The sequence below is a fragment of the Miniopterus schreibersii genome, assembly GCF_964146895.1.
Source record: "Miniopterus schreibersii genome assembly, chromosome: 2".
Lineage (NCBI taxonomy): Eukaryota > Metazoa > Chordata > Mammalia > Chiroptera > Miniopteridae > Miniopterus > Miniopterus schreibersii.
The window spans coordinates 77,212,342-77,348,779 of record NC_138102.1 but is presented as its reverse complement, the minus strand read 5'-3'; the positions used below and the strand labels follow the sequence as shown (position 1 = coordinate 77,348,779).

The window sequence follows — 136,438 nt, the reverse complement described above, 5'->3', positions numbered from 1 at the left end:
ATGTTTTATGTATTTAGGTGCTCCTATATTGGGTGCATAAATGTTTATAAGGCTCATTTCCTCCTGTTGAATTGGCCCCTTTAGTATTATGTAGTGACCATCTTTGTCTCTTGTTATGGTCTTTATTTTGAAGTATATTTTGTCAGAAATAAGAATTTCTACTCCAGCTTTCTTTTCCTTTCCATTTACATGGAATATTTTACTCCAACCCTTCACTTTTAGCCTGTGTGAGTCTTTTGCTCTCAGGGGGGTCTTCTGTAGACAGCATATATTTGGGTCCTGTTTTCTTATCCATTCAGCTACCCTATGTATTTTGATTGGACCATTTATTCTGTTTACATTTAAGGTTATTATTAATATCAACTTATTTAATGCCATTTTTCCCCTTTATACTGATGTACCTTTCTCTCACTATTCTTTCTTTTTCTTAAAGCAGTTCTTTTAGCATTTCTTGCAATGCTGGTTTGGTGGTACTGAACTCTTTAGCCTTTTTTTTTTTTTTTTGGGTCTGGGAAGCTCTTTATCTCACCTTCAATTTTAAATGATAGCTTTGCTGGATGAAGCAATCTTGGTTGCACGTTCTTGCTTTTCATTACTTTGAGAACTTCATGCCACTTCCTTCTGGCCTGAAGAGTTTCTGTTGAGAGACCTGATGTCAGCCTTACGGGGGTTCCCTTGTAGGTCACTGCTTGACTCCCTGGAGTGGGTCTCTTTGGGTCCCTCTTGTTTGGAACCCTCTGTGCTTCCTGAACTTTTGTGGCTTTCTCCCTCACCAGCCTAGGGAAGTTTTCTATCATTATTTCCTCCACCAAGTTCTCTATCTCTTGCTCTCTTCCCTCCCCCTTTGGTTCTCCTATAATGCGAATGTTGTTTCGCTTCATATTGTCCCAAAGCTTCCTTAGACTGTTCTCATACTTTTTAAGTGTTTTTTCTTTTTGCTGCTCTGATTGATTTTTTTCTACCTTGTCTTCTAAGTTACTTATTCTATCCTCTGCATCAATGAGCCTGCTTTTAATCCCTTCCAGTGTATTCTTGATATCAGATACAGCATTCTTTATTTCTGTCTGATTTTATTTTATGTTATGTATCTCTTTTTTCATGTTTTCCCTAAAATCCTCAATTTTATCCTTTATTGCCTTGTTTTTCTCTTTAAGTTCCTTGAACATCTTCATCATCAATATTCTGAACTTTGTTTCTGATAGCTTGCTTAACTCCATCTCATCAAAGACTTTTTCTGGCAATGATTCCTTTTCTTTAATTTGGGGGTTGTCTCCCCATTTTGGTAGGTCTTAGTGTTTGCATCTATATATTAGATATATTTGCTGTCTGCCAGTCTTGTGGGATGGGATTTTGTCTTGTGGGTCCAGTGGAGCCCAGAGGTGTGTTTTCCTTATACTTCTGAGCTCTTTGCTCTAGGTGTGTCCCTCTTGTGGTTTCTTTATGTTCTCCTATTGTGGTTGGGTCTAGATTGTCATTGATCAGTCCTTGGGAGGACTCTCATCTCAGGTTGGCTAACTGTGTCTCAGCCCCAACCTTGTCGTGTAAGCTGTTGTACGAATGCTGGCAAGGCAGGACAATACATAACTAAAGGTACAGGAAACAAGGGGTATCTTACAAAATATCTTGACATTCACAATGAAACCAACACACGTGAAAATAGAACTGGGAGAGTGAAAGGAGAACACACACACACACAAAAAAAAATTAAAAAAAAAGAGAGAAAGAAAAGTACTGCTTAGAGAGAGAGAGGTATATTGTTAATAGTGGTGAAAATTTAGAAAATAATAAACCAAAATTTAAAAAATAGAGAAGGTACTGGGAGATAACAGAGGGAGAGAATAGATTCTGAAAGAAGGGCCAGCGAAAAATTAAGGGAGAGAATAGGAATAGGATAATAGTTGAAAACGAGGAAATAAAAATACAATAAAGAGAATAAGAGAAACTAACAATCAAACAAAAAGACAGGAAGACAGAAAGGAGGATAACAAAAGAATGACAGAAAAAAAGAAAAAAAGTTATGCCAATGGATAGAGAGGAGAGAGACAGATATAGCCCAGGCAGGGAGGGAGTCTGGTAAGAGATTTGGTGGAAACTATAGAGGAAAGCAGTAAACTTGGTTATAATGATAAAGTCCAAGTTGTTAAGCAGGGATATCAAGAAAGTCTTGATAGTAGAAGCAAGGATAAAACAAAACAAAGCAAATAAACAAAACTAAAAACAAGCTAAGCAAGACAAAATTCTTTTATAAAAAAAGGAAAAAAATAGTTAAAAATGTTTTTAAAAAAATTAAAAAAAAATTATTATAAAATTTATGAAGAAAAAACAAATGAATTTTGCCCCCTTTCTCTTCTTCCTAAGGATAAAAGAGAACAAACAAACAAACACCGAAACAACAACAAAAAACCCAAAACCAAAACCAAAACCAAACAAAACACACACACACACACACACACAAAACACAGAAGAAAAAAAGACAGTCAATCAGGTGAGTTTCTTCTGGGCAGCTTATGTTGTCTGAGGGTCACTCTTTTGTAAGGTGATTTCAGTTCTCCTGGGAGGTACTTGTGTAACAGCCAATGTGAGGAGCCATCTAGGTTTGGCTCTGGTGTCCTTAGGTAGATGATTGATCTGAGGCTCTCCATGGATCACCTCCTCTTATCAGCTATTTTGCAACCTTATAGTTCCCTGGTCTTGCTCCAAAGTCTTCTGTAGATTCTTGAGGGTGCAAGGTGGCTAGTGTAGCCCAGGGTATCACTCCCCTTAGAGGTGTCGCTGTCAGGCGCTCACTCTGCGAGAGTTAGTCTCTGCTCCACCGCCAGCTCCTTAGTTCCTACCTTGTCCTCTGATTCTAGTTCCCCATGCTCTCGCCTGCTGCAGCTTCAGATTGACTTCAGCCTGTTGCCTTTTCTGTATGGGCTGTTTCAGCAGCCTGGGCTCAGTGGGTTCGATTAAAAAAACATTCTGGTGAGCCCTTTGTCTGCCCCCAGCAGGGGTTTTCAGCTTTTCCTCCAGTTCCCAAACAACAATCCCTGAGAGTCTTATTCTTGTAAAGTCCTCCTGTGAGCTGCTCTCCCTTCCCCCTCAGGACTGTGCCCTGAGGGTGTGTCTGGGGCCTCTGTGAGCTGGACCCACCCCTTTCCTATTGGGTGTGGTGCTCCTGGCTACAGGAGAGGCAGGCAGGCTCCGCCCCTCCCTTCTTAGCTCTGGTTGGCTGGTCTCACCAGGCCTGCCCCTCAAACAGTTCACTGTGTGGACTCCAACCCCAGCCTCCGTTCGTCTGTCCCTGCAGTGCACGCTGGGAAGGTGGGGGCCAGTTCCGTGATCAAACCCAAAAAACACACAAAGCAACACACAGGCAGTGAGTCCGCTCAGCAAGGTCCCGCTGCCAACTCACCAAGGCACCGAGTGGCAGAGGACCCGAAGTCAGCTCCATCGAGCTCCTCGCACCGCTGCTCTCAACAAAGGTGGGGCAGCTTCATGTGCCACCACAGTGCCCCTCAGGGCTGGTTACAGATCCCAGACTCTCCGCACAGGGAGCTTAGGGCGGGTGCACTACGCAGATTCAGTGCTTTCTGGGGCTCAACACAGTGCTGTTCAGGGAGGCAGAGGGTCCGTGTGTGCAGCTACTCAGCACAGTCCTCTGGTCCCTTACCACTTGGGTGCCACACACTTTGGGACAGCCCTTTGGGAGCATCAGACACCGGTCACGGCCACCACTAGCAGCTTTGTTTCTCCAGGAAGGCGCCGTCCACCATTAGAGGCTTTGTTTCCCAGGAAGGCGCCGTTCCCTCCGGGACTCATCACTCCCCTGGGTCCCTCTGCCCTGTGCGTGGGGTGCTCCTTCCCCTCTCGTCGCTCCAGGTGTGAGATCCCCACTTTTGGAGGCTGGTCCACACTCCCGAGGGGAGGGAGCTTTGCAGCCTCCAAGCCTCTGGGCTCGGAGCCCAGCACAGACTTCAGGGGGACTCGCCCTTCCTACGTCCCCCCTCCCCTGCTTACCAGACTCTGTGATGTTTCTTTAGTGCTCCCCACTCACACTCCATCCACTCAGGCATGTTCCTCTGATTTTTCCAAGCTGGCTGCATAGGATTTTAAGAGTAGATCGAGTCTGTGGCTGGGAGTGGGGGCGCTCTGCTGCTTCTCACAGTACTGCCATCTTCCCTCCCTCTTAACATTTAATATTTGATCCACTTGAAATTTGTCCTGATGCATGCATCTAACCTTATTTTTTCTAAATTGCTATTTAATTGTCTTTAAATCATTTATTAAATTAATCTACATTTTTGATACTGATTTCGAATGCTACTTTTATCACATCCTAAATTTTAGTATGCACATGGCTCTATCGGTAGTATTTCTACTGATTACCTGTCACTTCAATATCGCACTCCCAATTTTTGTACATTAAAAATATATTTTAACATGTGAGATGGCTAGTGTGTGCCTTGTTATTCTTGTTTTAAAGAAGTCTTCTAAATATTCTTCCTAATTTTCTCATATGAACTTTAGAATCAACTTGTTGAGTTATAAGAATATACTGGTAGTGCATTAACACACGAGAAGATTTAACATCTTTATGATATTCACTCCTTTTATTAAAAAATATGGTATGCTTTTGCATTTGTTTAAGACTTTTTTTTTTTTTCTGTAATTCTCACCCAAGGACATGTTTTTAATTGATTTTAGAGTAAGAGGAAGAGAGAGAAAAACATCGATGTGAGTGAATGTGAGAGAAACATCGATTGGTTGCCTCCAACACATGCCCTTACCAGGGATGAAACCCACAACCTGGGTATGTGCCCTGACCAGAAATCAAACCCATGACCCTTCAGTGCACAGGACGATGCTCCAACTTAGCCACACTGGCCAGGCCTGTTTAAGATTGCTTTTTGTCTTTCAGGACCAATTTAAAGCATTTCTCATATAGATCTGGAATATTTATTAGGCTTATTCTTGGTTATTCTAACTTTTTTGTTATTATACCTTTTAAGTACTTGTTTAAATGTATGAAAGCTTTTGAAAATTATATATTGATTGTATATTAAGCCACCTTACTGAATTCTTATTTTTATAATCTTTTTCAGATGATCCTCGGGTTATTCAAGAATAGAAATATATAATTTGCAAAAAATGATAATTTTGCTTCTTTTTGAGTTTTTTTATGTCCAATTTCTCTCTTTTCTGTTTATATATTTATATTTTATCCCTTAGTAGGAATGTTGTTGGTATTTCTCCTTTATTTTTTAAATTCTTTATTGTTGAAAGCATTACATATCTCCTCCCTCATTGCCCCCTTCAACCTTGATCCCACACCACCCCAGGCCTTCACCATCCAATTTATTGTCTGTGTCCATGGGTAATGCATGCATGCATATAAGTTCTTTGGTAAATCTCTTCCCAACCTCCTCCCCTCTTCCCTCTGAGATTCGTCAGTCTATTTCATGTTTCCATGCCTCTGGTTCTATTTTACTCATCAGTTTATTTTGTTCATTAGATTCCTTGTTCATCTATTTTTATTTTTAGATTCAATTAATATATATTTATTGCTATTTTATTGTTCATATATATATATTTTTAAATATATCTTTATTTATTTCAGAGAGAGGAAAGGAGAGGGAGCGACAGAGATAGAAACATCAATGATGAGAGAGTCATTGATCGAGCCCACAACCGGGGCATGTGCCCTGACCGGGAATCGAACCCCGATCACCTGGATCCTAGGTCAATGCTCAACCGCTGAGCCACACTCGGCTGGGCTTGTTCATATTTTTTATCTTTTCTCCCCCTTCTTCTTCTTAAAGAAAATCCTTTAACAATTCATGTAATACTGGTTTGGTGGTGATGAACTCCTTTAGCTCTTTCTTATCTGGGAAGCTCTTTATCTGACCTTCAATTCTAAATGATAGCTTTGCTGGGTAGAGTAATCTTGGTTGTAGGTTCTTGCTTTTCATCACTTTGAATATTTCTTTTCACTCTCTTCTGGCCTGCATTTTCTGTTCAGGAATTATCTGAGTTGTATGGGCACTCCCTTGTAGGTAACTAACTGCTTTTCTCTTGTTGCTTTTAAGATTCTCTCTTTGTCTTTAACCTCTGGCATTTTAATTATGATGTGCCTTGGTATGAGCTTATTTGGGTTCATCTTGTTTGGGATTCTCTGTGCTTCCTGGACTTGTATGTCTATTTCTTTCACCAGGTAAGGAAGTTTTCTGTTATTATTTTTTCAAGTAGGTTTTCAATTTCTTGTTCCCTCTATTCTCCTTCTTGTACCGCATGATGTGAATGTTGGTATGCTTGAAGTTGTGCTTACAGAGGCTTCTTACACTATCTTCTTATTTTTGGATTCTTATTTCTTTTTGCTCTTCTGATTGGGTGTTTTTTGCTTCCTCATTTTCCAAATAGCTGATTTGATTCTCAGAGTCCTCTACTGTTGATCCCCTGTAAACTTTTATTCATTTCAGTTAGTGTATCCTTCATTTCTAACTGGTCTTTTTTTATGTTGTTGATGTTCTAAGTTTCTTGAAATTCTCGTTAAGTTTCTTGAGCATACTTATAACCATTGTTTTGAACTCTGGTAGTTTGCTTTCTTCCATTTCATTTAGTTCTTTTTCTGGAGATTTCTTCTGTTCTTCCATTTGTGACATGTTTCTTTGTCTCTGCATTTTGGCTGCTTCACTGTGTATGTTTCTATGTATTAGGTAGAGCTGTTGTGTCTCCTGGAATTGGTAAGGTCGCCTTGTATAGTAGGTGTCTTATAGGGTCCAGTGGCTCAGCCTCCCCAGTCACCTTAGCTGGGCACCCTAGGTGCTCCCATGTGTGGGCTGTGTGCACTGTTCTGTTGTAGTTGAGCCTTGATTGCTGTTGGCACCACTGGTAAGGATTGACACCCAGGTCAATTGGCTGTGTGAACCAGCTGTGACTACAGCAGAAGAGCTGCTGTGCAGGAGCCACCCTTATGGAACAGGACTTGCTTCAGTGGGGCTTTGATGCTCACTGAGTTTGCCCCTTGAGTGTGCCACTCATGGGTGTGGTAGATTTGTAATCTGGCATGGTTTGAAGATGACCACCAGGTGGACTGGCTCTGGAGTCTCCTGGGAGGCAAAGTCAGCTTCTGCCTGTGCCCTGCCTGGGGCCACCCAGCACGAGCTACAGAGCAATCTGCAGATTGCTGCTACTTGTGTTGGGCTTGGAGATGCCCATGAGAGACCTAGCTGTGAACCAAGGCAGGCTACTGCTAATGCCAGGCCACCTGGGGCCACTTAGCAAGAAGTATGAGGCTTGCTGAGGCCACATGCTGCTTGTGTGAGAGATTTTAGGAAAGTCTGAAGCCTGAGCCCAGGACAGGCCATTCAAATGGAAAAGCCACTGAAAACATCTTGGGTAGGGCTGCAAATTGGGTGGGGTGGGGTCTCAGGACTGCAAATAATGTGAGCCAGGTTAATGGAGACTCAGATATGGTGACTGCCTATTGGAACTGTGGTGGGGAGGTCTTAGCAAAGGAACAAAGACCTCTGCCAGCACTTTTGTCTGGGAGAAAGCTGCCCCCTATTCCTGCTCTGATGCCAGACAGTTTAGTTCCTCCCAGTATTCCCTGGATCCTTTCAAGCTGCTGCCCCAATGCTGGAGCTCAGAGGGAGAGCGTCTGAGTAGGTGTGCCAGCCCTTTAAGAGGAACTGCCTGGGGCTCCAGAAGTCTGTGTCACTCAGCCACAATCCCAGTAGGTTTTTACAGCCGGAAGTTACAGGACTTTTCTTCCCTGCACTGCAACCCTGGGCTGAGGGGTCTGGTGTTGGGTTGGGACCCTTTGCTCTTCACAGGAGATCTGCAGCCAAGATAGCTCTCCTGATTTAAAAAAGTGCCACACTGGGTGTCGGACCAGCCCGTTCTGCACCTCTGCCCCTCCTACAGTCTCAGTGTAGCTTCTTTAATTCTCTAGTTGTAGGGCTTCCATTCAGCCAGATTTTTGGCAGTTCTGACTGATGGTTGTTCTGTGGTTTACTTGTAACTTTAATGTGGTTGTGGTAGGTGAGTACCCTCCTCCCTGTATTGCTCCTTTAAACTTAGTATTGACATTCAATTAGGTTTATGTTAGGAAAGTAGACATCTATTCCTATTTCATTGAACTTTTTAATTTATTTATTGATTTTTAAATATATCTTTATTGATTTCAGAGAGAGGAAGGGAGAGGGAGAGAGAGAGATAGAAATATCAATGATGAGAGTCATTGATCGGCTGCCTCCTGCACGCCCCTGACTGGGGATCAAGCCCGCAATCCGGGCATGTGCCCTGACCGGGAATCGAACCCCAATTGCCTCAACAACTGAGCCGCGCCCGGCTAGGCTCATTGAAATTTTTTTAGATCAATAATGAAAGTTGCATTTTATTAAGCATTTTTACCCATCTGAAAAGATATTTTTTTCTTAGTTATGAATATGGTTAACTCATATAAATAGACATCCTAACATTGAACCACCTTTACATTGAATAAATCTCATGTTGTCACGTTGAATTATTGTTGAATTATTGTTTTAATGAATTACTTGTATATTTTATATTTTGTTTTGTATTTTTGCATCAGTATTTTTAAACTAACTGATTTTTTAATAGCACAGTTATTACCAGGTTTTTCTATAAATATTATTCTCACTTTTTGAGTCCTATTTAGTAAATCTTTCTTATACTCATATCCATTTCATTTTGTTTGGTTTCCGCATTTTGATCCTCTAAGCTCCTTCCTATACTTTTATTATGGTCTATTTTCCCTTCCAATCCATCCTTGTTTCTTTGATATTTTATATTTTCTCCCATTCTGCTCTGAATCTCACCAGCTCACATGTTGTCTCCTGTCTCACTGTCACTGCCAATGGACTCCTGCCTCTTTGCTTTGTGCCCAGGCTTCATAGAGGTAACTAGTTCATTAAATATTTTACATCTGTAGTAAAATATTTTTTGCTATTTTCATCTGCTCTTTGGCAACAGTTTATCTGCTACTCACATTTCCTGATCTTTTTCTTTACTTCTTGAATCTTTCAAATAAGTTGGATTGGTTCTTTTTTATGTCTCACCTTTGAGGCAGGTGAGTTTGTCTTGGACCAAATATTTACAGGGCCACATCCCAACCTAGTAGGAATCTTCTTTATGAGGCAGGATTTTGTGCATAGCTTTAGATCTATTTTCCCCACCCAATAAAGATAGGCAGCTATGGGTTTTTTCAAAACCCATTTTTCTTCCTTCTTGCTGCTTGTAGATGGGGCATTCCCTGCAAGTATGTGATTTTTCTTTTAACCCCATAACCTCTACTCTTCACAACTAAACTAGGTTCAGGAGATTCTTGCTCCCTATTTGTATGTTGTTCCTTCTGTAGGAACATGAGACTTAGATTCTGTTCCTCACCTCATCTATACCCTTTAAAAAGTTTCTGCAGTTGTGTGCTCCTCTCTCCTCTTACCCCTCCTGTATCTCCATTGCTTTTTGAAGCCCTTCCATCTATTTTGTTCTTTGTGGTTTTAACTCCCTCCTAGCTTTGTTGAAAATGGAAATTTTATTTTCATTTCTTATTTTCCGTTTGCTTTCCACAACATCAAAGAAGAGAAGGGGAAAGACAGATTTCTCACCTTCCTTTTCAAATGAAAAGAAGTACATAGACACAAATATTTCACATTTTAATATGAATAGTCTAAAGGTTTGAAGTAGCTAATGTCAGAAATCTTTAAAGAAGACCAGAATGGGGTTCACTCTCCAGAGCATGTATTTTGAAGCTTCAAAGTAAATTTAAAGTATTCATGGTATTTTCTTAGCATGTCATTTGGGCAAGTTATCTTACCTCTCTCGACCTCGTTTATCCAATGAGGGGAAAGGATCTCTAAGGTCTTAAGGCAAAGGGGATAACCTGAAGTTTAACTCTAAGAAACAAATCACTGGTGGTGGAAGTTAGCTCGAAGATACTTGGATGGGAGAGAAGTATGGCGCCCTGAAGTGGAGAGGAGACCTAACTTGCAGAGAGAAATTACTTTGTATCTGGTCCTGTGCTAGGAACTTTACATATGTTAATATACCTGAGAGACTGGTATTATCATGAGCTCCATTTCGTAGTCATGGAAAATGAGATCCTAAGAGGTTATATAACTTAATCAAGATTGCAGAGTCAGGACTGAAGTCCTGGCCTTCCTGGCTTTGGAGCCCAGTGTTCTTTCCCAGAGCAACTCTCCTCAGTGCCTGAATATATGCACTGTGGTAACACTTCAAGTTCCCTGCCTTCCTTCTCATCTCCTTGGCAATTAATTAAAAAACGGGCTTTAAATTTTTTTTTTAATTTTCAATTACAGTTTACATTCAATATTATTTTGTATTAATTTCTGGTGTACAGCACAGTAGACGATCATATACTTTACAAAGTCACCCCCCTGAAATTTCAGGTACCCACCTGGCACCATATGTAGTTATTACAATATTGACTATTACTGACTTAGTCTCCAATCATGAAGGCAACAAAAATGATTGTATCCACTCTGCTGTAAGTTTCCTGATGACCAAATCGAGGCCTTGTTAAGGTAATCATTTTCTGCCTGTCCAGTCTAGTGTTTTGGAAACTACACTCTAAACAACAGGATATTGATTTACTAAAACTTAAATACAATAATTTTAGGCAAATCACACATTTAAAAAATAGACCAGCCCGACCAGGCGTAGCTCAGTGGTTAAGCGTCGACCTAGGATCCAGGCGATCAGGGTTCAATTCCCGGTCAGGGCACATGGCCCGGTTGCGGGCTAGGCAGCCGATCAATGACTCTCTCATCATTGATGTTTCTATCTCTCTTTCTTCCTCTCCTTTCCTCTCTCTGAAATCAATAAAGATATATTTAAAAAAACAAAAACAAAAATAGACCAAATAGATATCTTTGAAGACCCAGTGTCTTTTACCCAGATCATTTCTTAAAAACAAGAGAAAACAAAAGAAAAAAAGCCCTGGCTGGTGTGGCTTGGTTGGCTGGGCGTCATCCCATGCATCTAGAGGTTGCCGGTTCGATTCCCAGTCAGGTGAGGGCACATGCCCGGGTTTCGGGCTCCATCCCTGGTGGGGGGCATGCAGGAGGCAGCCAATCAGTGTTTCACTCTCACATCAATGTTTCTCTCTTTCTCCTTCCCTCTCTAAAAATCAATTTTAAAAATCTTAAAAAAAATACTGTCTTTTAACCATTTTCCATTGTTCACCAATGAAATCAATGCAAATAAACCTTCATATTTGTTAAAAGAAAAAAAAGGTAAACAATTCATTTCCTAAAAATATATTTGCTTAGAAATTATTTTACCTTCTGAATTTCCTTGGCCTTATGAACCTGTCAGCAGAGCAAACTAGGAGCTCGTTTCCTGCAGCCATAAACCCCATCACCCTTTTTATAACTCTCTAGTCTCTGGAAGTGTAAATACTTATGTTGAAACGCATTCACTGGGAAGTAAATGAGCAGCAAAATGATTAGTGTCCACTTAGTGATTAGTTTCCGCTGGTTGGCTTGTTAACAATGAAAAACTGAGATGATGGGCTTTGAAAGCTGACACCTTTCCTCACACTTGGGTAAAGGAGGTCTCCTGACTTCCCTCCTCCTTGCCTGGGCTTGCCAACTGCAGGGCCCCTGGACAGGCCAAGTCCCTGAAGACCAGTCAGGCTTTGTAGTCAGTCTCCTTGGAGCTGAGGTTCTAATCACAATTTATCTTGGAATTTCTACTGCCCCCTTTAGGCCACAGCACCAGGCAGAGAAAAAGTAAAATTATATTCCAGAGATTCTCCAGCCCTGTTAGAGCTGAGATTCCCTCCTCCTGAGTTCTCATTCCTTCTGTCTGAGGGAGGCAGGTGGGGCACACAGTAGGTACATGCTGTTAATTCCCTTCACCCCCTTGGGCCACACCTGCCTAAATCCCAATCATTCTAGCTCAGGTCAACCTTCTCCATGGAGCCCACCTTTATGTACCTGGCAACCCTTACTCTATTTTTTGAGGCTCTTCTATTGTTTGAGGACCGAACATTTTCATCCACTTCAAAGCCTAAAGCCTCTGCCTGGCTTTCAAGATCCAGATAACCTTACCTCACCCAATTTATTAGCCACTGCTCTTGGATTCCCTGAGCAGCCATGCCAGGTGCTACAAAGGAAAGATAGATCACAGCTCTGCCAATTAATAGCTGATGCATCTCAGAGTCCTCTCATCCCTAGAGAAGGGTTAAAAGTAGAAATGGATGCATTTATATTTACTGGATGGGGAAGTGTCCCCAAGACAGTAGGTAACGTGCATCCTCATCACTGGTAATGAGCTCTTACCAAATATTCAAAATAAAATTAATGAACTTCATCTTATAAATAAAGTGAAGTGTATACTGGAGTGGGGGAGGGGTGGTGCTGAGTGGTGGTGTAGACTGCTGGTTATTGTTAAAAACAACACTCTCACGACTGACTTTGTTCTGCACTACAGGGATGTTCTTACCAGTGACCCACTCTGAAATTTGACCTGATTTTTATTGTTTCGAGTTCTTCCACTTGCTCGTCCTAGCTGCTCCCTTCTTCCTGTGCTGTTCAGATAAACAGTGTTATTTCTTCCTCTTCTTAGTGTGCTTGCTGATTAGCTGAGTCAGGAAACCAGAGTGGAAGCCTGTGAAATGTGATGGTCAAAGGTGGGGATTGGAAGGTGACAGAGGAAGGGATGGTGGGTAGGGGTGTCAGCAGGGGCTGCACAATGCTATCCTTGTGCCCAGACTATATCAGAATCTCTAGGGCTGAGGTGCAGGCATCACTATAGTGTGGTGAAGGCCTGGTGTGGGGGAGTGGGGTGGAGGGGGTCAATAGGGGACAAAAGGGGACATCTGTAATACTTTCAACAATAAATTTAAAAAAAAAAAGCTCCCAGATGATTTCCAATGTGCCACCAAAGTAGAGATGCATTCATTGCTCTAGGCACTGGGTGTCACTCTACGTGATGGAACCGGCTGACACTGCAATGTGGTGGGGGAGGGACAGAAAAGCCCGGGCAACCTCAGCTTCCTGTGGGGCAGAGCGAAGGTCCTGCCCATCGCTCCCCACCTCTCCCCCAGCTCAGACACACAAGATTCATCTTTGTGAAAAATAATTCTGATGGGCTTTGACCTACTATATTTCCTGACTCATTTTTTTTATTCTGCCTTTTCCAGAAATATACATTCTTATTTGGGTCATTAGGGTGTAGTTAATAAATGATAGTATTTCTTAGATCTTTTGAGAATTTCCACAGGATATATTAAGCCTTAGTCCTCTGAGGTCATTTTCATTTTTATTTCAAACGATAGGTAATAAACCACTTATTAAATGTCAAATACTGTTCAAGGTTCTGGGGATACAATGGTGCGTTGAAGGGTCCCCAAGACCACTCCCATGATTGAATGTCTGCTATAAGGAGATGTGGGAGTCAACAGACAGTTGTATTTACAGCTAAGATTTACTAGAGGAGGAGTCAGGATAGTTGAATCGTGAGAGAAAAAGACACCAGTGGAGTCAGGAGAAATCATGTGCAGGTTTCCTTATGCTCTCTCCCTCCAGTGAGGGGTCGCAGAGTGTACCCCAGCAGCAAAATGCAGCAACTCGCATGCAGTGTTTCTGCCCAGGGCTCATTAGAGAGACTGGCCTAAAGGTTTTACTGGGGCCTGGTCACACAAGCATCCTCTTCCTAGCACGTTCCAAATGTCCAGGTCCCCAGAAGGAAAGCAGTTGTTCAGCATAAACCACATTGTTGGTACAGTTTAGACACAGTGGGCCACTCTGAGCATATCAGTGTTAGGGAGCTGTTTACCAGCCAAGTTCCCAGACATCGACCAAGGGCCAACCTTGCACACAGGCAGACAGCAGTCTCAGCCCTGCTATGTTACCTCTTCTGCACAAATGGTAAGCTGAAACGGTCTACCTTTTTGAAGCTCTGCTCTGTGTATCTGGGGAGAGAAATATGCACCTAATCTTTATACCCACAAACGTAAGCACGTCTCTGTAACAGTTTCAGGAGAGGCGCAGGGTACCAGGGCAGCTCACACAGGAAGGTCTGCCCTGGCCACGAAGGTCAGGGGAGTCTCCCTAAGGCTTCCAGATGGTGAACTAGAGAAGAGCAGGGCGTAGGGGAATCAGAGAGGGGCTTGGAGGAAACAGCACGTCTAAAAGCTCTGTAGCCAGAGTAGGAAGCGTGCCACCGAGGGTCTAAAAAGTAGTGTGGCTTTAACAGGTGGGAGGGCTGAGCTACACATGGCACGCAGCCTTGAGACCATGGGGACAATGGGGGCTTCAAGCTGAGAGCTATGAGAAACCACTGAAAGGTTTTACGGAAAGCTGAGCTGGGGTGTGTGGCAGGGGGTGGGAGGTCGGGGTCAGCTATTGCTGTAAAGTTAAACAATTTGGCTAGAAAAAAACCTCAGCAAAGGCTACATGTTAACAAATGTGAAACCTTATTTTCTGCTCTCTCCCTTCAGTCCTGGTTTTTGTCTCTCCTTAGTTTTATAGACAGGAACAGTACTTCTCATGTATGGCACTGAAATATCCCAGAGCACCTGCAATGATCTCTAAGGCTCAGTAAGTCTTCAAAGTAAAATTAATTAACTTCACCATCTATACTCATGTCAAACACACACAATTGAAAGCAAAGCATGTATTTTTGACTGGGGAAGGGAAGTCAAGGAATCGATAGCAGGGGCTGGACCCTTTAAAGGTCTGAGGCTAGAAGAACAATTACTTGATTACTGGTAGTACTTGGTCAGCATCCACTTGAATACTAAGCACAGAATAGTAAAACAGATTCTTCCTCCAACAAACTTACTAAATGAGATGTAAGATTTTTTAAAAAAAATGTCTAATTTTGAGAAAAAATGTTAAGAAACTAATGGCATAAATTAACTATTTTTAGGTTGTTGTTTTTTTGTATTAATAGTAGTATGTGTTTATCATGGAAGAATCCTAACATCAGAGAGGCTGGCAGAAGGCCAAGGACATAGTTGATAAAAGGAGTCTGTAGAAGATGCAGAACTGTTCCAACAAGCCTTTCTCAAACTGGGGGAACCTCAAACATGTGGGAGCAGGGTACCCACACTGAGGTTTCCCATAGATAAGTCCTTCTGGAGGAGGGAGATAAGGGACAACTATCACGTTAGCCGGTTCTCTTGCCTGAGATGTGGTCCTGAGAGGCTGACCAATTTGCTTAACGACACACAACATAGTAGGAAAACTCCAGTGTTGGCACTTCCTTGGGCCAAACACACAGTGACCTACAAGGCAGTGTTTGGGATTGTGCAGTGTGAAGAGAGAAGCCAAATTTTAACTCTACATCTGTATATAGAACCATGTGTCAGGGTCTTAATTCTTACCCAAATGGCCTGGATTTGAAATAAGTAATTTTTGGGGAACACTCCAAATTCCACAACTGACTTGCTAGAATTGGGTTCTTAGAGAGGAGAATTCACTTATCAACTACAGAAGCACAGAATGTTAAAAGTCCCTCCAGATTAACAAAATTTCTATGTGTGAAAGGAGGTATGTAAAAAAATTATAGAGTACTTTCTAGAACCAGTTCCTACTTACTTGATAGAGCTAGAGAATCAGAAACAAAATTATTTCCTGAAGAAAAGGTTTGGGATCCCGTCTCAATGCAGGACAATCACCTGAGTAGCTTCTACCCTACTCCTCTTACATGCCAAGTGGACGAGCCAGCTCATTTTTGTCCAGGACGAGCCTGCACATTTTTGCACAACCCCTACTCCTCCTAACACATGTTCACTGTGTCAGAACTCCCCACACTAAATTGCTTTTTGGCATCTACTTCCAACTTTCCCCCATATCTTACGCTCACTCTAAAAAATAATAATACAAATACTGGACAAATCTTTTAAAAATGAAGCAATCTTTATAACTCCAGCAGATTATAAAATGCACATGTTCAGGTACTGTTATGAATTAGAAGCAGTCATTTAAAAAAAAAATAAGGGTAGAAAATCAGTTCATCAAAGCTTTTAGTGTAGAATCTAATACTTACGACCACCATATACACATGGTCACACATGGTTGCCACATACCCACCACATGCTCTCCTTAACCCAGGAAAGCGAGACAGGCCAACGTAGTCAGGCTTAAGAAATGACCTGAGTTTCACAATGAGCCTTCTCCTCCCAATGTTTTGAAATCTGAAGCACTCTACTATAAAAACCCATTCCTTTATGGGATAGGTCTGGGGCAGAGGGGTGATGTGGCTTGAATTCCTCAGATTATAGACAGGTTCACACTCTGGGGGGTGCCACTGCCCACCACACCAGTGCAATTGATCAAAGAAATAGAGCATTTGTGGTTAGTTCTTTAACATTCATCTTTTAGCACTTGGTGCTTTTCTAGAAAGTACAGAAGTAAAAGCTGTAGCCCTTTGAGAGAGTCTTAAATTACAGGAGAAGCAGCCGAGCCTTGTGTGGACTTGCTGTCACTTGTCCCTTTTCTGTCTTTGTGCTGCCACCTAAAGAGAAAAGGAAAACATGTTGTATCCTGCAGAAGGAGTCCCCTGAAGTCCCAAGTACCATCTGCACCTTCTAGAGCAGAAAATCAATGCTGCTGGGTTAGTCCTTTGAGAATCAGCAGTGCATTTTTGCTCCTGAGAGAAGACCTCAGGTGAAGGAAGGGGTTTGGTGGTGGCCAGCCTTGGTGACCTCGTTCTAGGGCTCCTGCAGAGTGGATGGACTCGCAAGAAGCATAGTTTTTTTCCCAGCGTTCAAAGGGAGTGAAATACAAAATAATGTTAAGGTTGCCCAAACTTATGGAGCAAACACAATCATTTTTGAAAAAAATATATATATATACACAAAAACAAGGTTCTAACAATTCTTAAACCATGTTTCTCTTTTCCTTTTGTTTCCTTTTTAAAAGGCAGATTTTTAAAAAAAATAGTAGGAAGCCTTACTTACACTTCCAATGTATACAAAATATAAATATAGACTTGCTGTAGTAGTCCCTAATATCCTCTGCAGAATGCCACTGAACAAGGTTAATCACACTATAAGCTGGTTTCTTACTGAGGACAAAGTCAAGCATACTTTATCCTGAAGCTATAAGTTACCAGAAAAAAAAAAGTTGATGGAAATCAGATTTCTATGCCATAATGTGGATAAGAAGTGACAGAGGTTAGACCTCTGACCACCCATCTCCTCAGGGTTCTGTCCATCTTCCCCGCCAAGCCTTTCCCATAAGCCCCCAGTACTATCTGACATGACCATCTAATCTGCTCCCTAAAACAGAAACTTCTTGAAGGCAAGTATTTTGTCTGCCAAGTTGACACTGCATTTCTAGTGCCTAGAACAACATTTGGCACATAGTAGGTGTTCTTAAAGGAATAAATGAATCTAAGTTTATTCCTTGACTTCTTTTTTCTTTTGAAAGATCTAATAACACGACTAACTTTAATTTTACATATATTCTTATTAAAACACGTGTAAGGTAACAATTATTTTAATGTTTGTAAAGAAGCTGACTCCTCTGTAAATCACATTTGATGTTTTACGTTCTCAACCAGGCTGGATTAGTGTGAAGCCATTCAAATACATTTACTAAGGAAAGTACAGTAAATGCTAAGAAGCTGACAGCTGAATTAAAGACTTGACATGTGACTGTACCAGCTAAGTAGAAGCTTTACTGAAATCCTGGCTCACTACTGCTGAGGACAAACTGACCTGCAGAATTCCTTGTGAACTGAGCAAGATGAGGCAGAATAAAATAAAATAAAATTCACAATTAAACCAGACTACTGAAGGGTAAAAGGCCATAAAGCCACACAATCAATGATATGGATAAGAATCTTGAGGAGGCAAAAAGAGGCCTCCTGGGCCTGAGGGGGATGGGCAGTATGGCACTGCTGTGGTCAGTGTGTGCGACCTCACTGTGACCATCTCCAAAACAGAAATCCCCTTTGTGGTCTGCCTTAATAGGGTTGTTGTGAAGATTAATCTAACTCCTGATATGGGACAGCTGTCAACACTGTAAAGTACTATTAAACATAAGGTAGGAAACCTTGTTGTCAGTCTAATGGTCCTGAGGACTATAAATCTCTGTATAAAAATGTGTATAAATCTAATCATTTCTTCCCATTATTCATACAAGGTCAAAGACTGTGGACATCTGCCAAGGACACTAAGGAGATATGTCTGCACTCTCCACCTTCCTAGACAGGTATCTTTCTGTCTTCCATGGAGAGGTTTGATGCAGCTCCGTCAGGACATCTCCACATTTTGTATTAATCCTGGAGAAAAGGCTGTTTGGGAGAAAATATGTGATACATGGCGGCTAGTCAAGAGAGATCAACTTTAAGAAAAGAGAAAGTCAACCCTCAAGTATGTGAAGAGGATATCAAATCTGGTGAGGGGTGGCTTTCAAGGATGGAACGAATGTCAAAGTTAGAGCCTCTGAGAAGAGGGAATTGGGTGCAGAGAGTCTGGGAGTCTGAGGGCCTGAGCTTAAGTTCTGGCTCAGTTATTTAGTAGTTGTGTGACCTCAGGTAAATAAGCAGGCTTTACATTTTCAACTGCAAAATGGGGGAAATAATCCAACTGTAAAATGAACAAGCATGTCATATGGTTTCTAAAAGTGTTAAACACATAAAGTTATGTGAAAAAGGCTTAAAAATTGCAAAGTGCTTTGTCAGTCTTTATTACTTTCCAATAATTGTGTTCTTTGCATTTCTTTCCACTGCAAAGTAATATACTCTGTGGGCAATGAAGGGGGAAAAATGTCCTGAAAACCACAAGAACCCGTATGGGCATGTTGGTGTATTCCCTTCCAGAGGAACTGATGAGATAATCCATCTAGAGTTAGAGGACCTGGTGCACAGTGAGCACCGATGGATGCCAGCTCCAAGCATGTCCCTCAGAGGTACGAAGGAGATGATGCTCCCGCACAAGCAGCAGCTACTGAAGGACACAGAACAGCTCACGGTCGGGTCTCACCTCACACAGGAGACAGGACTGGGGGCCAGCAGTGCTGGTGTCTTGTCCATGGATCACAGAATTAAGGCAGGACTGGGACTCCCCCCAGGTATAATCCAGTTCCTTTAAATTGGCCTTTTAGACCAATTACTTCTACTTATTTGTTTGTTTGTTTGTTAATCCTCACCAGAGGATATGGTGCGTTCCCCCCCCCCGCCCACTGATTTTAGAGAGAGAGGAAGGGAGAGAAACAGCAATTGGCTGCCTCCCCAGATGCACCCCAACTAGGGATTAAACCTGCAACCCAGGTAAGTGCCCTGACCTGGAATCAAACCCGCAACCTTCTGGTGTACGGAACAATGTTCCAACTGAGCCACCTGGCTGGGGCTACTTTCACTTTTTAAAAGTAAATTGTTTAGTTTAGTTTGAAGCATGGTTGGTCATTTTCCACTTCATTTACATTTTTAAAGATTAAGATATCTATTTACTGTTACTGTCATGTTTGTATACAATACAGGCAAACTGTTCATTTAGTATGTAAACAGGTATATTTTAGCTTTTCACTTTCAAATTGCCTTTGTGCTTTGCTAAGGCCCCAAGTAAGAGAAATATGATCTCGGGACTGGACTGCAGAACCAGAGAAATAGAGCTTGACCTATAAACACAATTCCACTTGACATTCACATTAAGCCTGATGGAGGAGCATGTTCTTGGGAGTACAGAAGTATAAATCTTTAAAGACACAAGAGCCTGAGCCAAAGTACAAGGAAAATTTAAATTGAAGATAACCCACATTTAGAAAAGGAAAGAATGTTGGTAATCTGAGATCAGTTTCAGAAATATATACGGTCTGATGAAAAAGATGCGGGCCTCTTGTGTGTGTACAGTGGTTTTATAGTTTGCAATTAGTCTTTGAAGCTTTCCCCAAACTCAGCCATTAATAATAATTTAAAAATGATGTAAGTAAGGAAGCAAAGGGCCAAAGAATTTGAGTAAGCTCAACTATTCTAATGTTTGGTATAATCAAGTCTAAAAAGGCTCTAGTTTGAAATTCCTTAAAGAATTTGAACACTCGGATATATATGTGCCTGTGTATATGTGCATTTATATGTATATGTTTGTGCATATACATGTTGGGTGTCACTATCCTGGCTTTATGGCACACTGCCCTACAACTACAGCTGTTTTGGGAATTAAATGAGTTATTACATGTAAAGTGCTCGTAATAGCGCCAAGCACATAAATGCTATACAGTGTTTGTTGTTAGTATCATTAGTTATCAATGACCATCACATGAAAAATAAGAAATTAGCAAAGTTTCAAAGTATCTCAAAAACGGAGGGGCATTTTACAAAATAACTGACCTACACTCTCAAAATGTCAAGGTCATTGAAAGGCAAAAAAAGATTAAGACTCTTACGCGTTAGAAAAAACAGAGGAGATACAACAAATAAATGTAATATAGGGTAATGGATTCGATTATGCAAAAGAAAAATAGCAGTAGTGTAAAAACAAGTGAAACTAAAATAAGGTGGTAAATTAATTAATAGTATTGTATTATTGTAAATTTCCTGGTTTTGATCATTGAACTATGCTTATGTAAGGTGTTTATGTTAGAAGAAGATGGATGAAGGTTATATGTAAACTCTATACTGTTTATACAACTTTTCGGCAAGTCTAAAAATATTTCAAAATGTAAAAGTAAAAAAAAAAAAAAAAAAAAGCCCAGAAGAGAGAGATGATGAAACTAGCAGGCAAGGACATTTAAGCAGCTATTGTAGCCATAATGAAGTATTTAAAAGAAAACATGAGTATAATGAGGAAAGAAACTGGAAGACATAAAAAAAGAACCAGTAGAACATCTAGAACTAAAAAATACAATTTTTGAAATAAAATACACTGAGGTTAACAGAAAATCAAACACTACAAAATAAAGTAACCAGTTTATGCCAGATGAATGTACAACAGAATACTACTCAGCCATAAAAAATAATTAAATATTGTCATTTTTGACGACATGGATGGATCTGGAGAGTATTATGCTAAGTGAAGTCAGTCAGATGGAAAAGGACAGGAAAGGTATGATTTCCCTTTTATGTGGAACATCAAACAAAAAAGTAACAAACATATAAACAAAACAAACAAAAACAAACTCATAGATACTAACAACTGAATGGTGATTACCAGAGGGGAAAGGAGCTGGGGGGAGGAGCATGTTGAGTAAAGGAGGTCAAATATATGATGGCGAAAGAAGACTAGACTTTTGGTGGTAAGCACTCAATAGACTATACAAATATTGAAATATAATGTACATCTGAAATTTATGTTATTAACCACTGTTACCTCAATAAATTTAATACAAAAGCAAAGCAGAAATAAGACACTGATGAAAACAAACTTTAAAATATAGTAAGAGGAACTACCTAAAATAGATTAAAAAAAATGACAGAAAGTCAGTGAAAGGACCTGTGGGACAAATATCAAGTGGTCCAGTGTGCATGTAATTGAAGTCCCAGAAGCTGAGGTGAGGGAAGAAGGCAGGGAAGGAAGAACAGGAAAATATTTGAAGAAATGTTGGCCAGAAATTTTCTAAATTTGATGAAAATTATAAATTCAAAGATTCAAGAAGCTCAACAGATCCATAAACTGGATAAACACAAAGAAAACCACATCAACAAACCATAATCAACTTGCTGGAAATTAATAATAAAGAAAGAAAAACTTGAAAGCCAAGGAGGGAAGGGGACACATATAAAGTGGAAGAAATACAAGAATTATCACAGATGTCTCATTAAATATTATACAAGCCAGAAGACAGTGATTCTTTAAAAGGGTCAAAGAAATTAATAAATCTTTAGCTGGATTAATCAAGAAAACAAAAAAGAAGACATCAATGACCAATATCAGACATAAAAGAAGGAATATCACTATGGAGCCACAGATATTAAAGGGATAATAAAAATATGAAGAACAACTTATGTCAATAACTTTGACAACCTACATAAAACACGCATATTTCTTGAAAGATGTAAATTACTAAAACTGGAACAAGAAAAAGGAGAAAATTGGAATAGCTCTGTATTTATATAAAATTGAGTTTTTAATTTAGAACTTTCCCAGCAAGAAAATTCCAGGCTCAAATAGCTTCCCTGGTGAATTCTATCCAACAGAAAAGGAATAAACAACACTGACCTCACACAAACTCTACCAGAGAATAGGTGATGGGGGAATATTTCCCAAGTCATTTTACAAGGTCAATTTACTCTGATACCAAAACTAGACAAATCATTAAAAGTAAGGAAAACTGCAGACCAATATCCCCCATTAACAGAGATACGAAAATCCTTAGCAAAATATTATAAAATACAATACAATACTACATATGAAAATAATAATACACTGTGACCAAGTAGGATCTCAGGGGTATAAAGTTAGTTTAACATTCAAAAACCAATCATTATACTGCACATATTAAAAGTATTCCTTCATTAAAAGAGGACTACATGATCATCTCAATGGATGCAGAAAAACTGACAAAATTCAATATTAATTCATGATATTCTCAGTGAATCGGGAATAAAACTTCAACACTATGAAGAAAATCTACAAAAAACCCACACACATAGATCTATAGCAATGAGTACACCTAGACCGTGGTTTCTAAATACCATTCTCTACTGAAAGGAAGCCTGGAAGAGCCTGTTGTGGAACCAGGAAGAGAGTTTTAAAAAATGATAAAAATATACCAAAAAGATACAGGAACCAACTTGAAGGGGCTCCCACTGGCCCTTTTGGGACAATGTAAGCATCAAAATAAATAACAAAAGAATGTAATATAACCCACTAGATAAAATCTTCAAGTCCATACTGATGGAAGTTCATATATGAATAAATAAGTAGATAAGTGAAAGCTCTTCCTTACAGAAAAAGATGGCAAATGGTCAGTAAACATGAATATATAAGATACAAGAAATAAAAACAGAAGAAATGAAGGAGTTAGAAAAATCATCAGTACATTCTAAAACTTGTAGGTGAATGTCTGATGAAGAACATTTCTTCCAGGTTAAAGACTGTAACATCTTCATCATCAAAAAAGAGAAGGCTCAGTGCGAGACAATTTTACCACTTAAATTCTTTAAAATTTTCCAGAAATAGATTGTTCCTATGCAATGTTATTCCTTCCAGAACATTGGAAAAGAGGGAAAGCTAGAATAGTTCTTATACTAAAACCTAACAGCAATATTTCTTTTGACTATAGATGAAAAGTCCTAAATAAAAGCTTTGAAAATTAGATTTGACAGCGGCTAAACCAGATAGGGAAATCTATGCTGTCCTTGATCTATTGTCAGGTAGGAACTCAAGGACAGTATAATAGTGATAAATACTCCATAGTCCTAGGTGCCAAAGACATAGCTGATATAACGCATACCAATTACTAATTTCAACTTTAGAGAAACGATAAGTATTGAAAGTAAATATAAAAAATTGATATTTTACTCATCTTAACAGCTAGTGTCAGAATTAGTGGTAAAGTATAGTAATAAAATCACAAATTAGACGAAGATGACTACTATTACTACTCTACAACACATGTTATCCTAGCTATTCTCATCATGGTAATATAATAGAAAACATATAAAAGAGGTATAACTATTAGAAGGAATTGCACACAATTTTTTCAAAGTAAGATTATATACCTTATTATGTATTGTAAACCCAATATGAATATGAAAAAAATTTAAAGTAATAGTTTAGTGAACTGGTTATTTAAAATATAAATATATATAAAATGTAACATTTACCACAAAATAACCAGTTAGTAGATCTAACTTAAAAAAAAAAAAAAAAAAGATTTCCATCATAGCAACAGAAATACCTAGAAAAAAGAAGTATGTAGAACTTATATGAAGAACCAAATGTTAGTGAAAGGTATGATTTGGATTTTAGTTAATACAGAAAAATACTATATTTTTAAATAAAAACATTAAATTTAGTAAAGATGTCTATTTTCCCCAAAAATCTTATGGATCTAATAAAACTATGAATAAAATTCCCATTGGAACTTACTTTTAGAACCTAACAATAATCCTACAAAACTAATGGAAAAATAAACAGGTGAGAAAATAACAAAAATAGAGCTTTTCTCACAGCATATTTAAATATAAATTATCTAGATTATTTAAGTAACTAAATATAAAACAAAAATATCTGTTAAAAAAAGTAGGAGAAAATAAGTGACTAATAAACTTCCCTGTAAAGAGAAACATCTTTCTAAGTATAACATTATACAATACTTTTATAGTTAATCAGAAAAATAATGACACTCCAACAATTTAACACAGGGCATAAACAGATAATTCTCTTTATAAGATGACAACAATCAGTAAGTGTGAAAAAAAAATAAATTCAATATCATTACTAATGGGAGAAATGTGAATTAAAACTACAATAAAATGACTTTTCCCCCACTTATTTGCAAAGATAACATCTAAAGCTAACAAGGTGGAACTGAATAAGAACTCACATCACCATTTGTTAGAGTGCAAAGTACTATGAAGTTTTTGTGAAATATATTCCCACAAATACATATTTGCGGAACTAAGTTACAAACCAGTAAGCCCACATCCAAAAGTCCATCCTAAGGAAACAATAAAAGACGTGGACAAATATTTACATATAGTCTGAGTATTCAAATAGTGAACAGTTGAAAATAATCTAAACATCCAAAATAGGGTCATGGTTATTAAATAATCAAGTATCCAAATAACTAAAAATTACTGCCATTAAAAGAGAATATTAAGAGCCTAGACAAATGATCACAAAATGTCAAGAAAAAAGGTTATAAAATTATAATTCCTTTAAAAAATTATTATAAAATGCACCGTATTATCTCTGGGTAATGAAAACTTGGGAGACTACAATTTTTGTTTTGTACTTTTATTTTTTATAAAGAACATGTATTCATAAAACAGAAAATGCCATTAGACAAAAGCTAAAAACTAAAGGCTTTTAAAAAGTAGTAATCAGATAGCTTTGCTATCTGATTTCTCTCAGTATATTGAAAACCATATTGCTATAGCTACCATTTGGCAAAGTTGCATAAAATAACAGGCACATATTCAAATATTGTCACATGTCAGTTTATTGAGGAAATTGAGATGCTAGAGGTTAATTCTAGTCACTTGATTACTTCTCAGTATGTCAAAGAAGACTCCCAAGTCCACAAGTCATTTAGTTACATAATTACTTTCCCATATTTTGTTCAGGAACATAAAATTCTAATACAAAGAAATGTTCAAGTGAATATAAAAACTGCTCTTTTTATTTTTAATTTCAAAGGGTGGTGATTAAGGGTGAGGAAGTACAGTGACATGGAGGAAGGACAAATATGGAACATGTAAAAGACAAACATTTTTGCTAGGTTTTATTTTTTATTTTCAAATTTTCAAATCTTTCCAACTTTTTTTTAATTTTTGCACCAAAAAAGGAATCAATACTTTTCATTCCAGTCTTGTCAACTTTAGCCAACGCCTTTTGAGCTGCAGTCATTTTGCTATTTTTCTGTTAATGAAAATAAGAGAGAAAAATTGTTTCGAATGCAGTATTTATAAATCACACATGCAAATCAAATCAGACCTTCATGTCTCAAGGTTCATTAAGGGAGGTAAGCATTAGATAACATGCTTCATTAAGGGAGTGATTATTTTAAAAAGTTCTGATTTCTATTCAGAATTCAAACCTGAGAGACAAAATATGTTAAGAGGAGGAGACTGCTACCTTCTCAGAAGTGGAATGTTACAACCTACAGTTTACTGTGCTGGGAATAATTCTGGAGGGTGCATTAAGTTTAATAACACAAATAATGGAACTAACATAGGCAGCAATTGTCAGAGAGAGGAATTACAGCCTTGTATTACTACATGATGAATAATTCACAACAATTTACCATCTGATTTTATTCAGAGGCTCTACGGCAGGGGTGGGGAGCCTTTTTTCTGCCAAGGGCCATTTGGTATTTATAACATTATTTCCAGGCCATACAAAATTATCAATTTAAAAATTAGCTATGAGAAAGCTCCTAGATTTATTGAATTTCAAGTCCGGCCTGTGGTTACCTTGGCAGGGCCAGACCAAATGATTTCACAGGCCCAATAAGGCCCACAGGCCTGACGTTCCCCACCCCTGCCTAAGGGAAACCAAGGACATAAATGGTAACAAAAGGAGACTTGACTTGGGGTGGTAAACACACAATACAATATACAGAACTATATACCTGAAACCTATATAATTTTATTAACTAATGTCACCCTAATAAATTCAATAAAAAAATAAATGTTAAAAAATATATTCAAAAGATAACCAGGTAGTTGGCCCATTTTCCTTCCAACAACAAAATACTTTCCAAAAAGCTGACTCCAAATATCTCTGCCTTATAAACTGCTCTCTCTTCCTGGTCACTGTTTTTTTGTTTAGTTTTGTTTTTTGTTTCCTTTTTTTGCCACATACTAGCAGAAGGTAAATAGCAGCTGATTTTATTTTGATAGATTACAACTTGTTCAGCAGAAGCATAAATAATGGGAATCAGCAAAGAAAAAAATCAACTACCTCCCTGGGAACTGTGAGACAAAGTTATTGCCAAAGTATCTTTTAGGGCACAATACATGATCCCTGAAAGTTTGCTTCTCACATTCTGTCACTTATAATTTAGTAGAGTTAGTGAAAAGTGACAGTCTCTGCAATAAGTCATCCTCTGAATTAAATGACACCCTGGACCAGTCCCTTATCTCACTGGTGCTTCGCCCAAGGCCATACAATGGGTAGTTAGAAGGGTGGGGCAGAAATACTTTCCACAGAGAAACTAAAAAATGCCCTTGCTTACAGAAACCATGGAATAACCAGCTATTTAGTCATCTCAAAATGAATTATCCTCTGATATCAAATGCCCAGATAAATTATACATAGATTAAATAATAACATTTATTAAAAACTTTAAACTATAAGGGAAGTATGTAGTGAAAATCTAAGTAGAAGTTAACTCATCTTGGGATGGGCAAGGTCTTTTAGAAAGACCTTTTTTTTTGCTTAGAGCAAAAAAAGAAGAGCAATTTTTATATATAATCCTCAGAAAAACTTAGAACTATTTAAAAATAAAATGAAAATGCTATACAAATTGGAAAATTCTTTATACCTTCCTTATATGCCATGAAAAAGTGTCAATAGCCTTAATTTAGAATGAGCTCTTACAAATCAACACGGGAAACATTTCTATACCAATATAAAAACAGGCAAGAGACATGAACTGACAATTTGCATAAATGCAAATGGACAATAAGCATTTGAAAACACAACTAACTTTCTACTTAAAGAAATGTAGCCTAATTGCACAGGCAAACATTTTCAAGAATAAAAATAATACTCAGTGTTGTCAAGAATGCAAGATGAATACTGATCAGGAATAATGGTTAGGAGTATAAATTTCTACTATGTTTCTGGAAAGTATTTTATATGTATATCTCCAATAATTATGGAAGGAGCTCATGTTTTTTAAGCTCTTACTCTTAGTTCTAAATTGTGTCTAATGAAATAATCAGAGATGTAGACTATAAAGAAAAATGTATATCACTTCATAAAACCAAAAAATAAAAAAAGAAGTTAAGCTCCTATATGTTAAAAAATAGAAGCATGATTAAATAAACTATATTTCATATGGTAAAATAACACACAATTGAATATGATGAAAAATAAATTTTAAAAGCATGCTTAATGACGGGAACATTTTCACAATATAGTGATAAATGAAGGGGGCAGAACTCAAAACTATATATACACACACATATATATGCATACACACACTCACATATACATATATACACACACATATATAAATGCCAATGTAAAAAGAAATATAAATTTATAATGCATGTATAACATAATTAGTAAGAAATGTTACAAAAAAAATTTGCCCAGGTGATTGCTAAATGGTACAGTTATTAACAATTTTTGTCATTGTCGTAATTTCTGGGAAGCTTCTGGGTAGTAGAGCTGAATGAACCATTATCGGTGGCAGCTCCCTCCCTCTGCCCCACCCTATCCCTCTGAATACCTGCAAAGTTTAGGCACACTGTTGCTAACTATATTGCCTTTCTTTGATTCCTAAAAGCTTCCTTGCTTGACATTTTCATTGTCATTCACAATTTTAAATTGATGATTAAGTCACAGAAATAAACTTAAGTCACAAGTTAATAATTCTTCATGGTTAAAACTGTAAAATCAAAATCAAGCATGCAATCATTCCCAGATGTCCCCACGCAGCATCGCCCACTCAGTCTAAGCGTATGTCACTACATCTGGACACACATACCTTTTCAGTCTTCATATCTTTGGTATTAAACTTAGTGTAATCTTCTTTTGCTTCTACAGGCTCATCTGATAACTTTACCTTCTGCAAATGTTAGAGCAGTGAAGTGGTGTAAAACGTCACCTTGACACATTAATCCATTTAAAAAGAACCAACGTGCAATTTGGACCCACAGTGAAGCCAAAAGAAGTAGCTGACCCTGCAAATGGCTTATTTTTTAAAAGCTCCTTTACATTTTGCTGATTATTTAGGGAACTAAGTGACACAGCCCTTCTGAGGAGCAGTTTTGGTGATGGGGGATATAATTAGGCAAGTCCCAGCCCCAGCCTCTAGTCAATCTAGCAGTGTTGTTCACATACTTTGCCTGTACCAGGGACAGTGACTGCTGACTTCTAGGACAGTTTAAGGGGGTGAATGCAGGCACAATAGCAAAGACGAGAATTTCCTTTAAGGGGGCCAGCTGTCCAGCCAGATCCTCTACTTCATTCACCTCCTGGGCTGGTGTGATGTCCATATAGAAATAGCGCTTATCATCATCTTTGTATAGCTTCAAGTTGTTACCTCCTTTCAATTCAATAACCTCATTTTATCCACATAAGAACAACTTTACAAAGCAAGCAGCCAGCAGGAGAAGGAAGCACAGAGACGTTAAACAAATAACTTCCGGCGACCTAGCAGAGGAGTTGGGGTCAGATCTCAATTTTTGTACAAGTGCTCTTTCCATTAGGCCCAATGCACTAAGTCAACCTTCACTTCATGTTTTCACCTTTCACATGAGTATTTTACACCAATGAACGTGAGAATCTTGTCAAGAGCTAGACTTAGCCTTAGTGTTCACATTACAGAAGGAATCATGCCACATTTATTATGTAAAAGGCACACAGCAGGGCAGATAACTCTTTAGAATGGAGCATTGGCTACACAGAGATCCCAACTCAGAATTCTGCATACCTTCAGGTATAGGGGGGATAAATGGTGAAGAAAAATTAAAATAAAGAAAAGAAGAAAAAAAAAGAATTTTGAGATCTTCAAGCTCTTTGTGGACACCAGGTTGATAAGACCCAACATGGATCCACCCTAGGAAATAAAGATTTGTTCCCAGCTTCACTCTTCACACCCCAGCTTTTGCTAAACACAGAACTGGTAGAGCTGGTGCTACAAGATGCCACAGCGCATGCATAACAGGGGATAAAACAACATGCCTTGAAATTCTTCACTGGAACAAATAGAGGGGCATCTAGGAATATGTCACATAATGGAGAAAACTTTCTCTTGGCCACACAGCAACCTCTAGCAGATGAATCTTCAAAAGAAAAAGACTAGTTTATCATGTATGAACTACATACTAGCGAAGTGAATGTAGGTGAACAGGCAGCTTTCCTAAGAATACATGTTTCTATTAAAATTAAGATAGTGATGCACATTTTTACTAGGAAACTATTTTCAACTGGGAGAGAAAAGCATAGGTGATGATAAAGGCTGTAGGTTTCACAACCAAAAAAGCTTAAAGTTATGAGGATGTTTGCTTTTCTCCAATGGCAAAATGTTCTAATACACATGTTGTCATAAATATATGGGCATATTCACTTTTCACTGATAAGTCAAATAAAAATGGCAAGAGCTTAAGATGAAAGATGTTTCCTTACAAATATTAAACATATAACAAGATGACTGACTTGTTCAGGTGCTTTAAGGGTTCACTATTAAACAAGACATCAGTTATCAGTACTTACAAAAAAAAAATGGTGGTGGTAGTCTCTGCACATAACTAGGTTTTATGTTATTCCCAGCACACTGTTGAGTATGTTGGGGAAAGAACCCCATAATGGTTATATTTACTTATTTTTTTTGTTACTTAAAAGACTGAATTACTATGGATTTGGGGGAATAAGAGTATGACTAAATGGGTTCACTTCTGGAAAGAGAAGAGCAAACAGCAGAGTACCTCAGGAATTAATGCTAGGGTGGATTGGTCTTATCATTCTTACAAATGATTTGCAAGAAGAAACTGAGGAACATCTCCAAATCCACTGACTGCATTCAGCTCTGCTAGCTGACAGTGCTAATTCAAAAGATGGAAGAGGGTGAGGGTTGGAAGCTGAGTTTCAACATATGCAAACATATGATAGTAATAAAGTAATGCAAAACATATTAAGGCTGACAGGCTCCATGCTATCAATTACAACACAGATACAAAGACACCTAAGAGCCACTGCAAAGTATTTCCTGAAGACAATCAACTAGATTAGTGTAAAAATCAATCAAATCCTGGACACAGACAGGAAAGCTAGCAGAAGACAGTGTCCTACGCTTGTTTAAACTGTGGTACTTCATCCAGTGCAGTTTGCATTGTGTACACTGGAGCCCCAGGAAGACATGATAGAGTAGGAGATCTTGAAAAGCAACTAAAATAATACAGGAGGCAAGGCTAAGATTGGGAGGAGCAGGATGCTGAGATCTAAATCAGAGCTTGGCAAACTACTGTCCATGGGCCAAATCCAGCTGGCTGCCTGCTTTCATAAATGAAGTTTTTCTGGAACACAGTGCACTAGTTCGTTTATGAATTGTTTGTGGCTGTCTTTGCACTATAACAGCAAAGCTGAATAGTTACAACAGAGATCATCTGCTTCATGAAGCCTAAAATACTTATTAACTGCCCTTTACATAGTAAATTTGCTGACCCCTCATCTAAATCATAAATGAAGAAATCACAAACAACTTACATTTTGGAATTAAAATAAGAAAACAGAAAACTGGGTCCAAGAAGAATAAACTTATGAAACACATCACCCCAGATGGAATCCAAGGCTAAAAGCTTCAAGAATAGGTTTAGATCCATTCATGAATGATCTCCAGGAAGACATATATTTGGGAGAAGGAAATATGCTTAGTTTTTGGAGAAAGAGAAAAAAGTAAGACACCAATACTCCTGTTCTCTTAGAGAATTATGTCTCTGTCCCCTAGGGCCACTGTCAGAGACAATGGATTACTGGGCTAGAAGAAGTGTGGTCTGACTTCTGCCCAGTGCTGTTCCTCCAGAGAGTGAAAGGTAAACCTCCTTTGATAATCAGCTAAGAACGGCCCACAATTCCCACTGACGCACTGCAAATTTTCCAACCTTTCTAAAAGTCAAAGTAATAAATGTTTTCGGAACTACCACCAATTCCAAACAGGACATGATACAAAAAGTCCTAAGAATGTTGGCCACCTTGAAGGCAGGTAAAAAGGAAAGTTGTTTAACATCCACAACATGTCCACGTCACATTCTAAGGCATTTGCTATTTTCACTGACAGGCTGGCATGTGTCTATTTCCCTGTGCTGGAGGTCAGGATGGACTGGACGCCACCATGTGCCATCAGGTGTAGCACCTGACTGACTCCTCTACTCTCCCAATCTGGAGACAAACACGAGCTGTAGCCCACAGCACAGAGGAGCTGTGGGTAGCAGTGTGAGAAACATCTGAAAAAGGAAAAGGCTTTCCACTAACAGATAAATTATATACAAATTGTGTTGCTCAGTTCAAGTACAGAAAAAAAGTACGGTCATCCTTGCTTAAAGGATTCTTTGCGTTACAGAAGTCATGCTCTATGCACCTTTGTGCCAGTGAAAACTAGATTTAGCAAAATTTTAGTATTCCTAGTGATTAATAAAGCTAATTACAGGATCTAGGTAATAATAATATTTAATTATAATTATATATCTACTATATTTTTATATAGGTATCTGGATAACCAACTTTTATTGAGTTTTGATAGTCCTTTATTATTCAGGTAAAATCTACAAAAATGAAAAATATTGATGGAGAGCCCAGTACAATCTTTATCACACATAATATCACTCCATGCAAGGTGGATTTAGTATGCTTTAAAATATACTAAAACAAACTAAACTTATATGGTAAAAGAATAACATTTTTCCAGGTTCCCCAAAATATCTTAGTCACAACTTCCTACCTTTGATGGAGGGTTCAGCAATGAAGGTGAAGGTTCTGGAAGCCTAAGGAGTAAAAAACAAGATTTCTAGTTTTGGTTTTTCATAGATAAGCAAACAGAAAGCTGGACCAACTTAAGAAAGTAAGTCCTACTTTCTTCTGACAGCTTCGAGTCCATATACCTTATTGTACAATCATCTCACTGTAAAGAATAAAATTTATCTAAAAGAATAAATCTTCATTTCACTAATCAATTCCTTGTATTAGAATTGTCTGAACTAAAAAATAAAATTAGAACTCATTTGTTGAAATCAAATTGCTTTTCTTTAGCCACTATAAATTTGCGTTTTTGGCATTGTAGTATTTCTTCTTCATAAATAACGAATCTAGCATATATTTAAAAGTTAAAGTTATATTAACCGTTGACAAAAAGCCACACAAAATTCACCTTTCTCCCACTAGAGAGAAGTTTAATTGGCATATCTTTCTCCCCAAATCTGGTTATCAATTTTAAAGCAGGCTTTCCACACTTGAACACCACAGAAACCAGCTTCTGCTAGTTGTTTTTTTAAAGTACTATGTAATTTGCTAAAAACAGCAACTATATCTATTAAAAAGTCATTTTATCTCCATATATCAAAGGAAAGAGTAATTATAAGGATGAGGAAACACTATTAAATCATCACACACATAAAATCTGAACAACAGTTACTTAAATCTAGAAAAACACATTTTTTTCAGCCTAAGGTAAAGTCTTTATATTATTTCAAAGATCTTTATGAAGGAAGGAACACAAATGAAGTCATTCTTAAACCGTTCTGCCCTCACAAACACACTCGATTTTTTCCTTTTTTCAATTCCAAGTGCTGGGTATAACAAAGTTGTACTTAGTAAACATCCAATGATGGTAAAAATGGTAAAAAATCTTTAAATGTAACTTTCAAAAATATTCTACACACCATCTACTCTTTCTTTCCCACCTTTATTTCTATTAAAATGATCAAAAGAACCAAATTTGTTAAGTCTAACTAGTGATAAAACTTTTAACAGTCTACTGTCTAAAATCACACCAACTCATAATTCCATTCCTAACATGAGTTCCTGAAATCAGTAGCCACTAAATCAATTCATTTTAATCAATGAATATCCATTAAAATCACCTCCAAACCACAGTTTATGACATAATTCAAGAATAATCTCTTATCAGAAACAGTGATATGATACGCCGTAAAGAAACTCTATTGCTAGAACACCAAGAAGTAAAAAGCACTTCTTAATTAAGACTAAAGATGAACAATACTCACTTTAAATATTTAGATAAGTCATCACTTAATTCTTTAGGGATGTAATCAGATATCAGGCCATGGGCATAACGAATATAGTCCTCTGAAAGAAACAAAGAGTGAAAGAAAAGAATTGGTAATAAGTATGAAAGATTTAAAGTCAAATTGACCAGAGTTCAAATTCTGGCTCTATCTGGCCTTAGAAACTCAAGCTACTCACCGGTTTCCTCATGTGTAAAATGGGGATGCTTATAAATCTATCTGTCAGAGTAGTGAGGTGATATGATGGATGAGATGTAAGGTATTAAAGATATGATCATGTAAAACAAGTACAACATAGTAGACGCCCACTAAATGATAGTTAAACCCAAATTCAGGGTTGTTTTCTTAGTTGAGGCCTGTGAATACAAATAAAGTTCAAAAATCAGCTATAACAGTATGAACTATTCATGTCCTTTGAAAAAGACTAATTGTTTCTAGGTCTGTTTTGATATAAAATAAATCTAATTATTGAACAGTAATGAGTACGCTCGTTTAATTATTAAGCTCTTGCTTTATAAGAGTCCTGAACATCATATATACTTCCAAACTAATAAAATGCTTTAAAAAATGTAAAAAACTAAACTCAGCAGAGGGTATGCTCATTAATTCTAAAGCATTTGGATCCTTACTACTGAGTATTAATTAAATGCAGTTACATAAGACAATAAAATCTGTTTTAAAGCCTTTTTCCTTAATTCAGTATTTTATGCAGAATACCAGGGGCTAATCAAATTTAATCGTAAGATGGGATAATCATATGGGGATATAAACTATGAATAACAATATCCCAGGTTTGTTGGGGTATTTATTAGCTTCTTTTTTTCTTTCTCTTCTGCCTTCAAGTTAAGACAAAAATTTGCCTTAGTATTAGAAAGTATCTGCTTCTTGGACCACCTGATCTCAAAAAGTCTTCAGTAAGAGATTTTTCACTGCCAACGTAAAAATGGAACTCTTCTCAAAATGGGTACATGGTTCTGAACTAGTAGTTACCAGTGAGTCATCAGTAGACAAAACCATTTTAAGAATGCCAATATATTGTTTGTTTGCTTCTTTTGGTAGCATATCAAGCTAAAGATCTAAAAAAGGAACTAGCATAAAGAGTGGCTGCGACACTGAACAGCAATATAGCCAAACCCAGTTCCTTATATTTAGAGATTGGTAAAAACACTGCACTAGGAGCAGACGATCTGGCCTATTAGCCAGGATGGGTGACCTTGGATAAGTCATCTACTTCTCTGAGACCACAATTTTTCATTTTTTAAAATGACATCTGTCTAAATAACCTCTAACATCCCTTCTCCTACTTTAAAAAAAATTACAGTTTTATCCATCCATCCATCCATCCATCCATCCATCCATCCATCCATCCATCCATCCATCCATCCATCTGACTCAATCCCCTCTCTTTTGTAAAAACCGACCAGAGACCCTGATGGCCGGTAAACTCAGTATGGCAAGGGTGCGTCCACCACTCCAAGAATGGCTAGAGCCAGCTATCGTCTGTGCTAGGTGATCAAGGTAAATTTCTGCAAATCAAAGAGTACCTCATTTACCATCAATCACAAACAGGACACTGTTCTTAACTTTATTTTATTTTAATATTAATATTTTTTAATCCTCACCCGAGGCTATTTTTTCCATTGTTTTTCACAGAGGGTGGAAAGGAGAGAAACAGAGAGGGAGAAACATCAATGTGAGAGAGACACATGGACTGGTTGCCTCCCGCACGAGTCCCAACCAGGGCCGGGGATCAAACCTGCAAGCGAGGTACGTGCCCTTGGCTGGAATCAAACCCAGGACCCTTCAGTTCGCAGGCTGATGCTCTAACCACTGAACCAAACCAGCTAGGGCTCTAATTTTATTTTTTTAATGACTAAATTCAGTTGTTTCAGAATTATATACCCAGAACAGAGGAACACTGAACTGAAGCTTAAAGTCAGAATAATTTCTGCCCCACCATTTGAGAATGTTACTTGCGTTATATAGCTGTTTTTATTCAACATTTATAGAAAAATAAGAGTATATTACACTAGAAAAAGCAAAATAAATACCTTAATAACCTAAAAGAATTAAAAATTGCCAAGTGAACCTATGTTTATCTATAATTGAAATACTGAAACCTATAATAGGACATATGCTTCTTGAAAGAAAGATGCAAATAGATGCAGCTTGCTGGAAGCCCTGTGACACACGAATTGTACAATAAGAGGCTTGGGTGTGGCCTTAGGAGTCAAACCAGCTCCTGAGTAGCTTAGCTTTACGATTTACTAGCGTTGTGACTTTGGACACAGCCTCAAGAATCTCATTATAAAATGAGACTTACTGGGGTCAGGTGAGAGAATGTGTGTACATTGGCAACTTAGTAAAAGGCTTGGCACAGGATACACCCTCAATAAATGAAAACCAGAGTTATTAGGATTGTTATTATTAGTGCAAAATAAGTATTTGCTGAATGAATGATTTAAGTATCAATTAGTGACAGACACGACCTAGGGTAGAAATATTACTTGGCTCTGAAATAAAACGCACAGCTGCCACAAGATGAGAGGGGTAAGAATGTGAAGCTTTTGAGACATTAAGATTTTAAAATTGTAAGATAGGCATTTATACATAAGCAACGTATTCCAGACAAGAATCACTTCTGATGAAACTATTTACTTACCTTCCTTGTCACTGGAAGTCTGGTGACTGGGGAAAAATGCAGTTGACTGTACCCGGGCACTGACATTTATGTTATTGGTTTTTAATGCAGCCATAGTCTGATTAACCTATGAAATAACCAAAAGGAGAATATTAGGATATTCTGAACTAACTCTAGAAATCCACAGCTAAGTCCTTAATCCATTTAAGATCCAGGAAGAAGTATTTCTTCAGCAGACATCAGAAGATGAGAGATGGCTGCACATTTAGAGAAAGGCTGAGCAGCAGCCACAGCATTTCGGGATGATCTCAATACACTTCCTAAGGTCTACACAATAGAGAGCACTGACTCCGGAACCAGGCTGCTTGGGTTTGCTCTGTGACCAGGGGCTAATTATTTAACCTCTCAGTGAAATGGGGATAAAAACAGTACCTAGCTCACAGGATTGTTATAAAGATTAAATGAGTTAATATATAGGGTGGGGCAAAAGTAGGTTTACAGTTGTTTGTACAGAAAATAATACAGTAATTAATAAACCTACTTTTGCACCACCTTGTATGTAAGACCCTTAGAATAGAACCTGGCATAAAGTTTATATGTAATAATTCTCTAAATAAAATAAGTAATGTAAATTTCCTAAATCCTAGGAATTTAAGAAAGGAAACCCAATAAACTTCACTTTGCTATTCATGTCATTATCATTTGTTAAGAGCAAAAACTAAATGTCAAGATTCTATTCAGTACTTACACTCATTCTTCATCTACCAAAGACTAATACTAAGGCGAATTAAAAGTGAAACATAGGGGCACTTTTAAAATATTTTCACTACTCTGTACATTAGGAGACTGATTAATTTTACCAGGCTCATTTCCATTCTCCCAGGTTCCTAATATGCCCAGTAACATATGACACACAAGCAGGTTTTACACAAAATGGAAGACAGAAGATAGAAGAGAATCCTAGGCATCAGTACTGTAACTACTGGTGTCACTGGCTTGCAAAAACTACATCAGCAATAGCTGATGAGATTCTTAATCAATGCCCAAGTACACTACATCCTTAGCCCGGTGGCTTTCAAAGTATTTTTTGTGTTGTCTTTTTAGCCACAACCCACAGTAAGAAATACACAGCAACCCAATACTCAAACACGTATATAAATATGTTTCATAGAGTCATACTTAATACTTGCCCTAACTTTGTTAAATTTTAATACATCCTATCCTATCCTATCCTATCCTATCCTATCCTATCCTATCCTATCCTATCCTATCCTATCCTATCCTATCCTATCCTATCCCATTCCAAGAGAAATACTGGTTGTGACTTACTAAATCAATTTGAAAACACAGGCTGACCTTACATCCAGTCTACTGCTTAGGATCACTAAGTGACACAGTGTGCCTGGAACACGAGCCCTCTTCAGCATCCAGAGCAGGACACACTTCTTCTAAGCCTGAATCCAGTCTGCCTCAGGCCCCTGGCTGGCTGTGAGCAACACCCACCTTTGAGACACCTGCAGGACCGACCTCAGCAAATGCACATCAGGCCTGGTGCTGTCTAGCTTGGAAGATTCAAATCTACACCAACAAAGAGCAGGAACACCTTTCATTCAATGGTGAAGATCATGGGGAAATGGGGATGCAGGTCAAAACAAAGCAAAAAAACCATCTAGCTAACTCCAGAGACACACGAATTAGGGGAGATGAAAAGTAAAAGATTTCTTCTCATATTGGATATCTTTACACAGTTTTTCTGTCTTAGTTGGAAATACAAGATAGTCTTTGGATTACCACTTACCACATTCTCTAGTTTTAATAAGGTGTACTGAATTTTTTCTGCCATAGGTACTATACCTTTTTTTCCAGCCACTTTAATGTCTTCTCTTTGCTGTACTTGTAATATTTCTTTTTGCCTATTTCTGGATTAAATTGAAAAAAAAATAAAAAAAAAAGACTGAGCATAGATTAAACAAAAATAAAACTCATAAGGTTATATCATATACAAGATAATTTTTAAATATTTTATATTAGTGCATATTCTTGAAAAACTCAATTTGTAAACCTGAGAGTATACTTGAGATATCAAAAAAATTCCAAAACAGCCCTGGCTGGGTGGCTCAGTTGAGTGGAACATCATCCCTTACACCAAAAGGTTGCAGGTTAGATTCCTGGTCAGGGCACAAACCTAGATTGCAGGTACAGCCCCAGTCAGGGTGCATATGGGAGGCAACCTATTGATGATTCTCTCTCTCTCTCTTCCCCTCTTTGTCACTCTCTCCCCCTTCTTCTCTCTCTAAATATCAGTAAAAGCATATCCTTGGGTGAGGATAAAAAAAAAAAATGCCAAAACAGAATTTGGGTACCTCCAACCATTAAATGAGTGGGAATTTAAACAAATCATCAAATTATACAGATTGTAGAAAAGGTAATTTTTAAAACAGAAATTTAGCAAGAAAAGAAAATTTCATTTTTCTGTATAATTTTAAGCTTACCTTTCACTGTTTTCAATGAAAGGCTACCTTTCTAAAATAAAAACAGAAATCCTAAAAGAGAAAATTGAAACTAAGTGCAGATGCCTATGAACATTCCATACCAAATATATACTGTTAACTACTCAGTACTGTCATGGTGGGATTAGTGGAGAAAAAAGAAAAGATAGATCACTTTTTCACTGTATCCCAGTACCAGCATTGCTAGTTCAGGGAAATTCAGATTTATGATACACTCAACCTGGCCCTTTTATAGGGATAAAAGTTTCATGTTTTATAAATTATACTTCCTGTCCTCACAATCCACCTAGCGCCACCTACCACATCAGTGAACCACTACTTCCTTGGCAACACTTCCTTCATGGGGTGTCTTGGTTTCTGTGCAATCAGTGGAGGGGCACAGCGGAGGGGCACTCCACTCCCTCTTCCTGCCTCCACACAGGAATTATCCTGTGACCACTGGATAAGGGCAGATGCAAACACCCATGTATGTTTCTGAGGGACCTGTCCTAGATTACATAGAATGACATTTTCTCTTTCTCTGCTCTGTAATCATAGTGAGAAATGGAAACTTTTCTGCAGTCTGCTAAACTGCTTGAGTTCAACTAAATGGCTTGCATGGAGGAGGAGCTGGCAGGTCTCTGGCCCTAGGCCCTGTACATTTCCTCTCCATTTCAGCCTGTGGTTGTCAACACTGTGGGCAAGAGGAGGCAGGTTGGAGTGGGGAGCCTGACATATGCTCCCCTCTCCTCAGGACCTGTCACTGAATAACAAAAAGGAGGCACTGTTGCAAATGGCAACCTGTCAGAAATTTGGGAATTCCAAGGTGCAAGGTCTGCTATCCCCAGAGCTAGGACTGCCTGGGCAAACAGCCTGCTGGAGAACCAAGGTAGAGGAGACTGGACTTCTCTTCCCTGGAGATGATGTCCCACCCCATGCATATTAGGGGAATTCTAAGAACATCATAGCGATCACTCAAAAAATGTACACCGTTCAATGGATTTTAGAAGTGCCGTTCATTGCCTGAGACAAATAATCAAAGAAGCTCAGCGCTCAGGTCTCTCCTAAGAAATTTTACCTTGACTACTCACTTCCCTCTTGCCTCTATCTCCAAATTCTCTGAAAAAACGTTCCCTGAAACTACACTCTGCCAGTTTCCTTCCTCTCTCCCACTCCCTGCGCCCCTTGCAGGCTACTTCTTTCCCTCTTGAAAACGCTCTTTCAGAAGAGAAGTCAGACGCTGAACTGTACTTCTTGGGTTCCTATACACGCAGTGCACGCTGTCACCTTGGGAAGTCACCTACTAAATGGGATGATCCATACAAATCCGATAGCACACCTGGCACATAACAAATACTTAATATTAGGTAAGAACAAAGTGAACTGACAACCTGTTCACTATAATAGCATCGGAAATTAATGTACATTCAGGCCTGTGCTATGTTCTTTCTTTTAAAAAAAATTTTTTTTTATTGCTTTTTCAGAGAGAGAGGAAGGGAAGGAGAGAGAGAAACATCCATTTGAGAGATTGAAACATCGATTGGCTGCCTCCTGCATGTGCCCTGACTGGGAATCGAATCCAAGACCCTCCCATGAGGAGGCCAATGCTCTAACCACTGAGCAATGCGGGCCAGGGCTGTGCTATGTTCTTTATACACACTTTCTCATTGAACGCCCAGAATGAATGGCTGGTGAAAAGCATTATTTGTCCTTGTCTTAAAGAACTGGGTGTGAGTGAAGTTCAATAAACTGTTGAAAGTCACTGAGCTAGTAAGCAGGAACATCAGGATTCCTTCTCAAGCTGGCCACAAAGCTGTGGATCTGATGCTCATTTTACCAAAATCAATTAGCTATTCACCGGCTTTGTACTTCTGACCCTGTTATTTGTGGGTAAAACCTCTCCTCCCTGGTTCTATAAAACCTTTCTCTCAGTTTTTGTTCATCTCTGATGACTTTTCCTCTGATTCTTTTCTAAGCTCGACTTCATCCTCCTCTGAGGCCAATTATACCTTTCTCCTGGGGTGACTTCATCCTGTTTCAACAACACTAAACAAACCCAACAGGACTCCTACAGCCCTCAGCTGAGGCTGTGCATGCCTAAAGCCAGACTGCTTACCTTCCTCCCAAACCACCCTCCTGCACACCCAGGCTTGAATCTCAGAGCCATTACTCACTCCTGCCTTGCTCCTTACATTCCATCACTAGTCTCCATGGGAGATGGGAAAGAGCCAACATTATCTTGTAGGGGACAAGGGGGAAGGAAAAAGCAAACAAGGAAAAAACTGTGTCAGAAATCAGGAGGCTTAACTTTTTGTGCTGGATCAGCAACCACTTCATTTAAAAAATAAATAAATCAGTTTTATTTAGTAATAATGTTCATATGATAAATACACCCATCTTAAGTGTACAATTTGAGAGTCTGGACAAATGTACTCATGCAGTCATGAAACCATCACCCCAAAAGTTCCCTTGAGCCCTTCTGCCTTTAGTTCCCCAGACCTCAGGTGACCACTGATCTACTGTCATTATAGTTTTTGCTTTATCCTAGAACTTCAAAGAAATGGAATCACACAGTGAGAACTTCTTTGTGACCATCCTCTTTTGCTCAACATCATTTCTTTGAGATTCTTCTATTTTGTTGCAGGTAGCATTAGTTCCTTCCTTTGTATTATGGAGCATATCCTGTGTATGGATTCCCACATTTTGCTTGCCCACTAACCTACTAAAGAACATTTAGGTTGTTTCCAGTTTGGGGCTATTTTGAAAAAGTTGCTCTGAAATCAAAAGTCTGCTCTGAACATTCTTGCACAAGTCTTTGCACAGATCTATGTTGCCATAAGATTTGAGTAAATATCAAGGATGAGAATTACTGAGTCATAAATTTCCAAGTGGTTATACACCATTTTATGCTTCCACTAGCCAGCTAGGAGAGTGCCAATTGTTCCTCAACTTATCATCTGTCTTATTTGTTTTAGCCACTCTTGTGGGCACTAATGATATTTCCTTGTGGTTTTAATTTACATTTTTCGGTGACTGATGATATTGAACATCTTTTCATGTGCCCATGGGCTATTCATAAATCTTCTTTTCTGAAGTGTCTGTTCAAACTGCTTGCTGATTTTCTACTGGGTTGTATATCCTCTTATTATTGTGTTAAGAGTTCTTTATGTATTTTAGATACATATCTTTTATCAGATACATGCCAGGTAAACATTTTCTTCCAACTATGGCTTTATCTTCTTTTTTCCTCAATGGTGTCTTTCAAAAAACAGAAGTTATTAATTTTTATGAATTTATAATTTTTTTCATTCTGTATTGGTTTCAGGTGTATGCTCAGTGGTTAGACAATCATATACTTTACATAGTGTTCCCTTGATACCCCAACTGGCACCATAAACAGTTATTGCAATATTATTGACTATGTAATTTTTTTATGGTTAGTGGTTTTTGTGTCCTAAGAAATCTTTGCCTATCCACACAAAGGTTTTCTATTAGAAGTTTAAGTTTTCATTTCTTTTAAGTAAGTGATTCATTTTGAGTTAATTCTTCTGTAAGACGGTGATGTTAATTTTTTTTCATATGGAGATCCAATTTTTTCCAGGTCATTTGTTGAAAAGACTATCCTTTTGTCTACTGAATTATCTACTTCTGGATTCTCTACTCTGTTCCATTTATCTATATATTTATCCTTACGCCAATAACACACTTTCTTGATTATTTTAGCTTTATAATAAGTCTTAAAATCAGGTTGTGTAAGTTCTCCAACGTTTTTCCTCAAAATTGTTTTGGCTATCATAGGTCCTCTGCGTATATCAATTCTAGAATCATCTCAATTTCTGCTAAAAGAAATAGACATCTTAATATTGAGTCTTCTAGTTCATAAAATGGTTTACCTCTCAATTTATTTAATTCTTCTTTAATTTCTCTCAGCAATGTTTTGTAACATTCAGTGTACTGGTCTTACACAGATTGTGTTAGAACTATATTCTTAAAGCTTTATGATTTTTTGATGATATTACAAATGGTATGTTTTTATTCCATTGTCCAGTTATTCACTGCTAATACATGGAATACAATTGACATCTGTATATTGACCTTGTATCCTGGGTCCTTTTTGATTAGTTCTAATGATTTTTTGTACATTCTTTTGAGCTTTTAACATACATGACCATATTGTTTATAAGTAAATTGTTTCACTATTTACTTCCCAATCTATACACCTTTTATATTTTTCTTGTCTTATTGAAACGTTAGGACTTCTACTTCAGTGATGAACAGAAGTGGTGAGAGTAGACATCCTTATCTTGTACCTAATCTTAGGGGAAAAGAATTGTCTTTTACAATAAAGTATGATGTAAGTTTAGGTTACAGATGCCCTGAGGAAACTCCCTTCTATTTCTAAGTTGCTGAGAATTGATATTATAAATGAATTTTGTCAAATGCTTTTTTTTGCATCTATTGAGATGATCATACAGTTTTTCTTTTATAATGCATAAATACAGTGAATTATATTGATTGGTTTTTCTAATGTTTAACCAACTTTGCAATATTGTGATAAACCCCACTTTTTTCCTTTATCTTTTAAAATAAAATTACATAATATATATATATCTATATATATAGATATATATAATTATATAAAATAGACACAATGCAAGTGGACACTGCTATGTAATTACTCCCACGTCCCTGGTAACATGCAGAACTCCAAACCTTTCCTCATTTGCTTCCCACAAAGGCACGACTCTGCATGCCTTGGGGTAGAGAATCTAATTTGGCAGGTAAGGAACACCTTGTCTCAGAGGCCAGTGCCTGCTACCACATGCTCCATCACCTCCCACAAGAGCATAAAGCAGAGGTTAAGGCTTCATGACAGTGAGTGTCCCAGCTACTATTTTGTTAAATTTTTTCTATCTATTATCATAAGAGATATTGGTCTAGTTTTCTTTTTGTAATAATTTTGATTTTGGTAGCGGGTAATTCTGGCTTTATAAAATTAGTTGGGAAATATTCCTGCTTCATCTAATTTCTGGAAGAGGTTAAATATCTTTTATTTATTTATTTTTTTGAGCATGATTTCTTCCTCAAAGTATGGTAGCATTCACAAACAAAACCAGCTGTGCCTAGAGGTTTTTCCTAGAAAGTTTTTAAATTAAAATTTATTTTAAATGAAACATTCCCTGGACAAGATGACATTAAGAAATATCAAGCTTGAAGACCGCATAATGCTACACAAGGACCAAGTGTATAAACAACTGTTTATATTTATTTATTTATTTACTTGTTTGTTTATTTATTTATTTATTATATAGCCATGCTTTTATTTATCTATCTACAATATATTTTTTTTTTACTTTATTTTTCAATGTTTTATTAAATCTTTTGGGAAGACATTGGTTAACAGGACCATATAGGTTTCAGGTGTGGATTTCTATGTTGTAAGATCTGTATATTGTACTGTGTACCCACCACCCAAAATCAAATAATCTTCTGTCACCATGCTTATCTTTATAATTCACAAATTTTTATAAGCAAGGAGGTTTAAAATACTCAAGAAAGCCACAGATTACCCATAATTATGAAAAGTAACACATGTTAGTTCATGTCCTGAATTTCATACTTGTGAGCGTTAGCGAGTTAGATAATATGCACATATGCTGTAAAGGTTTCTTTCTCTAATGTGTCTGGTGTCTATGAAACTGGTTTCAAAACATCTGGAAAGATTGGGTTTACAAAATAAAGATGGAATGAAAGTGAGTGCACAATTAAATAACATGTTCAGCAGTTGGGTAATATGTTCACAAACTTGAATTTCCCTGATGGATTGTAGAACAAACTGCCTGGAGCACATTTTCACATTTACTTTACCAATGTTTCCTACAACTGAGAAACTCATATGGGCTCTTTTTTCCCCTGCCTCCTGGGGATAGAAATTTGGCAACTGTACTCAGGGCATTTTAATAGGTAAGTTCTCAGGGCTCTTCCTGTTAATCACACTAGACAGCGCAGTGCAGCCTTTGCTTGCAACATGAAACGGAGTGTTATACTCAAGATGAAGTTCATACCCTTTATTAGTCCTGTTCCCTGTCATCTCTCCACTGACTGTGAGCTTCTTTGGCAAGAAATGTGCTGAGCCCCAAGGCTAGCAAACAGACACACATTATTTCCTTCACTAATAAAGCCGGCAGTGCTAACTAAGGTCACCGCCATCATCATCATTCAGGATACAAATAACCGTGGCTGGGTCTGTTTGGCAGGAAGAAGGCAAGGGGGGAAGGTTTTCATAAACCTAGAAAGCTTAACCAGATCTTTAATGCCATAGACTTTTAAGACAGCAGCTGGAGTCCAATATCAAATTGTTGGTTGGGGAATTTGAGTATTTGAGGTTTTACTCTATCTGCACAGTGCCTGGGAGAGGATGGAAGATAAAAAAACAGCAGCTTTCTTCTTTATCTATGCCGCCTGTTGTGGATAATATCTGATGACTCTTTAGCAGTCTTCGTTGTTTCTTATTTTAAAATCCTAGCAATAAAATACAAAGAATGGAGCCAAACAACTTATAAATGGACAATAACCCCAAATCAAATAAGCGGCTGGCACCCAAGGCAATCACTAAACAGGACAGTACAGTGCCTGGAAAACTGAAAGCTCACTGCCATGATTAGAAAAATGGCCTTTTTCTTAAGCGATTGAAGTTCTCTCTGTCTCCTTTCCTGTCCCTCTTTTTTTGCTTTGCAAAGGGAAATTATTAAGAGATGATACAAGATTTTTAAAAAGTTTCTATTTTTACATATGATAACACCTAATGGAAGTGTTATAGTTGTAAAAAAAAGGAAAAGAGTTGTCAGACAGACATGAATTCAAATCTTGATTCTACCACTTCAAGTTCTATGATGATAGTCAACTTACTTAAACTCTTTGAGCCTCAGTTTCCTCATTTTGTAAAAATGTAGGTTATAAAAACAATGAAAGGGAATTACTGCAAGGATTCAATAATGTATGTAAAACAATAAGTATAGAGATGGTATAGAGTAATATCTCAATATATGGAAGATATACATATATATATATATATATATATATATATATATATATAATTATTTTTTTTAATCCTCACAAGAAGGTATTTTTCCCATTGCTTTTCAGAGCATGGAAGGGAGAGAGAGGGAGAGAGAGAGAAGAAACATCACTGTGAGAGAGTCACATTGACTGGTTGCCTCCCACATGTGCCCTGACTGGGGCCAGGAATCGAGCCCACAACCAAGGTACGTGCCCTTGACTGGAATTGAACCGGAGACCCTTTAGTCCGAGGGCCGATGCTCTAACCACTGAGTCAAACTGGCTAAAGTGGAAAATATTTTTATTATCTGATTACCCCCATTCTCCTATTTAAACCATTTGAATATATATTAACAAATGGATCATCAAACAAATGGTCACCCACTATGCTAGTACTTAAACATCAGCAAAGAATTAAAAATTTCTAATTTAGAAGCCTTAATAGTATTAACATTTGTTGGGCATTTACTATATACTCAGCATACTCTGGGTGTCCATTTATTTTTATTATTTTATTTAATTCCTGAAGCATCTCTTTGTGGTAGATACTAGATACTATAAACTGCAATACTTAAATAATGTTCAGATGTTGGTCATTCAGAAATCTTAACACTATGAAGTTAAGAGAATGAAAGTTTTATTTTGATTTAGAACAACTTTGCAGAATACTAATTATAATGCGTGACAATATAGCAATATAGGGTATACTCTCAACCCTTCAAACTCTTCATCCGACAGATAAAGGATGCTCAAAAGTTTGAATAATTTGTTCAAAACCATATGGAAAATATATTTTTAATTTCCCTTGCAGGCCATCAGATCCTGAGATCAGATAACCTGAGTGTTCTTAAAGAAATTCTTTCCCCAAAAGAGATATGAAGCAAATATAACAAAATATTAACATTTTTAATTACTGAGGTTGGCACAAATAATATTTGTAGCTTTTTCCTCTGAGTTTTTCTGTATCTTTAAAATTTTTAATTAAAAAAATTGCTTACCTGCTTATGTACTTTCATTTTCAAAGCAGATATATTATCAACCTTTATATACACCAGCTTTCTAAAAACTATAGGCCTCAAATTTTTCTTTCTTTCTTTTTTAATGACAGGATGGCAAAGCACAAAGTCGTTCAGATTAAATTGCACACAGTGAACGATATATGCAATTCTCTAGAAGTCTTGGCAGTTTTCTTCATAATCAAAATCTTCCCTAATGAACTACAGTCTGTAAATCTTAAAATAACAGGTTTAAAAACAAAATCAAAACAAGAAAAAAAGAAATGTCTTTCATGCCTCATCCTCAAAAAGGCATCTTCATCACAGTACACATAAGCAATTCCACATTACTTGCTTCACCCCTTGACTCCAAACACACATCTGTACAGTATTTTTCTTTATGCGAGTTCTATGTACAAGGACAGCATGAAGCACCAAAGGAAAATGCACAGTATTTTGAAGTGTACAACTGGTTATTTAGAGCCAGTCAAACAAGGTAAGCATAGTGTATGCACTTTTAGTACAGCAGAACTTCCAAGTGCGAGGCAATGTTGAGAAGTGAAAGAGATGAGGATAGGAGTTCAGGTGACACAATAAGAGGTCAAGGACTTGGTATGCAAGAAGGAAGGAATGAGAGAGGGGAAGCTTTTGCTTTGAAACAGAGGCTGTAAGCTAACAAATGCCAGTGCATTAACACTGTTTCTGACTCTGGGTTTCTGAGTTTGGGTTTAATTCTTTGTATACAGCTAACATAAGACTTTTGGATAATGAGAGTTAATTGTATTTTCAACTGTGTTAACTTGACAAAATTAAAATGAACTGTAACTATTCCTCGTTACTTTAGCTTTCAGAATTGGCTATAAGCTACACATTTGTCACCAGAAAAAGACTGCTTTCTCCTGCCAAGCTCAGCACCAGGGAATGTCTTTAATGGACTGCTTTGATAAAACCTTGGCACCACACACCCCTCAGATACAAAATGGAGGGTTAAGTCTGGCCAAGTGTGAATTCAGGAGATCCCTCTAATGTAATATGTAATCAATGAGATTCTCCCCTTTCTCACTGTAAGCTTACACTTCTGGGAATCACCACTTTCATGGTCCCAGAACTCTCATCATTGGCCAAACTGTCTGTGACCCCAAACCACCACAATTTATCAGCCTATTGTTTTGGTTCCAGTACTGTTCCCATATTAACCCTGAAACTACTTGGAGAATTTCTTGAGACACTGATGTTACACTTGTATAGGGCTTCTAAATGGTCAAAACACATTCACACACACTGCCTCACTTCCTCCTCTCAAAATTCAAATGAGTATCTAAAATTCATCTGTTACTCCCAGCCTGCTCCTCCCACCCATGTTTCCTGTCTCTAGGATGCCACCACTACCCATCCTGTTGGTAAAGAGACAAACCCAGAAGTCACCCTTGCCTCCTCCTCCTTGATTGCCACCCATTCACCAAATGGGGTTGGTTCTACCTCCAAATTGCTACTTCCTTCTAGTTCTATCTGCTAAGGTCAGGCTACCATCATCTTCTGCTTAGACCACTACAGTGGCCTCTGTGACTCTGGCCTCAGCTTCTCCAATATACTCCATACTATCGTACTTTCTGCTTAAATCTTTGCTGACACTCCAGTAGCATTAGGTAAAGTACAGACAAATACAACTTTTGAAACCTTGCTCAACATTCCCGCCCCATTTCTTCCTTACTAAGTCCATCCCTGACATCCTATATTCTGGCCACATGGAACTCAGATTTTCTTGAATGTGACAAACTTTTCGATACATCCATTCCTCCGTTTTGCTGCTTCATGACTCCACTTAGAAGTCATTCCCTCTAAGGAGAGAATCACAATACCCACTGACCTGCACTCCCACACAACCCAGGCCAGGTTATAAACCTGCCCTGTGCATCCCCAGAAAACCCAGAGTTCACTTCCATTAGCCCTTACTGTTTGCCTTACTTGTCATTTGCTCCTATCAGACTTGACGCTAAGTCAGAAGAGAAAGAATGTCTTATTTATAAATATTGCCAGAGCCTAGCACCAGTGCTTAATGTATACTTCTTAGTAAATGTTCAATAAATGCTTCTTGAACCAATAGTTGTATAGGTTTTATGTAATTTTACAAATGAGAAATCTGAGGCAGAAAGCAGTTAAAGTCATGGACTAATTCAAAGAACTGAGACTAAAGCCCATGGCTTACGAACCCTGGTCCTAGAGGAGAAAGGCCACCACATTTCACTGGTCAGAATATCAAAGACTGAACAAAGCTCCTAGATTTATTGAATCTATAAAGCAATAGCAGACTAGAATTGACAACTGGAAGCAAAATCTGAATCAGAGTTTCCCCTATGACCCATGTAGAATAAGCATTACACTCAGCGGGCCTTCAAGATGCTCTATTTTCAGACAGATCCCCACCTTTCCAGTAGTCATCAGCCTGATTTCAAAGGCTATATACTACCTTTTTCCTCTGTCACGTGTCGAAGTAACTTCTCAAGTTCAGGAAGTTTCAGCAACAAGATGCAATTTGGAAACACGTCATCCACCACAACTTGATCTAGAGGCTGAAACTTTCCCTGAAAAAAGACTTTAGTCAGTCAGAATGCAAAGCACACCAGTCAACTCATACATAAAAAATAAAAAAATAAAAATTAAAAAAAAAAGACACATTACCTCATAGCTGGACTTTTAAACTAAGTTCAAAGGCACTTGTTCACCTAAGGCAGGGGTGGGGAATGTCTGGCCCTGCCAAGGTAACTACAAGCGGGACTCAAAATTCAAAAAATCTAGGAGCTTTTTTCATAGCTAATATTTAAGTTGATAGTTTTATATGGCCCGCAAATGATGTTATAAATATCCAAATGGCCCTTGGCAGAAAAAAGGTTCCCCACCCCTGACCTAAGGAATCCCTAACTGGGAAAGGCTCCAGAACTGACTCTTAGCTCCCTTTAGGAAGCTCTTGAAAGAGTACCAACCTCAGGAGCACAGTCACTGGATAAAATAGGGCAGCAAAATTCTGGAAAAGCACTGGACATTATGGAAACTTGCCAAGATGGTAGACTGCCTAGGGCTGGTCCAACCCATTTAATTTGAAAAAGAACCAGCTGAGGTCACAGAGCAGGAGTCCTGACCATCACCCGGAAAGAAGCCTAGATCAAGCCCAGAGCATACATCTCCCTGCCCCTTCTCACTTCTCCAGCACTTTAAATAGCACTTTTTCCTTCAGAAGAAAAGGAAAAATACCAAAAATGAATCTACTCCTGTCAGAGCTGCCTGACAATGCTTCCAAATTTAGGCCATAATGAAAGAAAAGAGAGTAAGAGAATGGATACAATGAAGCTGCAGACTCATTAAATCAGGCTCAGCCAGATAAGTGCATATGGCCTGGTGGCCAGTGGCCAAAGGGCAGAACACAGAAATTCAGAATATCTTTCTTCTCAATTAGGTTTAGTTTTTCTTAACTGTACTAGTGGTATGGAGAGGAATTAGTCTGTCTAAGTTATTGTCCCCTGACTTGGGGACACCAGACTTTGTAACGCTATGTTGGTTTTGCCCTCATCCCCCTTCTAGCTCACTCTACTTTTCTGTGTGACTTCCATTTGAAGACAGAAAAACTGTGTTTGATCAGTTTTCTCTCTGCAAATACAGCTTTCTTTGTTTTAATGGTGAAATCTTCTAATTCATTCAGTAGCATGTGTAATAGCTTATCATGCTGTCAGGTTATCAAGTGGCAAGAAATGCCTCAATTCAAATGTTCTCTTTTTCCTTTCAATAGTAAAAATAATTCACAGATTTCCCAAATCTTACTGTCTTTAGGTTTCTACCTTAACATATATTCTTCCGTGATCAACATTTTAAATACTTAACTACCTTAAAACAATATTCTACATATATATAATGGACTACCACACAGTCATAATATAATACATGATATAATTTCCTAATTAATGTTTCATTCTTGTTTTCTTTACCATATATACACAAAAAGGAAATGTAATAAGCAACTTGCTTTGAATGTAGTTGGTAACAGTTGAGATAGCTAGAATAAAAAATTATTTCTTCTGATGCTAAAATAAATCTTATGATTAAAAAAGAGTAAGCCCACATTTTAAAACTGTGTACCAATATATTTCTTTAACTAAATAGGAAAAGATCATGTCTAAAATGTTGGGAAGGAAACACCTAATCACCTCATTGGTTATAGAAATTAAGAACAGAAAGACGGTTTACAATGAAAACCATAAGCATTTAAACTATATGTGAACATTAGAGCGTAAAAAAAGAGATTCTTCTAAGCAGTTTAAATAACACTTATTTCTTAAAGTTATTCAAAGGTTTTCAAACTATGGTTGGTAGATCCTTGGGAGTCCCTAACATCTTTTCAGGGGGCCCACAAGCTCAAAACTATTTTCATAATATTGCTAAGATGTTATTTGTGTTTCCACTGTGTTGACATTTGCACTGAAGGTTCAAATACAAAGGTGGGTAAAACCACTGGCTCCTCACAATCCATTGGTCAGGGCAGTGACAACAAACTGTCCTGGTAGCCCCTGAATTCTTCACTGCCATGCACAAACAGTTAAAAACTGGTCAGTTTCACTTAAGTATATACTTGATCAAAGGCAGGAGCAATTACTTTTATTTAAATCTTGACTCTTGAGTGCAAGTCTTTTAAATACTCTGATGAAAGTAAAGTTTCGCTAGTGTTTCTGCTGCCAGTGAAGGTGTACGACTGTCTCAAGGAAAATACTTGTGTTGAGTTGCAAGCTGAACTAGCTGCTTTCTTCGTGAATATCATTTTTACCAGAAAAAAACCTCAAAACTCACTATGAAATATGGTGATTTAGATTTGGACATTTGGCAGAACATAAAAGAAGTGAATCTGTCACTTCAAGGGAAAGACTGACAGCTAATGATAAAATGTTAACTTTCATGCAAAAATTAGAATTGTAGATTTATATCTGCCATTATGACAGCTTCCCAATATTTAAACGGTTTTCTGATAAGTGGTGGTATCAACAAAGGGGTGCATGTGAGCGCATGCATGCGTGCTTGTGTGTGTGTGTAATGAGATGTCAACATTTGGAACATCAGCATAATTCAGTGAAATAATACTTTCCAAAGTTACACATGGGTAAAAGATCATTCTCAGTGCAGGACAGACCAACAGATTTTAATGTAACAGAGCATGGAAAGTGCAGATTCCACACTGCAACTGATTTTTAAGAAACTATGCCTTGTTGATTTCTGGAGTAGTGCCAAAGAAGAACATCCACAATTATCTGAAAGGCTATTCTACTAATCCTTCTTTTTCTGACTACACATCTGTGTAAGGCTGCATATTCCTCATATACTTCCACCAAAAGAATATAAAAAACTGAATGCAGGAGTAGATATAGAATCCAGTTGTCTTCTATTAAGCCACACATCAAAGAGACTTGCAAAAATGTAAAATAATGCCTCATCGGTCATTGACTTTTATTGAAATTGTGTTTGTTTCATTGAAAATGTGTTATGTTAACATGTACTGATAAATTAATAAAATTATTTTTAAAATTTCTCAGTTTTAATTTCTAATGTAGTAAATATTGATAGATAAAACCCACAGGAGCAAAAAGCTCTTTGGAATCCTTAATAATTTTCAGGAGTGCAAAGGTATTCTGAGATCAAAATGTTTCAGAACCTCTGGCTGAAGTTATTACTATTAATAAACTCTGTCTTAAGGTCAATTTGATCCATCTGGAATTCCTTAAATCTCAAGTAGAGCTTCACCATTAATTAGTTTTTTACTAGACATGCCACAGTTCACCTATTTCACGGTCTCTCACAAATAAGAAAATGAAAAAAGATATTATCTTTTTTCTTCTCTAAAAATCTGAGATCAATTTCTTAACATTTGTATTATAGTTAAAAACTAATGAGTACTTGATAAAATCTTTCATTGCTAGGTTATGCCAAACAAGTAAGGCACATAGACAGCATAGAGGGTCCGGCAATTCTCAGAATTCCCACTTAAACTAGTCCAAGATTAAGGTGGTGGTTCTCAGGTCCACTAACCCATACAGCACATGTGATACAGGTGTTCTATACCAATCAATCTAAATCTGAATTTGTGGGGAACCTACATATGGATTAAAAGGAGAGAGAAGAGATCAAGAGAAAAACAATCTATGCTGGTTTCTCACCGTTATTATCCCAAACTGGGAAACTCACCTCTTTATTAGCCTTTATAAGGTAGTAGAGGAGCAGAAACAGAGGGTCCATGGGTGTGGCAAAGTGGAGAAGACCTCCTATAGATTAAAAAGAGAACAAAAGAGAATTAATGTCTGAAGGACAATTTAGTCATTTCGTCTTAATCCCAATATGGAAACAATTCATTGAAAACTACATGTGAAATTTCACATGTGAAGCTCTTCTTACACAGGCCCAAGATTCTATGAGTCTCTCAAAAGGCAGAATGTGGTCCATAAGATTTTACTCCAAAGAGCTTCAAATCCCTTTGTGTAGATGAGACCCAAGACACTGAAATCAATCTTTAACTTTCCATTTCTCTTTAAAAATAATTTTTAACAGAGGTCCTCCCCACTGCCCCAAAAAAGCAAGGGTTGGGGAGAAACATGAACAGAATGTGAACCATGTGAACATAGGAAACTTATATGTTTATCTATAAAGCTGCAGTAAAACATAATTTCCTGTGCTTTTGAGGACAAAGCCATGGGAAAGCAATAATATTCTCTCTGTGCATAGCTCCTTCTCTGGCCTGTGGGCTCACAGCTCTGAATTGCTAATGACTCAAAGCTCAGAAGGTTGTTACCAACTCCAGACATGACCCCATCCCTTTACTCCAAAGAAAAAGGCAAGAGGGCAGGAGTCTAACAAGACTGCACATAAGAAAATGGAAACTCTGCAGTAAGATTAATGTTGCGTCCAGGATAAAAGGAAAAAGGCAAACCAAACAAACTAGCCTAACTACTCCCTACTTGTCTTTCTTCTATCACACTCCCCTCCAAGCTTCCCCCAAAACTTCTTCTTCCACAGAAATGAATCAGAAGAGAAATTTCATCAAATTGAACAATAAACAATTCATTTATCTCCATACTTATTATTTTGGTTTCAGGAAATACATGTACTTACTTTTATTCTCTAACAGAGCAATTTACCTATACAGCCAATAAATTCTAACCCTAAATTATATATATGAATCCATTTCATAGTAAGAAAAAAAATTAAGGAAGTAATTTCATATTATGACATTAGTTGACTAGTTTTTTTAAAGTAGAAGTATATAGAAACAACCTATCAGGTTCTCTAAGTTCATTTTATGAGTAGGTTTCTAGGTCTAAAACAATATACTTGGTGGCCATTCTTATAAACAGCTCTTTAAGGTTAAATTTAAAAAGAAGACAATAATGAACAAAGCAGATACTTCTGCTGTACCAACTCAGTCTAGGGGAGATGATCACTATTTCCGAGTTTCATCTGGATATTGCTGTATCTATCCAGCTAGACCCAACTGCAAATGTACATATTGCATTAGAAGTTAGAATTCTCATTCACTGCCAAATGAACAGCACAGCAGCAACAACAGAAGGGAATGCATATATTCCAATTACTAGACTATACATATACTACCATTGCATTTTGTCAACTAAAATCCACTTTAATTCTTCTCATACATATAGGTATATAAAAATTACCAGCAGCATGAAATCTTTTTTCTAGACTGTCTTAGAACAAAGGCAAAGTGACCTTTCTACCTTAGCACAAAGTAGCAACGTATATAGTCAACAGAAAGCAGCACTCTCTGGAAACAACGAGAGAACAGGCAGGGAATGCAGAGTGCCTCAACTATCCCATGACTCCCCACCCCATACCCTTCCCTCTCAGAACCATAAAAAAAACATGTGATATCCTTTTTCCCTATAAGTCAACATTACTCCAAATTAAAGGAACATTAAAAAAAAAAATAGAACTTTGGTATTGGGTGTTCTGTGTGTGTTTGGGGAAAGGGGTAGCAGTAGTAATTTATATAACAAAGCATTAAAAAAACTATGTTAGAGTCTCTTCTATAGAAGCTATATAAGTGTCCATTTTCAAGGAAATAAGATGTTAAAAACTTGAAAATCCGCAAATGTGGCTAAGAGAAGAGCAAATAGTTTCTAGTCAAGGCAATGTGCACTCCATGGTACAAAGGTGACCTACCTTCTGAAAAGATGTCAGTGTTTTAAAGTCATTAGATAAAAATTTCTTACCATCTAAGATACATAGGTATTGATATAAACTTGCTCAAATTATCTTTCCTTTCTCCTGGATTAAACCCTGCTTTGATGCCAAGGCAGGAAAAAAAAATCACTGACCAGACTCCAAACCAGGAGGACAGCCCCATATGCCCACGAAGGATGGAAAAAATAGACTATGTTGTTTAGTTAATGGAAATATATACACTAGTCACTTACCTGATTGAACTGACTGATTTACAAACCAAGAATGGTGTTTTTCCTTGAAAACTTTTATTTCAAACAGCTGCTGTAGACACATATCGAACAAGTAAAGGGCTCCTTCCCCTGTTAAGACAAATGTTTTTTATTTGTACATTTTCACACACAAAAAATCAAAAGACTATCCAACAGTTCTGTGGAATGTTCCTAATATAAACATAAACATACATAGACATATATTCTATACAAACTGACTCCAAGGAAAGCTTATAGCTATTATATACAGATGCCTGTTTTCCAGCGCTATAATCCTCACTGAACTTAAACCAATAAATAATAAAAGGCAAATTATTTATCTTAACTATTACAAAGCCTCTTATTGAATCCTCCATCACACCAGGAGGAAAAACCCATTCTCAAACTACCCAAACCTAATGGTTTAGCCAGATGAACTGAGCTGGCATGTTGGTCCCAGACGTGGCCCAGGGCAGTGTGTGGCTCCCCACACGCAGGGACCAAGATAGGGACTGAGCCAGCAAATCCTGAAGGCCAGCTCTGAGTGAGAAAGGCAAGGGCCCTTTAATGCATGAAATTTTTTTCTAAACATAGAGGAGTCAAGGACTTTGAATCTCTCTACACCGCATGCTGGGCCTGTGTCCTTGGGGGAAGTTATATAAACCTTTCTGCTCCTCTGTTTCCATATCTATAAAATGGGAGCAATAGTGAACCTACCTCACAGGGTCTTTATAGGATTAAAAAGGGAATACATGCAGAGTTCTTAAAACAGTACAGCACTTGGCACGGAGTAAATGCTCAGCAAATATTAGCCTTTATTTTTTCCATTCTTAATGCAGCAAATACAAACATTTGTTTGAACTTCTGTTGTCTATGGATATTTAGGTAAATAAGAAATTTTACAAGAAGCCTGAAATTTCTGTACATTTACTTTTGTTAAATGCTTTAGAACTTTTGCTGCTACTTAAAACTTCTCCTGAAAAAAATATTTCTCACCTCAACTTAGTTTTATGCATAAGTAGGAGCGTCAAATAGTATAGAGGACAAATTATATTCAATTTCATTTTGAGAAAAAGAAAAGTGGAGGAAGCCAGAAATTTTTTCCTCTCTTGCTGCTTTTATTTTATCTTTTTCCAACAACAATAACAACAGCAAGGTACTACCTACCCACTGGCTTCCCCTTGCTTGTGCTATTCAGTAGTACAGTCACCAGGAGAATCCTCTAATTTATTAAGTATCAAGTATCTATGCAAACCTTATAAAATTAGCAATAACCTTTTAACATAAATCTTATAAAATAAGTTAATGGAAAAACAATTCCATATAGAGATAAATACTAACATCAATTTTACTACATACCTATTATACAGTTTAATATTTCTGCCTAAAAATTAGAAGATAAAACAGAAAATACACTGAATATAAAATTAAAATGACTTCTGATAAAATATGTATCTCTTCAATATACAATGCTTTTAATAAATTTAAAAAAAATCACCCCTTGACAGGAAAAAATATACTACTTTCTGGTATACTACTTTCTGGTCAGAGCAAAATAAAGAAGGTACAGCTAAAAATGAAACCACTCGTAATCTTGGCATGTCAGGTAAAAGCCTTCTTTTTTTTAGCCCCTGTGGTTGTTTATTTAACTTTATAGGAGGCTAAATGCACTAAGAAAAGTTGGCTTAAGTAAGCCAAAGAAAATTAATCTGTTTTTAGAGAGAAATCAAATATGCTACTTCGTTTTACCATTATTTCTGATAAACAAACAGGTCTATGGATTAAAATTATGAGTATAAATAAAAAATGTGTAGGACAACTGAATCATCTGAGAAGACTAGTAATGTCATTAGCTTACTTTTGTCACCAGGTAATGCCATTTTACATTAAAAGCTATTCAATCAGAACAAACATACAAAGATAAATAAATATGTATACATTTTTAGCCACAATGTTAGAAAAACATTCAAGTTACTATTATCACAGGAAGATGGGGGAAGGAAGGAGAGCTTACCTGAACATGGGTTAGCCAATTTTACAAACATAAGCCCACTTTTCATCTTCTTTGAAGCATCTTTTAAATATTCTGAAAAGAAATGGGAAGTTTGTAAAATTAACATACTTGCTTTGTCGCTCTTCTAATTTACCTTGATTTTCTTTCTTCTATTTATATGATTTTTCTTTCTAAAATCTTTAACTCAATTCTAGTGCTTAGATGTGTGATCTTGAGCAAATTACAAATTTCTCTGTAAAATGCAGTGGGGTTTTAGGTCATTTTAATTTATTTCTTTGAGAAGTGATGAGGAACAGGACTCTAAGTCAGATGGCCTGAGTTATAACCTTGGCTCAACTACTTGACAGCTTTGTTGCCTTGGGCAAGGTTCTTCATGTCCTTTCTCAGTTCTCACATTAGTAAGATGATGATAACACATATATTTGCCTTTCAAAGGATTAAATTAACTAATCTCCTGAAAGCTCTTAATGTATTTAGACAAACAGAAATACATAATATATAATTACTAGTATTATTAATTATTATCATTATGAAATAAAACATCTTAAAAATAAATATTTCCTGAACATTTATACTTTTTGGCCCTAACTGTGCTTACCTAACCTTGTCCCCTGCCCATTTTCCAGTGGGGGTATTCATCTTTCTTCTACTACTTTATGAGGACTCTTTATGAACTCTATTTGTGTCATACATAGAAAGGCCTTCTTGTTCTCAATTATATTTCTTCTAATACTTTTAGAATATATCTTTAACCTATCTGGAATGTATCAGGGTATAAGATATGGGGAGGAGATCCAATTCTAATTTTTTTTTTTCCAGTGAGTTGTCCAGTTGTACCAACACCATCTACTGAATGCCCCATCATTAAAATAATTCCTTTATGCTAAATGTTTAAACTATATTTTATAAGTCTGTCAATAGACATTCTATTTTGATATATTAATTTGTGTCTATATTAACATTAGAACTTCAATATTTTAATTATCATAGCTTTAAAACATATTTTAATATCTTGTGAGGCAAGTCCCCTCATTATGTGTCCTCTACAATATTTCACTGTCAAAGTTTTAATCATATAGTTTAAAACATAAAGACGATGGCAGTTTTATTTATAACAGCCTCTTTACATTTTGAGAGGCATATTCAAAGAACTCATTTAGAGAATCTCTCTCCAAAAGGAATCAGGGGCCTCTGGCAATTAAGGGAGCAGAACAACAACCTACCAAAGAGCAAATCAGAAAGGTTTGGGGAAGGAAAGGAACTCCTTTTACCCACTTCAGATCTTCATAAACTCATATTAGCAAACATGTTTAGAAATTGGCTTACTTATAAATAACTAAAATATAACTTTTTCCTGAAAGTAATAGTGACATTAAATATATAAAGAAAAATACCCTAATTTTGAGATTCCTACTTGCAATCAAGAAGAATAACAGGAACCCAATTTACCCTCCCACCTGATGCAACAAAAAAAGGGGACAAGATACACAAAACAACTATTTTCAAGACAATGGACACTGAACCATGCAGGACGGTGGTCTCTGAGAGATGGGAAACAAACAAGGTGAGCCCCGTGACTGTCTCAGCTTACTGCCTTGAGAGAGTTTCTAGGCCATGGAGCAGAACAGAAGAACCCAGGTAAAGCCTAGCCGACTCCCTGAGTTGAACAGAGGAAGCTGAGTTCTGGAGACACCATGACTAGAGTTCACAGGTCAGCACGCAGGAAAGGAGAGAGCTACAAAGAAAGAAAACCCCAGAGGTCGGCAAAGGGTACTACTGATCAGTGCATGCATATGATATAGAAACTTAAGGGCTGGGAGAAAAACCATCTGAACTTGAATTGGGCCTATTCCCAGACAGACTAGAAAACCTCATAATTCAGAGGACATTGGGTAGAGTCCTCAAAAGGGTCTTGCCTCAGTAATATGGAACAAATGACTGTAAACTAAAAGCTGCTCTGGTTCCACTGAACTAATTTTAAAAGTAAGACCTAAAAGGATCAAATTGTTTCCAAGTACCTTCACTGTGTCCCAGGATGAAGCTCAAGATTTATAGGAATACAAAAATATTCATCAGCCAATAAAGTAAAATTCACAATGTCTGACATCTAATCAAATATTACTAGGCGTTCAAAGCAGCAGAAAAATATGGGCTATAATGGGAAAAATAGAGAAATCAATTATTAAGAAATGGGTATTGATATTAAACACAGATGTGAGAATGAAAATACAAGACCATTAAAAACAGTGTTCTTCATAGACAAAAAGTTAACTAGAGACAGAACATTTTTTCAAAAGACCCAAGTTGAGATGGGATTAATGGCAGATTAATGAACTTGAACACGTAGCAATAGAAACTATCTAAAATGAAAACATATTTAAATTAAAAAGCTTTTAAAAAGAATATCAGTGAGCTGTGGGGCACTTCAAGCATTCTAATAATGTATATGTAATTGGAGTTCTAAAAGGCAGGGACAGGGACGGAAAAAATATTTGAAGAAAGTATGGTTGAATATTTTCAAATTTGATGAAAGCTATAAACCCACACATCCAAGAAGTTGAATAAACCAAAGAAACAGGAATAAGACTATACATCAGAATCAATAGTTCAAAAGCAGTAATAAAGAGAAAATCCTAAAAGCAGAGAGGAGAAAAAAGACATTATGTACTGAGGCACAAGGCTAAAAATGACAGTAAATTTCTTGTTGGAAACAATGCAGCCAGAAGATAATGGAAAAACATCTTTAAAGTACCGAAAAAAAACATGATGAACCCAGAGAAAATACTCTTGAAAAATGAAGGTGATAGACTTTCTCAGACATTTAAGAACTGAAAGAATCACCAACTGAAAGACCCACACTGCAAGCAATGTTAAGGGAAGCGCTTCTAGCAGAAGGAATATGACACCAGACGAAAACATGAATCTAAAAGGATTGAGGGCCACTGGTAATGGTGACTGCAGGGGTAAATAAATTAGAATTTTATTATTATATAAATCTCTTTAAACATCACTGACTAAACAATAATAATTTAGTACAGAGTTTATAGCATATGTATAAGTAAAATGTATGACAACAATAGCATAAAGGTCAGGAAGGGAGAAATGAAAGAATGCTATTGTAAGTTTCTTCTGTAATATGTGCAATGTCACTTGAAGGTAGAAGTGATTTAAACATGCATACAATAAACCCTGCAGCAGCCACTAAAGTTAAAAAACAAAAAATGCTGTCACTAGTAAGACAACAAAGGAGATGAAATAGAATCATAAAAAATATGCAATCCAAAAGAAGGCAGAAAGGGGGTAACAGAAGTACAAAGAACTAATGAGACAAACAGAAAACAACCAGCAAGATGACAGACTCAAGCCAAACCATGTCAATAAGCACATTCAATGTAAATGGTCTGCACACCCAATTAAAAGGCAGTAACTGTCAGATTGGATAAAAAAGTAAAATAAAACTATGGGGTGGGGCAAAAGTAGGTTTACAGTTGTTAGTATAGAAAAGAATAATAATTAATAAAAATAATACAAGAATAAACTGTTTTGTGCACTCACAACTGTAAACCTACTTTTGCCCCACTCTGTATATTCTGTCTATAAGAAACACACTTTAAGTATAAAGACACAGTACAGGAAAAGAAAAATGAAGGAAGATACAGTGTGTGCTTATCATGCCAACAGTAATGAAAAGAAAGATGAAATGGCTCTGTTAACAACGAAGATTATTTCCAGGGATAAAGAAGGTCATTTCATAATGATAGACGGCTCAAGAAGAAATAATCCTAAATGTTTATACTCATGAATACAGAGCTTCAAGATATACAAAGTAAAAACTGATAGAACCCTCTGCCCCACCTCTAACCACTGGCAACCTCTGATCTGTTCTTCATTTCTGTAATCGTCATCTTGAGAATCTTATATAAATGAACCATACAGATTCAATTCTAAGAATCCTTTAAGACTTTTGTTTCTGCAACTTATAAAAATGTAAAGGATAAAGTTTAACACTGTTAAAAACTTTCCCCTCCAAACTAAAACAGGCTATGGTTCTCTCCTTTTCTCCGTTGCTGTTTCTCAGGTTTTCAGCATCACAGCTTCATCATTCAAGGAATAGAAAAGGGGACTTCTCTCTTCTTCAGCAATATACCCTTTATTTCATTTGGTACTACTGTAAATCTTTTAACTTTAAATTGGTAAATTATTGATTTTTGTTTCCCTTTTTATTTTTGTAGAAAACTTTAGTTCTAGTGATCCTTGCCAGTTCTCCTTTAGCATTCCCATTCCTCCAGAGCTTATAGTAATTAATCTACAAATGCCAAAAGTCTTAAAAAATATTTTTAATAACTACACAAGGAAAGCAGTGTTTCCATTTTTCCCAGGAAGAGCAGTAAATCCAGAGCATCAGCTATAGTCTAAAATGTCAAATTATAAGAACTCTGGAATTATAAGTATAAATAAATATTATGTGTTCTGCTGCAAATGCCAGTGTTCTCTGAAATATGCCTTGAGATATATTAGTGCAGATAACACTGAAATGTCGACTTAATAGGGGAGAAAGTCATCTTTTCTCACACTGTGCTGACAAAAGAACTTGCTGTTGGACTGAATCAACACAGAATTCTTAGTGAGATACTATACTCAGATTGCTTCTGCCTCTTTAACTATAGAATGAATTTCAAAATTAATCTCTCCTACCCACTTCATTCATTTATTAATTAATTGCTGATTAGCAAAAACAGAACCAGACCATACCCATGGGGAACTTTTGGATGTTCCATGGTAGAGACAGATATTGAATTAAATAATCATACAAATGTAGACTGCAAATGTAACAAATGCTATGAAGAAAAAGATGTATGGAATATGAGACCTTATGACAGAGGATATAACATAGATGAGAAAGTCTGGGAAGGCCCCCTATGCCCAGCATTGGTTAAGTTCTTTGCTTTGATGGTTAAGGAGACAAAGGAATTATGCATTCGCTTCATTCCTGAGCCCAACACAGTCCACAGAAGGGTTTTGTTTGATACGCACATTTTAAAAAATTTGAATGAGGTGCCAATATTTGGAAATCAGGTGATTTTACATAATGTGCAGACTTCAAGTATATTTCCCTAAATATAAAAAACTATTAATTAGGCAAAGATTTTGCCTTATACAATAAAAAAAAACCCTGGCAACAACAAACTCACTTTGTCCAACAGCAACTACCACTCTTTAGTTGCCCTTAGTCTTCTTTAGCATCTTGTACACTCATCTCATGGCTGGATGCTTATCAAATGCCATGTCTGTCCTTACTATAAACTGCCTTCTCACTTGCTAGCTTCTATGGACCCACAGCAGGGCCTAGGAAATAACAGGTGCCAAAAAAATGAACACTTAGTAATAAATACCACCCTCTTATTGAATCTTTTTTATATTACCAAGTTTCGTTTACCAATTTAGGCACTATTCTTGGCACTGATGACATAGCTGTGAATTAGACAAAGCCCCTGCTCTCACAGGAAGACTGACTTCAAATCCCTTTGGCATCCCCTGTCTACTTCTCCACACCAGTCCATCAGACCCATGCTCTGCCCTCACCTCTCAACCATACAGTCTTACACCACAGGGAACAGGACCCAGATCTGCCAGAACATGGAAGCCCTGAGTCCAGAACTGTGCTGTCCAACAGAAATAAAATGCATTTCACAAACGTGAGCCACATATCATTTGAAATTTTCTAGAGGCCACATTACAAATAGGTCAAATAAATTTCAATGATATATTTCTTAACTCAATATATCTAAAATATTGCCATTTCAACATGTAAATTTTTCATATGAAATGTGTTAGCTTGTTAGGTGGGTTTTTAAAGATGCCTTTTATCTGAAAAAGTTCCTTATTCCTACTTTTCGGAGTTTTTTTTATCTTGAAAGAGTATTAGATTTTTCTCAAATGCTTTTCTGTGGCTACTGAGATGATTACATATTTGGCCTTTATTAAAATGGTATAAGGTATATTAAACCAACCTTACATCCCTAGAATAAATCCCACTTCATCATGGAGTACAATCCTTTTTACATACTCCTGGATTTGGTTTATTAATTGTTGAGGATGCTTGTATCTACGTTCATAAAGGATATTGGTCTGTAGTATTCTTTTCTTATCATGTCTTTGGTTTTGAGTTGAGAAGTTTTCTCTCTTTTTCTATTTTTTAAGAAAGTTTGTAGAAGATTGGTACTATTTTGTTCAATATTTAGTTGAATTAACCAGTGAAGCTTTTTGGGATTGAGTTTTTTTCTATGGAAAGACTTTAATTTACTAATGTAATCTCTTTATTTGTTATAGATCTATTCAAAATGTCTATTTCTTATTGAGTCAGTTTTGGTAGTTTATGCTTTTCTAGGAATTTGTTCATTTCATCAGTTATTTTGTTGGCGTACAGTTGTTCATAGTATGCCCTATGATCCTCTTTTATTTCTGTATAATCATTCCTTCCTGATTTTAGTAATTTGAGTTTTCTCTCTTTCATTCAACAGAAATAAAATGCATTCCATAAATGTGAGCTACATATGTCATTTAAAATTTTCTAGGAGACACATTACAAATAGGTCAAATAAATTTCATATATTTGTTAATCCTCGACCGAGGATATTTTTTTCCATTGCTTTCAGAAGGAGTGGAAGGGAAGGAGGGGCAGGGAGGGAGGGGGAGAGAGAAAGAGAGATATCAATGTGAGAGAGACACATAGATAGGTTGACTCCCACATATATATATTTAATATATCTTTATTGATTTCAGAAAGAAGAAGGGAGAGGGAGAGGGAGAGAGACAGAAACATCAATGATGAGTCACTGATCTGCTGCCTCCTGCACGCCCCTATTGGGGATCGAGCTTGCAACCTGGGCATGTGCCCTGACTAGGAATTGAACCAAGATCTCCAGGATAATAGGTCGATGCTCAACTGCTGAGCCATGCCCAGCTGGGCTGATATATTTCTTGAGTCTTCTCTTTTTTTTATTCATGACCTAAAGATCTGTCAATTTTGTTGATCTTTTCAAAAGGGTCAACTTTGGTTTCAATGATTTTTCTCTCTGATGTTTTACTGTTCTCTATTTCTGCTCTAATCTTTACTTCCTTCTTTCCACTTGCTTTAGTTTGTTCTTTTTCTAGTTTCTTCAGGTAAAAGTTAGGTTACTGATTTGAGATCTTTTTAAAATATAAGTATATACAGCTGTAAATGTTGTTCTAAAAACTGCTTTACCTGTAACCTTTATGTTTTTTTAATCCTCACCTGAGGATATTCTTTCCATTCCTTTTCAGAGTGGGAGAGAGAGAGAGAGAGAGAATTGGCTGTCTCCCACATGTGCCCCAACCAGGGCCGGGGATCGAGCCTGCAACCGAGGTACGTGCCCTTGGCGGTAACTGAACCTAGGAACATTCAGTCCACAGTTTGACACTCTTAACTACTGAGCCAAACCAGCTAGGGCTATGTTTTTGATATACTGTTTCATTTTCATTCATTTCTAAGTACTTTCTAGTTTCCTTTGTAATTTCTTCTTTAATCCATTAGTTATTTAGGAGTGTACTGTTTAATTTCCACATATCTGTGAATTCCCCAAATATCCTTCTTTTATGGTCGTCTATTTTTATTTCACTGTTTGCTGAGGTTTGTTTTATGGCCTAGAGTATGGTCTGTTCCAGAGAATGTTTCATGTTCACTTGAGAAGAATGTGTCTAGTCTACTGTTGTGGAGTGAGAGTTGTTGACATCATCTATACATGTCTCTTAGGTTTCACTGGTTTAGTGTTGGTCAAGTTTCCTATTTCCTTGATGATCCTTCTCCTAATTGTTTTATCCATATTGAAAATTGGTTATTAAAATTTCCCACTAGTATTATTCAATTGTCTATATCTCCCTTGAAACCTGTTATTTTTTAACTCATGTATTTTTGGACTCTGTCATATGTTTATAATTATTTTATATTACTAATAAACTAACCTTGTTATCACTATAAAATCTCTCTCTTTTTTGCCCGGCCGGGCGTGGCTCAGTGGTTGAGCATAGACCTGGGATCCAGGCGATTGGGTTCGATTCCTGGTCAGGGCACATGCCTGGGTTTCGGGCTCCATCCCCAGTTGGGGGCATGCAGGAGGCAGCCAATCAATGACTCTCTCATCATTGATGTTTCTATCTCTCTTTCTCCCTCTCCTTTCCTCTCTCTGAAATCAATAAAGATATATATTTTTTAAAAATCTCTTTTTATATCCAATAACAATTTTTTTCTTAAAACCTGTCTTCCGATATTAGCCACTCCAGCTCTCCTTTGATTACCGTTGGCATGGTATGTCATTTTCCATGTTTATTTTCAACCTATTTGTGTCTTTGAATCCAAAGAGTTTGTCTTACAGGTAGCATATTGTTGGATCATGTCCCCTTGCCCACCACTCTGCCAATTTCTGCATTTAATAGGAAAGTTTAATGCATTTGCATTTTATGTAATTACTGATAAGATAGGGTTTACACCTGCCATTAAACAATTTGTTTTCTATATTTATATATTTTTGTTCCTCTAGCCCTTTATTAATGCCTTCTTTTGTATTAAAAAGACATTTTCTAGTGTATCACTTTGATTCCCTTATTTCTTTTATTATATTTTTGGGCGAGTTATTTCCTTAATGATTATCTGGGGAATTAGAATTAGCACCTTAACTTACAACAATGTAGTTCAGATTAATACTAACTTGAAAATTTCAATAATATATAGACACTTACCTGCAACATATTCCTTTCTTCCTACCACTTTGTGCTATTAAAATATAAATTACATCTTTATATAAGCCCATTAACAGTTTTATTATTATTGCCTTACGAAACTGTATTTTAAATCAGAAATAAGAGTTAAAACAAAAATACATTGTATTGTTTATGTTTATCTATGTATTTATCTTTACCAGTGCTCTGTATTCTTCATGTGGCTTACAATACCATATAGTATATTTTCTTTTCTATCTGAAGGACTCACTTTATGATTTTTATGCATCAGGTCTACTAGTAATAAATTCTGTTTCTTTATCTGAGAATGTCTTAGTTTCTTCATCAGTTTTGAGACGAGTTTTGTCATATATATATAATTTTTTGTTAAGTGTTTTTTTCTTTCAGCATCTTGAATATGTCATACCACTAACTTCTGGCCACTATGGTTTCAAATAAGAAGTCAGCTGTTTATATTACTGAGCATCCTTTATTTGATACACCACAATCTACTGCTGTTTTCAAGATTATTCTCTCCATTGTCTTTGGCTTTTGAGTCTGAGTATGATGTGTGTAGGCATGAATCTCCTTTAGTTTATCCTACTTAGAGTTTGTTGAGTTCCCTGGATGTGTAGATTAATGTTTTTCATCAAATTTGGGAAGTGTTCGGCAATTAATTCTTCAAATACTTTTTGCCCCTTTCTCTCTCTGCCTTTTGGGACTCCTGTTATACATATGCTGGTATGCTTGATGGTGCAGTACAGGTCTCTGAACTGTGTTCATTTTTCTTAATTCTTTCTGTTCCCGAGGCTAGATAATCTCAACTGATCTATCTTCAAGTTTGTTGTTTCTTTGCTCTGCTAGCTCTTGAGCATAATAGTGGACTTTTCATTTCAGCTAATGTACTTTTCAACTCCAGAATTCATACATTCTTTCATCATTTCCATCTCTCTTTATTGATATACTCTATTTTGTGAGACTTCATTGTCATACTTCCCTTTCATTCTTTTTGTTGTTAATCCTCACCCAAGGATATTTTTTCCATTGATTTTCAGAAAGACTGGAAGGGAGGAGGGGAGGGAGAGAGAGAAACAATGATGTGAGAGAGACATTGATTGGTTGCTCCTGCACATGCCCCGACTGAGGAGAGGATTGAACCTGCAACCCAGGTATGTGCCCTTGACTGGGAATCAAACCAGAGACCCTTGGGTCCGTGGGCTTCTCTAACTGCTGAGCCACACTAGTCGGGGCCCTTTCATTCTTTAGACATGGTTTCTTTTAGTTCTTTGAATATATCTAAAACTCTGATTAAAATCTTTGTAGGATAAATTCAACATCTGGGCCTCTTCAAGGACAGTTTCTATTGGCTCTTTTACCCCGTGTTGAGCCATACTTTCCTGTTTCTTCATGTAACTCATACTTTTCATTTGAATAGTGGACATTTTAGATAGCATAATAATGTGATAATTCTGGATATCAGACTCTCCTCCCCCAACTCACCAGTATTTGTTGTTGTTGCTTATTGTCATCATTGCAGTGGCTACTGTTTGTTTAGTAACTTCACTGGACTATTCCAATAGTCTGTATTCCTTATAGTATGCAACCACTGATGTCTCAGTTAGCTTACTGGTTAGCTAATGATAGACCTGACATTTCCTTAAGTGTTTTGAAGCAATAAGTCTCCCAACATTTGCTGATGGGTTCTGCCTGTGTGTTGGGTCATACCTTCAACACTGAAGCACTTTAAATTTCCACCTAGGCGTTTAATTATTGCTTGCCTACAGCCTCAAAGTCAGTCAGAAATGAGAGATTAGGGCCCTCTCAGGTCTTCCTGGGCATGCACACAGCCCTGCACAGGTGCACAGCCTTCTGATTCCCTAGGAATATGTCAGAACTCTTCAAAGCCCCTTCTGAGTATTTTATTGCCTTATCTTCTTCCCTTTAAGTATTGTTCCCTCAGCAGATGCTACCCTAAACAATTGCCACAGATTGTTTTTGACAAAGACCCTGGGGACAGGGCTTTTTCTGCAGAGCAAGTTCTGTGCTCCAATCAGGGCCAAGTGATAGCAATGCCCTGTGATTGGGGCTTTTACAGTGAGCTGCCAGACAGGTTAAATAGGGACAATGTTCTGAGAATAGGACTTTTTTGAGAAGTTCCAAACAAGGCCTGCCCCATCCAATGGTTGCAAGGCAGCTGGTTTTTACAAGTTGTACTATGTTTTCAAAATTGCTGGTTTTCAAGGCTACTGCAGACCTGAGCAAAAGGAGATGGGAACAGTTCAAGTTACAATGCCACAAACCCTGCTTAATGAGATTCAGCAGTTTTTCTTGAATAAACACTCCTCAGATTGTTGGAATCCTTTAGCTAATTTCAAGAGTTCTGTAAAAGTTGATTTTGGCCATCTTTGTCAATGTTTTCATTACTTTTATGAATTTACCCCCACCAGATTTTGAATGCTTTCTTAGTATAGAAAAGGAACTCATATTGCTATATACGTCTGATAAATTTCTTATTTTATACCTGGCCTTAGACACACAAAATTACCTATGACTAAAAATTAAAGGCTTTATCAAAGTTAAAGAACTTTTCATTTTCATTTAAAGTTGGAAAATACTGGGTCATCCAATGGGCTAGTTCCTCACCCACCAGACTTGGAAGCTCCATCTTTTTTCTAACTTTAACCTGCATGTAGCACAGGTGAAGTATAGCTAAATTAATTAGGGAAGAAAAAAATCTTTTAGAATGGGAAAGATTCAGAAAAAGAAAAGAATGGGAGTGTGAAGAAGAGGTTTCCTCTATAAATTTAGTTTGAGCTGATGCCTACTTCTTTGATAATATCAGCATAGGAAGTAGACAAGATCTAGTCAGAGAGATGCATAACCCAATCCTAGCCCTTCTCCTTACTCAGCAGATATTCAACCTTTCTATGCCTCAGTTTTTTCATTTATAAAATGGGCATAACAATAATTATTTTATAGGTTTTGTTAACTTAAATACAATATATGTGAGAGAGCATAGAACGTGTAATAAGCACTCAATTAAGAATTAGTTTTCCTTCTCTCAACTACATGTAAACATTAAGAATATGTAGAGAATAATAAGATCAAAAATCCTGAGCACAGAATTACCTAAGGGCCTAACAGTTAGCTTTTGAAGAAGAGATTAGTTAGGACCAGTATGTCCTTTTTACAAAGCCAGAACACAATGCATTTTATGTGCAAAAATTAAGGTAACATATAGTAAAGTACCCAGCTGAGTGTCTGGCACATGGAATACACTTAATAAATGTTATATGAATGTGTTGTTCCATTTTAGAAAAAGCTCAATAAGAAATGGTAAAAGCAAGTTTTGATACTTAATGAACAGAACTTCATTTATCTAGAAAATTACTCATGTAAAACACTTTTACTAAAACTGCTGAATAAAATAAGACTTCACATTATATTTTTTAAAGAATAACCTTTGCACTTTCTTCTTTTTGACTGTTTTCTCTTACATGACAGATGACATAAGCCATGCTGGCTTAAAAGAGTATTTTTATAAAAACAGAAAAAATTCAAACAAATCAGAAGCAGGTACTCAGTCTTTGGAGCCACTTCGGATTCAATAATATCTTAAACTTCCCAATTACCTTAAGCCCTGCCACTTCAGTTTCTTATGTGAAATCAGTTCCATAGCAGTTTTCTTACAGTCTCTGTGTTTTCTGTAAAGATTAACATTTGTGTCCCACCCGTCACCATTAACTCTAGCAGCAAATCATCCATCTGTTTATTATCCTGAGCTAAATACCTCAACAAAACTGACTGCTACTTTCTTGACATTTGAACGTCAAAGAAAACATACCATGACAAAGACATAAATGTGTCTAATGAGTGTAAAATAACAAACAATACCTAATATGTGTCAGGCATTTACTATATACCGGGGACGGTCCTGTATATAAGTTATATAATGTAATCCTCTTAATATTTCTATGAAGCAGGTACTATTTTAATTCCCATTTTTTTGGGTGAGAAGTTTGTCCAAAGTTAAGAAACCTGTCTAAAGTCACAGAGATACTCAAATTATATAGGGTGTCCCAAAAAAATGTGTACACATACTTTGAATAATTATAAAGGCAGTGTTTATTAAAATACATTTCATTTTCAAAATTAAGCTATCAGTTGTTAAAGTGTGTATACATTTTTTTTTGGATACTCTGTATATGTATATATATCTCCAAGACTTATAATCAGGCAAACAACATTGTAAACTATGAAACTCTTAATCTCAAGTCCCATCCTTCTTAACTAAGAAAACAAACTGCATTTCTAAAGCACAATAACTATCTTAGTCTGACTATTCTTCTATGACACAAATGTCTCAAACTCATCTGCCCTCCTGTTCTGTTCTCCTCAGCCTTAAGGACCAAAGCGTCAACTGATCAGCTGCCCCCACTTCAATCCAGCCAGTATCCCACACTGTCAGGCGTGCAGCAGAAGGAAGAGGAAGGAGAGAGTCACTGGGGAAAGTGAGAAAGAGACAAAAGCAGGATAAAAAAATACATAAAGGGATGAGAAAAATTTGGTGTGGGATAAAAGAAATATCTAATGATGAAAATAGATAAAGTCAAGTTTGACCAATGACAAGAAAACTCATCTTCCTATTAGAGATTATAATATCCTATACATAGCTGCACACGCCCAAGTTATCTGTGAGATTTTAATGCTTCAAAATTAGGGTACATAGCATGTATCAGCACGTAAACTTAACCACTCTATAATTCTGAAAAGTTAGTCATGAAGTACAAGCAAAATTGGGACCTTATTTTTTTCTAGCAGACTATATAATATGGGTTGTTGTACAGCTCATATGAAGTTATCAACCAGTTTTTAAACTTGGCAGCTCTTCCTTATCCTTCCTTTAGTTAAGACAAGTTTCTCCATAACAATTAAAATTCAAAGACATGAGACAGGAGAGAGAGTGTGCTACCTTTTTGTAAAGTGTTCTTATGATCTGGAAGCATTAGGCATTTGTTCATGACCCTGTCTCATTTTTGGCACATAGCAGATAAGTTCTGAGAACACCCACCCACATGGAAAAGAAAGAACAGACACCAAAGCACCATTCACTTTATTTTCAGATACCGTATCAAGGCTACTCAGGTTTCTTAAGATCTAACAGAAAAAAAAAAAGAGTATCACTCTCATACTGTATCCTAAATAGGCCCCAGTTCATTTCCTTTAGACATCAGCCATTAACATATATTCAGAACCCCTGGTTCCCTTCTGCCTGACCACCAGAGACAGCTCCTTGGAACCATTTTGCTAGGACACATATAAAATGCATGCAAAACAAATCAGCATGATGTTCGAGTTTTTTGCCACTTCCAGGAATGCTAATTTCAGTAATAACTATATGTCTTCTCTTCCCAAGATGTTAGCACTGCCATATGATTTGAGTCATTTTCCTGACTTTGAAGAGGTCTGGGTCATTTTCCTGACTTTGAAATTCTCAGCTTTCTCAAACATTACAGGATGCAAACCAAGAAAGCTAGAGAAAGGCATGGACTAGAATAATAATTCCCAAGTAATAGGTTCTTCTAAGAATATCTTTTTATTTTGAAGCTTTGAAGAAAAAATAGAAACTGGCCTTAACCAAGACCATAGAAGATAAAATCTGCATTCTTCCAGGGCTGTCCCTATCAACAGCACTGTTTCTAGGAATGCCCTATATACTGAGAACTGATGAAAAACTTCACGTTTGCAGCCAACTCAGAGCCACAAAGACCAGCAATATATAGAGATGGCAGAAAGCCCTTGCAATATCTGGGAAGCAGGAAAATGCTGGACAGGTAGAAAGGACAGACCTGACTGGGATGTCAATAACCAAGGGTGGTTCTAGGAAAGGTGTGCCTGGTCCTTGGTCATCAAACAGAGGGAACCCCTACCCTTCCTGGTCTTCCCACCTCTCCAAAGGTGCCAACTACCACCATTCAGTCAGCAGAGCGGACTTTGGCACATAGGAGGGGTCCTGGAGGACACAGAAGAGCCAGCAGTCTATGCTACTTAATTCTCACTGAGTGTTGGACAGATTATTTGACTTCTGTGAGTCTTATAAAACGGTGATAATAAAGCTTGCCTTGACTACTTCCCAAGGTCATTGTGAGGGTTAAATACAATAACATGCAACAAAGTGTATTGTAAAGTATAAGATCTAGAGGATGGGCTTCCTAAAACTCACATTAACCCTGGCTAAATGGAGACTATAAATTACAGTCAAAATAAAATTCTCCACACAAATACACCTCTGCCATAACTATATACCATCCAGTCAAAGAAACCACCAATAACTGAGAAACTCGGAATGCTTAATTGAAACAGGCCCGGTCACAAGTAGCTCAGGCTTCTAACCAGAGCTCAGTCCCGCTGGTGAGTGATGGCAGTGGCTGGCTCTTGCGCTGCCTATCCTCATTCTTCCAGTAAAGCACGCTACTCTCAGGCGCAGCTCCATCTGCCCCCTCTCCCACCTTGTGCTTGCAGCTGAACCTGTCCCTCCCTGGCTACAGCTAACAGGGGATACAGGATGGGGTTCATGTGATCACAGCAGGGCCAGTCAGAAGGCTATTTTTAAAAGTTTAAAACCAGAATGAAGAGAAGAGGGGCAGTTTCTCCCAGCAGACACCAGGAAATTTGAAACTTGGATGCAGTGTGTAACCTGTTTTCCACTAAATAGAGGAAGTTGGTTTGAGAAGTTAATGCTCAGAGGCAGAAACCCTGGACCTTCTTGTGCTGCAACTCCTGAGTTCCAGATGTTTTATGCTCTCCACCACCCCACTATCCCTGCCCTCAACACACAGCTGGCTCTCCTAGGAATATGCGATCCCACTAGGGAACTCCTAACAAAGTGTTAAGTCAGGTTTTGTAATACAGTCAGGATGCACTGGCCCCACATTAAAGAAATGCTATGTAGATTCATGGTCCATTCAAACCAACATTCAATTTATTCCAAGTGATGTTTGCAGGAGGCCATGGTTGTCCTAAATAAATTCAACCTCAAATGCCTTTCAAAACATCCTAGCTTGCCATCGTGTCCACTATGGCTCTGTGAATTTACCTTTACCTCTCTTGCATCTACTTGTATTTTCAGTCTCTATCCACTCTTAAAGATAATCCATTCTAAATATGTAGTCTACCCTGTGAAAGCAATGCTTATTTGGTATATTTGTTATAATATAAATAAATTCATAATAAGCCTTTTGAATGCTCAAAGTATGACCTACAAATTCTCTGTCAACTTTGTTCATATGGCTATATGAGTTTCTATCTTTACTAAAATTAAGACAAAAAAGACCTGTCCCTTAGCTCTCCATTAAATCAATTTAACTATCTTTCTCTAATTCTGTGATTAAGTACAGAATAAAACCATATTGAACTCCTGTAAAACTCCAATATCCCTGAGAATTTTAGTAAGTGTTACAGTGTCAAATAAAGGCAGAAATAGAAAAAAAAAAAAATTAACAACAGTGAATTAATTCTGTGATACATACAACATAAAAAGACTGGAAAAATATATTTCCAGATTGTTATTTTTAGGTGGTAAAATAATAGACAAATTCTTTTCTTCTTTATATTTTTCTGCATTACTAACATTTCTTTAGTGGGTATGTATTACTATTCTAATAAAAAAACTTACTAAAAATATACTGGGAGAAAATATGTAAATAAGGTGATAACCAGTCAAAACTGAGGAACTGATCACAGCAGAGCCTCACCAAATGCTGTTGGGACTTTAGGCCCTCATGGGGAAATCAGCTTTGGCTAGAGAGACCTCAGCTAGCCTGGATACTTCTTGTTTCAGAGTCAGATAACAAAACAGGCACCAGAGCATGCAACTCTGACCCTTTCACCAGGTAGCCGATTCCACTTTAGTACACAGAATACTCAGAAAAGAAAGTCACTTTTAAAGATACTTTAAAATCAAATACAAAGGATCTCTGAACAAAAAGGCTGGAAGTCTTAAGTAGCATGCTCCGGTTTCAGAGGCACTGAGCAAAGTTTGGCTCTAAAGCTTAAGACCAAGATTCCCATCACTAAGAAGCTAAAAGTGGCTACTAAGAGAGAATGGACCTGAATTCTCCCCAACTCCTGGCATGTATTGGGTGTTCAATACATATTTATATAAAAGTAATAGTGAACTAAATAATTACAAGGAAATGTGTAGATGACTGAAGAGGTACCATTAATTTGTGCACTAATGGGGGAAAGGCTGAGAGGGAAGGCTTCTTGGAAGAGGTGACATTTGCACTTGTTTAAAGGATTAGTAGGCATTTGGCAGGCATAGGACACAGAGAAGAGCTGGCAGGCAGGGGTACAGGCAGATACAAAGTCAAGGGCATTCAAAGAAAAAGAAGTTGGACTGGGACAAATGGATTATCTTCACAGAAACTAAAGTTGACCCGAGCCTTGAAGTAAGGGTAGCATTTGGATAGATGTGAAAGAAGAAAAAGGACTGCATTAGCAAAGAACACTGCAGGAAGAAATGAAATGTGAGACACTTATTCTTTCAGTAAGTGTTTACTAAATGCCTGCTGTGTCCCAGACCCCAGGCTAAGAACTTGGGGTGCTAAAGACAGCTTCTGTGTAACTCAAACCAATGGACAGCATCCCCATGAGACTGATACTGCTCTCCCCAATATAGAGAAGAAGAAATTGAGTCTTGACAATGAGGACACAATTTCTCCAAGAACATAAAGCTAATCAACAGCACACATCTAGTTTTAGGTGTGTTTTTTTTATAGTCAGGCTTTAGAGAACACTCATGAGTTGTTTCTTAACATCATAGTTAAAGCTCAGAGGACCCGAAGAAAACCCATATAACTCCTATTCTGCTATTCAAATAAAAATGATGAACATTGCTTACTTTTTCTTTTTATTATTTTTCTTCTGCTCTGGAGGATAAATATGCGGGACTCATGAGTTCGTACTTATAAAACATCCCAGGTCTTTGGAACAATTACTAGCAGGGTAAGATCAGGCTCCGGAAACAGCCTAATTATACCAGCTGGCAATTGATTAAGTCCATCCACTTCAGAATGTGCTCTAACAGCAAGATCCAGTGGCTATCTGAGAAAGGTCAGCCTGGTTCCCACCAAAAAATATTTTATAAAGGCAAAGCCAGACTCAGGATTTGTGTGGAAAATGTTATACATGCTCCGTGCTACAAAACTCAAGAGTTCCACATTGCTGAAGGCATACAGACCACTATTCAGTAAATGACATCTTTTCCCAGAAGCTGAGCTTAATTATTCCGAGGCTGTCTAAAACCAGCTCTTGAATTGGCCAGGTCTCCCCTTGCCCCTCCCACCCCCTTCCTATCTAGACCCACGGCTGGCCAAGCTAAGGTTCCTCTCATGAAAGTAAGGAAGCTTTCAGCCCACAACGTATATTTCTAAACACAAACAAACATACATGCAAACAGTTTGACAAAGAACAAACCAGCTTAAACATTCCTTCTGCGATTAACCATGTGCACTTAAGTAAAAGAGGAAAAACGTGGGGGTTTTGTTTGTTTTAGGGTCACTAAAAAGTCATTTAGGTCTATAGTAATTCTTCTTTTGCAACATATTTTTGTTTTTTTTCAAACAAGAGGTATTCTTGGGGACTTATTAAAAGCTGCAAGACTCTAATCAGTAATAGCACTGATATAAGTTTTCTCCATCATTAATAGGAAAATTAATTTTTTCTTTTAAATTTTATTTCTCTTTATTTGATTAAAACATAGTTCTAAAGCTTGCATTCACACAATGCTTTCAAATCTATTTTTGCATTCCATTTGGAGAAGCCTATCGTTATTTGTGATTATCGTGGTGCCTCATAGAAAAGGCATCTTACTATATTTGGAGTGTCTAAGGTAGGCAGGCAGGCCTGGGATTCTTATCTCCGAAAAATTAACCCATCCTCTATCCCCCCAAAACTGGCATTACTTATGCTGGCTGTGGGGAAATAAATAAGAAATACAACCCTTCCTAAAACACTTTTTAACATATATTTGCATGAAATACAGTAAAGGGGAATTACTTTATTGGAAAACTTGTCTATAGTTGAAGTTCAATTTAATCAGAGGGCTGAGTTTTTTTAATGGTCTTGAGATAATTTCTGTCCTTGCTTTTTTTCCTCACGCAACATTAGGGTTTCCCAACATTTTAACATTTCCTTGGAGATGGCTAAGGAACAGGGTTCAGCCACAACCAACCAACACAATCTTCTATCCTACACTTAGTGAATCTGGTCCCAGCTGGCCTTTTACATTAGAGTTCCACTCCAACTTAGAACTGACAAGCGTACAAAACTTGAACTAAAAAGAAATATTTAAAATGTGACTTAAACATTTACTTTTAGGGCAGCAAAGACGGATGGAAACTTCTACCATATTCCAAAATGTTAATGGTTTCTCATAGTAACTAAAACTGCAAATAAGCTAATATTCCCAGGCCATGTTTGAGAAATGTTTACAACTATTCTAAACTACAAGAAATGCTTATTCTGCTGAAAAGGAAGGCAGTTTGGTCTCCACCAGCCTGTGAAAATCAGAGCCCTAAGTCTGACCACCTCACAAGTATCCCTACCAAGTCCCAGCTTTTGTTTTTCTGGGATAATACACTTCTTCACACAAATGGAAAATGAGAAGCAAAGAAACCTAAACAGTACTTTTAAATTTACCCTTCAAGATGTAACACAACGCTATGGTAGGCAAATCGATAAATAATGTAAATTAAATGGTGGGCAAAAAGTGTCACCTCAAGGTTTGGTGGCTCTACATTTGTCTCATGGATAAATCTCTAAACTTCTGCTGCCTGATGGTTAATTTGCTCACTTTCTAGTAGGTAAGTAAGCTTTTCAGATTCTTCTGCCAGAAGTTTCCTAAAACTAAGCACAACTGTTTCCATCAAATATTTTTGAAAAATTTCATATAATCTTTGTTTCCTTTTCTAAGGGCCCAACTTTACTGTAGCTATGGTGCTCACTCAGCCGAAAGTACAGTCTCCTCCTTTCAAATGCGTAACTTACTGGAGCCGATTTTCTAAGAAATACATGTGTACGCCGCATACCCTGTGCTTACATGCACTCCCCTGACCATGTACATTCTGGCCCACCACAAAGAGAGCTAAACCTCAAGATGATCATTCCTGTCTCCTAATCCAACCCTCAAGGGTTGGTCTCACTGCTGTGTTTCTTAGTGTGGTCCCAGGCTAGCAGCAGCATCAACTGGGAACTTGTTAGAAATGCATACTCTCAGGCCTACTCCAGACCCACTGAATTAGAAACTCTGGAGGTGGGACCCAGCTCTCCAGGTGACGGATACCCTCAAGTTTGAGAAGCACTGTTGTGCTGCAATAATTATCAAAGCACCATGGTTTGTATCCTCAGAGCCTGCAGGTGGCACTAAAGGCTGGCTAGAAGAATTATAGGAGCAGGAAGCTGAAATTGTGCTATAGAAACTGCAGGCCTCACAGTTCCTTCTGTCAGTTCTTGAACAGCTGTCTTAGCCTCCTCCAGTGAGTTCAAAGGTCATAGCACATCTCAGTTTTAGACAGGAATAGCACTGAAATAATTCTCACAGCCCAGCAGTAGACACTGCACACCTACAATTTTATGGGAAGCAATCAATATTTAATTTTTTAAAGGTCTTGTGTTTAATATAATGAGGATACAAATACACTTTAAGAATGAATGTCAATACTGATTAAACAATACAAAATAAGAAACTTAAATTATCCTCAGCCATTGTGTGTATCGGAATAAAAATACTGCATTTGATTTGAAAGAACAGAGTTCCTACCCTTAAAATCTCATTGAATTTATGTAACAAAAGTGAGAAGAGGATTTTTCTAACGTAAAGCACATGTACAGGTAGCCCTTTACTAGATTATGCCAAAACTCTGAATTTTGCATTAACTGTCTTACTATATACAAGCATCTCTAGTGAGGATGTGGAGCAACAGGAACTCTGACACGTTGCTGGTCAGAGTGGAAATCAGTACAACCACTTTGGAAAACTGTTTAGCAGCATCTACTAAAGCTCAACATACAAGTATCTAGGCCTAGCAATTCCACTCCTGGGTATGCACCCTAGAGAACTGAGTTCTTCTGACTATCCTAGGAGTGTAATTCCTAATAGTTACCAACTAGAAACAATCCAAATGTCTGTCTACAATAGGAGAGATCAATATTATGGATATGATATTCATACCATAAAACATACACAGAAATGAAAACAACCAACAAACTGCTACACCCAATATGGATGAATATCACAGGCATACAAACTGAGTGAAAGAAACCAGACACAAAGGAGCACACGCTGATCTCAACAGGCTAAATGAATCCCTGGTGACAGAGGTCAGCAGAGAGGTTACTGGGGCTAGCTAACAACAGGCATGAGGAGCTTGCTTAAAAAGTTCTACATCTTGACCTGGAGGATGGTTACAGGGGTGTATACAAATGAAAACCTCACTGAGTTACACATTTAAATGCCATACCTCTTTATAAAGGTTCAAAAGGTTACACATACACACAAAAATACTGACAAACTGACATGTAGTAATTTTCAATATCCACCATAAAATCTACATTACTGGACCAACTATATTGTCATCAGCAACTATTTTAGTATTTGCTGAGCTAAATCTCAAATACAGAGAACAACGATTTTTCTTATTCCCAATGCTAGGCGGTCATATCAAGGTATCATTCTACAAAAAGGCCACACCTACCTTTCCGGCTTTCGCTCCCTAGTCCCAAACTCCTTTTATTCTGCCATTTAACGGGACACATCATGTGTGGCAACTGACTATCATGCCAAGCCCCTGCAGGCCCCCACGAGGGTGGGACTGAAAGACCAGACTCCAGCACTCCAGTCATTACCTACCCGCCAGAATCTCTTTGGACCAGCCTTGTCCTAACCCCTACCACCATCCAGCTCCTCTCCTGCCTGGCCTTTCAGGGTCTGTCCCAGGGTGGGGGCCGTGTTTCCCAGGCCATTCCCGGCCTACTGGATCCTAGCTCCTGACCCAAGTAGGAGCCCAGCCGTGGGGCCAGCTGCCGAGTGGGGGAGACCGAATTACACTTCCGAAGGCAAGACACCCCCGGGTGCCACAGCGCGCCCCGACACCTTGAACCCACGTCGCTCTCCGCACTCGGGGGCGCTGCCAACAGCCCACCTGATACACAAAGAATGAGAGCGGGGAGAGGGGCAAAGGGGAACACGCTGGGTCTCTTTCTACGCCGCCGGCTCAGGGCTGGACACCCGAGCTGTCTCTGTAACGTGTGACCAAGATGAGGGACGATACGTTCCGGGAGAGGATCCGGTCTGGCACCCGCGGCCCAGGAGCGCGCGGAACCTGTGCGGGCTGCGCCTGGGTTCAGCCCGGCCCGTGGGTCCCGCAGGGATGCGCGCGCTGGGGCCGCGGGCGCCGAGAGCCGGGGCGGGGAGCGGCAGACGGGAGCCCGCCTGGGCGCCTCCCCGGCGGGCCGCTCGGCGCGCTCTCGGACCGGCCGCGCGGGGCAGGAGGCGGGCCTGGCGGGCCGTCTCGGGCGGGCGTGTTTACCTGGAAGCAGAAACACGTGCTGCCGGGCGCCAGCGCCGTCCCCGCCGTCCGCCATGCAGCCCGCCTTCTCCGGGCCCGAGCGCGGCGCCTGCGGGCCCGGCACTAGCCGGCCTCAGCCCTCGGAGCTCGGGGCCTGGTTGGAGCCCAACGGCAAATGGCGGGAGAAGGGTCTTTTCCGGGTGGGGCCCTGGAGGCGGCCCGCGGGACGAACTTGGTTTCGTTTCCGGTGCAAGCTGGTTGCTGGCATGTAAACTTTTTAAACTTAGCGCCGGGCGGAGGTTACTGTCGCCTTGGCCGCCGGAAGTGGGGAGGGCCGCGGCCTCTCCCCGCCGCTCCTCTGCCAGCGGTAGGTGCTCAGCGCGGGCGCGGAGTGACGCTGCGCACCGGCGGCGGCGAGGGGACGCGGGGGCGGGCGGTGTCGCCTCCGCCGGGCGGTGCCGGGTCGCCACTCCCCGCGGCCTCCTGAGCCAGGTGGGGCGCGGCCGAAGGACCCCTAAGCGCTAGAGCGGGCGAGGCCGCGCCGGGAGCGGCTTCGGGCCGCGGGGTGGACGGCGTGCGGCTGCCCCTCGGAGGGCTGTAGCTCTGGCAGACTCCTGGCCTGCGGGGAGGGCATGGAGCGAGTCCACGTTCACGGCAACATCCGTCGTATCCGAACCCTGAAGAGTTTGTAATGAGTTAAAAATTAAGACGTTTAAAAAGCAATGTTTGAAAAGTCAGGGTCATGAAATTGGGGAACTTTTTAAAAAATAAAATTTAATTGAAACGGTGATGCTTGATGTACACAGTTTTAAAAAAGAAGATAATAGTTATTTCTCTCATACTTTAAAGAAAAGTATGCCTTCCTCCTACCCTAGATCCCCAGTTCCCCTCTTTAGTGCAATTACTGTTTACAATTCCTTGTCTGTTCTTCCAGAAATCTTTCATGCACTTACAAATTCTTATATCTTTGTGCACTTTGCTTTTCTTGTTTAACCTTGAAGATAGCTAAATTCGACAACACTAGATCCAAGTCTTCTGAAAAGACTTTTTAGTTTCAATCCAGTTTCCCTTGGGAAGCAGACAGCTGAAGTTCACTGCAGGACAGGTGGTGGAGAGGAAGGCTTTCTGGCCGAGGAGGGGCAGAGAGATGCCAACTCTGGACAGGCAGCAGATGAATCTTGCTCTGATCTCTTCTCTCCCCTAAGATTATACTGGGTAAAGCTCTGTCCTGTAGGCCGTATCCCCAGGCACACCATAATCATGACTAGCATCCAGGAGAGAAATGTTACACACAGTTCCTGTGCTCCAACATACAGAGCTGTTTTTATTTTCTCTGATCCTTTCCAGCCATTGGCTGTATGAACATGTATTTTTATGTGGTGGTTTTCACAGGGTAAAGATAATTTTGTGTGCTTTTTCCCTTTACATTGTCATAAACACGTTTCCCATGGCATCCAGAACTATCATTGTTAATGGAGGCATGTTATTTCACACTGTTAATGCACCAAGATTATTTAACCATTCCCTGCTATGCAGTATTTAGGTTATTTCAAAGTATTATTATAAATAATGCTACAAAGTATGCTAAATATGGACTATGGGACGGAAGCAATGAACTAGATGTACACAAACAACATGGGTCCTTTATATGGAGGAAAAAGGCAAAACAAAGAGATTTATAGCAGAATACCATGTAGATAAGTTAAAAACATTAAAAACGACATATTTTGTAAGGATGCATGCACATTTAAGGCTACGTATCGAACACATAAGAAATGGGTGTCTCTAAAATGGAGAATGGCATAGAGATGGATAAGGAATGAGGGGAAAAGGAAAATCAAATAAGAGAGGGGCCAGGACACATGGACCGCTGTCACTATGTCCTATTAATGAGGGTATAACTAACTTTCTCACATTTAGATCCAAGAGCAAAAACAGTTTTTAAAAATGTGCTCTAACAAATATCTCTGAACAATTTCCTTTATCCACTTAAAAAATTACCTCTTGGAAAGGGGACCAGTGGTGATGTTGGAGACTGACTCTAGATCCCTGTTGTCCTCGGGAAAGTCCAACGTATTATGCTTTGAATTCATGGCCCTTGAAATCTGTTCCTCACCCCTCCAACCACAGCTCCCACCACCTCTTTCTCCCCACTCTGGCCACAGTCTGGCCAGGAGGAACTGCCTTCTGTTACATCAGCACTTGTGTTCCCAAGCTGGGGCTGCCCTGCTGTCCACTAACCTCATTTCTCTGCCTCCCTCCGCACCCTCCACCACTGCCTGGACGATTTTTACTCATCCTTCAGATCTTTCTTAGACAAAGCCTTCCCCATAACACTCCTCTTCCTGCCTCCCAACACCCTCCCCAGGAATGAGTGAGATCCTTTCAACCTTCCCAGTTATTTCACTAGGTAGTGGAGCCTCTGATTCTCTTTAGTCAGCATCTAGTAATTCACCACTTTATCCTCAAAAAATGGCAATGGCTTTAACTGAGTACTGTCATAAGCTCTTTCAGTCCTCCTGGAGCCTTAAGGGAAAGTATTAATATGATCCCCACATTTTACAGGGGAAGAATGTAAAGTTAGAAAAATTAACTAATTGCCCAACATGCACCACCAACAAGTGGCAGAGCAGGAAGTCCAACCTAGAGATTGGGTTCTTAAACCTCCTTCCTTCCCTAGTGTCCCAATGCCTAGGCCACATTATGTACTTAGCAAATATTTTCTGAATAAACATTTACGTGGCTAGATAGGCAGTTATGGTAACAGTCAGTGTAGCTTGTGCTATTCCTAAATTTTATAAACAAGAACAAATTGATTATATCTAGTATATCATAAAATATCCTATAAATAATTTTTTAATCTGCTCCCACTAACATGCAAAGAGATAAGCAAGTCATTCTGAGAAAAATAAGGGAATGGCAACCTTCATACCTGAATCAGAAACTTTTCTAAAGGCAGAAGTAAAAACAAAAAAAGGAACTGGGGGAAGAAAACAGTTCAGAGCCAGATGACCTTTAGCAATGCTTAGTGATCAGATCAGAGAGAGCTTGAACTAAAGGTAATGAATTTTTTCTATTATAGATTATTAAAAACATATGAGAATTCTTCTTTCATAACAAAGTAAAAATGAAAACCCACACTTATCATCACTTTTATCATGAGAAAAGATTGTTGCCTTGTTTTTGTCTTGTTTCCAAATGCTCATCTAGGGACAACAGATTAGGCAAAACAGTTCTGAAGCTAACTGAGAAGGAGGAAAGGATCAGCTCTTGAAAGGGCCAACCATTTAGAAACAGGACTGGACTGGTGGGCCTGGTGTGGTGCTGGGACCTCTCACTCCTCAGGTGGCATCTCTGCAGCTGATTTTTATCTGCCACATGTGAGTGTGGGACCAGTCCCGTTCCATGTCTTTACCCCTCCTACCAGTCTTAATGTGGCTTCTTTTTTATATCCTTAGTTATAGAATTTTAGTTCACCTAGATTTCAGGCAGCTCTGAATGATGGTGGTTCTATAATTTAGTTGTATTTTTGATGTGGATGTGGGAGGAGATGGGTACTGTATTTACCTACCTCACCATCTTGACTGAGTCTCTAGAATATCTTAGATTTCTGCTGCTCTCTTCCTATGAGTAAAACACTCTTCAAATAATAATAAGATATTTTATTAACTCATTCTGTTGAACCTTCTGAAAATAAGAACTGCAACAACTAATATACCGCAGAAGATTATAAAATTTTTTGGGTTATGTGAATTCTACCCAATGTTTTGCTCCACAGCAAAAAATAAAAATAAAAAATAAAATAAAATAGTAATATTGATTATTTAAAGATGAACTACTGTCCTAACTGGTTTGGCTCAGTGGTTAGAGTGTCAGCCCATGGATTGAAGGGTCCCAGGTTCAATCAAGGTTCAATTACATCCAAGGTCACATACCTTGGTTGCAGCCTGGATCCCAGCCCTGATTGTGGTGCTTGCAGGAGACAACCAATCAATGTGCCTCTCTCACATTAATTCCCTCTCTCTCTCTCTCTCTCTCTCTCCCTCTCTCTCTCTGAAAGGGAATGGAAAAATATCCTCAAGTGAGGATTAAAAATAAATAAAAAATCAAAAATAAAGATAAACTGCTACATTTTCTACAGATTATATTCAATTTCATGTTGACTTTTGTAATTATGGTGACCGTGTAACATTCCTGAAAGTTTAGAGTCCTCATTAGTTCATAAGTACCCCTAATTTTTTAAGAACTTAAATTAGTAAAAGAGTCATCTTTGAAAGTACTTATTATTTCTCTGCTTTTAGCATAAACATGAAACACATTTAAAAAAAAAATCTTTTCAAAATCTCTAGATAGAACAGATGAGTCTTATAATGAGGAGTGATGTCAGAGGAATGGCAGCATGAGAGATACCCTTGGCTTCTCCCCATGTAATTTCAACAAACTGACCAACTATAATTCAACACAGAATTCCCTATTCAACACAGTGGCATGCCTGAGAGACCAGTGCATCGAAACATCTAAAGGTGGACAACCGGGAATAAGCTGGGAGGAAAGAAGGGAAGAAAGCTCAGACAGCCCTCAGACGCAGCCCTGCAGCCAGGAGCACCAACTGGGAGAGGGGAGCAAGCTGGCAGTAGCAGGTGCTTCTTTCAGCAGGCCGGGAGGAACAGAGAGTTTTGGTGGGCAGCCCAGCAGGGCCAGCAGAGAGAGTAGTGACTGAGCCAACAGATGCCTGACAGAGCGTGGGGTTCTGCTTTGCAGCTGTCCACTATTGGGAAGGGGTGTTTCTGACAAACAGAAATACAGAGCCCTGCTGCCCCTTGGACTCCCATAACTTGCCTCCCGTTGCCCTCCGTGCCGGGTTGAGGAACATTTTATCTGTGACTGATCTGCAAGTTTGGTGCTTGGGACTGGACCCCAAGGAGGTCCAGGGTCCAGGTCACCATTATGGTGAGGGCAAAACAAGCCCCACCCCAAAGCAGTGGGGCTGTACTGTCTGACAGAAGCCAAGGAGGGCAGTTCTGGGAAGGCACAGAGGTAAGAAATATTGCAATTTAACACCACCTATTGGACAATAGTAGAAAGACCACTTCAGAGAAAGCTGCTAGAGAAAGGTCAACAATACATAGATGCCTAGACAGGGGAGACCAGCATATACCATGAGTAACCATGGTAATGTAGAAGCTCAGAAAGAAAACAAAAGATCTCCAGAAAGCAAGCTAGAACACATGGAAATGTGTGATATAAATTACAAGAGAATTCAAGATTGCAGTTTTGAAAAAAAATGTGATGAGAGAAAATACAGACATGCAAATCAGTGCACTCAGAAAACAAATTAGTGAACAAAACAAGGACTTTACCAAAGAGATTAAAACTTTAAAAAAGAACTAATCAGAAATCCTAGGAATGAAACATGCAATTAAGGAGATTAGGAGTGAGCTTAGGAAACAGAGCTGACCAGATGGAGGAAAGAATTAGTGATATTGAAGACAGGAATCTAGAAATGACTCAGAGGAAGAAGAGGGAGACCTGAGCACACAAAAAAATGTAATGAGCTCTACGAGAACTATCCAACTCCATCAGAAAAAACAACGTAAGAATAATAGGCATACCAGAAGAAGAAGACAGGAAGAAGGGAATGGAGAGCATATTCAAACAAATAGTGGATGAGAACTTCCCAAATCCATGGAAAGAACTAGATCTTAGAATCCAAGAAGCAAACAGAACACCTAGTTACCTCAATCCAAAGAGGCCCTCTCCAAAGCACATTGTATTAAAACTGTCAAAACTTAATGGCAAAGGAAAAATTCTCAAAGCAGCCAGGGAAAAAAAGGAAGTGATCTACAAAGGAAAACCCATCAGAATATCATCCAGTTTCTCAGCAGAAACTATATAAGCCAGAGAGAGTTGACCAAATATTGAAATGTCTGAGAGAAATTACCAGCCACAAATAATATATCCAACAAAGTTATCATTTAAATATGAAGGAGAAATAAAGACTTCTCCAGACAAACTTAGCACCAGAAAACCTACATTGCAAGAAATACTCAAGGGAGTTATTCTACCTGAAAAAACAAATATAAGGTCATAACATGAGTAAGATCACCAAAAATCTTACAGCATAGTTGGGGTAATTTGTGGCAACAAATCATAAAGGGGGAGGGCGTAAAGATCAGACATAGGAGGATGACCATCGGATGCACTCGAAAGAAAGTAAAAACTTGTATATATGCTTTTTTATTTTTTATAAACCTAATGGTACCCACACACAGAAATACTCAAACCAGGACATATAGCTTAAAAAAAGACACAGAGGAAAGAAGTATGAAACACCATCAAATAAAAACAACAGACAGCAGTACAAAGGAAAAGAACCAAAGGAGGCACAGAGCTACCAGAAAACAAAAGATAAAATGGCTATAGGAAATCCTCATACATCAATAATTACCCTAAATGTAAACAGTCTGAATTCACCAATAAAGAGGCACAGAGTAGCAGAGTGGATCAAAAAACAAAACCCAACCGTATGCTGCCTACAGAGACACATCTAAGCTGCAAAGACAAACATAGATTCAAAGTAAAAGGGTGGAAAATGATTCTCTAAGCAAATAACATCCACCAGAAAACAGTGTAGCCATACTTATATTTCACAAAATAGATTTCAAGACAAAAAAAGATAACAACAGACAAAGATGAACACTTCATAATGATAAAGAGGATACCACATCAGGAAAACATAACACTTCTTTAATATAATATAATAATATAATATATAATATAATAATATAATAATTAATATAATATAATATAATATAATAATATAATATAATTAATGTAATTAATGTAATTTATAATATAATATAATATAATTAATATATAATATATAATATACAGATTTAATGTAATCCCCATCAAAATCCCAATGACATTTTTTAAAGAAATAGAATGAAGAATCATTAGGTTTGTATGGAACCACAAAAGAACCTGAATAGCTTAGGCAATCCTGAGAAAAAAAGAACAAAACTGGAGGTATCACACTACCTGACTTCAAATTATACTACAGAGCTACAATAATCAAAACAGCATGGTACTGGGACAGAAACAGACACACAGATCGGTGGAACAGAATAGAATGCCCAGATATAAAACCACACATATATGGGCAGATAATTTTCAGCAAAGGAGCCAGAAACATATAACGGAGTGAAAATAGTCTCTTCAATGAATGGTGCTGGAAAAACTGGAAAGCTAGATGCAAAAGAATGAAACTGGATTACAGTTTGTCCCCATGTACAAAAATTAACTAAAAATGTATCAAATACCCAAATGGGAGACCTGAAACAATAAGTTACATAGAAAAAAACATAGGTACCAAACTTATGGACTTTGTTCATACAGAACATTTTATGAACCTGACCCCAAAGGCAAGGGAAGAAAAGGAAAAATAAATGAATGGGACTATATCAAACTAAAAACTTCTGCACAGCAAAAGAAACTGACAACAAAACAAACAGGCAGCCAACCAGGGGGAGATGATATTTACAAACAGTAGCTTCGTCAAAGGTTTAATTTCCAAGATATATAAAGAACTCATAAAACTGAACACCAAACAAACGAACAACCCAATCAAAAAGTGGGCAGAGGACCTGAATAAACACCTGTCCCAAGAAGACATACAAACAGCCAATAGATGTTCAGCCTCACTAGCAATTAGGGAAATGCAAATCAAAACTACAATGAGATACTATCTCACATCTGTTAGAGTGGCTATTATCAAGAAGACAAGCAATAACAAGTGTTGGAGAGGTTGTGGAGAAAAGGGAACCCTCACTCACTGCTGGTGGGAATGTAGACTGGTACACCCACTATAGAAAGCAGTCTGGCAATTTCTCAAAAAATTAAGAACAGACCCACCATAAGACCCAGCAATCCCTCTCCTGGGTATACCCCCCAAAACTGAAAAACATGTATTCACAAATATATGCGCACTCATATGTTCATTGTAGCATTTTTCATGGTGGCCAAGACATGGAAACAACCAAAGTGTCCTGCGATAGAGGACTGGATAAAGAAGCTGTGGTGCATGTACACAATGGAATACTACTCGGCCATAAGAAAGGATGAAACTGCCATTTGCAGCCACATGGATGGACTGTGAGGATATTATGCTAAATGATGTAAAGTCAGAAAGAGCTAAGAACCATATGATTTCACCCGTAAGTGGGGTATAAAACTGAAACTGGTGGACACGAACAGCAGCATGGTGGTTGCAGAGGGAAGGGGGAAGGGATGGGGTGAAGAGAGTCTTAATATATGGTGATGGGAGAAGATATGACTTTGGGTGGTGGGCATACAGAACAATGTACAGATCTTGTAGCATAGAAACCCACACTTGAAACCTATATGTTCATATTGACCATTGTCACTCCAATAAATTTAATTTAAAAAAATGGAACAAATGAGTCTTGTTAGTTCATGAATATCCCTAATTTTTAAGAATTTAATTAAATTAATAAAAGGAATATCCTTTAAAAGTGCTTATAACTTTTAGCATAAATCTGAAAAACTTTTTAAAAAATCTCTTTCAAAACTTCTAGCTAGAGCAAATGAATCCAGTGTGTTTCTTATCAAGATCATACCAGAGATGAAGAACTTAGAACAAAGCAAGTAGCCCTTGTTCTGGAGTTGGGGTAAAAAACAAAGAGATTTTTTTAAAAGATGTAATATTGATTTAAAATGCGAAAGAATTGCCCTAAACTTAAAGACTACAACATTTATTCCACAGCTATGGCAATAGTTGACTACATCGAATAAACTGTAACAAGCCTATAACAAAACAGATTTTATCACCTTTCTTGTGGATGTGGAACCATTCAGACTTGTTTCTGTTTATTTAAAATGTGGCTTAAGATTTAAAAATTTTAAGAAGTATGAACAAGATATGGTACAATACCTCTGGCTTCACAGTTGAACCACTCAGACAGAAGAGATCTTTTCAGTTGAATTTATGTTCAAATTGCTCAAATTCGGGATGAAAAAGGTATCAATTTGGGCACAAAAAGTATTGCTTTCAGTTTCTAACATAATTCTAATGGTATGTTAAATAAATAAGCACCAATTAAGACAATGATTAAAAGAAGTGGTTACATCTTTATGCATCTTTTGCTGAGCTTTTGTGAGGTTTTTGTTTTTTGGTTCGTTTCTTTTTCTATTTATAGGATGTCAATCTATTTAAAGTTTCCTCCTTTTGCTATTTCTAACAGCAGATATGTCTTCAGTGAGCCAACTTACAAATGACATTCCTACAGCAATCATGTACAACTCAAAGGTGATATCTCTACAGTTCTTCAGAACTTATTTATTTCACAATTATCTAGGTGTTTAAAAATAGCAACTACTGCATATGTATTCCTTAGATGAACAGATCAAGGTACTATTTTGAAATAAGTATGAAAGGCATTGCTGACTTCACTGGATGCAAATAGTAGCCCCTCCTTCTATGTTGGAAAATTTGAGCTGGGAAATAGATGCAATGTGCCAAGTATGTAACCCTCCTGCTGGAGTGGCAGAACCAGCTCCACTGGGGACCTTTATTTCCTAAACTGGGTCACTCTAGAAACAAAATTTCAGGGTCCATCACATTGATCCTATTACTTTTCTCCCTAAGTTTTATGTTATAAATCAATTGACCCCATTGTTTTCTGACCTTCTTTACAATTTCATTTTCCATATTGGATACATAAGTTCAGCAGATGCATGGGTTTTGATGATCTTGCCTTGATCGGCTGTCTTAAATCTATATGTTGTAACCAGAGGCTCGTTTGTTAATTCGTGCTACACTCCTCTGGGATGGATTCCTAGAAATTAGTGGTAGCTCTTGCTCCAATATCTTGTAGAACCAGAGGAGGAATATGCCCTATAAGGAGGACATATGAAATAGACTGGCTGCTTCTAAGAAGTTAGATAGATGTTTTTGATAAAAGGCAGGAAATAACCTAAAAATGCAATAGCAACCTCCTGGTAACTGTATTTGATGCTTGGTTGCTCTCTCTTTCTCTCTTTTCCTCTCTCCCTCTCTCTCCCTCTTTCTCTCATTCATGTGCTATGTGGGCCAATCTAATATTTATAGACACCTATTCTGTGCCAGACACTGTCTTGTTGCTTGGGTTATATCAGTAAATAAAACACAAAAATATCTGCCCTCCTGGAGTCTACATCTAGTAGAGGGAGATAGACAAATAATATACACAATAAATAAACTCGAGTAGAGTAAAAGGTGGTTAGTACTATAGAAGCAAGAAATACAGCAGGGAAATAGGGTTTGTGAATATGAGAAGGGTTGTAATTTTAAATAAAGCAGTCAGGGTGGGCTCAATGAGGAAGTTAACATTTAAGTATAGACCTAAAGGAAGATAGGGAGTTAGGTGGGTACTATCCTCATGGGAAGGGTTCCAGGCACAGGGAGCAGCCAGTGCAAAAGTTCTGCAGCATGGTTATTCAAGGACAGCAAAGGAGGGTATGTGGTTTGAATGTAGAAGATGAGGTCGGAGAAGTGAGAACCTTGCACGCCATTGACAGGGGTAAAATGGGGTTCCCCCAGAAGGCTGACCAAGGAGTGCTAAGAGAGTGAAATAATACATAATAAAATGACTTTGATCAACATGTGGCCAAAGAAAAAAGTAGACCAACCAAGAGTAGTTGCAATTAAAAACCTGAAAGAAGCCTAGTATTGCACAGAATGTTTGCACTGTAATCCACAGTAAGAAATACATTTTACAGCATGACCCAGCAGTCACACAAAAGACATGCTGATAACATTGATTAAATTAATTTCACAGCCTAGTAGTTGGGTTGTGATCTGTAGTTGTAAAAGCACTGCTATCAGTAATGTGCTTATTTTGGCTACACTCTAACACGTGGATAACATAATCAACATCATTGTCAACTCTGAGCGTGCTTTGGCTAAATACCACATAGGGCCTAATGACTTTAAACAGGGAACCACCATTAACTCATTAATCAAAACCCAATGTATATATAAGATATTCTGCTTTCATGACAGCTGTCATCATATAAAAATATTGCGTGGGCTGGGTCACTATTAGGAAATTTAAAACATGTGAAATTTGGTTACATCATTTTTGACAAGCAGCCAATATTTATGGTAGTTGGTTAAAGAAATTTTACGTCAAATAAACAAATGTTTAATGTTTCCATTAAGGCACAGACCTGACCCTAATTAGTAAATTTGCTAATAGAGTTTTGCTCATTATCTCCAGGCCAATCTTTAGATATATTTGTTTTTAGAGAGCAGTGCAAATTTTAGAATTGTATCTCAAAATGTTTGAGAGTTTCTCAAAAGGTTTGAGAATAACTTGATTTTATAAGTATATAAACACTGGTACTTTTCTGAACTGTTAAATTTCTTTTTCAAAACTCAAAATTCATTTTCAACTAGATTATAATTTAAAATATTTTTTTCCACTTCAAAAAGTTCTTAGATTTACCATTGGATATGTTCAAGTTTTATAGGACACTGGAATTGTCCCCACTGTCCCACTTACCACACAGTAGAGTGTCCAATTTTTTTAACAGTGTTATCCAATGGATTTTTCTGCAATGATAGAAATGCTCTATATCTTTGCTTTTTATTAAGGAAGCACCTAGCCACATGTGGCTTTTCAGCACTTGAAATGTGGATTGTGACTGAGAAGTTTACTTTTAAAATTTTGTTCATTCTTACTTAATTTAAATTTAAGTAGCCATGTGGGGCTAATGGCTGCCATATTGGACAGAGCAGCTTCAGAAAGAAAAGTTGAGCAAGTCACTTTTCTGCCTAAACCCCTGCAATGGCTTTTTTTTTTTTTTTTTTTTTAATGCTTTTATTGATTTCAGAGAGAGGAAGGGAGATAGAGAGGGCGATAGAAACATCAATGATGAGAGAGTCACTGAGTGGCTGCCTCCTGCACGCCCCCTACTGGGGATCAAGCCTGAAACCCTGGCATGTGCCCTGACCAGGAATCAACAGCGACCTTGTCCATAGATTGACACTTAACCACTGAGCCAGGCTGGCGGGTTGCAATGGCTTCTAAAGGCCTTTCAAATAAATTTAAAATTCTTAGCTTGGCATTCAAAACCAAGACAAGCTGACCCTTGCCCACCCCTTAGTCACTGCAACTCCAGCCTCTTGGGTCTTCTTTCTGCGCCTGCAGCATGCCACACTCCTTCTGCTCTCAAGATCCTGCCTGACACAGGCATTCCTTCTGCCAGGAAAGTTCTTTCCATTCCCACCCAACACTCCTCTCACGTCTGGTGAGTGATAACAAAGACAACAAGACAGAAAGGCTCTCAGTCCTTGTGGAGCTTATAGCCTAGTTAGGATGATAGACTTTTAAAAATAAATAAACAAAATAATAGCAAATTGTAATAAGCATCTCAAATTAGGGCTCTGAGTTGGACCAGAGAGTAATGGCACATGAGTGGGGAGAGGGCTATCAGAGGACATGACATTTTAAATGAGGCCCTGAAGGGAAAGAGTGAGCCACATGTATGAAGATAGGAAGAAGGGCACTAAGGAGAACTTGTGACAGCAGTAGTTAAAGCTTGTCCCTGCAATTACTTATTTATTTAATGGATGCATACTGCTTATCTGGTCTTGTTTTCTTAGCACAGAGCCTGGCATGTAATCAATACTCAGGATATTCTTGTTAATGAATAAATAAGTAAACATTTTGAAGTATAAAAAATAGAACAATTGCTGTAGAATAACTGTAAAGGAAAAATCATTAGTGGTTATTAATTATGACTTCCTTTGGCTTATAAAGATACTTTTATCTAAAGGTTTTGAATCTTTAAAGTACAACCTGTAAAGTACAAAAAACAATTCTCAAGAATCAAGAATTTGATATTCCACAAAATCTCAGAATGTCTTATTGAAGCAACTATTTCTTGGTTCTCGTCTAGTTCCTACTAGTTACTAACCTAATCACAAAATGAGCCTAATTGAGGCCATGCCTTCCTTTTGTGCTCAGGATTCCTTCCCTCTTGGCTGTTCACAATAAAGAGCATACTGGCTCAAGATTGCACAGTAAGTTCATACTTCAAGTCTTCACCTACACTAGTACAAACAAATAACATATAAAGATATAATACAAAAACTGAAAAAGCAAAATCATGTTGTAAAGCAAGGCAAGCATCTCTATGGACTCTAAGTAGAGAGAAAACACAGTAAGTTGGGGCTGGCACTGCAGGCATAAGAGCTCTGAGCCCACAGGAAGAGGCAGCTGGCAGCTCCTGTGGTTACCAGAATTAAAGGTACTCTACATTCTGACATGCAAGTAAATTCCAGGGCAATACATATATTGTGATATAAATAATATGAAAACTCAAAAATAATGCATATTGTACATACAATAGATATGTATCATAATATATATGTGCATGATATGTGTATAAAATTTAAAAACTGGACAGGAGGTATATACGCTTAAGATAGTTGTTACTTTCAGGAGGAAAAACAGGCAATTGTACAAAAGAGGAATCGACTGTGTGTATAATATCTTAATTTTTAAAATCAAATATTTAAAGCAAATGTGACAAAGTTTCTCTGTACTTTCTGAATGTTTAGAGATTTAAAGACCTTGCCTAATTATAATCAGTACTGCAGATGGCCTTTTGTTTTAAAACTGAGACCAGATATAAAACATGACACCACAGCCTTAGCTTGTGAGGAAGATAGGCTGGTAAATACATTTTTAAAAATCAGTTATAAGGTGTGGACATGGTTTTCAGCAAAGATAGCCCTAGTCCCTGTTTCCACTTAGGATTGTGATAAAGGGAATGGATTTGAGTTGCAGCCAAAGAGATTTAGATTAGACATTGGAAATAACTTCATGTCTCTGCAAAACATTCAAGTCAGCCTGGGGGTTTTTAGAACAAGAGCTTTGCTAAAACAGCTTAGATCTTAGCTATTTGGAACTAGAAGGTTTATCAATGTCATAGATGTCCTTTGAACGTTGAGATTCCATCTACTAACACTATAGATATGAAGACTAATTGATTTACTCAGAATCTGCAGCAAGGCAGAAAGGACACCGAGGAACAGAACTGGAAAGCTTGGTCCTCAGTCCTCATAAGAACCTAGCTTAATCTGAGAAGCTAGTGGTATCCCAGTAGGACCAGAGGACCTAGGCTCTGGGGGCTGATGGTGCAGGGTAAGGCGCTGCTTCTCCCGTGCTCCAGCTTATTTCTACCCATCCATCAACAAGCATTCGAATTCCTACTGTGCAAGGTGCTCTACAAAATGAACACAAAAAGAGTAGCATCACTGCTATTCTTCAAGTTTACAGTCAAACTTGAAAAGACACACACAGGTGAAATAATTGGAAAAATATAACTCAGCAATTGATAATCAAGTACTGATGTAAAAAAAGATCAGCATGGGCTGGGCTCATTGTGTGTGAGGGGTTCTATACTGAGCCCTGCGGATGGATAGAATTTGGTTACAGACAAGTTGAGGGCGTTCCAGGTTCTGGCTAAATGTGGGCTAAAACCTGAGGGGGGAATATTCATGAACATCAGAGAATGTTTGCAGAAGTTTTAGAGAGCACAGAGGTGATGAAGTGAAATAGTTGGTTAACGGTGTACAGTCACAGAATGCTTTAAAATCAGCCAGAGAATTCTAGACTTGAGGATGGAGGGGAGAGAGAAGCCAGTGTGTTCTTGAGTAGGACAGCAATATATTGAAAACCATGCATCCAAGATTTGTTTTGCAGCAATTTTCATAATTAAGTATTGTATATGGATTGCATCTAAAAGAAAAGATAACATACTTTTATTTCCTTTTTATATTAAAATATAAGATTTTCTATTGTTAAAAGATGACAGTTAATTATTTCAGAACATACTTAAGAAACAAAGCCTAGGTATAATTGGATAACCTTATCATCAGCCAGACAATTATGCCGAGCTTTAACCTGGAGCTTAAAACCCTTTCCCAACGGTTTGTTCTTTATATTTTTCACTGCATCTAAATACTATTTCTCCAAAAATAGCAATAACAGTATTAACAACTAATATGACAAATATGAAAATTTCAAACTTCTTAAATGTACAATCTCAAAGGTTTCATTTCAGATTCCCAGCATAATGCATATGTAGTGCTCCTATGGCTTGGGGAAGGGCATTAGGATTAAGTGCTAGGCTCAGTGTGTTAGAGAAGAAGGCATTGAACCAAGCACAGGACACTTGGCTCAGTCCTATCTCCATGTCTGCTCAGTTGTTTCCTTAGTCAAGCCATTTCCCAATCTAGGTTTCATCTAAAATTGAGGGGAATTAAGTTGGATAAACTAAAAAAAACCACATGTTTTAGCTCAAATCTTATATAAAAATATATTTATTTATGTATCAGGAGTTCTGGCTTGATCCTAGCCTGACATATTTTAGGGCATATTTGGCAGGTGGATAGGAAAAGTCTAGTTGCATGAGGATAAAGTTCTCTTGTGAAAATAATCCATTCTTAGAGAGTTACACACACACACACTTGGTTCAAAAACAGTTTTCTAGCACTGGAAAATGGGGACAACATTGAATACATTGTCTACTATTTACAGTCTCTTTGTCCCAACCCCTCTAGGCTGGTGGTTGAATTCTAGGACAAATTCAGAGACATTAGAGGACAAATTGTTCAAAAAACCACATAGGTCAGTTGAATATTTTCAACTGCAAACACTCAAAATCCCTGAATCAAGCTGGCGTAAGCAATAAGAACATTGGTCTATATGACCAGATTCTAAAGCTAGAGCATTAGTTCCATCCTAAGACTGGTTCTCTGCATGCTCCCAACTTGGCTGCCAGTGGCAATGAGAGCTACATGCTTCTGCTGTACATAGAAGCATGAAATATAAGTCCTTTTTGTTCTGCCTGTTGATGTAAGAAATGTCAAACCTGTAGAGAATTTTTATGAGTTTATTTGAACCAAGTTGCTGATAATTGCCAGGAAGCAAAATCTCAACAGGTTGAGAAAATGCTTTGGAGAATGACAGTTTTGCAATCAAAGGAGGAGGGTTACATAAAATTCATTGGTGGACAATTAGGGAGGCTGGAAGAAAGCAAAGCAGAAAAACCTTTGAGGTTGGATAAAAAGTAAAATAATAGACATATACTCCTTGTACAAGGAGGGTATAGGATAGTTAACAGCATTTACAGCACATGGAAATGGTATTTGGGGGAAAAGATAATAATGAGGTCCTCTGTGTTCTCGTGCTCTGGTGGGAGATTGGGCCCTGAGGGGTTTGGAAAAAGGGGATTACTCTGACATTCCAAGGTACGTTATCTTAGATGTAAAAAGACAATAGACAGGCTCAGCTAAGGTGAAGACTGATCTTTGTCAAGGAAGATATCGGCCTATGACATGACTACCCGCCATGACTGGCTTTTAGTTAGGAAGTTAATTTTAGACCAGCCTATGTGGTTACTTTCGGGTTCTGAGTTTGTAAGGCCCTCCATGCAGGTCTCCCACGAGATTGTCAGGTTTAGTATGTGACCTCTTTTCATCCACATGCCTACATTATCTGAGATTATGTGCCCATCCCTGGCCTAATCACAGTGGATGGGGGACTGCAATTGACTTGAACAAATTAGGTGCTATCCTTGGTGAACCAGATGGTAGTCAAATCCCCTGAGATGTGTGGAACAGGGGTAGGTTTCTGAAAAGTAGTTTGGTTCAGTAAGGTACTAGTGAATATTCTCCAGGCAATGAACATCTTCCATGACTGACCTAGTGTCTGGGGAGGTGGGGAGAGCTGGGCATGCCTTAGCGGACAAAAAACTTATTTGGAAAAGCCAGAACACAGGGATTGTTGACAAGTATGGGTGTGATATTTTATAAGAGTTCAAAGAACTTAAGTTCCTCAATCCAATAGACTGTTTAAAACATAGTTGTGTTAATTCTGATAGTTTATATTCTTTAAAATGAATTTTGTTTTCCATTCACTGCTATTGTTTGGGCACATGTTACCCAAGGAAGTTGCCTACGATAAATGATCAAATATGTGTGAGGACTGGAGATTATATCATGTGTACAGATGACGAACCTGCTGCCTAGGATTTGGGATGAATGAAAATTCAAGAGACGCATTTATACAGAACTCTGGGGATTTGGCTAAAGTAGAGAATAATTATACTTTGAATCATGAATGCAGCCTATTTCTTGATAGGTAGATTTGAACTGCTGAAATTCTCGTTCAGTTTTGGCCTCTGTTGATGGTATCATTTTAATGTTAATGCCAGTTGATATAGGCCCCCTTTCTTTAGAAATAAGAATGTTAAGTGTCCTTGAGATTATTAGAGGAGCTGTGTTTCTACCTCTTTCAATGCATCTACTTTGCATGTTAACAGGGAGGTTGGCTGTGGCCAACCTGAATTTCTAAGTACATCCCAAGTGTGGTTTCCTGATAAAGAAAATGAAACCTTGTCTCCATGTCATTATGAAATGCATGCTAATTTTTTTTAACTGCACATCTGACACACACTGAACAATCTTATTTCTCCTCCAAAGAGGGAAAATGTTAAATCATGTTACATGCCTGTAAGGTATTTTAAAGTTAATCGGGCCCTTTGGGTCTAATTTAATTTGTGTAAGGTTGCTGTTGATGATTAGAATAACTATTTAAGATTTTTGTTAACAGTCTGTTACGTGGACTTTAGGGAAACACTCCAAGAGCAGTCTGTTCACTTTCCCCTGTCAAATTCGGGTTACACAGCTTTCACAGATGTTGTAAGTAGACATTGATATGAAAAGAGGATAGAACACAAATTAAAATCATAAGTGTACTCAAACTGCCAATGTTGAACTTTGCTTAAAAACATCTGTCACATAAAAGCAAACATTCAGAGCTATTGCATCTTGTAATAGTGGTCTTTATTTTTCATATCTTTGGCATTTTCATTATTTTATGTTACTGCTCTGTTTGGAATTTTTTTGAACAAATGATTGCTTTTTTTAAACATCACTGACTTTTCTTCAAGAACTGTATTTGTAAGGCATTGGTACCAAGTCCCAAGCATAGCTGGAATCTAATGGTCTCATAGAATTGAAAAGGGCAGCTGACTCCTGCAGAGTACTTGAAAGATGTGCATGTGTTTAACTTGTACAGGCCATTATTAAGTCAATCTGGCTCTTTGATTCTTTCTACAAGGTTATTTTTCATCATTAAAAAATTTACAGTTACCATCCTTCAGACATGAAGCTTCCATGAAAAACACTTCTGTTCAGTTCTCCCTTTTGTACAAAGAGATTTCAATTGTTCTTGAGTCAGTTTCTTGTTATTTGTTATAAATCACACTTTTTTCAAATTTAAGATTTTACTTCTTTCATTACTTCGTTTCATAGCTTTTAAATGTTTATTACTTTATTCTGTTTTTGTTTCTTTTATCTAGGCTTTGTATTTCATAACCACAGCCCTTCTACTTCATTTTTTCTCTCCCATCCCTCCTTCTACCTTTTTTTACTCTTATTTCTTTTATAGAGTGAAAGATTTATCTGAAAGAAAGTTATATGTCTTGTGAACTGCAGTTAAGCATCTGCACCCCAGCAGCAAGAGCAAGAGGACAATGAGTACCCCTCCCTCCCCAGCATCACGGTCGGCTGCCCAGGAATATTCCTTTGCTTGTGTGGCAGGTCAGGGCAAGGTGGGCAAACCAGCACAGATGCTAAGGATTGTAGGTAAATCTTTTTAAAAGAATCACATTATTCATGGAGTAGAAAATGGTTGCAACTCTTGTTTATTCTTGATTTAACCTTAATGGTGATATTGCAATTTATACAATATGATCAATCAGATGATCGAGAACTTAAAACTTAAGTGAAAAGCATTATCTCGATAGACATTTGGCTGGATGTTTACCATAAGGTGATCCTACTCAAATGATTTTTTTAAAGTGTATTTATGCATAAAAATGGAACATAAGATTTAAATTAACCCTATTCCTTAATTTAGAAATCTCTATTTTATAGTGTTTTATTTATGGATACTTGACATTTAAAAAAGGAATTTAAAAAACTAATAGAAAAGGTGGATCATCCCACCTCAACCTATTCTCTTCCTGGTCACCCCAGATTAGTCCCCACACTCTCTTTGCTTAGGCTGTCACTTGTACCATCTATGAGATTATATCATCTCCAATTCCTTTTCATTAAAAAAAATCTCTTTTGTGCTAAAGCTGAGCATATATTCAATGTCATGAATGTGGAGACTCAAATCAAAGGCTTTGCAATCATATTTTGTAATTTTAAAGTTTGATCAAGTCTTTGTAGTTTAGACTAACCTTCATTTCTATTCCCCTGACAGTAATGATAAAACACCCTTACCTCCCTCATTCCCGCAGCTCTATCACGTGTTCAATACTCTTGATGAAAACATGAGATCAGTGTGATTAAAGAAGAAAGATATGGCAGCCTTTTCATATTTACTTAAATCGTGGTGATCTAATTTGAAAGTGGGCACTCTTTAAAAGGCTTGATCTACCTCCTGCATGGAGCTTTGTCTGCCGTGACTCCATCTTAGCTGCTGTGTTGGCTTCTCTGTTGCAGACCTTCCTCATATCTGCCTCAGTACATGATGTGCTCCTAAATGTTAACAGCTGGCTCAGTGTGTGTGCGTGTGAGGGGCTGGGGGGAACAATTTGTAGCATTTACTGGTTTCTGTGGTGGAAATACTCCAGCACTGCCAATTTCAAGCTACCAACTTGATATCACTGAACCCCCAAATGGGAAGTGATATGCACAATGGGCTCTTGGGAACAGGTACAAGCTGCTCACAGATTATTAAACTATTGTTAAAAACAAGACAACAGGCCCAAAGTGGAGTTACTTATGCTAAGCCTAATGTCACCAAACCAAGACTTAATTATAGTTTCATCTCTCCCAGAAGTGGAATCTTACACCAGTTAATCGGGAATTGCCAAATCAACACTAGTTAGGCAATCTGCCTGACAGACCCCCTGCCATCCCCTAAAAGAAAGTAGCCTTGCAATAACTGGGCTGCTTTTTTGCCTAGTATAACTTCCTTGTTTCCGCTCCCTTCTGTCTTTCATTTTGTACAGCTCCTCAGAGCTCCTTTCTATCTGCTATATTGGATGCTTCCTGATTTGAATAAATTTTTGTTCAAATAAACTCTTAAATAATTTAATATGCGTTAGTTTTTCTTTTAACACTACTCAACATGCATTTACCTCCTGTGAGCCCACAGCTTTTGTTACATGCCATGAAAGGAGAGGATATATAAATGTCTCTGACAAGGAAAAAGAGACCCAGAGCAATGACCAGAGAAACACAGTAGGTGATAGTGATCCACAAACTCCACTGAAGGAATTCAGAGAAAAGCTTGAAAGAAGGGCATCTCTGTGGAGGAAGTGTGCTTGCAGGACCCTGAGGACTTCACTATGTGGAGGAAAGGGGAGAAGAAGGCATTTCAGACAAGGGAAGGCTTGAAGGCTGAAATAGTCATGACATGTTCTTAGAAAAGACAAAACAGATTTTCAGATATTAAGACTGCCCTGATGACCCCAAATGAAAAGCTTTTTGTACTATTACAGAACGCTTGTTTCCCACTTACCATGCATTTTTTTACACACAGTGTTTCTTTTGATCTTCACTCTAACCTTGGGAGAAGCAGAATAGAATAGCTGTTATTATGATCATCATCACCTTCCTCCTCATTTTATAAATACAAAAACAGAATAAGGGAAGTTAAGAGCCTTCATGAATCCTTATAAGCCCAGGTTCAGAATGCTTTATCCCACACAGTACTGCCAGTCTGAGTGTCCTCCCTGAGCAGTACATGTAGATAGTAGCCTCTCAAACTTCATGACCCCACATGACCCCTCAAGTGTAAGGCCATGATCCACTTTTCTTTATAAAGAAACTGAAGGAATGCCTCTGTAGGTTTATAAAGAAGAACAAAGTCTTCTAATGGAGTCATTATCTACACATTTATTTAAGATATTGTGAATCTACTTTGGAAATAGACCAGTTATTTAAAATAAGTGAACAAATAAATAAATACATAACTTTAAAAATAAATGGTTTTACTTTATTTATTATTACTCCTCTGTCTACTCCAACAAAACATTTCAGACAGCTCATGATGAAGTGCTCTGTGCTGAACAGGGAGGGTTCTTTCAGTTGCAATTGACAGAAGCCAATCATTAAGTAGCTGAAGCCACGAAGAACATTTATTGGCTCAGTTAACCTAACTGGAGGATGGGCAGGTGTGAATATAATTTTAACATATATTAACATACATAAACAATATACAGATTTTTGTGTGTTTATATACTATATAGATATTATACTATTCAGTTTATTCTGTGTAGTAGACACTGTGATAATCTCACCCAAACCTTCAGTACAAAGCACTCATTTCCCCACTTGGGAGTGTTGACCACAGTTAAATCCCTCACTGGGAATTTCCTTTCTCTACCCTACCTAAAGTCACACCCCTCTTTGAAGGCTGTTGGATGGGGGATGGAAACCAATAGAAAGACCTGGCCTTCTTACTTCAACACAGGGCAATTCTAAGGGGAAATCTCAGCTCCAGGGCTCCTTATAGAATTAAGTGAGGCTTCTCTTGCAACCAAGTTGTGGCTCAATTTCTCCCTCTGCCAGTTATGCTTCCCTCACTCTCTCACAGGTATTGATCCTAAAGGCATTCCCCAATGATCCTCCCATAAACTATTCAAGAGTACCGGAATCTGTTTTCCAAGGAACCTGAGCTATAGCACTCTACAACTTCCTTTTGACACAGATCAGATTCTAAGGATACATCCACATCGGTGTGTATCCAGTGTATTTATTCTAATTTCCACAAGGTACTCTATTCTATGGTAAATCACTCTTTAATCATTCACACATTCAGTTAAGTTGTTAGTCCTTTATGCAGTTACAAAAGTGTTGCAATGAATACCTGTGGATATGCCCATTTTGCACATATTGAAGAGATTCCTTTGGGTCTGTACCTAGATGTGGAACTGCCAGTTTGTAGGTTATATGGACTTTCACATTTATTAATACTAGGATTCCAAAGTGATTGTAAAAATTTACTCCCCAACCAATGGTTTTTATGTTTTTCTTCTCCTACATCCTCACCAACCTTATGTGTTTCAGATTAAAATATTTTTTTTCCAAGCCAATGAGTGAAAAAGACATCTCAATGTTGTTTTAGTTTTTATTTCTCTGACTACTAGTGAAATAAACCATTTTTTCAAATGTTTATTGGTTATTCAAGTTTCTTTTTCTATAAATTGCCCATTTGCATTCTTTGCCCATTTTTTTATTGGATTATCACTTTTCTCATTGATTTGTTGGATTCTTTACATCCTAATAATTGTCTACTTTGTGCTATGCAAATAGCTTAGTGTGTGCCTTGCTTTACTTTGTAGATGGTATTTTTAATTTAAGATATTCAAGTTTATTATCTTTTATCATTTCTGTTTTTGAAACTTATGTAATAGTTACTTCCCTACTCCAATGTCATAAAGATATTATTTTTGATTCTCTTCCAAGCTTTTTACAATATTGCTCTTTTACATTTAGGTTTTTCATATAATAGACAATTTCCACAAAACTACTAATTTGTAATGCTGCTTCTGTCATATGACAAATGTTTATATATAAGTTGTTCAGTTTCTAGACTTCTTTGTTTTGGGTGTTCTAAAGTTTCACTATGTGATGTCTGTCTATGGTTTCATTATTTTCATTCAAGAGTGAGGGCAAAATACACTTCTAGAGAAACAAAACCTAAAACATTGACTAGATCCTTGCTGAAAGAACTACTGAAGGATATGCTTTAGGAAGATTAAAACTGAAATCAGATAAAAGAATTGGGATGCAACAAGCAATGATAGAGGAATTTGGCAACAATGCAAGTAAAACAAAATAAGCACTGGTTATAAAACAATAATTGTAATACATGTTGGCTATTCTAAGGGTCATTTAACAGCCAATTTCTTCTTAACTATATCACAAAAGATAAGAAAGGGAAATACATGGAAAATAACAAAAAAGGTAAATATAAGGTGGAAGATTTTGACAAATCTGTGCTGGTTGAGATCAAATTTGGTGCTTTTCTTTTTTTTCCATTGTGGTAACTAGTGAAATAACAAACAGGATTTTTTTACAAAATGAGAATTTGCAGATATTTTCAGTTTGGAATGGTATAAGTAACTTACAGCTGTAATTAAACTTTAAAAAGTGAGTAAATAGCCAAAAAGGTGGAAGCAATATCAAGTGTCCATCAATGGATGAATGTATAAACAAAATGTGGTACACATATAGTGGATTATTATCCAGGTTTAAAAGGGAAATTTTGACACATGCTACAACATGGATGGACTTGAGGACACTATGTTAAGTGAAATAAATCAGTCAACAAAAGACAAATACTGTATGAGTTCATTTATGTGAAATACCTAGAGGAATAAAATTCACAGAAGCATCATGGAAATGGTGGTTGCTGGGGCTGCAGAGAAAGGAGAAGGGGAGTTATTATTTAATGAATACAGAGTTTCAGTTTTGCAAAAACTAAAAAAAGTTCTGGAAATACAGATGATGATAATAGTTGCACAACAATATGAATGTATTTAAGCCACTGAACATAGTTAAGATGATATCATTTGTTATGTGTATTTCAAGACAATTTAAACAAATAACTTAAAGAAATCAGCAAATCCTCCTTGGATTTAGATGTTTTATAGCTGTTCAGGGGCGATAGCACTTCTGGGAGAGGAGTCAATTGCTTTCTCAAACTTCTTAGAAACCAAGTCCAGTCTGGTGGGGTCATACCTTTTCCACCTCCCACAGCACCACATCAAACTGTTCCTTACTTACTAGAGTCAGTTTTCCTATTTATTCTAGAACCTATTCCCTTCTCTATTAGCACTCCTTGGTCTTATTGTGATCAACACAATACAATCTTAACCAGTTTCTCTACAATCCTCTATTTTCCGTACTTTAAACTGAGTAATCTCCCAAAAGCATGCATCTGTTAGAAAAGAAAAATAAAAGAAAAACAAATAAAGGAGGGAAGAGGAGGAAATAGTGCTTAACAATGTGAAATAAAGTTGAACAGTCATAAAGAAAACATAGCCTGAGAAACAGTTAATGGGATTGGTATCCTTCAGGAGAGAATACCTTAAGTTGTGGAGACAGAAGCCAGCTGACAAGGAGTAAGAAGAAAGTGAAGAAAGTAAAAGTGAAATTGCCTGTCTGCCTAGAATTATCTGCCCTATGTGTCAGCCTGGAAAACAGTCTTTAAGAGACAAAATCAACGACATCTTTTCCACAAAGCCTTCCTTAATATCCTCAGGAAAAGTTCAGAGTTTCTCTATCTCCACATCAGAGTGTTTTGTTCATACTTTTACTATGGAATTTATTAAATTCCTCTAATTATTTGTTTTTCACTACTTTCTGTCACTAGACTGCAATCCCTTAAGAGCAGGTATTATTTTCTATTTATCTTTGCATCTCCATATCCTAGTATTATGTGAAGAACATCAGCATTGGTTGAATGAACGAATGGTGTTGCAAACACCATTTTGAAGTGATCTTAATCTAATTAAGCCTTCCCCACCCAGAGGAAGCTACTGCATCAGAGGCTATTGAGAATCTGTCTCCCTGACCAACCTCAGGGGACCACCAATTCTGCCCATAGCCAGCCAGGGATCAACACTTTTTTGCATAACCTGTCATTTCTCTTGGAGAGCCAAAGATCCCAGCTCTTTTGTTCAGGGACTGGCACACTATGACCCACAGGCCAAATGCTGCTTTCTTCCATTTTTGTAAATAAAGTTTTATTGGAACAAGTCATGTTCATTTATTTACCTATTATCTAGGCTGCTTTCATGCTACAACAACAGAGTTGAGTAGTTGAGACAGAGACTGCATAGTCTGCAAGCCAAAACTATTCACAATCTTGACCTTCAGAAAAAAGTTTGCTGACCCTGCTTTAAGTGATAAATTAAAACTGTGTGAGTAAATATGATTTCATATCTTACAATATGTTAGATGAATAGTACAATCTTTTGGTTTAAGCTCTTAATATTATACCAAAATCATGTCTACCATGAAATGCAGTTTACCATTTTTCAGTCTCTGTTGTTTAAATAAAAGAAGTGAATGCAATAACATAATTCAGGATGTTACTATTTTTAAGTTAGCTCCTCACCCACTGTTTTTCTTTGTCATATACAGGATGCTCTTAAAATTGTAGATGAAGGTTCATTTTAACTTGCATTGCTAACTTCTGTTAAATTACACTGGATTGCTTATTAAGTGAGTATGATTATCCGCATTAAATCTGTCACCAGTGAAAAAATTGCACACAGAGAAGACCATAATCTTCTCATTAGCCTGAGACCCCAGGGCATGCCTGGATATGCACAGAGGCCCAGAATGCCCAGCTTCTCATGTGGAGTCTGACTTTGCTGAAAGATGTCTAGAAACTGATGTAGTCAGGCAGCTCCCTGCTGGCTACACATCTGTTCAGAGCTCGGAAGCATTGTTTATTTCAGCAGAGATCTGGAATAAATTATCCTTAATAATTTGGCTTCTGAAATCACTGTTTCAAATGTTAGACTATGGTAAACTTGCATATGGTGGGAGTGCTCACTTTTAAATCATGATTCTTTGACTTTTGCAGAAGTCCACTGGAAGGTAAACTCCAACGGACTTTTATCCTGTATAAAAGTCCTTAGCACATAATAGGTACACAAGTAAATGTTTGTTGAACAAATTTATTGTGTGAATTTCCATCACAAATATGGGAGATCCTAGGAGGCATTTTTAAGACCAAGGAAAGTCTAAAGTTCCTCACATTTAATATGAGTGTTGAACTTTGAGGCTTTAAAACATTTTTTTTAGCCATATTTAAAAGGTGTGTCTGGCCCTGACCAGTGTTGATTAGTGGTTAGAGTGTCTGTCTGCACACCGAAAGGTCTTGGGTTCAATTCCCGGTCAAGGGCACATACCTGAGTTGCAGGTTGATCCCAGCCCCAGTCGGAGCATGTTTTGGAGGCAACCAATCGATGTGCCTCTCACATCGATGTTTCTTTCTCTTTCCCTCCCTCCCTCCTTTCCACTCTCTCTTAAAAAATCAATGGGAAAAATACCCTCAGGTGAGGATTTTAAAAAAACGGTGTATCTGTGTATGTATTATGAATAAGGTTGCATGAACATTGTCTTTTTGTGGACATAGTATTCATTTTTCTTAGATAAATTCTTATGAGTGGATTTGCTAGGTTATGGGGAGAATGTATGTTTAACTTTACAGGAAGCTGCCAAAAACTTCTCTGAATATACTCTCACCAGCAATGCCTAAAAGTTCTAGTGGCTCCACATCCTTATCAACACTTATTGTCAGCCTTTTTATTTTAGCCATTCCAGTGGTGCCTCATTGTGTTTGTTATTGAGGCAGATATAAAATTTGACTTTTGACAATTTTATAAACCGTGTAATCACCATATGAAAGCATATAGAACATTTATATTACCCCAGAAATTTCACTTGTGTCCCTTTTACTTAGTTCTCTCCTTTTACAGGCAAATTTTTGCTGATTTTTGTTATCATAGATTAGCTTTGCCAGGTCTAGTAATTAAAATAAATGGCATCATACAGTGTGTTAGTTATCTATTTCTGCATAAAAAATTGCCACAAACTTTGCAGCTTAAAACAAAAGTCATTTATTATCTTAGAATTTCTAAAGATCAGAAATTTGGCACCACATGACTTAATTCTCTGCTCAAGGCCTTATAATACCCAAACCAAGGTGTTGGCTGGCCGAAGTTCTCATTTGGGTCTCAGGGTCATCTTCCAAGTACTGGTTGTAGGTAGAATCCATTTTTTTCCTCACACTTTCCACAGGAACTCCTTCATCTCCTAGCTAGTCTGAATTATTCTCAAGCTTTGAATCTCTGACTTCCCCTTCAGCCTCTGCTTTTAAGGGCTCATATAGATATCTTTGTAATTAACCTAGTTATTAATAACAGGAAAAGAGCAAGGGAAAGGCCAAATATTATAACATGTCATTTGGGCAGCTTTGCCAGGAAACTACCACTTTATACTCCCCAGGGAGTCACTGGTCCATTTCCCACAGATCCCTGGGGGAAGGGACTGGGCAGGGGATAGATAGACCCATGCCCAGTAAAGTTGAGGTGACATAGGGAAGGTATTTGCTGCCAGTCACACCTGGAAAAAGGTCATTGGGCAGAATAGGCATGGCCACTGCAAGCTCAGGAAGATTTGGGATATTTAACCTCCTAGACAAGGGATTCGCTCTCCTGGCCCCCTTGGCTGCTTTTGGTTCCTTTGGTTTACGCCTGCCTTGTGGGGCTTTCAGGAACTGAACCCAGCTGCAGCATGGGATGGAAACTCTGGACACTGGCTTTGGTTTTAGCTCTACTGAAACCCCAATTACACTTCTTCAGGACTGGATTAAGGGAAAGGGGCTTTAGAAACACAGAGACGTAATTCCATGCAAATAAAAATCACTCATTCTCCCGTGTGAGTCTGAGAAAATTATTTTTCTCTAGATGTAGCAAGGACTCCACCCCCAGCACACGGTGGGGAAAGGGATACCCCACCATTAACAATATGATTAATTGGACCTTCCAGGATAATCCTAAATAATCTTCTTATTTTAAGGCCAACCAATGAGTAACCCTAATTACATCTCCAAAGTCCCTTTTGCCATATAAACTAACATATTCACAGGCATAAAAACAAGACCAAGGTCATGGGGCCAAAATTTTCCCATTATCAGTAAGTACTCTTTTTTTGTTGTTCATTTGCTACAATCAGATTAGTATCTGTAAGATTCAGGTATATTTGCAATTATCAATAATTTTAAACTTTTCTTTCTTGAGAAGTATTTTATTCTGTGAACATACCATAATATGCTTATCCATTCTCCTAGTTGACTGACGTGAGTTTTTCCTGTTTCTTGCCATTGTGAATAAGAATGCTATGAATATTCTTTTACAAGTCCTTAGCACATGTTTGCATTTCTCTTGGTAAGTACCTAAGAATGTAATTGCTGAGTCACAGGGGATTTGTATGTTTAATTTTATAAGAAACTGCCAAATATTTTTCCCAGTTGTTTGCATCATTTTTTACACTCCCACTAGTGATATATGAGAGTTTCAATTGTTGCATATCCTCCCTACATTTGTTGTTGTCAGTCTTTTATTTTTTTTTTAAAGTCTTTCTAGTGAATGTAAAATTATAGCACATTGTGGTTTTAAATTGCCTTTTCCAGATGACTAATGATGTTCAACTACTTTTCTAGTGCTCATTGGTTACTTTTATGTTTTGTTTTGTGAAATGTTTGCTCAAATTTTGCCCCCACTTTAAAAATAGGATTTTTCAACTACTGATTTGCACATACCAGAATACAAGTCCTTTGTCAGATATTTATTGTAAATATTTTCTCCAGTCTGTGACTTGCCTTTTCATTTTCTCAATAATGGCTTTTGAATAGCAGAAAATTTAATTTTGATGAAGTCCACTTTATCACTTCTTTTACCATTATTGTTAGTGTTTTCAAAGTTTTGTCTAAGAATTTTTTTTTTTTTTTGCTAGAAGCTGTATGGTTATAGATTACTTACATTTAAGGATATGATCCCTCTTAAATTAATTTCTCTCTACAGAGTGACGTGAGGGTTAAATTTTTTTTTTTTAAATGTAGATATCCATTTTTTTCTAGCACTATTTATTAAAAAAACTTTTCCTTACCCCACTCATCAGTTTTGTCAAAAATCAACTGAATATATATGTGTTGTATAAATTCTCTAATAAAAAAAATCCTTTTTTTTATTTTTCAGAATAGTTGTCACTATTCTAAATCCTTTGCAGGTATGCCAGTGCCATTTGTTGAAATGATTTTCTTTCCCCATTTAATTGCCTTAGTGTAACCGAACTAAAGGGCTTCATTTGAGCCCAATCAAACCCAAACAGGGGTTTGCAACAAAAAAAGTAAAGGTTTATTAGTTAAAGAAATGGCTCCAAAACAGGAGTCACAGGTGAACGTGTGTTCAAAGACCTGGCTCCCTGATGGCTTCTAGGGGAGGGTTATATGGCACAAAAACCATTAATCATGGTGGAGTTAGGGTCATGGTCTCTATTGATTGGTTGGCACTAGGGTAGTGGGTATTTGATCATTGCATCCGATCTTGTTGTCAGCCATGGAGTCACTCTGATGTTATAAGGGTGTGGTTGTTGTGCTCCTTCTGCTTTTCTGGGTCTGGAGCTGAAACACATCTGAGGCTTAGATATTACCTTAAGTTTGATAAAACTGTCTCAGTGGTCAACAGACCCAATGCTTTGTTCCAAAGATTATTTCATGCTGACCAGAACCTCATGTCCTGAGGGCTTAATGATTAAGGGAGTGACTGTGCAAGGGAGAGGGAGGAGGGTAAGTCAGGGTGCTCCTAGACTGGAAAAGGCCAGTTTGAATCAAAAGGAAAGAAAAAGAAAAGGTCAGATTAAAGAAATGAAATTTCTGTGTGACTACTTAGCAATTTTGTCAAAAATTAACTGATCACATATATGTGGGTCTATTTCTAGACTCTGTTTGCTTAGCTTATTCCAACATCACATTGTTTTGATTACTGTGGCTTATAAAAAATCTTGAAAACAACTTTGTGTTTTGTTTTTTTTTTTAAATATATCTTTATTGATTTCAGAGAGAGAAAGGGAGAGGGAGAGAGAGATATAGAAACATCCATGTTGAGAGAGTCATTGATCGGCTGCCTTTTGCACACCCCCTGCTGGGGACTGAGCCTGCAACCTGGGTATGTGGCCTGACCAGGAATCAAACAGTGACCTCCTGAATCATAGGTTTATATTCTTCCGCAGAACCACGCCGGCTGGGCAACTTTGTTCTTTTCCAAAGTTATTTTGGGTATTTTAGGCCTTTGAATTTTATTGTCAGTTTGTCAATTTACACAAGAACACCTACTGAAATTTTGAATAAGATTTTCTTGATTCGGTATATATTCATTTGGGAAGAATTCACATTTTAACAATATTAAATGTTTCTAATCAATGAACATGATATATCTCTCCATTTGTTCCGATATTCTTTAATTTTTCTCAACATTTTATCATTTTCAGCACAGAAGTATTGCAAATTTGTCTTTAATTATTTATTACTTTTTGATATATTATAAATAGTACATCTGTTAAAGTATTAATTTCTAATTGTTGCTCATATGAAAAATAATACAATAATTAATAAATAGTAATACAAGAATAAACTCTGTGTTTTGTATACTTACAACTGTAAATCTACTTTTGCCACATAGCAATGACAATTGAGTTTTGAATATTGACCTCTGTCCTTAAAACATGGATTTTCTATGTAGATGATCATGTTGAATGCAATAAAAGATAGTTTTATTAAATTTTTTTCTAATTAGGATGCTTAATTTATTTTCCTTGCCTTATTACACTGGCTAGAATCTTCTAGGACAATGTTAAATAGAAGTGATAGTGAATATCTTTTTCTTGTTTTAATCCTTAAAGGAAAAGTATTCACTCTTTTCCCATTAGTGTGGTGTAGCTATACATTTTTCATGGATACACTTTTTTTAGATTGAGAAAGTTTCTTTCCATTCCTAGATTGCTGCGTTCTCTTCCTCTTCTTCCTCCTCCTCCTCCTCCTTCTCCTCCTCCTCTTCTTCTTCTTCTTCTTCTTCTTCTTCTTCTTCTTCTTCTTCTTCTTCTTCTTCTTCTTCTTATCAGTAATAGATGTTGGGTTTTATCAAATAACTTTTCTGTATCTATTGATATAATAATATAGTTTTTCTTTTTTTAGACAGTATGTTTAATTTCACTGAATGATTTTCAAATATTAAATCAACCTTGCATTCCTGAATGAAACTTCAATTGCCATGATGTATTAAAATTTTTATATATTGTTAATTTCAATTTATTAAATTTTTTATTAGAATTTTTGGGACTTGTTTATGTTCATGGGTCTGTAGTTTTCTTGTGATGCCTTTGCAGGGTTTTAGTCAGGATACTTGCATCATAGAACATATTAGAAAGTGTTTTGTACTCTTTGATTTTTCTGGAAGAATTTGTGTAGAATTAATATTGTATCTTTTTTAATTGCTTAGTAGAATATATTAGTAAAACCATCTAAACAAAGAATTTTGTTTATGGGAAAGTTTCTAACTATACATTAATTTTCTTTAATAGATATAGGTTAATTTTTCTAATAATTTTCTCTAATCAGGTTATCTATCTCTTTTTAAGTGTGCTTTGGTAGTTTGTGTCTTTTGAAGAATTTATCTATTTTATCTAAGCTATTGAAATTATTGCTATAAAGTTGTTCATAAATTCTTATTATACTTCTAATATTTGTAGAATCTGCAGTGGTATAGTAATTGTATATAAGATTGCCATTTTGCTATTCTTTTGTCATCTTTGTTTTTTATCCTCTCTTCTTTTTTATTTTTAAATCAGATATTTTGCAGCATTTTATTTTTATTCTTATTGATGTTCTAGCTATAAGTCTTTGCTTTATTTTTATTTTTTGTTTATGTATTACAATATTTAACATAATTCTGTTTAGAGTTAATATTACATGCTTTAGGTTTAATATAGGAATCTTACAACAATATATTTCTCTTTACTATCTCTTCTTTGAGCTATTTTAGTCACATACATGACATATTTATATGTTTTAATCCACCTACATATTATAATTTCTTAATTAGCTTTAAGTCTTTTAATGAAATAAGAAATACATAGTAATTTTTTTCCTACATATTTCCATTTCTGCTGTTCTTTATTTTTTTCCCCTAAAAATGCCTTTGTTTTGATTTCATTTTCTGGATAATATCACTGCTTATAGAATTCTTAGTTGACATTTCCCCCCCCCCCCCCTCAATACTTCAAAGTCTTCTTGCTTCCTTATTTTGGTTGTTAGACAGTCTTTTTTTTTGTCTCCCTTTATGTAACATGTGGTTTTTCTTTTCCTGTTTTCAAGATTTTCTCTTTCTCTTCATCTTTTAGCTGTTTGACTCTGATGTATCTAAGAGTGGTTTTACTTGAGTTCATCATACTTAGGAGTAGTTGAACTTCTTGTATCTATGAATTCATATTTTACATCAAATGGAGGAAGTTCTCAGACATAATTTCATCAAATTTTGTTGTTGTTCTCCTCTTCTCTTAAGATTCTAGTTACACAGATGTAGCTGCTTGATATTGTCACATGTTTCTGAAGTTCTGTTCATTTTATGTCAATGTTTTTTCTGCTTGTATTGGCTTGGATAATCTCTATTTTTTTTCTGCAATTTCCAAGCTGTTATTGAATCTGTATAATAAATATCTCAGTTTTTACACATTCCTCTTCTAGAAATTTTATTTTATTTTAGAATTTTTATTGCTGTGGAGAGATACCTTATTCTGCATTTCATTAATGTCATATTGACCTTTAAAAATTTAAATCTATTTATAATTTCTGCTTTATAGTCTTTGTCTGCTAAATCTAAAACCTGGGCCCAGTTGGTGTCAACACCTATTGATTATCTTTATTTCCTTAGTAAGAGTTACACTTTCCTGTTTCTATGCATATTTATTGTTTTCTGCTTTGAGACTAGACATTTTATTTAATATATTGTAGTGACTCTGGATTCTGATATGTTCTTCTGAGGATTACCACTTTCTATTCTAGTTTTCAGTTAACTTGTGTGAATTCAAACTGCAATCTTTCCTCGTATAATGTAGCAGCTGATATCTTGCTCTATTCTTATGGTTTCCCACTGCTGCCTTCTAGACTGGCCTCTATTGTGTCTGCATTATTGGTCAATGAGTCAAGTCTCTGGGCATAGATAGGGCTTGCCTTCTCAGTTTTTTCCCTGTTTCTAGGGATCCTACAGCCAGTTGCTGTGCCAGCTATAGGCTATGTCCTGTGCACTTCAGATGATAAGGCTTCACGCATAGTTGAGGAATGTGCTTAGTTAAAAAAATACTTTTAAAAGCAGCAAACTCACAAATATGGCTTCAAGTAATTTTATCTTTCAAGAGTAGATTTCCTTCTCCATACTTGTTTGTTGGATCCTTAAGTTATTCTTTGGATTTGAATCGTTAGTCAAAGATTTTGGAACAGTGTATGTTCAGAATTTATATTTTACTTTTTCTCTTGCTCCCCTCATTGCCAGGATTTCCTTGTTAAATTTCCAGCTGCTTTTCCACTCATCAGTTCTTATCTCTTGCACCTTTAACTAATAAAGATGTAGTTTTCTTTCTTTTTTTTAACCCTCACCCGAAGATATTTTTTCCATTCCTTTTCAGAGAGAGTGGAAGGGTGGGAGAGAGAGAGAGAGAGAGAGAGAGAGAGAGAGAAACATCAATGTGAGGGAAACTCATTGATTGTCTGCCTCCGAATGCACCCTGACCAGGGCTGGGGATCGAGCCTGCAACTGAGGTACGTGCCCTTGGCCAAAATCGAACCCAGGACCCTTCAGTCAGCAGTCCGATGCTCTAACAACTGACCCAAGCCGGTTGGGCAAGAAGTAGTTTTCTTAAACAGTTTTCTGCAGCCATAGACACTAGGATTGGGCAGTGCACTTGGCCCAGAAAGCCATAACCTCATAATTCTTACTCCCTCTAATTGAAAAATTTTAGCTTGAACTCTCCTGCAGCTTTAGTCTACTTTTATATGCTCCACTAGCTTAAAATTTTTATTTTACCCAGTTTGTCTAATTTTTATTTGAAAAGATGGTTCATGTGACCAGTTCACTCCTATGTCATTACCAGAGGTAGCAGTTGGCATATATCTTCTTGTGTATTTAAAAATATATTTAAGCCTGGCCGGCATGGCTCAGCAGTTGGGCATCGACCTATGATCCATGATATCTCAGTTCGATTCTTATTCAGGGCACATGCTCAGGTTGCGGTCTCCATTCTTAGTGGGGTGTGTGTGTGTGTGTGTGTGTGTGTGTGTGTGTGTATAGGAGGCAGCCAGTCAATAACTCTCATCATTGATATTTCTCTCTCTCCCTCTCCCTTCCTCTCTATGAAATCAATAAAGACATATTTAAAGTATGTAGACATATATATATATTTGAGCCCTGGCCCATGTGGCTCAGTAGATAGAGCTTCAGCTTGCAGACCAAAGGTCCTGGGTTTGATTCCTGGTCAGGGGCATGTACCTGGGTTGCAGGTTGATCCCAGCCCCAGTTGGAGCATGTGTGGGAGGCAACCAATCAATGTGTCTCTCTCATATAGATGTTTCTCTCTCTCCTTCTTTCCCTCCCTTCCACTCTCTCTAAAAATCAATGGAAAAAATATCCTTGGGTGAGGATTAACAGACACGTTCTATGAACTTTTATTAAATAAATTATGCCTTGGTTATTTTTTTCCATGTCAGCACTTATATCAGTGTATTTAATACAATATACTTGTTTATTTATCCATTTATCTAAATATAAATAGTTAGAGAATCTCCAAATGTGTGTTTTTTTACAATAAACACTTACATTATAAGTGATACTTATGGTTTTTGTGAACATGTGTGATTATTTCCATGACAAAATATTCTACAGAGGGAATTTGCTCGATCAAAATATAGGTGTATGTAAAATTTGGTAGATATTTCCAAATTATTTTTTGAAATGGCTGAACTAATTTATATCCTACCTACAGGCTACGAGACTGTTCATTCATTTTTCCACATCCTCACTAAACCAGGATATAATCAATTGATATATAAATCAAGATTTGTAAGCCATGATCAATGAGGGCACCATAAAATATGCATTCTGACCACTTATAATTTATATTTCATTAATTGTAAAGGAGCAGATTCATAGAATATGAGTTCTAAGAAAGCATGAACTTGGTCTGTTTTTGTTCACTGCTGTATCCACAGAGCAGTGCCTAACACACAGTAGACATTCAATAAATCATTGTTGAGTTAATGAACAAAAGAATAAATATCTGAAAGAATGTAAGTCAGAACCAGAGAGGATATTGGGGCTTACCAAATTAACTGCTGCAAATGGGTAAGATGAAGACCAAAGAGTTAATTACCTGCCTAATATCCCACACCTGGTGAATTGCAAGGATACAGCTGGATCTCAGGCCTCATGGATATTCATTCAAGGCAATGGAAAGTCAGAGGCCATGTAGATGAGTCTAAAGAAATTACCAAATTAACAAGCCTTAGTCCAATCAATAATTTGGCATTACATAATGTACTGACAAAAAATACATATAGGATGCATATATGTACCCATCACTGTGTTTGTATATGAAAAATGCCCTTGCTATCAAAAGGACGGTAGCTTCTTTGTACCAAAAATCAATTGCTTCTCCATTGGTCCTCTTGTCTTTCTATTTCCTGTGGCTGTTTCTAAGCAGTGAGGGGTGAGAGAGATGGCTTGCAGTAGGTCTCCTTGCATATAAGCTGTTTTCCTTATTATACCTTATAGATGAGGGTGGCTTAGACAGTAAATTTTCTTTATCCTACTCCATGTTGCCAGATACACCTATATCTTTCCTTAGCAATGAATATTACTTTTATCTGATTGGCACCTCTAATGTCCAGTATTCTCTCTTAGACAAAGTACTTAGCCATGTCTTTGAAAGCACAAACATACTAAAATTTTAGGCTGCAGCTGAAATTCATAACTGAAAGCATCTCATATCCCTACAGAACTAAAATGCAACATCAACGTCTCTGAGATGAAAGACTGTGTCATATCCCTGTGGTGCTTTCAAAGTTACTGGGGATGTTAAAAGTCTCCACAACTATTATTTTTTCTGGCACCTGAAGCACATAGTGGCTGCTTCTACAATATTTGTAAACCATCGCCCAATGCCCCCAAATGACTCCAAACACACACTTTCCCACACGTGAGTCTGTGTCAGAGTAAATTCTTCGACACAGACTTATCATACCCCAAAGAAAATTTATTTGTATTCAGCTTATCTTCTATTGAAGGGCATTTTTGACATATAGTTTGATTCAAAATTTCTTCTCTCCCTCTCACTTTTTTTGTGGGAGTGAGAGGTATTCTTTTTTTTTTTTTTTTTCCGTGTGTGACATAAAACGTATAACATAAAATTTACTATCCTAACCGTGTCTAAGTGTACAGTTCAGTAGTGTTAAATATATTCACATTGTTGTGAAACAGATCTCCAGAACTTTTTCATCTTGCAAAACCAAAACTCTGAACCTATTAAACAACAACTCCCCATTTGCCTCTTCCTCACAGCCACCAGTAATCGCCAGTCTACTTTCTGTTTGATTGCATGAGATACCTCATGTAAGTGGAATCATACAGTATTTGTCTTTTGGTGACTAGCTTGTTTTACTTAGCATAATGTCCTCAAAGTTTATCTATGTTGTAAAATGTGACAAAATTTCCTTCCTTTTCAAGGCTAAATAATATTATATTGTGTATATTTACCACATTTTGTTTATCCATTCATCCATTGATGGACATTTGAATTGCTTCTACCTCTTGACTACTGTGAACAGTGCTGTTATGAATATGGGTGAGCAAACAGATATCTTTTCAAGACCCTATTTTTAATTCTTTTGGATCTATAACCAGAGGTGAGAAGGCCTTATCATAGCTTATCTTTAATGTTTTGAGGTACTTCTATACTCTTTTTCACAATAGTTGCACCATTTTACAATTACGCTAACAGTGCACAAGTTTTCTAATATCTTCACATCCTTACCAACACTTATTTTCCTTTATTTTATTTTTTTTAGTAGATATCCTAATCGGTGTGAGGTAATATTGTGGTTTTGGTTTGCATTTTTCTGATGAATATAGTTGAGCAGTTTTTCCTATGCCTTCTTGGTTATCTGTATATTTAACACTACTGAGCTGTACACTAATATACAGATAACCAAGGTGGAGAAATGTCTATTGAAGTCTTTTGCCCACTTTTTAATCAGGTTATTTGAGTTAAAAAAATATATACTCTGGATATTAATTCATTATCAGCTATGTGATTTGCAAATATTTCCTCCATTCCATAGCTTCCCTTCTTACTCTATTGCTTGTGTCTTTTAATGTACCCAAATTTTACATTTGATAAAGCCTCATTTTTTTCATTTCTTTTGTTGCCTATGCTTTTGTATCATACCCAAAAAATCAGAGCCAATATTATAAAACTTTTTTCCCATATTTATAGTTTTGTGTCTTACATTTAGGTCTTTAGTCCATTGTGAATTAATTTTTGTATTTGGTATAAAATAAGGATTCAACTTTTTTTCTCTTTTTTTTGCATTTGGATATTCAGTTTTCCCACCACCATTTGTTGAAGAAAATGTCCTTTCCCTATTGAATAGTCTTAATACTCTTGTCAAATATCGTTTGATCATTTATGTTAAGGTTTATTTTTGGACTCTTAATTCTATTCCATTGGTTTATATGTCTGTTTCTATGCCAGTGCCACACTGTTTTGAGTGCTGTAGCATTGCAGTAAGTTTTGAAATCAGAAAGTGTGAGTCCTACAACTTTGTTTTTTTTGGTGTTTTTTTTTTTTTCAAAATTGTTTTGGCTATTCAAGGTCCCTTGAGATTCCATATAAATTTTACATTAATTTTTCTATTTCTGCAAAAAATGCCATTGGGATTTTGATAGGGATTCTGTTGAATTTGTAGATGCTCTGTATGGACATCTTAACAATATTAAGCCTTCCATTCCATAAACACAGGTGTGTCTCTATTTGTGTCTTGATTTCTTTCTGGAATGTTTTATAATTTTCAGTGTACAAGTCTTTCACTTCCTTGGTTAGATTTATTCCTAAGTATTTTATTCCTTTTGATACTATTGTAAGTGGAATTGTTTTTTTATTGATTTTAGAGAGAGGAAGGGAGAGGGAGAGAGAGAGAGAGATAGAAACACCAATGATGAGAGAGTCATTGATCGGCTGCCTCCTGCATGCCCCCTACTGGGTATCAAGCCCTAAACCTGGGCATGTGCCCCAGCTGAGAATCGAACCCTGACCTCCTGGTTCATGGGTTGACGCTCAACTACTGAGCGATGCTGGCTGGGCTGGAGTTATTTTTTAATTTCCTGTTTTAGATTGTTCATTGTTATTGTATAGAAACTACTTTTATCTTTAATTAAGGATACAGCATAAGCACAGAACCACCAGTGTAATTTCTAAAGGAAATCAGGTACTGAGCATAGCAATCTTATCAGCCAAGTACTTTGTTTTTCTAAACTGTCTTTTGTGTAGTATTCACGGGAATTTTGTGGTGTATAGAAAATATATTTAATGTGAGGAGCAGTAGAATGCAGATATCTGAGCTAGAAGAACTGATCTTGAAGTTAATCTAAACATGACAAGCTGAAAATAGAACTGGTGAACTCAGTGATATTTTAGAAGATATAGTAATAGTCAACACTTAGGGAGAATTTCTATGTGCCAGGCACTGTTTTCAATCCACAACCTATCTTAACTCATTCATTGTGGACAATAACTCTGTAAGTGAGCTAGTTTCTGATTTCCATGGAGATCCAATAGTCCCTCTTGCACTTGGCTACTTCATAAGAACAGAAACCAATCAAGGTCTACATAACAAAGGCTTCTTATAACCAGTTGAAGATTTACTGTTTGTTGAGCCTAGATTGAGTACATACGTTTGAACTTTGAGTCCAGAGACAATACTTTACATTTTCCTTTTAGAAATATCATGTTTTTAAAGTTTAACATTTTAGTTCTTAATTTAAAATTTTTTGATTATTTTCAAATGTATGCAAAGTGAAAAAGGATAGTATAAGGATTGTACTGCTGGATTGTGTGCATTTAGTTTTGAAAGAAGCTGTCAAACTGTCTTCCAAAGTGGCTGTGCTAGTTTGTATTCCCATCAGTGATGTATCCTCACCAGTGTTTGGCATTGTCAGTTTTCTGAATTTTGGCCGTTTAAATAGAGGTGTAGATTTTAATACCACATATAGAAGACCACTCTCCAGTATCACTGAAAGACCTACAGTAGTCCCCCTTATCCGTGGGGGATATGTTCCAAGACCCCCAGTGGATGCCTGAAACTATGGATAGCACAGAACCCTCTACATACTGTGTTTTTTCCTGTACATACACACTTAAGATAACGTTTAACTTACAAATTAGGCACAGGAAGAGATTAACAACAATAACTAATACTAAAATAAAGCAATTATAACAATATACTGTAACTGCCTTAGCCCATGTGGTTTAGTTGGTTGAGCGTTGTCCTGTGCACCAAAAGGTGATCAGTTTGATTCCCTGTCAGGGCACAAATCCAGGTTGTAGGTTCAGTCCCTGGTGAGGGTGCATACAGGAGGCAACTGATAGATGTACGGGAAGCAACTGATTGTTTCTCTGTCACATCAATCTCTCTCTCTCTCTCTAAAAAATCAATGAAAACATATTAAAAAATACAGACTTAAAACAAAACCAACGTACTGTAATAAAAGTTATGTGAATGTGGTTTCTTTCTCTCAAAATATCTTATTGTACTCTAACCATCCATTTTTTGTGTGATGATGTAAGATGATAAAGTGCCAAACCTATTCTTGAATCTGTGTAACCATCCTTACATGGAATATGTGACTTGGTGTCACTTTCAAGGAATCCCTTGCTGAAGTTTTCTAATAAGCTCAATTTCTGGCACAACACAATGCCATCCATTAAAATATGTCTTCTACCCACAAATTTAATGCCTTTTCCACCTTAACTAAGCATTTATTATGTACTGTGGCTATAATTTTTGCAGTTTGAGGTGTGACAGAAAAACTAGCATTCATTTCTTTTTCCTTCTTTACAATTTCACAGATAGAAAATTTGTTTTACTGTAGATCTTAGCAACGTCAGCATACTTTTTTTCCCTCTTTTATTAAGTTGAGAACTTTCATTGTTTTACTTAAAGGAAGCACATCATGGCTTCTCTTTGACACACCCAAATTGCCAGCATCAATGTTCTTGTGCTTTGGGGCCACTATTAAGCAAAATAAGGGTCACTTGAACACAAGCACTGTGATATCAGGGCAGTCCATCTGATAAACAATTAAGTGACTAACAGTCAGAGAGTGAATAAAGAGTGGCGATACTGGACAAAGAGATGATTAATATTTTGGGCAGCTGGAGTGGGATAGTGTGAGATTTCATCTTGCTACTCAGAATGGCATGCAATTTAAAACATAAGTTCTTTTTTTAAAATTAAAAAATATATATCTTTATTGATTTCAGAGAGAGGAAGAGAGAGGGAGAGAGAGATAGAAACATCAGTGATGAGAGAGTTGACATTGATCGACTGCCTCCTGCATGCCCCTGACTGGGGATGGAGCCCACAACCCAGGCATGTGCCCTGACCAGGAATCAAACTTCAATCTCCTGGATCCTAGGTTGATGCTCAACAGCTGAGCCATGCCCGGCCAGGCTAAAACATAAATTATTGGTCTCTGGAATTTTCCAGTTAATATTTTGGGACTGCTATTGACTACAGGTAACTGAAACCATCAAAAGAGAGAAAATGAGTATGGTCTCTCTTCTCTCCTTCCTTAGCACACAGCTAGATATTAGCTAGTTTCTGTGCAGTTAGGTAGGCATATTTCAAAGGCAGATCAATGTGGTTGAGTTCATGAAGAAAGGGAAGGAGGGAGAGGATACAAAGATGACACCTAGTTTTTTGTCTGGGACACGTTGAGGAGCTGGAAATGCAACAAGAAGAGCAGGTATAAAGAGTAAAGAAAATTAGTTTGGTCCTGAAAAGGTTGAGTTTGAGGTAATTATTATATATCCATGGAAAGATGTCTCATAGCAAGTTGACATGTGTCCAGGGAGCTCTGGAGAGAGCTAAGTCACAGTTCTATATGGGGTAGTTATTATCATGAAGATGGTAAGTAATGCTTGAAATAGAGAAATGTCTCAGGAAGAATGGATAGAGCTTATTCAGTGCCAGCACTGGGGAAAACACAGTGAAGATACAAGATCTTTCTCTCACTGAAGGTATACTCCAGAGGGAAAACCTTTGGGGACAAACACTAAATAAACACATCAGTAAATAAGATTTTCAGATAGTGCTAGTGGTAAAAAGAATAAATAGTATGAATTATTGAAAAAAACATTATGACAGAGAATTACTCTATGTTTTAAACCCAGTGGTCAGGGAAAGACTTCTCTGAAATGTTGTACCATTGGAGCTAAAGACTGAAGCCAGAGGAAAACTGACATTTAAAAGCCAATGAGAAAAAGGATCCCCAAAGAAGACTAGAAAGGACTGGCAAGAAACTTGAGAGAACATCCACAGACATAAGAACAGAACATTTCAAGAATTGAAAGTTTAAGACACTAACAAGTGGCCACTGAATTGACAACAAGGCAACTGACAGGACTTGGGAAGGGCTCCATTGCTGAAGTGGAGGAGGGCTGGAAGGTAGGTCAACACAGGGCAAGAATGAAGTTAGAAGGGAGGAAGTAGCCTGGCCTGGCGTGGTTCAGCGGTTGAGCATCAACCTAGGATCCAGGAGATCCTGCTTGGATTCCCCATCAGGACTTATGCCTGGGTTTCGGGCTCTATCCCCAGTAGGGGGGAGTGCAGGAGGCAGCCAATCAATGACTCTTTCATCATTGATATTTCTCTCTCTCTCTCTCTCTCTCTCTTTCTCTCTCTCTCTCCCTGACTCTCTCTGAATTCAATAAAGATATTTAAAAAGAAAAAGTGAGGAAGTAAACACAGGGGGAACAGACAGACAGGTCTTTTAAGGAAGTTTGCTTCAGAAGTGAAGAATGGAAGTGAGGAAAACTGAAAATTTTAAGCTGTAAAAAATAAGTATATTTGATGGAAAGGAGCCAGTATATAGAGTGTAGCTGGAAACTTATGAGAGAAAAATACAAAATAAAAGGAATTCAGCAATTGCTTTGTATGCTAAATGTTTGATACAGTTTTTCTTATTTAATTCATACAATACTAATATTACCCCAGTTTACAGATCAGAAACTTGAACCTCAGAGTTTAACCTCAATTTTCAGCTAGTAATAGGCACTGTGGGTCTAAATCCATGTCCATCTAAATCCAGATCTTGCTTTTGACTTTTAAAAATTGTTTTTAAAAATCACTGACAGTCCTGGCCAAATGGCTCGGTTGGTCAGAGCATCGTCCCATACACCAAAAGGTTGCAGGTTGGATACCTAGGTTTCTCTCTCACATTGATGTTTCTCTCTCCCTCTCCATTCCTTTCTCTCTAAAATCAATAAAAACATATCTTCAGGTGAGGATTTAAAAAAATTACACAGACAATGCATGGGCTTATTCTTCATAAAATACCTAAACAATGATGAAGTCCACTGTTAATCATTTGGTTTAGATCCTCCCAGTCTTTTCCCTGAGCATTTACATACATATGTATTGTTTTAAATGTTGGAATCATACTATTACCTTTTAATGTCTTCTCATAATTTAAAATCCAAAGCTCTTAGAACCATAAGGTTAAAGTTTATTGGGGAAATGGATATCTACACAGTCTCAAAATATTTCCCCACAAATGACTTATTAATTACAAAGAAAAAAAGTATCTATGCAAGGAAATCATCTGAATGTAGTGATCAGAAGTATCCACCACCAGCAACAAGACAAAGTGACATCAAGTGCCTCCGGATGCAACACACTGACAAGAATGCATCATTTGTGTAGTTTCACTGCACAATGTGCAAGCTCAAAATTTAATCATGAGGGAATTTTTATACAAGCTCAAACTGAGGAAAAGCCTACAAAATAAACTTGCTTGTACTCTTTTTCTTTTTTTAAAATATATCTTTATTGATTTCAGAGAGAGGGAAGGAGGGGGAGAAAGAGAGACAGAAACATCAATGATGAGAGAGTCACTGATCGAGCCTGCAACCCGGACATGTGCCCTGACGGGTAATCAAACCCTGATCGCCTGGATCCTAGGTAGATGCTCAACCACTGAGACACACCTGGCCGTGCTATACTCTTAAAAAAATATTGATGTCATGAAAGACAAAGAGAGGCTGAGGAACAGGTCCAGCTTAAAGGATACTAAAGACACACGACAATTAAATGTAATGTGTGATACAAGATTGAATCCTGGGTCAGAAAAAAAAAAGAGGTTGGGGAGTCTATGAAGGACATTACTGGGGCAATTGCCAAAAATTGTATATATTAGACAGTAGTATTTTATCAATGCTCAATTTCCTGACTTTGATAGTTATACCGTGGTTATATAAGAGCATGTTCTTGTTTTTAGAAGATTCATAAAAAATATTTAGGTACTCAGAGTCATAATGTCTGCAATCTATGCTCAGGTAAGTTTAAGAAAAAATGTTTAGCGAAAGAGAGTGATTGAGAAAAATAAATCAAAGTGGCAAAATGCTAACCATTGATCAAGATTCTAGATGAAAAGTATAAATTCTTTGTGATTTCTTAGAATTTTTTTCAAAATAAAAAGTTAAGTAAAAAAGCCCAATGTTCTTACAGAAGGCCCTATGTGATCTGACCTCACCATTCTCTCTTGTTTCACCACTGTCCCCAGAACTCCTTCTGCTCAAGCCACAAAGGCTTGTTGCTATTCTTCAAACACAATGAGAATGCTCTTGCCCTGGGTCTCATTGCTAAGCTTTCCCTAGGGCCCAAATCTTATGGCTCACTCTGTCACTTCACATAGGTCTCTGTTCAAATGTCACTGCCTTGCCCACCATCTCTAAAGTAGAGTCCCCATCACGTTCTATCCCGTTACTGTGTGTGGCAGATGTCATAGGTTGGCTGACACATCCTCCATTTTCAACTCCACTTTTTCTCTGCCTCTACTCTTTTTTTTTTTTTAAAATTTATCTTTATTGTTGAAAGTATTACAAATGTCCCCTTTCCCCCATTGATCCCTTCACCATGCACCCCTCCTCCACCACACTATTATCTGTGTTCATGGGTTATGCATATAAGTTCTTAGGTTAATCTCTCCCCACACACCCACCCCTGCATTCCTTCTGAGATTCATCAGTCTGTTCTATGCTTCTATGTCTCTGGTTCTGTTTTGTTTATCAGTTTATTTTGTTCATTAAATTTCACATATGAGTAAGATCATGTGATACTTGTCTTTCCCTGACTGGCTTATTTTGCTCAGCATAAGACTCTCCAGGTCCCACCATGCTCTCTCATAGGGCAAGGGATCCTTCGTTTTTACAGCTGCATAGTATTCCATGGTGTAAGTGTCCAAGAAGATACTTGATATGATTTCAATCTTCTTGAACTTGTAGAGACTTGTTTTGTTTTCTACCATGTGGTCTGTTTTTGAGAATGTCCCATGTGCACTTGAGGAGAATGTTTATTCTGCAGCTTTGGGGTGAAATGTTCTATAAATGCCAATTAAATCCATCTGATCTAGTGTGTCATTTAAAATCAGTTTCCTTATTGATTTTTTTGTCTGGAAGATCCATCCAGTAAAGTCAGTGGGGTGTTAAAGTCCCCTACTATGACTGTATTGCTGTCAATCTCTCCTTTAAAGTCCTCCAGAAGTTTTTGTTTGTTTGTTTGTTTCATCCTGTGTGAGTCTTTTGTTCTGAGGTGGGTCTCTTGTAGACAGCATATATTTGGGTCTTGTTTTCTTATCCATTCAGCTACCCTGTGTCCTTTGACTGGAGCCTTTAATCCATTTACAATTAAGGTTATTATTGATAGGTAGTTATCTATTCCATTTTACTTCTTTATGCCTATGTTTCTCGTTCTATTTCAATTTCTTATTACAGCAGTCCCTTTAACCTTTCTTGCAATGCTGGCTTGGTGGTGATAAACTCCTTTAGCCTTTTTTTTTTTTTGTCTGGGAAACTCTTTATTTCACCATCTATTTTGAGTGACAGCCTTGCTGGATAGAGTAGTCTTGGTTTCAGATTCTTGTTTTGCATTACCTTGAATACTTCATGCCATTCCCTTCTGGCCTGTAGAGTTTCTGATGAGAAATCAGCTGACAGCCTTATGGGAGCTTCTTTGTAGATAACAGGTTGCTTTTTTCCTGGTGTGTTTTAGATTCTCTCTTTGCCTTGAATTTTTGGCATTTCAATTATGATGTGTCTGGACATGGTCTGTTTCTACTGTTCATGCTACAAAACCCAACAATTTCCCAGTCTTCTTTGCAACTAACGATGGGATATGACAGTGTTCTGGCCAATGGTAAGTAAAAAGAACTCTGCTGTTGCCTGTGCTTTTCTTCCTCCTCCTTCATGCTGGGAAAGCTGACCTGTTGCCTAGAGGAACAGATGTCACATCCTGAGGATAACAGAGCAGGAAGCTAAAAGGGGCTTCATTCCTTCATGATCTACCCCAGCTTCCTTCCCCCTCACTTGAGTTTCTGTTGCACATGACAAATAAGTCCTTATTTATTTAAACCTCAGCTAATTGGGTTTTCTTGTACAGCTGAATACAATAAAAAATGACACACCATGCTTTATTTTTCTTCACAGTTCTTTTCATTGTTGGACATTATGAGTTATCTTTATTTGTTGATTTGTTTATTGTCAAACTCATATTAGTATGTAAGCTTCTTGAGGGAGGAATTTGATCTGTTTTACTTCTTTCTGTGTCCCGGTGTCTAGAACTGCCTAACTAGTTAAGATACTCAATTGGTATGAACATTTGTCAGGTAAGTGCATTGCTTTGCAACTTGCTTACTTCCATGTTAGTAGCTATAGTTCTACCTATTTTTTGTAATAGCATTCTTCGTAACAAAGGTATACACATTCTTTTAACAGGGATATGTAACAGGGTGTTCCATGATTTTATTTATCCACTTCCCCGCAGATGGTATTTCACTTATTTGCATTTTTTTCTTTTTGTTATTATACATACTATGTATTCAACTATGCTCACATGTGACTATTTCTTAGGACAAAAATTATTCTGCAAAAAGACTGACTCAGTATACTTCCACCAATGGCATATGAAATTAGCCACTACCCTACATTGTTGGCCAAGTCTATATTAATCAACTTCTATTTCTTGCAGTCTGAGGGTTTGAGAAGTAGGAAGGCTATATCTTAATGTTGGTTACATTTGCATTTTTCTAATAATTAGTGAGGCTATCTTTTTATATGTTTATTAGACTTTTGATTTTTTTATATATCCTTTGCCTAATTTAATCAAATTTATATCATTACAAAATTTATAGCTGGTTTTATATATTTATATGTTAATCCTTTGCTAGTTTTTTATGTTGCAAATATATTGTATCAGACTGTATTTGTTTTCAAAAGCTATTTATGGAATCTTTCATCAAATAAAAGTTTTAATATTTTATGTAATATAATCTACCCAACTTTTCCTGTATGATATACACATACTGTATCTTGTTTAGAAACGTCTTCTCTCAATGATTATAAATATATACAACAGTACTTCTAATATTTTTATAGTTTCGGTATTTTACATTTGGCACTTTAGTCCATCTGTTATTTATACTTACATATGAAATTGAAACAGATCTAACTTTGTTTTTATTCAAACGGATAGCCAATTGTCATATCATTATATTTTTCTTCACTGATTTTACATAAAATCATATATACAACCAGAACTTAGGGCAAGGAACTTGGGTCCCACCTGGAGCCAAGTGAGTATGGAACAGAGATGCAGGAGAAGCCTTGCCAGAGGCCTCTGAAACTCCTTCCTCTCTCAGCTAAAGGCCCTTTCCACAGGTGCAGCTTCTAGTACATATATACCTACCTGTTTTTTTGTTGTTGTTTTTGTTTTTTTAATAATTTTTATTTTTGTTTAAAGTATTACAGATGTCGCTTTTTCTCCCCAATGACCCATTCCACCCCGTTCCTTCCCCCTCCCCAGTCACTCTCCCCACCATTGTCTGTGTCCTTGGGTTGTGCATATATGCACATAAATTCTTTGGTTACTCTCTCCCCCTCTACCCCCTCTCCCCCTTCCCTCTGACATTTCGTCAGTCTCAACTATGCTTCCATGTCATTGAATCTATTCTGCTCATCAGTTTATTAAGTTCTTTAGATTCCACGTATAAGCGAGATCATGTGATATTTTTCTTTCGCTGCCTGGCTTATTTCACTTAGCATAATTTTCTCCAGGACCATCCATACTGTCCCAAAGGGTACAAGATTCTTCTTCTTTACAGCTGCGTAGTATTCCATGGTGTAAATGTCCCACAGCTTTTTAATCCTACCTGGTTTTGACTCTATTGATTTATTTGTCCATTTTAGTACCATTATACCACTTTTAAAATTGGTATAGTTTACAGTACATTTTGATATATAATATAGAAATTCCCTCCTAATTGCTCTCATTTCAAAATTTTCTTAGCTATTTTGATGTTTTTTCTTCTAGAGGGACTTGAGAATGATTTTGTTTAGTTTTGTAAAGATCCTATTGATGTGTTTTTGGGATTGCATTGAGTTTTTAGGTAAATTTAGAGAAAATTGATAACTTTATAAATTTGAACTGGTCAACAGAAAAGGATTATTTTTCTCCATTTACTTAGATTTTTTTTTATAGCTTTCAGTAATTTTGTTTTACATACAGTTTCTTTGACATAAGTCTGAAAATGTTTATGTTTAGTTTATCTCCAGCTATTCTGTAAATTTGTTGTTATTATGAATTGGGCCATTTCCCCCCCTGACATTTCTAATCAGTTATTGTGGTACATAAAAGAGCTAATCAGTTTTTGTATATTGATTATATGTATATGAAGTAAATTTTCATTTGTTCTTATAGTTTTCAGTTGATTTTCTTGGATTCTCCAGGCAGATGTTTCTACCATCCACAAGAGCCCAATCTGTTAGTTTCCATATGGTGGTATTTCCCCCATGAGTGTTAAATTTGGGGATTTAAAATATTAGCATGGAAATTTAAAGGAGCTAAAAATGTTTTAATTTAAAATATAGGATTAATTGAAATAAATAAAATAAGAGATTTCAAGGTATACTTTTCACCCATCATATGTATTTTATATTTTACCCTGGCATTGAGATGATAGTTATTTAAAATAAAAAAATAAGCCACTGTTAAGTACAATTGTGTATTAATATTGGCATTCACTTAGAAAGTATTAGATTTTACTCTTAGCTAAAATGGATATGACATTAAGAATTTCTTCAATGCTTCTTTAGCAAATTATCTACCATCATCTAGGAATGATTCATCAAAGGCTACTATTTAAGCTTCTGAGAAAACGTAGATATTTGAACAGAGGAGTTAAAGATCCTACTGAATGTGGTTTCAATTTTCAAATGGGAATATTACAGACCAAATAGAATTTATAAATGATTTTCTTGATCAAATGCTTGAAATTTGATCACTTGTATGGACCATTTGAGTTTTATGGTCAGATTAGCATCTATAAAACCCCACTTGCTAATTAGCAGTGGACTGTCAGAGAAACAGATGATGAAATTTTTTAAAAAGACACATTCTTTATGCTAAAATATGTAATGCCACATTTTTATATAAACCTAAGTTTTAAAATACTATCTATATCCCCCCCCCAGGAAATGAAAGGGTCTTTCAACTATGTTCAACAAATTTTTGAAGTGGCTGTTACCTTATTTCAACTCTTCTGACCATTCTCAATAATATTTTGAAACAAAAAAATGAAGAAAATGACCAAACAAATAAAACAAGCCCATCTGTTGGCCTCTCTTGTTTTCCTAGCACAGAGAGCCAGCGTGGGAAGGCACTCATCCAGTTCTCAAAACTGAATTAGTTCTTTCTTGCTGCACTCAGGGTTTAAGAGTTAGGGACTAACAATACACTTATTGAATCTCCCAATATGAAGATTTGACTTCCAGTAAGCGTAGGCATAGTGATCTTTAAAGAAAGAACCCTGTGCTCCCAATCTCTCCTCCCCACCCCCTTTTTTCATTACAATTACCACAGGAAAGGGGGCTCTGGAAATATCCAAGGGAGAGAGAAGTAAATGAGAGGGTGGGTAAAACCCCAATGTCTATTCAACTATAAAACCTAGCAGAGCAGACATTGGGGAACAAGAACAGAAAATTCCTTAGGAAAAAAAAAGTGTATAAAGGGATTAGGAAGATTTTTATTTTTTGTTGTAAATTTATCAACCCAAGTTGAACATTTATTTGTATCATATTAAAAGGGTACCCACTGAAACTTGGAAATACATACAGGGTGATCGTGGCACGTGATGAGGGTAGTCCCATTTTTTTCACTAAGATTACAGATCCTGGAATATAGTTGCATTAAAAAAATTCCACATTTATTTCTTCCCCATTTTATTACTAATACTTTCTCCCCATTTCAATATTATAAGCCATATCTACACAGAGAATATTGTAATAGCTCAGGAAAGCAAGCAGCTTTTTAATTTTTCTCTCCAAGAGAATGGATATTCCTCAGAGGTTACATTTTGTAATCAGAAATGGAGCGGAGAACCCAGCAAGTTGTCTTGTTGAAATTATGTGTAGGCAGCATGAAAATCCATGGCCATTCTGTCACTCTTAAAAAACAAATTATCTACCAAAGCAACAGAATTAGGAAAAATTACATATACTCTTTAAAAATCCACTTTTGATTTTTTTCTGCCAACATTATGAAAATACCAACAGCATATCTCACAGAACTAGAACAAACATTTTGAAAATTTGTATGGAAACAAAAAAGACCCCGAATAGCTGCAGCCATCTTGAGAAAAAAGAACAGAGTGGGAGGGATCACATTACCAGACTTCAAACTGTATTACAAAGCCATGTAATCAAAACAGCCTGGTATTGGTACAACAACAGGCATATAGATCAATGGAACAGAACAGCGAACCCAGAAATAGACCCACACCATTATGGTCAGTTAATATTTGACAAAGGAGGCAAGAGTATCCAATGGGATAAAGACAGTCTCTTCAGTAAGTGGTGCTGGGGAAATTGGACAGATACATGCAAAAGAATGAAACTCGACCACCAACTTTCACCATACACAAAAATAAACTCAAAATGGATAAAAGACTTAAATGTAAGTCACGAAACCATAAAAATCCTGGAAGAAAACATAGGCAGGAAAGTCACAGACATCCCACATAGCGGAATTTTCACTGATACATCTCCTAGGGCAAGAGGAACAAAGGAAAAAATAAACATATGGGACTACATCAAACTAAAAAGCTTCTGCACAGCAAAAGAAAACAGCCTCAAAATACAAAGGAACCCCATGGTCTGGGAAAACATATCTGCCAAGGATGAATCTGATAAGGGCCTAATTTCCAAAGTGTACAAAGAACTCGTAGCACTCAGCAAGAGGAAGACAAACAACCCAATTAAGGAATGGGCAAAGGACTTAAATAGACACTTCTCCAAAGAGGACATACGGATGGCCAAGAGACACATGAGAAAATGCTCAACATCGCTAATCATCAGAGAGATGCAAATTAAAACCACAATGAGGTATCACTTCACACGTGCCAGAATGGCTGCCATCAACAAATCAACAAATAACATGTGCTGGCGAGGCTGTGGAGAAAGGGGAACCCTAGTACACTGCTGGTGGGAATGCAGACTGGTGCAGCCACTGTGGAAAACAGTATGGAGGTTCCTCAAAAAATTAAAAATGGAGCTGCCGTTTGACCCAGTGATTCCACTCCTAGGACTGTATCCTAAGAATCCTGAAACATTCATCAGAAAGGATATATGTACCCCGATGTTCATAGCAGCACAGTTTACAATAGCTAAGATCTGGAAACAGCCCATCAGTAGATGAGTAGATGAGTGGATAAAAAAGCTGTGGGACATTTACACCATGGAATACTACGCAGCTGTAAAGAAGAAGAATCTCCTACCCTTTGGGACAGTATGGATGGACCTGGAGAATATTATGCTAAGTGAAATAAGCCAGGCATCGAAAGACAAATATCACATGATCTCTCTTATACGTGGAATCTAAAGAACTTAATAAACTGATGAACAGAATAGATTCAATGACATGGAAGCATAGATGAGACTGATGAATGTCAGAGGGATGGAGGAGGGTGGGTGGGTGGAGGGGGAGAGAGTAACCAAAGAATTTATGTGCATATATACACAACCCAAGGACATGGACAATGGTGGGGAGAGGGACTGGGGAGGGGGAAGGAACGGGGTGGAATGGGTCATTGGGGAGAGAAAGGGACATCTGTAATATTTTAAACAATAATAAAATTTAAAAAAAAAAGAATTTCTCCTGGAAATACGCAAATTATTGAGACAAAATTCAGTAAAACTAGTTATGTGTCCAGGGGAAATTGCACTTTTTGTTGAGGAGGTGAGTTGCACATCAGATTATGTCAGCACAGGCAGGTGGGAGTCAACATTTTTTACTTCTTTTTTCTCTCCTCATTAGACTTCCCTGTTTTTCTGCACTTAGTTTTCCTAAACTTCACTTCACTTTACCAGCTTAATAGGGTCTGGGCAGGCAGCATATATACCATGTCCTGAAAACACACTGCCCTATGTAAACAATTGTTTTTGGCAATTCGGAGCTTTCGTGGCAAGATTGCATCTTTTCCCCCCCTCAAAATGAAATGTTTGGGCCAAAGATAGAATTGCATGTGCATTTTTATGAACTGGCATATTCGAACATTACAGTCGTGTGTTTAAAAGGGGAATTTGATCTTTTTTCCTTTCTTCATTGGGCCTCCATCTTTTCCTAGTTCGATTGTTTTCTCTTTTACAGAACATTTTCATATCTTGGTATATCTATTCAGCATCTGTTTCTCCTCAGTAATAATTTTCATTCAAAAATAATAACTCTTTGGCCTCTTTGGACATGTTTTGTTTTGCCCCCACCTATGAAGTTCACCAGCTTGTGTTGAAGGTTAACAGCTCCATTTCTGGAATTCTCTTGGATCCTTTTTGGAGCAAAGTGCCAAAGTATATAAGGAGGGCTCAAATGAATCTGGGCTCTGCCAAGTCCTTTGAGGAAGGCTCCACAGAGCTGCACCTCTGCCAGCTCCCTTCTGTTCTCACTGGGCCTGGCTTCTTCATGATTCCACACAAGCGCCTTTATCATTTGCTCATGCCAGAAAAGAACCTTTGGATTAATAGAAGCAACAGAATCCTTATTTACTCAACAACACTCTACCTTGTCCATTAACATGGAGAAAATTGTTTCTCACCTCACTGAGTTTTCTACTCTTCTCCTTTCTGTCCCACACCCAGGGTCCTGAGTGTTTCCATTGATCATTTTGTAATGCTCCCATCAACTGTCAGCAATGACCAAAGTTGCTCAAAGAACTTTTTCCACGATTACTGAAATAGTAGAAAGATTAGGTTAATGACAAAGGCCCTGCTGGAAATGGTTGGAAGGACCTTTTTATCAGTGTTTGCCTGAGGGGCATTAGGTCACAAGGTCACTCTCTTAACATCCTGTCTTGTGTGAAGCAGTTTGCTTCAGTTGTAACTTTCTGTTGCAAGAGGCAGTAACTCAACCCAAAGTGGCTCAAACAGAAAGAGATTTTAGTGGCTTGTATAAATGAAAAGCTCAGAGGTGCGGCTGTCTTCCTATGTAGCTAAAATGTGGGGCTCAGGCGATGCTATAAGGTCACGTATTTCTCTCATTTTATAAATCTTGTAGTGTTGGCTCATTCATAGGCAAGCTCTCCTTTCAGACTCATAAGATAGCTGCAGAAGCTCCAGAACTTATATCTTCTCTGTTTCACATCCATAAGGAGTCACTGCAGGCAGACATTTGATAGTAGTTGGGTTAGCTCCATGAAACTGGATTTCCAGTGGCTCTGGAGAGAGGAGCACTCCTGGAGATCTGACACTCCTGGAGATGAACCAACCCTGGAGCCATCCTACCTTAGAACTTGTGATCTGAAACAATAATTTATTCTTACTGATTAAACAATTTTATGTTAAGTTTTCTTGTTATAAGGGAAATTATCTTTTTTTCCAAAAAAGTATCTTTATTGATTTCAGAGAGAAGAAGGGAGAGGGAGAGAGAGAGAGAGAAACATCAATGATGAGAGAGTAACTGATCAGCCGCCTCCTGCACGCCCCCTACTGGGGATGGAGCCCACAACCCGGGCATGTGTCCTGAGTGGGAATCGAACCTTGATCTCCTGGATCATAGGTGGATGCTCAACTGCTGAGCCACGCCAGCCAAGCTACTCTTTCATCTTTTAGCCTACATTTTCTTCTAGTTCCATTGTTTTCTCTTATTTGGTTCATTCAGCAGAAAGCATCCTAACTGATACTGTCATACTGGCTCTAATTGGGCCATATGTCCATTCTTGACCATTCATAATGGGAATGTGATGTGTGATTGGCCTCAGCCTCAAGGCCACAGTCCACTTCTGCAATGGGATGAATTCGTCCCATCCGACTACATGGACTGAGTATGGAGAAAGGGGAGGAATAGCTACTGGGAAATGAGGATATGGTTTTCATAAAATAGTGAAAAAATACTGTGAGGCAAAAATATCATGTGTCCAGTACTTTATCCTTCTGAATGTGCCTTTTATTACACAGTGGCCTAAAATTGTCAGTATAGTAAAATAAGGAGTTGTAATTTGTTACTTGGTCTGGTAGCCCAGAATATATAACTTTGGAAGGTTTTAAATCAAAGGTAGAGCTGCTATGCTATTGAATCATCTCAATAGCCTATAAATGAATATGTTTCCTCAGTTATGGCCTCATATATCCAGCTTTGGAACATCAGCCATTTCAAGGTAATGGCAAAGGAAAGTGTGGTCATGGCCAAGACAGACAAAGCCTGGGTTGCTGAATAATCCAGTGCTCTCTAAAGGATACTGGAAAACCCAGGCAGCTATTTAAGCTGCATGTGCCATCCCACAGGCCCGATGATTTTCTGGTCCCTTTTTCTCATACCTCCTGAAGTTCAGTTGGTCTAATGGCTGTCAGAGTCAGCCTGGTATATAAGAACAGCGGGACCTCAGGTCAGGCTGTGTCTAGTGATTTCAATTCTTCTGTTGGCTGGAATTCCATCTGTCAAGCAGGTTTTGCAGTCAGCCATTCGATAGCAGAAGGGTTAGCCCATGAAACTGGATTTCCTGTGTATCTGGAAACAAGAGCACCCCTGGAGATCTGACATGCTCTCTGAAAATTGGGGGTTAGTTTTAGCTATTCCCAGTTAGTCTCTGCTAAACCTAATGTACTTCAACATTTGAGTATAAAACACACACACACACACACGAATTTATTTTTTATTATGAACTTAAGTAACTTCATGGCAAGAGAATCTAACCAACATTAAACTACTTACTTGTCTCCAGAGTAATCTTCTCTTTGTCAATGCACAGACATGCATTTTTACTTACTTAAAATTAGTGTGAACATACTCATTTTTGTTTAAGAAAGGTTTTCTTTACTTTGGCATTCTGTTTTGTTTTCATAGGCAAAGAAAACACTGAGAAGGAGAAGGAATCATCCCTGGGGAGTTGCGAGGGTTGTGTGGGGTCATACTCCCCCAGAGTTAAAGAAACCTTAAGGACCCTGAACCCCTCCCCATATCTTCGATAACTGCCTTTCTAGACTAACAGTCACTGGAGCAGCTTTCCCACACAAGCAAGGGCCTCTCCAGATCTCACTCCACAACCAAGGGTGGACTCTCCCTTCTAAAGGAAAAATGAAATCCCATCCTTCAGGTGTGCTAGGGTCCACTTGTCTGTCATGAGCCTGTATGTACCCTTGCTCCCTGCATTATTGCATTGTTAGGTTATTTAACTGGTTTCCCACACAGGAAAGAAGTGGAAATGATGCTGCTCTGGGACAGTCCTCCATACCATTCCCTCTAATGTCTTTTTTTTAAAAGTGAAATTACACACTAATAGTTTCTAATCTATCAAAGCATAAATTTGCCAGTCCTCTTCCCCAAGTTAAGGGAGTAGCGAAGTTAGGTTTAATTAAAACCTACAACTATTTGTACAGCTGTCCCTCGGTTCATGGCTTGTAAAAGGATTAGGCTTCAAACTCTGCTGCCTAAATCCGTTGGGAGTTTCACACAAAACCATTATGCTTCTCATCTGGGCAGTGCCTGGCCCGGTTTCTCAGGAGCAGGCCTAATGCTCCTTCCGGGTCAGACTCTCCAAGCACAGGTGGCATGAACAACATAGAGAACTGCAGAACTTAGAGACACACAGTTCCTTTCTGTTTGCGGGGCTAGAGGCCCTTAAGGATACTTCAAGAAGTTCCTGAAAATTCCTCTAGGGCTGTGAGAAAGGGAGAGAGAAGAATCAGGCACAGTCTTCCTTTGTGAGCTTTTCTCTGGTTCTTCACACTTTCACTCCCAGGAAGGTCTTTTAAGCTCGCCTCCACCCCCAGCCCCCAGTGCATGGTCACTGTCAAGCATCTTTCCAAGGAGATGGGTGTGGGGCAATGCTGGGGACAGCTGTATCTGCACATAGCTGCACATTTTCCCACCACAGCCCTAGAGCAGAGGAAGAACTAGAGCTCAGCAGTTGGTTAATTTTCAAGTGCACGCGGAGCAGCACTTGGAGCAGCCTTGAGTCCAAACAAGGCGATTCAGGCTTAAAGAGAATTTCACCGGCCAGCTCGGATCACCCACTGCGGGCCAGGGGCGGGGCCGGACACACAAGGCGAGCGCCCAGGAGGCCTAGGAACCACGGGTTAGGAAATATGACCCTGGCGACCCCAAACTCTCACCGCCTCCCTCGCTCGCTGCTCCACCTGCCCGAGGAGCGCGCAGAGCCGGCAGAGGAGACGATGGCCAGTCCCGCGCCCTTAGTGGCCTCCATCAGCCACCAAATGGTGGCTTTGCAGACCCTGCAGCTCCTGCAGCAGGAGTGGGGCTGGGGGGACGGTGCGGGCACCCCTAGGAGTTCGCGCGACCCGGACCACTTGTCCTCGGCCCCAGCGCCTCACTCTGGCCCGCTGGGGGCCCCGGAGGGGCTGGGGCTGGGGCTGGGGCGGGAGCGGGGCAGCGGGGGCAGGGAGTTCAGGAATGAGGGGCCCCGGGGGCAGACAGGCTCTCCAGAGATGGAGGTAGTGCGAGGCGCCGAGGGGGGCGCGGAGCTGCTGCCCTGCCCCCAGGGCCGCGGGCGGTGCACCCTGGCCAGGACGGCGACGCGCAGCGCGCTGGCCCGCGTGGTGGACTCGACCTCAGAGCTGGTCAGCGTGGAGCAGACGCTGCTGCGTCCCCTGCAGCAGGAGCGGTCCTTCCCCATCTACCTGAAGGTGAGCCTGGCCTCCAGTATCCTGCCTCTGGAGCCGGATCGCCCTGCAGGCCTGGGATGGAGACTGGGTGGGATCACGGGATCCCAAGCTGAGCTGCCCACTGCGATTCAGCACCCGGGGGGGGGGGGGGGGGGGAGCGGGGGCGGGGTGAACGGGTGGTGGTAGCAGGAGCACTCGGCACTAGTGGCAGGGAGCTCTGAGCGCGGGTTGAGGGGTGCGTGCGGAGGCGCCCACCTGGGGCCTCCTGACTGCAGTAGAGAAGCAGGAGAGGCGTTGCCAAAGGCCTCTGGAACTTCCTTTCTCGCTCACATAAATGTAAATCAGCTTCCTGCTCCAGCTGAAGGCCCTTTCCACAGGTGCAGCTTCTAGGCATGGAGGACAGCTCCCCCTACTCCCCTTTCAAAATTAATAACCCTTCTTCTAGAACTTTAAATACACTAAGTCCCCACTGCCTTTTGTATGACGAAATCACCTACGTTAATTCAAAGTCCTTTCAAACTTATGAATCGTAGTAATTTTTGCATAAATGTAGTTCCCCACAGAGCTCAGGGACCATACAGATTCTAAATTCTCATAAAGTGGAGTAAGGGTGAAGTGGGTACCTGGTGTTGAAGAGTGAATACTAATGCTAACCCTCTGGTAAGTCAAGCACCTTATGTTTGTAGGGTGCCTTTTCCTCATAAGGTACCCAACTGTCAGGAAACAGTAGCTGCCTCCCAGGCTGAGAGGGATCG

The 136,438-nt window shown here is 37.8% G+C and overlaps 2 protein-coding genes across 5 annotated transcripts in view; one reads left to right on the top strand and one right to left on the bottom strand.

Moving 5' to 3' along the window:
- Nucleotides 1-15,877: 15,877 nt before the first annotated feature.
- RNASEH2B (ribonuclease H2 subunit B) lies at nt 15,878-80,136 on the bottom strand. 4 transcript variants are annotated; one of them, XM_081128049.1, is made up of 12 exons: nt 79,544-79,817; nt 66,226-67,014; nt 57,219-57,290; nt 55,208-55,315; nt 52,965-53,041; nt 49,213-49,327; nt 38,057-38,121; nt 36,224-36,329; nt 33,541-33,622; nt 32,259-32,301; nt 28,308-28,388; nt 25,071-25,507 (listed from the first exon to the last, which is right to left on the bottom strand). In XM_081128049.1, the coding sequence occupies exons 3-12, from the start codon at nt 57,262-57,264 to the stop codon at nt 25,364-25,366; spliced, it is 867 nt and encodes a 288-aa protein (XP_080984175.1). In that variant the 5' UTR covers nt 57,265-57,290; nt 66,226-67,014; nt 79,544-79,817; the 3' UTR covers nt 25,071-25,363. The 4 variants fall into 4 exon arrangements, with proteins under 4 accessions (XP_080984177.1, XP_080984175.1, XP_080984174.1 ...); XM_081128048.1 differs by lacking the exon at nt 66,226-67,014 and having other exon boundaries at nt 79,544-80,136; XM_081128050.1 differs by lacking the exons at nt 25,071-25,507; nt 66,226-67,014 and adding an exon at nt 29,507-29,607 and having other exon boundaries at nt 79,544-79,904.
- A 55,097-nt stretch (nt 80,137-135,233) lies between these two features.
- DLEU7 (deleted in lymphocytic leukemia 7) overlaps nt 135,234-136,438 on the top strand; it is a gene marked incomplete at its 5' end in the record, with an annotated part of 15,176 nt that continues 13,971 nt past the window's right edge. Inside the window, one exon of the mRNA XM_081127897.1 lies at nt 135,234-135,704. Coding sequence (XP_080984023.1) covers nt 135,234-135,704 — 471 coding nt within the window. The remainder of the gene's footprint in view (nt 135,705-136,438) is intronic.

Coding starts and splice junctions, on each gene's coding strand:
- RNASEH2B (XM_081128048.1), bottom strand. CDS start 79,598: ATGGCGGACGGCGGGGACGGCGCTGGCGCCCGGCAGCACGTGTTTCTG. Junction 53,042..55,207: donor AAATCAGTCAGTTCAATCAG/GTAAGTGACTAG, acceptor TTTAATCTATAG/GAGGTCTTCTCCACTTTGCC. Junction 25,508..28,307: donor AAGATATGAAGACTGAAAAG/GTATGTGTGTCC, acceptor TTTCATTAACAG/AAAAATAGCAAAATGACTGC.